The sequence below is a fragment of the Pezoporus wallicus genome, unplaced genomic scaffold (genome assembly GCF_028554395.1).
Source record: "Pezoporus wallicus isolate ANWC-B61680 ecotype Strahan unplaced genomic scaffold, APGP_CSIRO_Pwel_v1 scaffold_6362, whole genome shotgun sequence".
In the NCBI taxonomy this organism is placed as follows: Eukaryota; Metazoa; Chordata; class Aves; order Psittaciformes; family Psittacidae; genus Pezoporus; species Pezoporus wallicus.
The window spans coordinates 8,244,683-8,388,861 of record NW_026637663.1 but is presented as its reverse complement, the minus strand read 5'-3'; the positions used below and the strand labels follow the sequence as shown (position 1 = coordinate 8,388,861).

Genomic DNA, 144,179 nt, shown 5'->3' with positions numbered 1-144,179 from the left:
AGTCCTGGTCATAGCTAGGATTGAATTTGTTCTGCGAGATCTAGCACTGTTCCACCGCTGGCGAAGGCAGAGCAGGCGGTTTTAAAGCACTTTAAACCCTGACCATTATTCTTGGCAATGAAACAGTTTTTTAGTGGCTCAGCATCTAGAGCTGGGGTTAACCCAGCTTCCACTTAATTCAAACACCAAACCCAGAAGGAAATAGAAAGCAGCTTTGATCTTGGCTGGAAATGCACTGGGGAGACAGTTGGTTTTGTCTTGGCTGCTCACACTGCAATAAAGCAACGTATGGGCTGACAGCATGGGCATTTATTAGCCAGTGCTGCAAGCATGCATGGGTTGCAAACAGCTGCACACATGCCAGTAACTGTTTTCTTTGCTGAGGAAGAATTAAAGGCCAGACCTTTCATCGGGTTCCATGTCTGCCCTCACACTGTCACCGGAGAGGTCAAGAGGGACTTTGCTGGTGTTTATGGCTTTCTGCAGGTTCAAAATCAGCCTCCTGCAGAGGCAGAAACAGGCTCCTGAAGCACTGGATCAGACACCTGAATGCTGCACCTCCCAGACATGGGGAAGCAGCTGTGTGGCATCTGTGTGCCATCATCCCTGGGGAGGGGACATGTGTGTGACACACATCCCTGGTGTGCTTGACTGGCTGAGCTGGGCACTGCCCTCCACAGGTACTTCTCAGTTACCTTAAAGATTTTATGTCTCAGGACTTTGTTTTCATGGGTGGGAAGAAAGGAAATCATTGCATTATTTCTTGTTTGCTTACCACGGCCTGTCTCCAGGAGCACAGATGCTCTTACAGCTCCTGACATCGACAGAGTACAGAGCATTGCATTTTTACTGAGCTTTAGAGGGTACCAATCCCCCCAGGTGCTGGCAGTACCAAGCTGTTTCATAACTGATGTTCACATCTCCCATCTGAAAACACATGGAAGTAAGGCAGCCATATATTGCCTCCAATTTGGCCTTGAACTGAAGGCACAGAACAAGTGTGATTTCCACACTAGGCTGGAGATGTAATAGGGAAGCCACCTAGCAGGTGAAAAATGAAGTGGCCCCTGACAGAGTCAGCTACTTCCTCTTGCTGTCACAGCCTTCACCAGTGCTCCCTGTCGTCTCTGTGTAATATAAACTGTGCTCATTTCGCAAGCTCAATGTGGGCCAAACGACTGTTAATCGCACTCAACTGTGCTCCTGTAATCATCTGCAGGCATTGGGCTTCTGTGCAGGGTATCTCCACACTGCAGCTGGAATACAGCATTGAAGTAGGTGTCACAATACCCAGGCTGCTTGTAATCCAGGGTGGGCTGCAAGTCTGATGCTGCAGAAGCACAGGCTTCACTGTGGGTTGTCAGTGTTTGCTGGCGGTCTGGGTACCTCCCTGTGCTTTCACAACTGACCACGACCAGCTCAGTCATGTCTGTGTGCATCATGGTTACATTTCCTAGCAGTGGGATGGATGTGCCAGAGACAGCAAGCACTTGGAGGGGGGCCATTTTTTGATTCATTGTGATGGTCCAGGTTGCTAGCAGGACACTTGGAGTCTGACCAGGAGGGATCACTCCCTTCCCTGCTGTGGCCTGGCAACTCTGCCCAGGAGCTGATGCAGTGAGTCTGGGCTGCAGGATAAGCACTGCAGATGAAGGTGCGGGCAGCTGCGTGCACTGGATGGGGAGGCAGATGGGTAGCAAGCAGCTTGGTAATAAAAGACTTGTTCAATAAGTGCATTGTGTGTTACACGTTCCTAAAGAAAACACACTTCTTTGCTTTTTCTGTGCCTTCTCTTTTGTGGTCCAGTGTCACAAGCATGACTTACTGGCTCTGTGGTCCTGGAGGACCTCTCTTCTTTCCGTAGTGGGCCACTTGCAGATGTGCCTTACCACCACCAGGGATGTCTTTCCATGGTCCTAAAATTATTTAGATGGGTTTCATTAGCAAAAGAGGATCTCCTTTGAAAGAGATTTTTTTTTCTTTAACAGATGTTCCTCTTTATGGTTACCCTATCTTAATACTCCAGTCTTGTTTGTGTAATATTTAACTGCAACCCAGGTGAGTTTCCCCTGCACTTGTTCTGTCACTCGGTATGCCATACCTCCTCCCATGGATATTGACCTTCATTAATTGAAAGCAGTCTTTTTTTTCAACATCTAGTATCTGGAGTATTTACTGTTTCAGTTGCATTAGCCCCTAGAAGGACCTCACTGTACTACCTACTGTATAAGTAAATGGCTTGGGAACTTCTTCATTTTCAAAACCAAATGCATCCTTAGACCTAGACCTGAATAACTGATGAACAAAGTAATGTTTTGACTGTGACTTGATTAGACCTTAGCATTTGAAATAAATGAATCTGCTTTAGTGATGCTTACACATTTTTCCTGCCTACTCCTCAGTAGCCATGGCACTGTGGAGCTTGATTAAAGGAACATGGATTTCAAAATCACATTCGTACACATGTTCACTTGAACTGAATTTGAAATGTTTAAATATGCCTGTCTGCTTTGCCTTCATGCTAATCAATCACAGAGGTTAACTACCACGTTACCTGTTAGCTAGCCAATTAGGCAGCACAGCTCACAAATTCTGAGTAAAATATTGGTCATGATAGCTGTCCATCACATCTGAAAAACAGATTTGAGGAGTTAATGGTCTGTTCTCGGATATATTATGAGCAAAAAATCTGCCTAAATGTATAGAATCAATTACTCACTGTGAACGATTTTCCCAGTTTTTCTCATTCAAAACACAAGATAGTTAAATATGTGACATTATCCCCACTTTTCTAGGTTCATGGATCTTAAGGCCAAAGGGGTAATTAAAATCATCTAGGTTGACCTTTAGCTTAATACAGGCTAAAACCTCTTTTCTGATTATGTCTGCATGGAGACCATAATTTCTGCTCGAGCAACAACACATCTTTTAAAAAGACAGCTAATGACGATTTGAAAACATCATGCGTTACAGAATCCTGTACAACCCTTTAAGCTGTTTGGATAATTGCCCTTCTTGCTAATATTTTTGCCTTGCTTCTAATCTGAATTTGTCCTGCTTCAGCTTTCAGCCGTAAGATCTTACTACACCTTTATACCACCAGATTACAGATCCATCTGCCATCAGAAATCCCTTTCATAATGGTGTTTGTAAGTAAGGATCAAGTCACCTTTTATCTTCTTGAACAAGCTAAAAGCATTAAGCTTCACTAGTCTTTTACTGTACAGCCAGGCTGTCCCATCTTGGATTATTCTTGCAGCTTCCATCCAAACCTTTCCTGCATTTTGCTTTTATGAGGCAGAAACAAAATTTCCTCAGAATTGCCAAATCCCATAGCTGGCAATTTCCTGCCTGGGGACTGCATCCAGCCTTGCAGAGCTCCAAATTAGGCATTATCTCAGCAAAAGGATACACTGGACACAGAGCTGAAACTTGCTGCTTGCTGGAGAAGGGTGATGGTGGCTTGAGTGTCTCTATTGTGTTCAAAGAAGCTGAAGTCCAAATCAGTAACATAGAAAAACTCTGCACTTTAAAAGCCCAGATTCATAAACTTGAAAACCTTTAAAAGCCGAATCATCCTGAAGAAAAATTTAAAATGCAAGACACCACAGTAATATGATCAGTTTTGTTTCCCTGCATCTCAAAAAGGTGAAAGGAGAAGTAGAAAGGTTTAGAGCAGGACAAGAAGAGTGATCACAGATACGGTGAAAATAATTGCATTCAAGGAGTGATTAAATAGACTAGACTTTGTCAGCTTGGAAAGGAATTGATTGAGGAGGGAAGGCGACAGAATACAACTGAAAATGATGCATAAAATGTGAATGGCTATGACTGAGTGCAGTGATGAGGAGGCATTGAATGAAAAGACAGAGGGAACAAAAAGAGGCACTTCTTTATCCATTCTCTAATCAAACTTGAATGTTTCCTGTCATGTGGGATGTATGGCTGCTGAAAGTCCATGCAGATTCCAAAAGTGACTGGGCAAAGGAAGGGAAGAAAGATCCAGCAAGCCCAGTGTGATTCAAAGGTCCCTGCCACCCGCTCACACCGCTCCAGGGGACACGTAGGACCTGGGAGGGGTTGAAGGGGAGCCGCTGGCTGTGCTTGTGCTACTCAGTTGTTTGCACTCCAGGCAAGCTGGCCACTGATGGAGGGTCACTAGATGGGCCTTTGATCACACCCTGTCCAGCTGTTCTCATGGTCTTAAAATGGGAAGTGTAATTGAGAATTTTACACAATCGCTTATTGCATGCCTCAAAGCCATGCAGCTGCCCAAGGAAGAGGAAAAAAGTTGTGCTGGTAAAAAGAACCAGGCTGGCTTGAAATAGGCAAATGTAGCTGAATACAAATGCACTCACACGCAGAGGAAAAAGAGATAGTAATGAATATAAATTAGAAGGGTGGGAAACCAGTAAATATCTTAGTGAAGTAACAGGACACAAGGAAAAAACCTAAGGCAAGAGAGTGAATGGCAGTAAACCAAAATTTTTAGTATGCTTCTTAATACAATAAGTCCTAACAATGATACTAGTCTGTAAAAACATGTTTCTAATGTAGAAATGGCCAAGAGTTTCAATATATCTTGTTGTTCCAAGCATTTTTTTGAAAAGTCTGCATGAAGAATTCACCGAGGGCGAAGATGAAATCTGTTCCCTTCCAACAGTAACTTGGCAATATGCAAAGCAAGAGCTAATAAGCTGGCTGTTTTTAACCAGTAGATCTGGCTGCAGCAAGAGCTTTAAAGAGCTGGATGAGATGATGTGTGGGCTATTAAAGTTGGTAAATCATGGGAATGCTAGAAATACTTGTTTGCCTGGAGAAACAGAAGATACAGATATTGGTAATTATAGGCATATCAACCTGACATAGACAGTGAGCCTGAGCAAAATAATGAGATTTCATTAACAACAAGGCAAAAATAGAACCATACCTAGCAGTAGAATCATAGAATCATAGAATAGTTAGGGTTGGAAAGGACCTTAATATCATCTTCAACCCCCCTGCTATGGGCAGGGACACCTCACACTAGACCAAGTTGCCCAAGTCTCTGTCCAACCTGGCCTTGAACACTGCCAGGGATGGAGTACTTACCACTTTCTTGGGCAACCTGTTCCAGTGCCTCATCACCCTCACAGTAAAGAATTTCTTCCTTATAACTAACTTGAACTTCCCCTGTTTAAGTTTTAACCCATTATCCCTTGTCCTATCACTACAGTCCCTAATGAAGAGTCCCTCCCCAGCTTCCTTATAGGCCCCCTTCAGATACTGGAAGGCTGCTATGAGGTCTCCACGCAGCCTTCTCTTCTCCAGGCTGAACAGCCCCATCTTTCTCAGCCTGTCTTCATACGGGAGGTGCTCCAGTCCCCTGATCATCCTCGTGGCCCTTCTCTGGACTTGTTCCAACAGTTCCATGTCCTTTTTATTTGAGGACACCAGAAGTGCACACAATACTCCAGGTGAGGTCTCACGAGAGCAGAGTAGAGGAGCAGGATCACCTCCTTTGACCTGCTGGTCACGCTCCTTTTGATGCAGCCCAGGATACGGTTGGCTTTCTGGGCTGTGAGTGCACACTGAAGCTGGCTCATGTTCATTTTCTCATCACTCAACAACCCCAAGTCCTTCTCCACAGGGCTGCTCTGAATCTCGTCTCTGCCCAACCTGTAGCTGTGCCTGGGATTGCTCCAACCCAGGTATAGGACCTTGCACTTGCCATGGTTAAACTTCATAAGGTTGGCATCAGCCCACCTCACAAGCGTGTCAAGGTCCCTCTGGATGGCATTCCTTCCCTCCAGCGTATCAGTTTAGGATTAAGGGAAACAAATTGTTCAATATCAGCATGGTACCACTTGTATTTGGTGGCAGAGGTGTTGGGGGTAATGTATTCATATTTTTCTTACATATTTGTTACAGTAATAAAACTTTTATTGAGATTAATAATTCTAATAAATTTTAATAAATAATTTTTTTATTTATTTTTCAAAATAACATGTCATCTTCAATGGGATTAAAAATACGTTAGCAAACTGGGCCCAAAACTTGCTGTTAACTATAGGACCATCTTTGGTATGCAACTGCTTGCTTTCTTAGCCTGTGCTCTTTAACCCTTGGCTGTATGAATGACCTTAAAGCAAACCTACAATTCTTGCCAAAGGTGGTGGGGTAAGGATAATAAATAAGGCACGCCACTGAGCTGAATAACTCCTTAAAATGGGAACCTACAAGTACTCTATGCTTCAGTACAGCCAGAAGTGAAGTGGCACTTGCAGGGAGAAGATGAATAGGCTGCACTTACAAAAAGGGGGATGCTGCCTTGGGTAACAGCAACCACAGAAAGGATTTGATGGAAGCCTACATAGCTACACCAAGAACATAAATCTGATCCTGGAGGCCTCCTCACCCTACAGGTTTAACAACATCCAACAGTTTGGAGCTGAAGTTACAAGGCTCCATTTTCAGATAAGATTCACTCTTTTTAACACTGGGAGTTCCTAGCCATCTATCTGCTTCCTAAGGTTTCTAGCAGGCTCTTTATCCCTGTAAATCTTTTGAAAGAGCACATGAAGGTCTGTTATACAGGAGGTCAAACTGGAACAGCCATTTCATCTTTTTCAGTAAATGGATGTTTAGAAATTTCCATATGCCTACTGCTCTCTTTGTGCTCTTTTACAGACCTTCTAGAAGTAGCTCACGGAGACCTCAGGAATCCAGACTGGCCCACTGATCCCTTCTGCATACCTAACCAACACATTTACATGTAAGTCTCAGAAATGGGCACAGTATTACTGTGATAGTTTCACTGGCTTTATACAGATGATTTCTCTACCTCCTTGATATTTCCTTTTGTCCTCCATGTAACTATTGCACCAGATGCTCAGCTGCATGTCCAGCCTGATCACAGCCTTCCTGTTGAGTATCCTGCCGTCCAGCTTTTAATGGTTGCCATGCTCTTTGTTCCTGCAGACATGAGCTCGCTCCTACAAACTGCCCAGACTGGTGTGCATAAAATGAGTTGTCTCCCTCACTACTTCATACTCCCTCATTTTTAGGCTCAGATAAAAACATTGCCTTTGATGATTTTTATAATTTGTTTCAGATAAGAGTATAAAACACAGCTAGCTTGAAGATTGATAGTGAGCAGAGATCTTTACTGTCCAGCCTAATTCTTGACCATCTGCGGAGACTCTTTGACTTCTATAGGAGCAGGATGAAGATTTAACGAAGCAAGGTATGTTGGGATTTGGATTACAATTTTGTAATTGGTTCGTTTTTCCTGCTTAGACTGCTAAACAACACTTCTGTCTCAGTTATTTCTATAAGAGCAATAAAGGACAAAGCCAGGATTCAATTAAGTCAAAGAATGAAAGGAAGAAAAAATGTTCTTCACTGGTGCAGGATTGTTTTCTTCTGAAGAAGCACACAAACTGCCTGTTTCTTGTGTGTGTGCCTTTTCCAAGATGAGTAGTTATAGACAATATTGATTTGGGCTCCCTGCTCTTTGGAAGCAGGCACCGGGTGAAGGCCAAGAAGGCTGAAGTCTGAATGCAAAGTCGGCCAGCATCAACAGGCTGTTCTTTGAGAAGGGTCACTTCTTTTCAGTGTTTGCACCTGTGCATGTTGTGTGCATGTGAGCATGGAGCTAACAGGAGGCACCATTGTCCAGAGAGCACAGCAGGAAAACCAAGGGAAGGACACTCCATGCTAGCCATTGTTTCAAGCCCTCTTGTTGGGATGGCAGGCAGTCCATGTGAACTCTTCCCTTGCCTAAATGTAAGTGTTGTGAAAGGGGGATAACATGATGCATGACATATTGAAGGTGGTTGGAAGCTCTAAATGAAAGCTGAAAAGTAAGCAAGTACTAAGTTTCATAATGAAATTTCATAAATCCTTTTTCCTGAATTTTGATAGATATTAACTTTTCATATCACTTTAGGGATGTGTAAACCAGGAACCAAGACCTTCTTGCTCCAAACATGAGATGACTTAATCAAAATTGATTTGTTTTTTATTTTTTCAGGTAAGCCCTGCAAGATTCCACAATAATTGCTTGTCAGTGGCTTCACATAGGTAAGAAGAAATGCAGCTTTGCCAGCCCTTCTGTGGAAGGGGAATCCTCCATAATGACACATTTGATATGTTTCTGCCATGTTTTCTTCCTGCTGGGGGGATTTTGATGACAGATCTGTCATTTCTCAGTCATAAAACTGGTTGGAAAATGTGAATCTGAATTCTCTTCTCCTCTTTTATAAACCATACAATTTATATAATAACATTTATAAAGCTTATGACTCTATCTGTTTTTTATGGCCTGTAAATGTGGAAAACGTGTGCAAAGCAGAGCAAAAGCACTCCCAGAAATCAATATAATACGAATAGCCCTGTATAGCCAGCCTGCAAGAAAGATGTGATGATTGACAAATTCTTTGCTCCCCACAGTACTCTGGGTTCTTGGCTAACCTCAAAGGTGCATCAGTTAAAGCTCCACATGGATGGCAGGATTTTGCTCACATCGGCATTATCTGACCTCTCTATTTCTGCTGAATATCTCTGCCACCTCCTTATTGCTCTCTGTAAAATAATCCTCCTTAAATTATTTAGATACATATTCCGCCTTCCCCTTGGCTGGTGTTCTAATTCTGGTGAATGAAATGACCTCAATTAGAAATTCTTGCTTAAACATACGACATCATGGAAAAGATTGCAGTTTGTCTTGTCCCCTCTTGCTTTTCTTCAGCCCCATTATGTATGGTTTTGTTTGTCTGCAACTCATTAGCTCCTGTCATTACCTTCCCTTAAAACAAAACTTACTAGAAGATAATTATTCTATTTGCAAAAAGGAATTAAAAAATACCATAATTAAGTTTACAGTATTCTTTTATATATCCTTGGGGAGAGACTATGTTCTCTAATTACATAACCATACAAAACCAGGCCCCTTATACACATATATATATGTTTTACATCAATGTTTTGCTTGTTTGTTTGTTTCATTAGAAATACTTCCAATTTATGGCAGTAAAGGTGAGATTGATATTATGGCTATTCCTTTGTAACTCAAAGACTTTTACTGTTGCTCGGATTACTATACTACTTGAGATGTATAGCACTGTAGGTCTCTTAACCACTATGTTTTAGTGGTTAAGAGACATGTAATTTCCTTAACCACTCTGTTTTAATGGTTAAGAGACGTATAATTTCCAAATATGTTTTGCACATTATTCTTGCGTCAGAATCAGTAATAATGTGGCTCCAAAAGCAATTGTTTTCTGACAAAGAGTGAACTTCCGCTTTACTGATTCTTGCAAAGAAAATTGGATTTCACCTCAGCATCCACTTACCTATGAATTGTTTTTGTTTGTTTCTCAGAAACCATCTGGCATTTACTCTGAAATTTAATTCTGTTGCCCACCAAAAATTTTATCATGCTTTTATTATTTAATTCATCCATAGAAAGCTCTTGGTTCTTCCTCATTCATTCTGTATTATCCCTGAGAAAATCAGGACTGATAGTATTGAACTCTGACCTTCACGTGAGCCAAAGCTCTCTCTGTTGGGACAGGCTTTTAAAGAGCACCCCTGGCTGTCACATCCACGTGACTTGAAGTTTATTGAGAATCCAGTTCAATTTTACCTCATCTTTCCGAAAGCAAGTTATTTGCGGCAGAAAACCCACGTCTGTCATGATTAGCCTGTCAAAAAAGCCTCCTGACTCACAATTAATAAATAACACTCAGAATGTACAGTTTATGGTCCAACTGTTTGATCCCTGATCTCCAATATTAACTGTGGATTAACTCATACTTGCCTGGCATATTGTATCTGCATCCTACATGACAGGCTCTTTTGCATTCTTTCATTAATCTCAGTAATCTCCAGTTTGTGCTCATTAATACCCACACATGCCCTCCACGGCTTTTGTTGTTAATATATTTTCTTAACTAATTCAGATGCAAGGAAAACATTTAGTTCCTTTGTCACTTTTTTTTCCCCAGGAGCTCTATTTATTGACCCATTATTTTTCTGTAGTTTTCATTGCTCCAGTATATTGATGACATTTCCTTTCTTTAAATATTTATATGCTTTCTTCTTGGTTGCTTTCCCCCCCCTTTTGCTATTCATGTCCTAGTGTTTCTTATGTTTCTTCCCACAAACTCTAAGATTGCTGTACTCTGTTGCTTTTTTACCCTTACCCGCAGTTAGACCATTGTTTCTTTACTGGAATACTGTAAATATAGCCAAATTCCACCCCGATAGCATTTGTTGGATTTGGCAGATGAAAACCAAACAAGCCACATCCGGCATTGGTTTTATAAGAGGTAGATTGCAAAATTAATCTTATGTTTACTTCAAATATTTACTGATGTCAAAAGACACCTTTCTTTTTCCTCCTTCCCTTTCCCCCTCCTTTTCCCCATTCATTGTTTCTACCATACATTGCCTCATGCTGCATCATGGATACTGTCACCGACATCTGATTCCAGCTGCCCTTTTCTCCTAACACCAAATACACCTCTGACACTCTTGTTGAAGGTTGCTGGATGAGCATGGATGGCTGCTACCTTCCCCAGCTACCGGACAGGAGAAGGAAAAAGAAAGAGGACTGGGCAGAGCTGTTTGGCTCTGCAAAAGGCAAGCAACACGTTTTCTTCTTCTGGAAGATGTTCATGCTGCAGCTGTTTTCTCTACATCATCTGGCATCTCAATGAAAATCTTACAAATGTATCATTTAATGGGAAAAGGGGGTTGGTTAAGATAAGTGCTTGTGGTGAAATCCAGTAAAACAAAAAGAAGGATTTGAGGAAAAAAGAGAAGAGCTCAATTTCAAACTCAGTCAAATGAATATGATTTTGCTTTATTTTGTAAAACAATATCTCTGTTTTTCAATCAGTTCTAGCAAGTATGCAGGAAGAGTGATAATGGGAGAAGAGATTTATGAAGGAAAAGTATAGTTTATAGCCAAAGGGTAGGCTTTCTCACTGACAACAGCCTTAGGAAGGTATCTGAGATGGTAAGAACCCAGCTGCCTGCAGCCTGTTGAATATAACTATTATAGAGGTGAGTTTTTTAATGTGTGTAAATTTATCATACAGATGAGTGTAGAGACACCAGACCTGGAGTCTGGGTACACAAGCATCCAGTACCTTGCAGTCCCCACTGCTGGTTACTATGGCTTGTGAATCTGAAATTTCCTCACTGGCAACAGCATTGTCAGTCAGTTTTGAGCACCTGTGTGATAGCAGGAGAGACAAACTAGATCATACTGGCTACACCTACTGCCAGTTTTGGTGTACTTATCATTTTATCACTTTGATTAGCGACAGCGCTTTAAGCCTCGCACTGTGGACTGGAGCTCCACTGTGGTACGTGCTGTGCAAGGACAAAACAAAAAGAATACTCTACTTTTTTTGAGATAAAAACCCATCCAGAGAGCAGAATGAGATAAAGGAACAATAGTTGTCAGAGCAATAGTGAAGTGTCAAGGTTATGGGATAGGGATGTGGGTCTCTGCAGCAGTAGCCTTATGAAAGGATGAGGGCAGGATTGCTTTAGTCAAGTCAAAGCCGGAGAAATGGATGTTTCACCAACAGAGCTGTCAGATGATGAGTAACAGAGTAATATTCTCACTGGGGGATTGCACCATTTTCTGTATAATAAATGATACAGAAAGAAAAGAGGGTGGAAGCAAGGGCAGAGCCTCGAAGCCCCAAAAGCTGAAGGAAGGACACATATGACCTCCCAGTTGAAGGGATGGGAAAGAAACATGCATGGGAGACAAAAAGAGTGTGGTTGTTTGCATTGAAAGTGATGGACAGACCAAGATAAAGGAGGAGGAGAAGGGTGGAGCCCTGCAGTCTGATTTAGAACAGATTATTAAGGACTTGACTGTAAATCCCTTGCCAGCTTCTGTCCCTGGTGAATACTAAAAATGTATAATTTCCATGTCCTTGGTTCCCATGTGTGAAGCAGAAAAGGCTATTCACAGCCAGGTGGAATAAGGAGACATCTTCAAGGAAAACAGCAACATTGACTGAGAGCTGTGACTGTGCAGGAAAGAAGGAGGGATGAGAAGCAGGTTATTCCCAGCTGCCCAGTGCAGGAAGGAGGGAGCTGTGGGGAGCTCTCCCAGAAACCAAGAGCGATGGCAGCAATTGAAAGAGGAAGTGATAGTAATACAAGCGTGATGCTGAGGTCACCAAAAGCACATGGAAGAAGACACATGGGGAAAACAATTGAGATGCCAATAATATCATTGGCAAGGTTACTGCTGAAATCCACCAAAAGATCATCAGGACTAAGAGGGAGATGAAATGGCAAAACAAAAAGAGCAGGATCGTGCCGACACACCCCTGTGTGTGTGTTGACAGCAGCCTTGGCTCCTGTACTGCCTTCTCCAAGGAGGCCTGACAGAACAGATGGTGGACAAAGATGTTGGCTGGGGCCAGAAGACATGGGGCTGGTGTCCAGCTAAAGACCTGGTTCTGCTGTGATCTTCTCTCTGCAGTCACGCACCTCAGCCCCCAAGCACGCACCTGAAGCAGGCCATTTTCTAGCCACTGTGCTTTTTAACCTCATCCTGCATTTTCCACCTATGGCTAGTGACATGGCCTGGTGACATATATATCCTTTTTTTTTCTTATCTCTGTTTCTTCATGTTTGGATTTACACCACTGCTTTGTGCTTTGTGAGATGGGGAGAGCCTCTACATGATGTATGGCAGGCCATATTTATGAAAAAACAGAGGGAGAAAACGGGGAAGTGAATGATTTGGTACAGCAACTCAATCAGCCAAAACATATTTCCCAAAAAAGTACTGGCAGTCGTGTTGTATAATATCACACACTGAGCAAAATCCGAGGCTGTGCATAAGTTAGTGCAGTACCTTGTCAGATAAATAGATTAATGAAATCTTCCCTCTCTGCTCACAGAAGAAAAGCACTGCTCACAGACGCCCTTAAATCTCTTGTCATTGCCAAGCTCCCATTTTCCTTCTCCATGAACAAAAAAGCTGGGGATAAAAAGGCATAGGGAAATTTTGCCAACCTCTAGCTTCATATTTTCTGGCATCGGCATTTAATTATCTCTGCAGGTGAGCCTGTTGCTGTAGCTTTTTTATATAGAGAGGATAAAATTTTGTGTGGTGATTAGAAGGTGGTACCTGAGGTAAGGTGAGGAGGCTCATTGGTTTTTAAAATGATTGTCTGTGTATCAGCAAAAATGTGTAGGGCACTCTACACATGAAATCAGAAAATCTTAACTCATGGTGGGAGCTAAGTATCTTAAGCCCCAGCTCTGCACTGATTTACATATGGACTCAACTTACCTTGCCTGTACTGTTGGAGGGAAATGGGAAACCGTGATGCAGTAAGTGCCACATGGACATTTAGAAGACAATTGAGGTAACTTTGTCAGAGCTGTAGCCAGAGCTACAGCTGATGGCCTGGAGGGGCCTGGGTCCCCTGGCACTAGAGGGTACCTCAGGTAACACCAGAAAGGACGTGGTCCCCAGGTGGCCTTTGAAGTCTTGCTGAGTGGTGTTGAGCTCCTGGTGATGTCAGAGGTTTTAGATGCCCACATGTGCTCGAGATGGCTGGGCCAGATGACGGTTGGGGCAGCCACCAGGTACTGAGCTGGCCAAGAGGGTCAGGCTTTCCTCTGGCATTTCTTTCTCTTCCAGGCTCCAGGAACAATGATGGAAAGGGCTGAAAAGTGAATTTGACACCCATTGCTTTCCTCAGACAGGACCCAGCTGCAGCCTGTACAGTTTTGTCTGCATTCTGTCTGGTTATACTTCCCTAAGCTTAAGCTGCTCATTATTTTAGGTGCTCTGAGTTGTTTAGACCCTGTCCTCCTTCACAGCTGCCCTTTTAGCAGCTCGGTGGATTGCAATTGGATTTTCTTTTCTTTGTTCGCTCTGCGAGAATAGAAATTGGAGTATTGAACAGTTCATTCTCATATTTACAAGACAGATGCATGCTGGCAGAACAAGTACCTACACACCTCATCAAGTCCTCCTTGAGCACTTCCTGCCCCTCCCTGGCCCAGTCCACAGTCTGCTTTAACATGTCTTTGTCTACGCCGGTCAAAAGGTGCCTCTTGTGGTGATTGCTGCATCTAACTGGATCTGGCTGATGAATGAATCTGTGGCTACCACAAAGCAGTATCTGTAATTATTAAGAACATCACACAGAGCTTTGGCAAACAAAACTCAAAAGGGTTTGGTTGGGGTTTTGGGTGTTTTTTGTTTTGTTTTTTAATTTTCTTAAATTTGGGGTTTTGATTCTGCTTTATTTGAATGGCATTCCACCAGTAGCCTTTTATCCCCTCTTTGGAGGAAAAAAAATGTGAAAGAAAAGATGTAAAAAATGTAAAATGATGTATTTTTCCCTCATGGAGCAAATGAGAGTTGAACATTTTTAACCAATTCACAGTATCACAGTATCACACTATGCTAGAGATTGGAAGGGACCTCAAAAGATCATCTAGTCCAATCCCCCTGCCGGAGCAGGAACACCTAGATAACGTTACACAGGAATGTGTCCAGGCGGGTTTTGAATGTCTCCAGGGAAGGAGACTCCACAACCTCCCTGGGCAGCCTGTTCCAGTGTTCTGTCACCCTCACTGAAAAGAAGTTTCTTCTCAAGTTTAAGTGGAACCTCTTGTGTTCCAGTTTGTACCCATAATTCCCCATTCCCCAATAAGCAAAGAGTGTAAAAACACTTAACAGGCTCTTGCCTAGACAAATATAAAGCAGTGAGCCCAAACTCTCCAGCTAGGTGGGTCATGCTGTTATTCTGGTGTCAGGATGGGCTTGATGCCAGCACCAGTTCCCCTCTATCTGACTGGATCTCCTGCACCATACAGTCTATCGCTGCAAATGACAGCCCTTCATCAACATATTGCACAAGCAGAGGTCCTTTGCAGTGCTTGTCCCCAGCCTCAGCAGCCTGTAAGATCAGATTGGGTGAACATCCGTCAGGATGGATATAGGATTACCATGGGGTGAGGCTTGATGGGCTTTATGGCTTACAGGGTCACTTCAACCGTATGGTTGTGCATGCTATCCATGATGTTCTTGCTGTTCCTGGGGATCCTGCAGGAGGTGGCCATCACCAGGACAGTTAATGCTGCCTGTTCCCTGTGAATGAGGTTCGCTGCTTGTGGCCTGTATTTGGCCTATATATGAGCTGTGAGTTTGGTACTCCACATACAAATGCCTCAGGACCTCTCCACTAAAGTGCAAGTAAAAGCAATGCAGAATAATAAAAGTGGAAAAGACCCACAACAATGATACATTTGGAGAAAGACAGACTTTGCTGATGGATGTTAGGGCTTTCTTGCCTTTAACCTAATCAGAGTTAGCTGAATAAGTAGGTAGTGAGGAAGCTTGGTCTGAGCATTATTTGAATTTGCAGGGTGCTAAGCAAGTGCCTACTCTGGTAGCCAGTGAATGGTTTCCATATGCTGTTCATGTTCTTATTGTTCTTCTGAAAGGTGATATCTTTTTTCCATTGAAATGGTATCCCCTTGTTGGCCAGTGAGGGGGAGATGTGGTCTATTGGAGTTAATTCTGTAATTGCTATCCAATTGCTGACAGAAAGCACTTGGGAAGCTTCTTAAGCAACCTAATGATTTTACATTGTGTACACCTAGAGGAGCACTCAGCCTTTCCAGTTCTGTTGGTGTGTTAACATGTCATGTAACAAAACTATTCAGCTGAGATTAGAGGAAAGCTGCAGGGGCAGGCAGTGGGGAATGGGTTAGTCACAACTGTGTCTTCCTGACACTCATATTGGCAGGGTCACAGAAACAGGTAGACTGGAGCATGAAATAAGTACATTGCTTATAATTTATTCAACAAAACAAATTGATACGAAGCCATCTAGCACAGAGATTATGATTCCCTCCAAAAAGCAGCTGTTGCAACACCACCCTCATGTTCCAATGAAGCATTTTTTTTGCCCCAAGAATTCAAAGCTTCCTGGTCTGAGCATTCTCAATTTGCAGGCAGGAGTCAGGATGGCAATGACCAATTTCCACTGCCTGTGTCCACAGCCTGGGACTTCAGAAGGATTTTTGAGTGCTAGTTCAGTGCTGTAACACAGAGGCCACGCTGCGTCACTTGCCAAATGGGCAACAAATCATCTGCTTTAAACCACCCTCTCTTCAGTGGTGTCTTTTCATTTTGGACAAGGGTTGGCATTTCTGTATAGCATTCCTCAAAAATGCCTGTAGCTCAATAAGTTGCAGTGGAATTAGAAGGCAATTTCTGTTCCACGACAGAAGCTCCCTCATGCCTCGTTTATTAAAAGCTTTCAAATGTTGAATTTAAATCAACAAAATTGCAATTGTTTTTCTCCTAATCTTCCAGCCAAGGGAGGGAGTATTTACACAGATACTGCTCAGAGTACTTGAGAAAATGTTTGTTTGTGGCTTTGAGTAGAGGACTCCAAACTTCCAGCAGAGCCTCCCATGGGTTATTTCACAGTCCTGTGCTTAGGGTAGAGGAGAGCAGCCATCTGCAGCCCTCACAAGTGCCAGGCAACTTGTACTCCTGTGCACAGCTCACAATAGGTTCAAGGGACTACTTTTGTAAGCACCACTGAAAATTCACATGGGTTTCAGAACTGGGAAATTTGATAGGGAAAACTCATGAGGAAGTGGAGTGCTTTCTCAGTGCTCCAGAGAGGAAAAATACTCTTCTATTCTTTCCTCCCTCAATTTCTTTCTTTCTCTCTTGCCTTCCCATCCTCCCTTGGCTTGCTTTCCCATCTTTCTCTTCTTTCTCCCTTTTCTTAACACAGATAATTGAAAAACTGTCATTCTGGAATTCCTTTGTCACTGCAGAAGGCACTGAATAGTGATTCCAAAATAGCCCAGCCTTTTCTTTTAATCCATAATTCACCATCCTAAATTGTTGTTCACTCACTGCAACCCTGAACAAAATGTCACAGTCACAGCATAAAGAAAAGAAATCAAGCAAATGAAAAAGGAACAAAAGGAAAAGCAGTAAACCCCAAGGCTATCTGCAAGGAGAAATAATTTTATCCAAAAGGCTTTCGTATAGGAAATCTGACTTGTGCCATGTATGTCGCCATGTATTAGGGAAATACAGGAGTAGTCTTTCCCCACCAAGCAGGACTGCAGTGAGAAGCCAGGCCTGACTCTGTCAAGAATTTCTCCATTCAATTGCAGACTCTCACCTGACTGTGATTTACGCAGCTGACATCAAGACCTGGCACTGACTGAGCCCATTGACTCTGCTCCAATCCCTGCAAAATACAGTAGCAGCCACGGAAATGCTGGGAGAGTGGGGCAGAAAAGTGGCATGGGATCCAGTGGGGATGGTGGTGTCTTCAGACCTCTGAAACCTGTAGCCAGAACAAATCTCATCAGGCTTCCACACTGTGGGGAGTATCTCACAGTGCTGCACATGCCAATCTGAATGTCATGTTAATATGGGATTTCCAGGAAACACCTTAATCTGGAAGGAATCCAAGGAGGGAGTTTCGTGCCTTGCAACCTTTGGTTTGTCTTCAGCTCTAAGCACATCAAGCTCTGGCAGTGGTCACATGGAATCAGCTCTCCTCCACACCTCTTATAGTGCCACCACCTTCAGGGCTAGGAGCAGACAGTCTGACAGTGTTGCAAGAGGAGACAGGTAGATGGCCAGTCAGGCAAGAAAAAATCCCAGAAGCTGGAATAATTTAATTAATATGTACAAGTCTTCCTGTTCCCATTGACATTAGTGGGGAATTTTACTGCAGCCTTCAGGGGAAACAGGATCAGGCTCACTTTTGGGAAGAGCAGATCTCTTGTACATGTGATTGTCCTGTGATTTAAATCTTGTTTGTTTTCCTAGGATGCCCATGCAAAGATGTTGGAGAAATTGGATTAAAAGAGAAGATTTTAAGGTCTTCCCGACAAGAGAAATAGAATGGAGAAAGTCAAGGGGTTAGTAAATGCAGTTATTATCCATTCACCCCACTTATCCCCTTAGGCCTGTAACATCCACATTAGAGTACACTGGTTTAAGTGCTCTGCTCTAAATAATACCAGTGAAAAAAATATTGATTGCAAACATATTCAAAGCCTTTTAAAAGCTTGCTCAGCTGTGAGAAAGAGGGGTTAAGTCCTTGATCCAGCAAGGTGTTTAAACATATGCCCTATTTTAAGCGTGTGAGTGGTCCCATTGATTTATATTTATGAATTCTGCTGAAGACGGGTCTTTGGCCTCTGCATTAGCTTTGCAGTTACTCACGTGCTTTGCTTTTGGCGTGCATAGTCCTGTGACTTTGCTGAGGGAACTCACATGCTTGGCTGGCTTGGGACTGAGGGAGAGGGAGAATCTTCAGGAGATGGACGGCATTGCAGCATGATCAGGGTTAGAAGGAAAAACTTCCCAGATCCGTGTCTGTGGCTTAGTCACCACCTTTCTCGTGACTGTCTAACTCTGTTCAACTGCTCGTAGCTCTGGGATAAGCCGCAGTGTTGAGAGAGTTTCTCTGGAAAAAGCAAACTTTCACTCAACATTTTGGCACTTACAGTTCCACCCTTTGCCAGACATGGAAAAGAAAAGGTGTAGCCAAAAAGTTTAGAGTCTTGAAGAAAAAGATACTATAAAAGTTTGGTTTTAATCAGGGAAAGTAGTTTTGGAAAGCAGAGAGGAAACAACAATTTGGGTCTAATTCTGTTTCTTCTGGCAAAATACTCCCCCCCCCCCCCCCCCCCGACCACATGAGATCATCAGTGTGGCTTTCCTCCAAGCTGATAACAGAAGTGCTTGGCTTGTACGCCTTGCTCACATGCTCAGATAAACCCGTTGCCAGTTTTGGGGCTAAAAGGGATTTCTCCTTCAGGTCAGCTGCACCAACTTGTTTTCAGCCCCTTCTGCTGGGAAAGCCGCTGCCTACTCCCCCAGACCACTTGAGGTGGTCTGCCAGCCTTTCTCCTGGGGCCTCCATTGGGAACAGCTTTTGGTCTTTTACTACAAGAGCTGAGCTTATAATGGGACATAGGGAAGTATCATAGGGCAGGGTGGACCATCTTTCCACCCCCGGTCCCGCCCTATCTTCCCTGTGATGCTGTGACCTGGGCTCAGAAGTCTCAGGGTGGTCCCTTCCCACCCCATGTCTCTAAAATCCAGCTAGCATGTACACTGTGATGAGGGAGACTGATTACAAGCAGTAGCTGCTGGTGTGTTGGCAAGTAAATATTATCCCAGTAAGAGGATTGGTGGATACGTACACAGTGCATGGTTTGTCGACTCATTTTGACAGCCGGAATATCTTCTGACTTGCTGTCAATGCACAACCTCAGCTCTAATTCCAAAGCAGAGTGAAGCCTCTATGCAGGGCATGCCACTAAAACTATGGTGAGAGCTGAGCAGCACAGGCAGCTTAAGCAAACCACACAGAGAAAGAGCTGAGCACACTGGGACGCAGGAATGCTGGGGAAAGGATGATGGAGTTGTCTGGGATTCCAGTTCCTTGGGCTCTGGCCCAAGACTTTACACTTTGTTTATACAATAGTAATCCCAAGCACTTCAAGTGTTAGATCCCTGGTGATACGTTTCAGGGGAGTTACACTGATTTACACTGCTCAAGGCCTTGGCCTATATTTTCCAAAGGGTTTTCCAAACTTTGCTAATGAAAAATACCAGAGTGGTCTGATCAGCAAAGGGTTAGGTTGCTGTGGTCTGAAACTGGCAAGTGTTGGGAGGCCCTCTCCCCAGCTTCCCTTGGAAAAGCCCTGGGTGCAATCTCTTCCAGCCCGCTGAGGGGTGCAGGATGAGATGTATAGGCATCAAGGCACTTGGAATTTATCTGCTGGCTCTCACCCCTCTTGAATACTGTCTGTAATACACTCAGCTCCTACTTTGAAAAGCTGTGGGGCACTCCTTGCAAGCCATAAAGTTTAAAAATCTCAACACTGGTTAACTCCTTCAGCTCCAAACAGCACCCCAGAGATATTCTCCTCCCTTTGCTTAAATTCGCTTCTTGGAATGGCAGAAATGAGCTGACAGTGCATTAAAGCCTGCAAAATGCCACTTCCCAAATAAAATGAAATACGAGTTGTGTCTTGACTTATTCTGCCTCTTCCTGCTGCCGTGCAGCTCAGAAACAGAGCGCTGCCCTTACCAGTGCTGACTGGGGCCAGCCATTTGGTAGGAGATAGGAAGAAGGAGAGCCAGCAGGAGCAGAGAGATCAGGAGACACCCTTTGCACTGCTGGAGTCTCAGACCCATCCCTATATCCTAACAGCCCCAGTAGGTCAGCCACAGGCTCCATCTTGCCCAGGCTCCTGTTCCCAGCAATGGTCCGAGGTGGTTGTCCTGGATGACTCTCATCACCATCTATCTCCTTGTCCACAGCTTCCCCATGGGGCACTGTATTCCTCTGAGGTAAGGACCAGCACAAATGTAGGTAGCAACTGAGGGTTACTATCCAGGGAAGAGGAATTGACTCTTGCTGTGTTCATGGATCAATGGAGAAAGGGTGTAGGAGGAGAGAAGGGCTCGTGAAAACAACAATATGCAGACTAACAAGATTGTTTGTCAGGATTTCCAAGTCTTCATAAAACATATTATTAATACTTAAACAAGGCTAGATTTTTAATTTTTTCTTTTTTTTTTTTTTCCCCCTCCTGTCTTCCTGTTACAGGATTGTAAAACTCATTTCCAAACCGGCTTATTTCTTTCCTGTTACTAATAGCAGTGGAAGTGATTTATACGCACACTGTGGGGGAAGAAGTGTACCTGAAAAGAAAAACCAATCATTCTTTCTTCCACCTGTATCCAAACATATTCTCTTTTCCTCATCCTTCCCTTGGGGTTCAGACAATGGAGTTACTGATGTTTCTTGAGCTGCCATGGAAACTGGAAGTGTGTCCAGGCCCAAGAAGAGCCCACCTTTGCACTGTTCAAAGCCAAAGGTCCTGCTTCTTGTTTCAGGACGTGAGAAAGGCTGAGATACTGAGTTAAAAACATTGCCTGAGTATGGGCAATGAGGTTTGGTCTGAAATTCACTGCTCCGGTAAGAATTTGTGTTGTGGGTTTTCACCTGGAATTAATTTTAACGATTACATGATGCAAGCTCTGGCAAAACAGAATTTATAATGGAAACACTGGCTTCACATTAGTGGGAGCAATGACATGGCAATAACAACGCCTGTGCTTATTTAAGCTTGTTTGGGCTATTTTGGAATTGGAAAGCTGAAAGTATTCCTCAGATGCCTCAACTTGGCCTCAGGCTGAATTATGGTGGCAGGTCCCTGTGTAGTGCCTGTCCCTGTGACACAGCTGCTGGAGAGGGAGGCACAGAGCATGGCTGAAAAGGTCCTGCAAAGCCAGCAGCTTGTCCAAATGCTTTTCTGTTCAACCAGTACAGAGAGCTCACCACTAGCATGGCATCCACACAGTGAGAGAAGGGCCAGACTTAACTGAAAAGGAGTTTCGGAGGTGGAACAAGTGGCCAGGGAAGGGCTTTGCCAGGCTGGAATATAAGAAGTTAATAGCAAATACTGCACTTGATTTTGGTGGGAGGTTTTTCTATGCAAGGATAGCAAAGGTATGCTAATGAGTATCATTAGAACTGGGTAACAAGGTACTTCCATGTAGGGTTGCCTAACTCTCTTGCTGTGCTTTCAAGCTGAACATATGTTTTCAATTATTAACATGATTAACGGGAATGAGGCGACTTGAATCCCAATGAGCTCTATCTTGCTATCATGCGCAAAACCCACAATATGGGAATGCTCATGCAGTGTGGAAGTGCATGATTTCCTTCACCAGCAGAGATATTACAAGGTCCAGGCGTCTTAACTCTTAGCAAGCTTAAAGATCCACTATTAGAGCCACTTGCTGTATTAAATCCCTAGGCTCCTGCCTTTGCATCTCCAGGAGCACGGGGCATCAAAACTGCTAAGCAGGAGCCAATTCATACTGTGCTGTCTCAGAGTGGTTTGGATTTTGGTCAGGACTCTAAGAAGGGCTGGGAAACATGAAACCATCTTCTTTCTATCATCACCTGGAACAATGTCCAGAATGCATATATCTCTGGTTCAGCTGAGACTTTCCCACTATCTTCTGTGGGCTGTAAACCTCCCTTTCCATTTGTGATGGACAAATTTTGCTAAGGTGTGCATGATTTTCATCCTGCCCTATGTCTTTGGGAAGAGAATAAGATTTAGGATTTGGAACAAGAGAAACAGACTTGGAAATTCTTTTAATGCTTAGTTTCTTTCAAGCTGTCAGACACAGAAATCATCATTATACTTGGACCCTTTCCCCCCCATCAATTAAGTCATGGTCTAATGCCTTCTGACATAAGTACATGTCACTCACCAAAGTTCTGAAATCACATCTCTGGAACTGAGTTGTTCAGCTCCTTAACAAACAGGAAAATGTTTGGTGAAAGCAAAATTGTAGAGAATGATCGTGTTTGCCAAAGGTCCAATCTAGAAATGGACAGAGGAACAGAGGAACATCCTCCTTCAGATCAACAGAAACAAAAAAGTGCCATGAGCACTGGAACTAATGAAGCCAGCCTTCCCATTGGCACGGGTCTGGTGGTTGAATGAAAGTTCCCATTTACATTTTCCTAGGGTTGCTAGACTTTGCTTTGCTCTCTCTTGCAGCTTCTGTGGGTTAAAGTGAGGGTAAGTTCATATTATAGCCTTTACCTCAGTCATGATACAGATTGAGCCTTTCTCCTCTGGATGCATATTTACATAGATTCTGTAAGAAATTAGCTGTCTCCAGGTAAGCTTGGAGCTACTAAAAAGGATTGCAAGGAGAGCAAGAAGGCAGAAGGAGAATGATTTCGTAAATCATTATTTCCATGGGAAATGTGCCTAAAATTGCTATACAGGCAAACGCAGATGGTTTTTACAGTACCAGCAGTGTGTGCACATGTGTGTATGCAGAGAGATGTACAGTATCAGTTAGCATCAAGAAGCTGTGTGACTAAATCTCCTTTTTAGTTTTGAAATATTCTCTCTCTATATTTACATATGTATATATACACATACATATAAATGTCATCTTCCTTTTTGTCTTTATGCATATATATGTGTGCAGTTTTCTGTTTTAGTGTTCTATATATATTTGGGCAGAGTATATAGCATTGTCAAATAGGCTGGTTTACAATTATTTGTCATACTGCATTTCATACCTACACTTATTCTTTTCAGATTTACCAAATCAAATAGGTTGAATATAAAGTCTCCTGAATTCAGCCATGGAGAAGAGGGATGTGTGCTGGTGTACATGAATGTGTTTGCATAATAGGTAATGGGATGTACAGCCATACAAAGGTTGTGTTCGCTTTGGTGAGAGATAGCTACCTAATATAAAAGCAGTAAGTGCACCCTAACTAAGCACCTATTGCCACAATGGCTGCCACAGCTCAAGGGTCTGTATGCTAGAGAATGGTCCCAAGTCACCTGTTATCCATCTTCCTGTGAGTAATTTTACTGTTAGCAAACATGAATATTCATGTCACGGGAATAATCCACAAATGGTTACAGGTGGTATTTCCATGTATGACTGTAGCTGGGATCTGTACAAATAAAAACTTGCCTTGTAATAAACTATGAGTTCCCAGACTGTAAAATACTTATAACTGGATCTGCACTGAACTGCTGTTTTGCTTGGATGAGCTGCAGTGAAAGAGTGGAGTATTACCAGTTAACTAATGGCACATTAGCAGACAGCATGGAATAGGTTCAACATAGTCGCTGCTACAGGTGTACAATCACACAGAAACTGCTGTCAAACAGTAACAATTTTTGGTAATTGCCAAGCACAGTGAGAGGCAGAAATCCTCTATATTCCATTACCCATTCTCTCAGACATCCACTTTTGCTGAGGAAGGGATTTTAGAAACAGAACCTATATTTAAGGTCAATTGAAGTCTGAAGAGATTCCATTTTTTCTTTAAGTTGCCATTATCCAGTAATGCACTGCTGCAAGCATCTGGAGAAAGCAAGGCAGAGGGGTGAGCTGCTCTTGTGCTGAAGCAGGCATCTGAAAGCAGAGTCCCTGCTTTTTGGTTGGGACAAGGCTGGCCCAAACGGGGACCTCAAACAAAAGCAAACTGCTGTTTGTGAGAGTGTGTCTGCCGTGTGGAGTGCTTTCCACACCACAGGATGCTTTGCTGGCATCGGTTGGGCTAAAGAGGTTATTTATGGAAGGTCATATGGTTTCAAATGGAGAAGAGAAACTGCTTTAGCAAGGGATGCTGAGGTGTCTCAGACCCACGGAATGCTTTTATTGCTGCTAGGGTAGGTCCCAAGAGAGATCTTCGCCTCCTGTGTCCTTGGCTGTTTCCATGCAGGTGAAAGACATTCACATGCTATAGATGGCCCTGATGAAGAGGGCTGACTCCCTCACACTTGTCTTGTTTTTTCTGTATGTAGCATGAAGCATATAAAACACAGCAGCCTGGATTTTAATAACACATGCTCATCGTTCCTGGGAGATGGTCACAGTTAAAGGTGAGCAGAAGGAATCCACTGTGGGTGCAGCAGTGTTAGCTGGCACCTAAACAGGTTGCAGGGCTTGTCACCCTATTTTGGTACCAGTTTTTTGCTACCAAGCTTTCAAAAGCCTTGGTGCCTTTAAGCCAAATCTCTGTATTTCATTCTCAAAATCAGATTAATCTGGGCTTTCCTTTGACCTTCCCAGAACCTCAGTACTTGAAATACCCAAAGAGGATGAAGAAAGGAGTATTCCCAGAGAGAGGTCTGGGAACTCACCACCCAGGCTGGGGCACAGTACGCAGTGGTGGTGGGACCACTGAGACTCCAAACCACCCTACTTAGGACCCAGTATCCTGAGATGTGGGCTGTGTGGGATGGCAGTGAGGAAGGAGTAGAGGCTTGTTTTCTCCCACCCCTCCTTCTTGATACTTTGAGTGGTCTGGCAGCCCAAGCTGAGTGGCTGGGGCAGAGCTGGGGGAGCACAGATGCTGCTGCACCCAAGCCTGCCTTTCCCATGCCTTAATCACAGCCCTAATTCACTGCTGGAGTGAATTAAGTAAAACTGAATTAGGGGCCCTCTATTTCTGAATGAGAGTGTTTAATCTGTCACTGATTATATGTCTAGCTACCGTATTAACAACAATTACATGATATTTTCTTATCATCACAGCAGGAATTATATGATCCTGTGGTTTTATCCTGCTCCCAACTCAATTCTGTAGGAAATCACCCTTATCTATAGCAGGAGCAAGCTTGAGTCCATTACAATTGCAAATCATCAGTATCACCCTTCAAGGTGTATCCCAAAGGGCTCAGAGGTCCTGCTAGCACAGGGCAGAGCTCTGCTGTCTGGATGAATATGTGGGGTTGTCTTGCGATTTCTGCTGCTCCAGTCACAGCTGGAGACTAGAAGCTGAGCTGCAGGAATAGGCAGTTACTTACGCCAACACAGCAATGCTTCTGGTTGCCCTAGGTCAGGCAGCCTCTCAGATTTTTGCCTGAAGTGCCTGAATGTGAAGAGCTGAGATGTCTATTGACGGCAAAGAGCATCCAATCCAAGATACCAATTTGTAATATGAGATGCAGTTAAATACCAGCCTGAACCAGCTGGTGTTCATCTGCTTGTCCATAGCCCTGAATTATTTATCTGTTACCCATTGCACAGCATTTTATTGCTTCAGCTTACTCTTCTGTGCCTTGCACTCATGCTCAAAAGAATAGCACAGATCCACAGAAAAATCTCCCATGTCAGTATCCTGCCACTATAACTTCCTTGCTTCACTGCAGCAGTTTTGAACAACATGAGAAGGACAATTTTTGGATAGATGTTGTTTCATCAACATACACTTCTGCGCCTTCTGCACTCATCCAGCCTTTTTGTCTCTCTGACAAGTAACAAGTGATGCACCACAGACAGTCTGGAATGTCATCAAGATGCAGAGGTTGGACAGTGTGTTAAGAGAAGAATCCAGGTATCTGTAACACTTCAGATCCATCCTTGTGGTTTATGGATCTGCAATATGCTCTGCCTGATAACCTGACTTTTCACAGTCTCAGATTATTGTTTTTATCACCCTGGAATAACTGGTGAAAAGTAACAGTTACTTTGCTTTCAGCTTCCAATGGAATTGTATCTCCCTGTGCTGAAGGCAATGTGCCATACCTCAGGGAATTCCACGCAGAAGTAATTTCTGCGTATCCTTTTGGTTATGCTTCAGATTTTGTTATCATTATTTATTTATTGAGCATTGCCAATGAGCTCAGTCCTATAGACCATGTGGGAAAAGCATTCAGAGCCTGACTCTCAGCCAAGTTAAACTGGTGTGATATGCTCTGGTGAGTCTGGCTTTCACTCCCTTATCTTCAGGGCTTACCATGAAAGAGTTTCATATGAGTGCATTAGGTACCAAACTCTTTGTTTCATTTGCTAGCTGTACATTCAAACAGCTTTGGGGGTATAGCCTTGCTGAGAAACTGGGACTTAAATCAGCTCATTCCTGAATCACACCATTCTGCTTTTCCTTTTATTTTCTCTCTTATTTTGTTCATACCCCTTCTTGCATGCTGAAAAAGTGCCTTACGTTATCAGAAGTGAATGCCACAAGGCTTTTCTTATTCCTTTGAACACAAAAGCAAACTTCTCCTGGACATGAATAGCACACAGTCAGGTCACTTGGTGATGTGAGGTGCTGCACATCCAAAAACTTGCATTAACCTGCATTACCTTCTTCCCTGCTTGCACCCCTAAATATTGCTCACAAAAAGGCTGCAAAAGTTGCCATTCATCTGGGGTGTTTATTAAGATCCTGTCCAGACTTTGTAGTTCATAGTAAACCCTGCATAGCTATAGTCCTACTGTTTATCACACTGAGCTATCATAACACTATGTGTTCCATTAGCTGCAATTGGTACTCTGGCTCGTAGGGTACCCATAGCTGGAGGAGTGGAGTACAGAAACTTACCCTGGCTGCAAGGGACATGAGCCAAAGCTGGGAGGGAATGGGAAGTGGGAAAAATGTGAGGGCTTCTGTGAGGACAGTAGCCAAAAGCAAGAAACATACAAGTAAATAAATCAGTAGGTGGCTGAGGAAACATATGAGTGTAGTAAGAAAAGTAAGTGGAAGAAAACACAGGATTAGAGAAAAGCACTAGAAGAGAAGAAAAGAAAAGATGGGAAAGTAAGAGAATATTTTACTGGGTGCTCATTTTTCTTAGGAGGAGTTCAGAGAGGGAATTGGGGAATGGGAAGAAACTAAATAGAAAAATTAAAAGCTGTGAAAGGAAGGAGAAAAAGGAAGATGCTGAAGGATAAAAAAATTGTTAAATATAATATGTTGAATTTATGGGATGGGAAAACATAGGCTGTGAACGGATATAAAAAGCAAGTAGGACCACACTTTAGTGTCCTTATGCACAACATCCTGCTGTTCAATGTGAATAAGCCAGTGAACCCAGGGGGACACTCTGCAGAGCAAAGGGCTTGTCTGTGGGAGAGAAGGGATGAGAATCTGGCAGAAGGGTGAAATAGCCTGAGAATGGGGTTTCTGAGAAAGTGCAAGAGAAAAATAAAATCGATGTTCCTGTGGAAAGGCTGATGCCAGGGTGTTGTGGAAACATAGTTTGATTTTTTGCTTTCTGCAACATAACTGCTGAGAGGCAGGAGGAGAGCCAAGCAGGTCTGGTGGTTGCTGAAGGGTTTGCACATGAGCCCTGCCTTTTGGGCGCAAGTGTGAATCTCCCTCTTCAGAAGTTATCTTGAGCTTTTCTGTGATGGCTAGAACTCACCTGAGTACACCCATGCAGTGACGTGGCGCACACTGGTGTATCAGAAGTCCAATAGCTTTTTAGGATGAAGTTAAGCGTTTATGAGGAGCCTTCCGTTATTCTGAATTAAAATCTTTTTTGTACAAAGAAAGTCTTTTGAAAATACAGGCAACTGTGATTTTTTTATACTTTCCAAGAAAAGAGCTATTTGCTTGAAAGCTTGTACATTTCGCTTTGATGCCTCTTCACACAGGCTTGGCTGTCTGTTGGATCACGGGGAGGGCATTCTCCAACTGTAATGGAAGTGCTGCAGGGTGATGCAAGGGAGATCTCCACTCTGTTTACCTGCATGGTCCTCAATGCTGAGGTTGCCATTCAGCGTTACTCTCTGTGCTAATTGCATTGCTGGTGTTTTTGGACTGTGAACAAAATCATTTGTAAGAGCCACTGTGAAGCAGGGCAAATCAGCCTGCATGGTGCCCCATCCTCCTGCAGATAAACCATTTCTTATAATTTGAAGTTATCTCACACATGTTGATACTGCATCACCGTCTGCAGCACACAACAGCACAGAGACCCAGAAACATTACCCATACTACTCCTCACCACTAAAGCAGGGAGCAGGTGAAGCAGTGGTTATAATTTCATTTTCTTGCTGCACAGATACTCCCTGGTGCTCTGCTACAAACCTGCATGGAGCAAAGAGTCTTGTCCTTTCCTTCACATCCCTGGATCATAAAGCTGTTGCAGGTCTGCACTGCAATGAGAGAGGAGGGATTTGTGAGGGGTGCTGCACTTTCAGGCTCTGGCAGACATTTATTTTACAGGGCTCCTTGTGAAGCAGTGTGCAGGAGGCAAACTGGAGCAATGCTGTGGATTCCTCATTTTCTGAGCCCTGGGAGGCAGGGATGCAGGACTTAGAGCAGCTCAGGGCTCACACAGCAGCTTGTGGTTCAGGGTGGGGGCTGCAGCATTCCACAGCTCAGGCTTTGCCTTCCGCAGGGTTGATCCTAGGGTAGAGATTGGAGCCTGAGGGTCTTCATGGACAGCTGAACCCTGAGTAAACCTTCTCTGCTTTCAACCACAGTAAGGGCAAAAATTCAGGGTGACCTAGGAAATATTGTGAGTAGAGTCCCATATCAGATCTAGGAGTGACTGGGAAGTGGGTATGTGTGACCACACGAGTGTACCCATGCCACATAGCTTGAAGTGGGGGAAAAAGGGGGAATGCAACCCCCTTAAGACTCTTGCTACTAGAAAACCCACATGTGCAAGCAGGGAGCAGAGTTAGATGATAAGAACGGTCCCTGCTTGCCCAAAACCAGCATGAGAAAGGAAAGGTGTCTGATCCTGAATTTGTAACTGCCAAAGTGACTGAAAAGCACCTGCAGCTCATCTTTCCCTCTGTGCTGTTGCAAACAAAAAGGAACTGGGTGGAGCTGTTAATAAAACAGAGTTGAGAATATTGAGAAGCTATATGAAACTACTGAGAGAATTTCCCTGCTTCAAGTGGGACCAAATATACCTGCAACACTGTCAGATATATTCCTAAAATCCTCCACTAGCACAGAATCCCAAGTCTCCCTGAGGATTACTAGCCAGCTTTGGATTTTCCTCCAATATCTAATAGCAGTTTTGCAGGACCTAATGGATTCTTTCCTGAAAACTGGACAAATGCAATAAGTGATTGTTGGTTTTTCTTGAACAGTCTTTCACATGCTGTAAAAACTATTGTCAAATCTCCTTTTGGAGTTTCTAGAGTGACCAACCTAATTATCTGAGCTGTTTCTGATAGGCCACATTCTCCAAATGTCTTATATTCTTGTTACTCTTTTTAACAGCCACTCAGAACTAGCTCCAGTACACTAGCTGTGTCTTCACCTTGCAGAGCTAAGTAATTTCCTCTTGCATATGACACTCCTGTATTAATATATCTCAGTATGAGAGCTGCCTTTCAGGAATTTTACCTGCTTCGCTCATATTTGCTTTGTGTCATACTGTAGCTCTCACATCCTCTTTTTCTTTTCAGTCTTCCCACTCTGCTATGATTCCTCATTTTGTATTTGTGCATTTGATCTTTCATTTCTTCATGTAGTGCTTTGTACACATTGTTACTAAATGCTGTCTTGATAGCTTTACACTGTTTCTCCAACATATTGAGATACTTTTGAATTCTGATCCCATTCTCTGAAGTGCTTCCATCCACTCTCACCTTGGTGTCATTGGCCATAAATTTTATAAGTGCACTCTCCACTCAATCATCTCTGAGGATGGCAAGGAGATACTGAGCTTGGTAATAAAACATTCCTTTTAAACCTTGCAAAGATAAATAGAGAGTTAAGCTCTGATAAAGAACACCTCAGGATGATATAGGAGTGAATATATCTTAGCTCTAGGAATCTGCCCTAGGAGGGCAGACTTCTAATCCTCGTTTGTGTGAATAGTTTGCATGTGCTACATACTTGACTAAAGATTAGATAAACGCAATATTAATTTTTGTGAGGGGCTTTCTTCCTCGACCAGCCTAACTGCAAATGAGAAACAACACTGGTAAACTGAAGTATAAAAAGAGCCAGATTGTATAGCACAAGCTAGTACCAGGAAGAAGTTTAGTATTCAGGGAATGTACAGCCCTAAAATACTTGTCAGTGTTGCAGTATTCTGACATATAAGTGGGACACATCTGAAGCCTTATCTTTGCCCTCCATTGCCTAGTGCTAAGAATTGGCACGCTGACAGAATTCATCTCACTCAGGAGTCAAGATGTTATAAGAGCCACCTCTAGCAAGAAAAAAAAGAAAGAAAGAGTAAAAAAAAAAGGAATGGCAACACCTATAGATGTTTTACAGCCTTGGGTTGTCAATTGCAGCATCTATACCCTTGACAAGCCTGGGAGGTTTTGTCTGAAGTCAGAAACGTACAATTTGCGAACTTGCTCTCTAAGGAAATGTCAAGAAGCATTGGGCGAAGAAGATACTTTCCTTAGCCTTTGGGATATCGCCAGTTCTCCCAAATTGCTGTCAACCTTGCCACTGCTTGTATGATTTTACCATCTGTGTAATCAATTGACAAAATATATCTTTTTGCTTCCAGAAGGTATTCATCTTGCCTTTACTTGAAGCTGTCTTTTTCTATGTAGGGTTGCTTTCATTCCTGGAGATCTAACAGGAACTGAGCTGCAAATACAGTAGATTCCAATTGTATCTGTTCTTTTTGTTTTTAGAGAATTTAATGGTTCTGAATGGTGCTAGGTCAACACCCTCTGTATTGATATTTGGTCAGGTACAGGATCAGTGCTGGCTTTACTAAGGATTCCTTACTGGGGTGTATCTCAGCCCAGTAAGTCAGTTTACTGGCTCAGTTGTGGTCCCTGCAACAACCCACAGCACGGGGACCTATTACAAGTGCAAACACTGACTGTAACCTGGGCTGTGGACTCTGATTCACTGTGAGAGGCCTGAGACCAGGCCATTTCAGAGACAGCTGTTGAAGAGCTTCAGGGAACTGAGCAGCCCAGCCAGTTCTCTCTGGTGGAGACTGGGAGCTCTGTGTCCTGATACCAGCTGTCTGAGGCTGTTGGCTCCCCAGCAGACGTGTGGGGAGCCTGCTTGTGGCGGGGCCAGTCTGAATGCTTGTGGGCTTTTCTCAAGGAATCAGAGGAAAACCTTAGCAAGGAGAATTACATGGGAAGGGGGTGACTGGTTAGACACTGGAAAGAGGCCTTTGCTCAGCTGATTTATTTACTCAGACTTTTCTCAGGTCTAGGTAATGTTATTTCCCATGGGCCATGCATAAGAGCACAGCTCTGGCAGGGTTTCCTGTGTTGAAGAAGTTCCTCTCTGAAGACTTTATTCTTCTTGGATGGTAAAACTTCTCCACCTGGTAAATCACAAATGAAGACCTCTGCTGTATTTGTAAGTGTAAGCCCCTTGATTCTGTATTTCTTGGGATATCTGAAGCACATTGGCTCCTCTGGAAGCAGCTTGTCATTGCCAGCGATTAGGATGCTTTTCCAGAAAACTGGGGTTACCTCCTCAAGTTCCCACCAGGACCCTGCTTCCTTGGCTGGTGGGGTGGGAATCCTGTGAAGACCTCTTCTGGCTCTTGGAGGCCATTTATTTCAAGGCTTTTTTCCTGTGCATCAGCACAGTACAATTTTTCAAGAACTAAAAGAATGACATGTGCAGACTGACCCTGACAAGCGCTCGAGATCTGAATCTGGTCAGGTCCTTCAAACACAAGCTCCCAGTCTTTCCTGTCTCTCTCTTTCCCTGAGCAATGATACGAGCTCATGGATGATCAAATTCAGCAGCTGAAGTACCAGTGGGATCCTGAACTAATTTGGTGTCTCATCAAATTCTTTGATACAGCTGTACAACAAACAGCTCAATGTTTTAGTGAGTAGAGGGAAAAAACAGCTCTCCTGGGTGTATTGGTCCTGCTGATGTTTTTTTGGCTTTTAGAACAGAAAACGTAACTACAATAATAATAATCTTATGAACTGCCTCATTTTTCCTGTTTATTATTGTTACTCAAGCACATGGTATGACTGAAGGTAACCTAGCCAAGAAAGCAGCATAGACAGCAAGCAAATACTATGAAGAGCCAGCACAGAGCACTATGATCCAACACAGGGAAACTCCAGCTGCCAGGTTAATTATTGTTATTTAGTCACATGCCAGGAAACATGTGATTAATTGTGGCAAGAAAACACAGTGCCCTTCATCGAACTTAGAAGAAATCTGTGTGTCAGGAAGAAAGTCAAAAGCTATGAAGCTGATAAACTGAAATAGAAACATGAAAGAGAAAGATAAAAACTAACGGTGGTCCTGCTGCAGGTGAGGCTTCCCACTGCATCCAACCTCTAGCAGGGTCCTGTCAAAAAGCAGGGAAGACCATGGCATCCAAGCACAAAGGATGCTGGTTTTGTTCTGGCTGAAATCCTATACCAGTGGCTTGAAAGAGCCTGCGGAAGTGTGGGAGCACAGATAGTGCTTAAGTACAGGGTTCCTCTGCAGCACATAGGTGTGTGCTTGGCTAACAAGCAGTGACATGGCTTTCTTCCTGATGGGATCCTTGCCTTCAGGTGCAACGGTGCCTGTAGCATGGAGCTGCCGTCCACCTCACACTCTCCCTCATACTCTCGTCAGCAACAGCTCTGGGTCTCAGCTGCCCCAGGGCACGTAGCATGTGGGATCCTGAAAGGGCAGATGACTCAGACAAATAATGGTTTAGGTGAGGCACTGCTAGGCTTGGCAGGGGATGTGCTGGTTACAGGCAGGATTTCTGCTGATGGACTACTAGCATTTCTGCTGGTGCTCCACATGGTGTATGATTGCCAAGGTCAATATAGTGTGTGCACATTTGTCTCACCACCGTCACACTGTACCTCTGCGGGTACATCTGTGTCCCTAGGCAAGTACTTAGTAAGCTCTTCTGTAACAAGGACACACAGAGAATAGTTGTTAAATGTTTTATACTGTGCAGTACAGCCAAGGGTGTTTGTTCCCGTAAGATTGTCCTGGGACATCCATCTAGAGGGGATGACTAAGCGCAAAAGAAAAATAAGTGTTCAGTAGAAGTGCTGCTTATAAAGATGTGATTCCAGAAAGTGTTTTTCTTGTTCACGTCACAGTTTTCTATCCCCAACATCACAACAGGAAGCATTCCCTCTCCTTAACAAGTGACACATGAAAGGCTACAGTGCAAAGGCATGTCCCTCATGCTGGGCTTCCTGACACAACCAGTATATCCCCGTACATAACTAAGCAGAGGGCATGTCCTCTTTTTACTGATTCTCCCCTCCTCTTTCTCTTCTTCCTCTTCTCATACCTTTCTCACCCTCCCTCCTTCACACAAGCCTTTAAGGATACTAGTAGCCCTGTGAACTTTCCCATGCATGAAGTCTGCTGTGGTGACAGATTTTAGGAGTGTTCTGTACAAAGTACCTGTAGAAGTGCAGTTCTCTGTGCAAATACCTTTTTTTTTCTCCACTGTGTATCACTACATTTCAGTGAGAGAAAAAGCTATATGGGAAACCTGATTCTTTTTCTCATCTTACGTCAGTTTTATCCTTGTAGTAACATGGCCTTCTACAGAGTCACTCCCAATTTACACCAGTGCACATAAAATAACAGTCGGATAAAGTATCTCCCTCTTGGACTTATGAAAGAATGACCTTGCTGGGGAATTAGTGAGTCCAGAAAATGTTATTTCAGTGGGGGAGGGCTCATTTACACCTGTCTGCATTGGAAAAATCTAATTTACAAGTAAAAGTAAAATTATTATGTAACCATCTCACCATGAGGTACAGGTATTTCTCAGTTCAGAAATAGTTTTGAAAGCTGGAGAAAACAGTGAGTGATACTGTTCACTGATACCGGAAGAATGAAAAAGGAAAAAGGATCTTAAGCTCAGTTCACAAACCCACAGACCTTCAGCTTACAGAACCAGGAAAGTAAGTTGTTCTATTTGCCATTTGACTTCTTGTAAGAAAACACTTGCTCCTCTACCTGAAACTCTTGAAAGAACAAAGGGGATAGAAAATACATGGTTTCTGCAGGGCAACCCCAGTTTCTCTTTCAAGTTATCTTGTTTGTGTGATAGGCACTGGGGACAAGTTCATTGTGGTTCAGACATGTTCCACAGAGGGTTGATCTGGCTAATTTCTGCTGTAAGAGTCACAGTGCAAAACTGATTTCTCAAGGTTTGCTGCTGTTGGCCCTGTTTTCAGAAACAATGTCTTTCATGATTTCAACAGATGATGATAAAGGTTTGAAGCCAAAAGGGTCATGAAGGCTACAAATGGGATCAGTTTTCGTCCCCTGTGGTAAGTGAGCCTATTTACTGACTGTTCCAAAGCACTGAAAGATTAAATCTGGGAGAAAGCAATAGATGACTTCTAGAGGGTATGTGAACTGAAATAGCTGTGAGCATCTCTTTTCCCTCTTACATGAGATATGCTCTGTAGTGTGATACAGAAGGCCTGTGTAGTTCGTTATAATGACGGTGGGATCCAAACACCAAATTTTGCAAACTGTAAATATGCAAATGAATATGATAAAGTAAGATATTTATTGATGATACGTGCTTGTGAAAAGACTACTTTTAATTGCACAGTGCAAAATGTTCTTGAAGCAATATCTGGGAGTAAATCTATAGCGTTGATAAAAATATATCACTGCGGTTTATTTGTTTAGCCATAGTTGCAATGCAAAAAGCAGACATACTGCTAGGGCAGGTATGTGGGGAGTGGTGTCCTTCACATGGTGCAGAGGAGTCTCCGGGGATGCACACCACTGCTGACTGCCCAATTGCATTGTGTCCAGGAGGAATTGTGTGAATAGCTTGCTATGGGCAGCATACCACTTTTGGGACATAGGCTCCACTGTGTGTGCATCTGAGTGGGAGCCAACAGTATGAACATGGAGAATCATACTTGAAAAATTAAAAAATATTAATCAAAGACATCTCAGCTGTATTTCAGCCCATCCACTATGGCATCTCTGCAAGTAGCTTGTCATTGCCAGCAATTAGGATGCTTCTCCAGAAAAATGGAGACCTGCTTTCTGTTGTCTCAGACTAAAAATGCTTTCTTTAACTCCTACTATAAGGGAAGTGGAGAATAAGTAAGGAGATGTTTTCCACTATTCAGCTGAAACTAAAATACTGCATAGCAAGGAAAGGTTTTCTCTCTGTCCTTCTGAATCTGAATATATTCTGAAGAATAGTACACTGAAGAGAAGTATTTGCAGTACCTAGGCTGAGCACTCGCTAAGCATCTGGTTCTCCCTGACATCTGTATAAGAAGCTAGGGTCTGACACCCTGGGGAGCTGGTGATCTGAATCACTTATCAGTCTTTTCCATTCAGACACTGCAGGGAGAGGGCCTGAATATAGTGCAGTAACTCTGGAAAGGCTGTGTTGTTTCCTCATACTCTCACCTCCCCTCCTACCACACCTCCTTCAGTCTTCTTTACATTTTTTTTTATTTTTCCCTTCTCCCACATTCCCCATGGTGAGCTGATGATGGTGCAATTATCTAGGAAAGACTTTATTTAAAGAGATATGCAAACCTTGCTTCTGGTAGAACATTTCAACATGGAGAAACCTTTTTCTTGATCTCCAGGAATCTTACTGTATGGTAACACAGCTGCATTTTCTATGCTTTTCTGTGGCAAAGCTGTATCATAGATAGACAGCCTCAAATTACTTGGCTGTATCCTTACTGATCTGGATTATGAGTTTGAATAGACAAAGTACCCGTTGAGATTACAGCACCATTGTGTGATGTGTTCACATTTGTCTTTGTTGCTCTAAAATAGACTTTTGTATTATGCATTAGCACATAGTGCTTAACCCCAGCCTCAAATGACTTACAGTACTACAGCTGCACACCACTGCAATGAAGTCTTGCTCCAGAGGAAAGGATGGAATTTCCTGCCCTGTCTCAGACCACAGATCATCAGTATTTACCACTTCTGGCAGCTATGAAGAATCCAGCATGACCCCTAGAATTCAGATAAATGCAGAGAAAGAGGTTCAAATTACCTCAGTCAAAGGTGGGGTCATTGTTCCAGCAAGTCTTTCTCCAGAGCAGATTCTCTCTTTCATCTATCATCACTCTCCTATGAGAGATGCTTCTGAGCTGTATCACATTTTGATATCCAATCATCAGCCTACAGAATGCTGCAGAGGGTTGTTTTGTGCTGCTGAAGTTCAGTCCAACACACTAAGTGACTCAGCTCAGGAAGAATAGTTGGCAATAGGACTGCAGTTTATACTGGCTTCTGCCATCTTTAGCGGGAGGCCTACCAAAGGCTGAGTTGTTCTTTCTTTGTCTTCACCACCCATAGGAAAAGAATCTGTTTCCTCTCTTTGGAGAACTGAACAACTCCAAGGAATGTTGAACCTTAAACTTTATTTAATAGAGAGGAAGGGCTTCCAGATATGGATCATTTGCCTTGGAAGAGTGAAGGCTTCAGCTGATACTTCAAAACTCTGTGAGAAAATGCAGCGATTACAGTAACTGCATCTCACGATGTAATGTGTTGATCAAACTCTAATGGGGAAACAGCATAAAAATCATTATGCTACCAGGGGAAATAACCATTTTGTATTGCTTTAAAAGTGAAGATACCACCTCTCAATATGGAAGTCTAGGATAAGAGCTCTGGTTCTAAAAGGCTTCAAGGTATTTGGACCTTGCATGGCAAACCCTGTAGTCAGGCAGGGTGAAACTGTTTTCAAGGTAAAACTGCATGATACAATATTTGCTACTTGGGGTTTTAACACCTCAAAAAACATTCTTGGAGGGTAACAAGATTTTCTGGAAGTGAGCCACTTTCGAGTGCTATTGCCAGCACGTCTGCCTACTCTGGGTAGCATCAGAAACTGTGCTGAAAAATTAAACAAACACAGTTCTTGGCATCTAAACAGATGGGAAAGGACATGTTGACTCCCAAGTCTTTAGCTGAGGAGGTAGTCTGTTTCTCATTGTTACCACTGTGCAGTGAGGAATTGCAAAACACCCACATAGATTTTCAGACCTGCTATCTGCACTTAACCTTTAATCCTGCAAGTACTCAGCCATGAGCATATAATTTTAAACGTCTGAGTAGTCCGACCAACTCCAATGGGAATACGCACTGAATGAAGTTAAACATTTGCATAAATGTTTGCAGGATCAGTATCGTTCAATACAGACACAATTCTTGCACTACAAACACAAACTCAGCTCGGGCTGAGTACTCAGCTCAAGCTCTCAGGGCATTAATAAACCTATGTCTTCTACAGATGTATTTTAAATTTCACATTTATGTGTGATTTCTATGTTATAGAACAGTTTATATTAGGCTAATGAGTAACTTTTCTCGTGAGAGAGGAGGAATGATATACTTTCTGAAATAACTGCACACATTTGAAGGAATGTACTCTGAACTGGATCAGCAACATAATAGCTTCCGTGTTTCAAAGAGGTTCAGGCATCTTGGTTGGATTTTCGGCCTTTTAAAGCTTTTAAAGATATTTTCTGTGGTTTAGACCTGATCTGAAAATCCTCCTTCCTGTCTTTGCAAGGACAAGATTGCTTGCATGAGTAAGGGATTGACTCATTCCTAAAGGTGAGGTCTGCTTTCCATTTGCCCTGTCTGAGGATTCATTGAACCCTGACTAGGTCATTTTGCTCCAGAAAAAGACGAGCAGCTTTTGTGGTCTTCAGTTACAAGAAGATGAACACTAACACTCTGAATTAGACTCTAGTTGCAGTTGTGTCTGGTTTTATACCTGCTTTCAGATAAATTCAGTCAAATTCCCTCTGGTTTACACCCTACTTAGCTAGATCACAATTTGTCCCACTGAAGCTAGGTGTCTTCCCTACAGATCAAAGACAAAGTTTTGATGATTCCTTCTGCAAAATTCACTCCTATTTGTACTCTCACATGCTTTCATCTCTCTTGTGTTTAAGGGCTGTGGTTGATACAGAAGCATTTATATTCTGTGAATCATTCTAGCAATGCTGCTTTTAAAATATGATAATATTTTCTTTTGAAATGCAGTGGGAAAATCAATTAAAAATATCTTATATTTTTCTTGAGTTCCTTGCTTTAATTGAAGTGCCTCCTTTTTTTTTTTTTTCCCCCAGTCTTGCTTTTCTGACTAAACACGTTAGGACTTCTGAGGAAAGAGGTATGCGCACGCGAATGCATTGTAATGGAACAGGCAGCTTTTCCTAGAGTTAAAGCAATGTAATATTTTCCATTCTAAACCTCTGTGTTTTCTGTGGTCTCTGAAATATAAATGATTCAGGATGAAATCTGCCGGATTGGGACTTTGTCCAAATGTGAATATTTTGGACAGATTTGAACAAAACTGGTTCAGCCAGTTCAGAATATCATGAGAGTGAAAAAAAAAAACCCACAACTTTTATTGAACTAGATAGGATTTTACAGCCTTTTTTGAGCATTTCTATAACTTTATCAGCAGAAGACTGAAAAATGAACTCTGACATGGAAGTAGCCTTCCTTGAAGAAGACATGTATTTGCTTGTTCAAGAAGAAATTAGTTTTGATTTGACTGAGGTATAAACCTTTGAAAACTGCGATTGAGCATGTGCAGTGGATTATTTTGGTAAGCTTGTGAAGTGTGCAGCTACAGAATGATTTTCTGTACATGCATGGCTGACTAATTTTGCTGGAAAGGGAAAAATCTACGTAAGCACATTGCTAAAATCAGTGAAAATACCTGCGGGGCTGCAGGGACACCGTTGGAGACCGTCCCAAGATCTTTTAGACTACGAAAAGAGCAAGAAAGGATTCTGTAGGTTTTGTAAGGAGTTTAAAGAGTAAGTGGCCAGCAGATTTTGTAAAGTTGAATGGGATTATGTTTCCAGAACTGAGTGCTTGGCACACATGTTTTCTGTGGGGAAGCATGTAGTGCAGAACACCCTCTTCCTAAGCAGATCTGCCCAGCAAAGGAATCCCCCAGCAGCTGGGGAGCTGCTTCTTCATCTCATGTCTAGCTGATTGTAGAGCTTAAGTGGCAGGAGTTTATGAGGATACTCACAAGATTGGGCTGCTGAGAGTACTCTGAATTCTACAGAAAATCTTGCTAATTAAAACTTAGCCTTTGGGGTGGAGTGTGTGTGCGCACATGTGTGTGTGTGTCTTTTTAGACCCAGGCACAATCAGTGCTTTTGCAGGAACTGTTCTCACTTGCATCAAACACACTTTGGATAAATCAAAAACTCTAATCTAGAACACGTGCATGTCTCCTGGCAGCCCACACTCTCCAGTGTACCTCACTTCAATAGGTGCCAGCTGTTTGACTCCAACACTTGTGTTTTGCACAAAGTGGGTGTCTCTCTCCAACTCCCTTCAAAACCAAGAATCATAATGCTGAGTTTACTGAAAAAGTCATTTACTCTGAAGAAAGAGTCTAGAGGAGACAAAGTCCATGAAGATAACTGGACAGCTGGAGCACCTCTCCTATGAAGACAGGTTGAGAGTTGGGGTTGTTCAGCCTGGAGAAGACAAGGCTCCGAGGAGAACTTACAGCAGCTCCCAGTACTTAAAAGAGGTCTACAAGAAATCCACAGAGGGAGATTTTACAAGGGTATGGAATGATAGGACAGACAGGAATGGCTTTAAATGGAAAGAGGATAGATTTAGATTAGACATCAGGAAGAAACATTTTACTGTGAGGGTGGTGAGACACTGGTACAGATTGCCCAGAGAAGCTGTGGCTGCCCCATGCCTGGTAGTGCTCAAAGCCAGGCTGGACAGGGCTTTGAGCAATCTGGTCTAGTGGGAGGTGTCCCTGCCTGGGGTAGGGAGGGATTGGAACTTTAAGGTCCCTTCCAATCTAAACCATTCAATGATTCTATGATCTCTTTATTTTACATTCCCTGGTTGAATACTTATCTGTGATTTCTTCCTTTGTCTTTTCATCCACCCTATCTCTCCATCAGGGCTCTGGCAGGTGAGAAGGTAAACAGTTATTCACTGAAACCTTTGCATGCCAGACAGCTTCTGCCCAGTCAGTGCCAACACTGACATGAATCAACTTCTTGACAAGACTGTCAGAGGAGTGACTGTGCTGGTGAGCAGGTGAGCTTTTCACTGCCATTTCTTTTGGCTGCTGGATCTTTTCCTGTTCTTGAAACAGAATTTCTGCCAGAACCCTGACACAGCCTGGCACGGCTTGGGGAGAAGACTTTTATAGAGGCTCTGTAGCTCTGGGCTGGCAGAGGTCTCACATCAATATAAACAGAAGGAGAACAGAAATGCAGGGTACAGTCAGAATGGGTTGCAGTAAATCAGCTTATTGATAAACATGGTGAGATGACAGAAAAACTTTACAAAACAGTAATATTCTGCTTTGAGTGGATACCATGACTCTGAAATAGAGGTGCTTTTTAGTTGTTAGGGAATGTCTCTTCCCTTCTTAGTTTTGTGTTCTCATTTCTCGATGTCTCACAGTAGGATGAGATAGCAGCGAATTCTGAACAACAGGAAATTCAGTGGTGTGGAAAAAGAGTAGCATGAGCTGTGTACACCCCAGTCAGTGAAACACAGTGAGAGCCAGCAGCAGTGTGGCATTTGTCCTGAGGCGATTAAGGGTGGAACTAGGTAAGCAGGAAGAAAGGTAATTTTAACAAGCAATGACCCTGTATCAGCAGAGCAGTCTCTAAGAGTGGAGCCCCATAAGGGTCAACCTCCTGTGAAAATCCAGGCAGAGACCCCAGGAGTGTAAAGCGAGCAGATGTGTCACCTCAGCGAGAAGGTGGGGTTGTCAGGACCTTGATGTCTCCCCTAAGCCCATGGAAGAATCTCTTAGATAACATCAGGCAGAGGCTTATAAAATGATATGCAGATACCTGTCACACAGATGACACTGGACATGATCCAACACGACTTTCTCACCTTACAGGTTTAATGAAGACCTGCCTCAAGTGACTTCAAGGACAGCACCTTCATAGAGCATGTTATCTGTTCCCTGCTGTTCCCACGGAAAGACAGACAGACGACCTGTGGTGGCCAGTCTGGAGTTTCTGAGAACTGGGAGACTCTGTATAACCAGCCATACGGGTGGGAGCGGGACAACCCAAATGAGGAACGACCGACACATCAGTGGTGCACGACGGTGCTCGGACACTGCACTGGATGCGTGTGCAGCCACCAGCGAGCCGGGACCACTCAAGTCCGGGGTCCCGCCGCCGGCGCTGCCCGTGCCGCCGCTCCGCAGGGAGCCGGCACCCAGACTCACGGAGCGCGGTTACTGGCCCCCTGCCGCTTTCGGCCGGAGGCAGGCGGCGGCCCGGGCCCAGACCGCACGGCTCTGCAGGCGCTCCGCTGCGAGCGCGGCCCGGCCACTTCAGGCCGGCCCGGGAAAGGCACAGCCGGGATAGGGACAGAGGTTCGGCCCCGCAGCTTCAGAGGGGGGGAGCGTTACCCGCGCTGCCGCCAGGCCGTTGGCTCCCAGGCAACCGCTGGGGAGAGGGCCCGGAGGGTCCAGCAGCGCCGGGCCCGGTCCGTGCGGCCGCGAGGGGCGCGCAGCCCCCGGCCAGTGAGCGAGGAGGCGGCGGCCCGGCGTGCTGCAACCATGGCGACGCCGGTAGCCCCGGCCCGCCCCCCGCGGGGCCGGGCGGGCTCGGGATTGGTCGGGGGGCGGGCGTTCGCCCTCTGCCCCCTGACCCTGCGCGGCGGCAGCGGCGGCAGGAGTGGAGGCTGCTGCTGGCCGTTTCCTGGTGGCCTGGCGGCGGCGCGGGAGGGAGGGAGGATGCGGCGCAGGTCTCGGCTGCTGCTCTGCTTTGCCTTCCTCTGGGTGCTGGGCATCGCCTACTACATGTACTCGGGCGGCAGCGCCGCACTGGCTGGCGGCAGCGGCGGCGGCAGGAAGGTGAGAGCCCAGCCCGGAGCCTGGCGCGGCGCGGGGCGGGCGGGGAAGGTGTGCTTGATCCGTGCCCCAGCGGCGGGGCGGCTCGGGCCGGGCTGGGCGGGGAGCGGCGCTGCCCGTTCCTGCGGCGGGGTAGACCCTCATCCCTGCTGGTGGGGGGGCTCTGGCGTTCAGGCGGGGTGAAACTCCCGCCGGCTTCTCCTTGTCCCCAGCCCGCTCGCCCTTCCCCAGCCCGCTTCCCGGAGGCAGATGGCTTCTTTGTGGACTTCAGACCGGTTTCAGCCTCGTCACGTCGCTCCCTACCCAACTGCGACCGGCCACGTCCCGGGCCGGGGGAAGTTGGTGTGGGAGGGGAGAATGGGGCGGGCGGGGACCTGGGCTGCTCTCCGGGGATGGGGGGCCCGCTTCGGCTTGGCTCCGCTCCCCTCCCAGCAGATAGTCTCTGCCCCTTTCTTCCTCTCTTCCCTTCCCCCGCCTCACCGGAGTCGTTTGGGATCGTGTTCCCACCTCGAGAACACGCGAGGGTCCGAGCTGGAAATTCATTTCCCCGTTTGTCTTCCCTCTTGGATGCACAGTGGTTTTCTTGCTCCTTAGCGCTAAGCCTAGAAGATAGCGTTTTCGGATCTGTTTTGCAATGTTTCAGGGAATAGCTGGATTTGTCACGTTTCGTGTCTGTGATGTGGAAGGTCTGTTTCTTCCTTTTTTTTTTTTTTTAACGGCTCAGTTGCTATCCTCCAAGAAGTTGTCTATTGACAGCACAGGACTAAGCTTTCCTTATTCTGTCCATCAACTTATGAAGTAAATTTCTCCGTGTGTTGTAGTAATTCATTGATCAGGAAGGCAACTGGGAGTTAAGTGCTTCGTAGTTCATGTTTATGTCAATTAAACCAGGGTTTCGTGGCATGGTGTGTCAAGTGACAACTTTATCCACTAACTAATTATGAGTAAGCGTGCTTTTTTTTTCTTTTGGTGGACTTTCCCTCCCCCTCCCCCCCCCCCCCCCCCCCCAAAAAAAAAAAAAAATGGAAAAGAGCGCCTACCAAAGACAAGAGATTTTTAGAGATTGTTTAGACCTTAGATTTTGGAACAGGAAAGGGGATAAAGCATCTCAGAATTGCATCTGTTTCAGAAAACCCGGTAGTGGGAAGAGGGCAAGTGAGTGAAGTGCATCGCAGCTAAGCAGTGTTATTTGCTAATTAAATGGCAGTCTCCTGTTAAGTGAAAAGTAGCCTTTCTTAAATGTAGCCGTGTATAAGGAGAGGAATCTCTTCACGTTGCTGTGCTGCAGTTTGGTTCATCAGTGCGTGTATCTCCAGTAAAATTCTGCTGATGACTGGTTCCCGTGGCAGGTTGTGAAAGCAAATACTTGCGTGATTACTTACATGAGCAGGGGTCTGGAGAATGAGTTGCTGCTCGTTGCTAATTGGCTCTCTGTTCTGATGTGCCCTGTTATATCTTTTCCCTGTAGTTTAGGAATGTGTTCAACATCAGCTTTTGACATTATATATTAAAGTAAGTGTTAAGTGTGTATTGCTAAATACAAGCTCTTGGTCCTTCAAAGTAGATACAGGAGCAGAAATAGATCAAGCATGAGATAGAAAGTAAAGCAGTAGCCTATAAAGCCTTTCTTGAAGAACCACCAGAGTGTATTTAGAAAGGAAAAGCAGTCTTGGGCTGCTGCTGATGTGTAGTGGTATAAAGAAAAGCTATCAAGGCAAATATATCTGCAGATACGGAAATACATTTTTAACTCTTATATTATGCTTCATTTGGAGTTTCCAGACAGATTTGCAACTCTGCTCAATTCATTTTTACTGCTGGAGAAACTGCAAGGTTGGGGATAGTGATTTGCCCAAGGTCACCTAGAAGACTAGGTGAGAATAAAATAGAAAATAAACCAGTTTTTCTGGGTATGAGGCTAGTACCTAATCTACTGGAACCTGCTGCTCTTTATTATTGATATTAGCAGGAGTTTTTATTATGGTTTTAAGATATACTGACACGTGCTTCAGTAGTATGATTTATTAAAATTCTGTGTGAAGTTCAGTAAACCTTGCTGGTCTGGGTAATTGGGAGAGTTTAGGAAAGATAATTTAAAGAAAATGAGACATTTGATGAAGCACAGTGCTAGGACTAAAAATGTGAAAGTTTAAAGTTAAACTGCGGTAAGGAAGAAAGTAGGTACTGTGACCACAAGAAACAAGTGGGGAAATTAACAATTATACGTGCATTGGTGATTTAGGATTCTATTTTCTGTCAGTGAAGCGTAAAATTTAATCCTGCGCCTCAGCGTAGGTTAACAAATGTAAGTAGAGGAAGATGCGTGTAATGTAATGGCTTTTGAATCTCAATAAAAGGCTTATTAACTTAGTGTCAGACCCTGGTATAAAGCAAAAACACAAACTGTCTTAAACTTAGGAACAGAAACCCTCCTGTAGTAAATTTCTTTGTGTGTATGACTTCATGTAGTCCTTATTACTTGCCCACTATTTCAGTATAATGGGAATGGAGTTTGTACAGAAGAACATCACCTTTAGTAAATTGAAGTTTCTGCAGTGTTCAGACTATAAAATTACAAAAGCTGGGAGGGGATAGTTCTCCAACTGTGTAAGCAATTTACCTGTTAATTACAGACCTAGTTATACAAACAGAATGTTTTTTCCACGAGGGTGATTCTTCTTCCATACACAGAGCTAGTTTGTTATCCAGATGTCCTGGATGTGTTTAGTACGGCAGCCAGTCCTGCTGTATGATGTGCACCACCATTCACTTTCTCTTCAGTGGAGTTGAAGATGTTTGCCCTTTGCCAGCATTGCACCTGAGTAAAAGAAGAGTGATTATTATTATTTTTTTCCCCTTGCTTTTGTTATTAGAATAGTGTCTGCGTTCATGTAAGCTTGTACTTGTTTTGGTTCTCTGTTTACAACTTTCTAATGAGATCTATGGAGCTATTTGAATGCTGCAGTGTGTGGTACAGCCTTGACCAGACTTTTGGCCCCTGGCGACAGCAGTGGAATCCACAGTCTTGCGTGCAGTGCTCTGGCCTGATAGGAGCTGAACTGGCATGAAAGTGTTTAAAGCACACAAGGTAGAAGCTGTCTCATTGGTAAATGTGTGAATAGTAATAACAAAAACATTAGGAAGGTGCAGTGTTTCTCACTCAGGACCTAGGCATAAAACTGTAGTAGAAAGAAGTGGTGTCTTCCATGTCTGGAATTTTGGGTGTGGCAACCTTTTTCTTTTTTGTCTTTAAAAAAAAAAAATAAATTCTTGAAAAGAAGGGTAGAGTCGAAGCCTTTAATTCAAAATGTTCTTGGAGGGGGAAAAAGTGTCTCTTTTTGCTTTCTTCTCACCTTTAGTGAATGTCCAATTAAAATGATTGTAAGCGCAGGAGAGCCATGTTCAGTTCATTCGTTTTCTAGCCACTGGGTTATAGATTGGAAAGAGTGAGTCTGATTCACTTGTGTAAAGGTTAGAGAAACAGTTTGCAAAAGAGAGGCAGTAACACGTAAGAAAGAAACTTGCAAGCCCTACAGTTGCGAGAATGTAAGAAAATGTGGGCTACTTTTATGTTCACTTAATGTGTTTTATATTAAAAAAGACTTTGGAATGGAGACTGGAACTTCCCTTCTTTTTGTGACTGAAGTTCCTAACCCACAGCAAAAGTGGTTTATGCTCTGTGTTCCAGACTTGTACAATGTGGAGCAGCTGGTGAAAAATGGGTAGAAAGTTACTCATACCCTCCCAAGCCAAAGTCATTGTGATGTGATCCCCTCTGAAGAGTGTGGATTTGAATTTGACTCTTCGTCACACAGGTTTTGAGTTCTTTAACCACCAAGCTCTTGCACAGTAGAGTGACTGGATTGGAAAAAACCCAAACCCAACAAACTCAACCCAAAAAACCACTGCCAGCCAAAACCTCCAGCTGTTTCCAAAAGAACTTGCTCTTCTAGGCATTAAGAGAGTAGCCCCTTGTAACTGAGCCCTTCAGGCAAGACGGAGGAATGTCTGCATCTTGTCGGAAGCACTCAATGCTTCACTGCTGCCAAGAGTGAAATCCTACTAGGCATACCCCAGAGGACACCTGTAGGCAGCAAGGGCATTTACTGTTAAAAGCTAAGGCATCAAGAGGGGCCTGCTAGGTTAAGCTACAGCTGAGCCAAGGTTTGGAGCCTCCTGGATTTAGGTGCCAGAATGCTGGCAATCTTTTGTTGCCATGTAAAGAGTGTCAGTTGTTTTTATGTTGGACCTCTGTCCCTTCCCACCCTTTGCTATGTAAAGGAGGAGGCTAAAAACAATCTTTCAGTAACAAGAGAAGGGTAACTTTTGCCAGTGCTTCTTAAAATTAGAAACGTATTTCTTTTTCATCAACTCTCTCTCCCTTATCCCCCCCCCCCCCCCCCCCCCCCCCAAAAAAAAGAAAAAGAACCCCCCCAGAAAACCCCAACAACACCAAATCCAAAATCACTTTGAACTAGAAGCTTGTTACTCTGGGCTCACCAGATTTACTGGGTGTAATGGAATGGAGAAATCTGATTAACGGTTGGTTGAGCCACAAGGAGGCAGGCTTCTCCTGTAGAACTGGTTATTGCCCTGTACATAGTGCTATTTTTCCTTTCCGTATTGTGGTTTTGTTTGGGTTTTTTTGTTATTTTGGAGCAGGCTTTTAATAAGTGGTGTACCATGGAGCTAGCTGAGATGAAATAAAATCAGAAGTAAAAGGTGATATTTTGCCTTTAGTGCATGACAAATTGGAAGTGACTCCATGACTTTGTGGAAACTCTGGGAAAAAGAAGCGAACTTTGCAAGTTCTTGTTCTACAAGGATAAAACTTTAGAATAACTCCTTCCAGCATGTGCAAAGCTTTCTTTTCCTATTTATTGTCTCCTTTTTATTTGGAACCCCTAAACTATTTCATTTACTGTTAAATGAGGCTGTTGTTGCCATTATGCATAATGACGTACATAGGAGAGTAAGAGTGCTATGTATGCTACAGATTTAGTATTCCTAACCTTCTTTCTGAAGGTTTAAGTAGGAGGAAAAAGGAAGTGTCTTTTAATTTCACATGCATTAGCCTGTTTTTGCCGGAGTATGACCCTTTCTCTAAGGGTGCGGTAAGGCAGTAGAGCTTCTTTTTGGAAGGAGGTTAAAAGCAACCATTCCAATTCTGATTTTTTTCCTTTCATCTGAGGAAGGCATTGCCAGGTTTAACTGCTAAATCTTAAGGTTAGCTTGCCACATAATTTTAAAACGTAACTTCAGGCCCTTATATGATGTGACATTGGACGCGATTTCTAATATCTTAGTCTTCAGACAAGTGAAAAAGTAAGGCTAAAATAGTCAGATTATCATGTGTCCTTTCTGTGGCATCTAGAAGGTGCAAGGAGATAGAGAAGGATGTTCCTCTACAACAGGTTACAGTCTCTGCTGATGTGCGTTTCTCTTTTCTACAGTTCTACAATAAATGCAAAAGAAATGAGGTGCCCATGCATTTCAATAATAAAGCTGTCCTTCTCGCACTAGGATGCAAATATGAGTCTCTGGTGTTTGTCATATTTTTTTAATATAACATATGTCACTTGACAAAGTGTCTTGGCAATTCAGTCACTTATTTTTGTGGATTACTTAATAAAATTTAACTTTGAGTGCAATGACAAGACAGTCAAAGGCAAATTTTGGGTAGTCTCTTTAGGGCTGTGGTTGTATCAAGCTCTTTTCTTTTAATCTGCTATTTGGAATGCTTCAGTGGGGCTTTTTTCCTGTTGATATGGGGGGGCAATGAGAAATCACTTCTTAGCTAGAAGACTGTTGTGTTGTCCCCTGCAACCTGCCAGATTAGAAACTGGTGAATTTGGCTTTGATATAGATGCTGTTGCTATTGGGTTGCTGTTAGCCAGTTTGTTTCATAAACGTAGAAGTAGAGCAGGGCTGATATGTGGCAGAAAGGGTTGGGGAAACAAGAATGAATTCTTCAGTAGTTTCATACAAAACATGGTCATTAACCAGCTTTTCACCCACTTCTTCCCTTTCATGTGGGCACTGTAGTAGCTTGCTGCACTTCTCTGTTATTCCGTTGCTGCTGTGGTTTGCTGCTTACTGTGATCTCTGTATACAAAGTTTATAAGCTTTAGTGATGTCATTAGACAGACACAGTTTGAAAACGTACTGCACTAATGAAGTGTGCCATGTACCTTACTTGCTCTGTCTTGTTGGTCTTGTGTTTTGAGACATATTGCAAATAAATGCCAGTCATTCTTTCCATGTGTTCTAGATCCTTCTAAAAATACATCATGAAAAGTGATGTAATAACCCTTTTTTCTAATTTAAGAAAAGGCAATTATCATCACTTGGTCTTTAGACACCCCCAAACCCTATTTAAACATATGTTAGAGAACTTTAATCTGTTTTCAAAATTACATGGTAATTCCACATTTTTTCCCTAGAAATCCTGATTATTTTTTCCACTTTAGGCTCTTTGGACCTTTTCTCTTTGGTTTACAATGTTATGTGTTATTGAAGTGCTTGTGTATAACTGGTACTGTTTTGTTAAGATGGTGGTAGATCAGATGAGATACGTGGTATTGTCTTCTAGAAAGCAACTCACAATGACACTCTGCTTTAGTATAGAAGAGACACTTTTATATTGGTACTGGGTGTCACAAGAAAATAACCCTTGTTGCAGGACTAGAAACTGTTCAAAAATATTTCCAGCAGACAGCCTAGGAAATATTTTTGGTTGCCTTTTTGGTGACTACATGAAACTTATAAATAATATAATATACAGTGGTTTTGGTTAAGTTAAATCTGTTTGAAAAGAAAGGATGAGGACACAGTTGATCTTGTGAAACTCAGGTGATGAATGTAAGCTGCTCAGAGGAAGTCAATGCAAATGATAAACAAAACTTGTATTTTTGTTTAAGTTGATTTGGCCCACTTAAATCTTTTCTCAATAAAACTACTCTTGAGAGCAGTTTAGCTATAGTGGTACAAATCAAGGGATAGCCAGGCATTGTACAAACAGTTTTTCAACTCCCTGGCCATTGATAACTTGTTTCCACCGAGCCCTAATTTTTATTAGGGCTCGGTGGAAAAGCCGTGTATTGCTAATATATTGCCAGTGCCATATGTTTGCAGTGCATTGAAATTCTAATAATGAATCTGCAGGAAGCAGTGAGACATTTGCATTTTTTTTTTGCAGGAATATAGGGCTGAATGTCATTGCCCGGATATATCGGGATAGTATGGAAACCGAATATCAGCGTGGGTGTTACAGAAGGAAACACTAAGCGGTTGTTTTTTGCCATCATGTAATGCAAAGCAGTGGAATCTTTAGTTATATAAATTTTAAAGCCTGGGTTTGCTCTTCATGCTTTTTGTTTTTAAATTATTTCTCATCTTCTCTTTCCTTTCATGTAAGCTTTCAGAGGAATAAGGGATGGCTTGAGGAGGGAAGATTGAAGAAAGTTGTATGTCCACATTAAAATGTTTGGTTTATGTGTTTGGGAATTTAAAGAGAGAGCATAAAATAGTAGAGAACTCTAGATACTGAACCATTTCATGTTCCCTCTGGGTCTGTAAGGTTCTTCCACAGAAAGCTTCGTATGATAGACCTCTCCTGCTAAGTGGAAGTGAAGATACTTAAGTATGTCATTGTTTTTTGTGCGTGTGCTGGATTTCTCTCTCCCCCCTTATTTGGAGAATGAATTATTTTATGAAACCTGTATGTTATTGGTGCATACCCAGTGCTTTCTCATCTGTCATTCTTTAAGTGCTCATTTGCCAAGTAATCTTACCATGAATGAAGCAGTCCTAGACTATTTGTGTCCTGTGGCAGTTGTTAATGATCGAGACAGTGGAAAAAACCCCTCAGCATCTGTTTTCTTTATTAAAGTGTAACTGATGCATCTCCTGTTGGACTATAGTATATTTTAAACTTCCAAACTTCTGTTGTGGCTTTACGGTAGGCTTTTTTTTTTTCCTTGGTCTGTATCAACTTGTGCGTTAAAGTTGTTTTTCTCCTGAGGGGGGAAAAAAGCAACTAGTTCATATGATAGCCTTCCAGTGTAGCCTCTGCAGGTATCTATCAACGCTTTATTTTTTTCCCTGGTTGTCTTGACATCTAAACTGTTTATTTTCTGCACTGTCCCTTTTTTGTACACTGGTTTTGTTACTTGCCCAGGGTACCTTTATTGTCACTAAAACAAGTTAAAATATGTTAGTCCGAATAGCTCCACCACCTGTCAAAGCACATCTCTGTAAAGGGGCTATCCAAGCAGATGTTAGTTTTGAGCTTCACTTAAGGAATTCAAATGGGAAAGGCATGAGATAATAAAAGAACAGAAAGTCTGAATTTTTAGAGCATTCTGTATATTCCCCAAAACTGCTACGTAGTGCATATCAGATGCAATAATTTGGATTTGTCTTCTTTATAACTGTGCTCTCTTATGGAAGTTGTAAAATTGTTGTAAAACCTGGATGCTTTTTTAATGAAAGCAAAGAATACTAGAGATTCTGCTGAGTTCAAGCAGTAGAAAAATGCAATAGGCTGTACTGAGTAATGGATGTGTTTGAAACAAAAAGACTTTATACAAGGAAAGATTGTACAAAGAATTGGCACTGAACTAATGCTATTGTGTACAAATTCTCAAAGACCTATGACTTAATGAGTAGAAAATGTTTTCTCCTTGTATACAGTTCCAAATATTTAGCCACCCTGGAAATAATCAACACAGCCAGAATTAGTTTTGGTTGCTAAAATAAATTTACTCTAGCTGGCTTGTTGATTTAAGGATGGTCGATAAATATATCGGTGTATATATGGATATATGTTTTAGTGAGATGAAACACTGAGGTTTGTAGATAGCTTGGCTGTTCTTTTTCTTTCTTGCTTCCCTTAAATTAAATGGAAAGCTCTGTTCACTTAAGTACACTTAGGCTTTCTTAAGACCTTCGTAAGGAAAAAGAGAATTTCCTTCTTTCTTATTTTGGTAGCAAGCTGCTGCTGACTAATCGACAGCCAGCCTGAATACTTACAGGTCATCGTCCAACCGTTTGGAAATGTCCCCATCACAAAACCACTACTGTGGTAGGTGGACCCGCCACACTGGGGGGGGGGGGGTGTGTGTATTGAATTGAAGTATATATCTGCTGGAGAGTTTTGCAAAATAAGGTTTGCATATGTTGTCCAGACAGTGTAGTAAGCTCTTGTTATGGGTGGTGGCACATCATCTGCTACAGGGGAATGCACCAGTCCTCCTGGTTACCGTAATAGATCATCCATCAACAGCAACCTTGATCATTTGCTCCTGTGTTATCTCTTTGGAGCAAATAAGGGGTGTTCTTTAGTTCTGACTTGTAGTGTCACAGCGCAATGTGCTCCTTTGCCAGCAGCCCCTGACATGAAGATGTTCTATGTCCTTTATCCTCAACAAATGGTGAACTGACTGTTCCACCATGTGGAATTGTTATTACCCATATATACTATGTTACTGAATATTTTTCAAGTTTTAATTAAGGAAATGCTTCTCTCTGTTCTCCTGACAGAACATCTAGCTTTTCTGATGGTGAGCAGTTGGTGAGCAGTAGTTGTAGCAAGTGCCATAGGAGCCTGTGAGAGAGCTGGAGCTTTATTACTTGGTGCACCTCTAAGAGCCATTCTTAATATCTCTTAGATTGGTAGATGTCTATTAAAAGAAGTGCCTCCACCCCACTTGTTAAACTGTGTGCTTTCTGTTAATAAGCACATTTTAAGTCCTTGCAGGTCTTGATAGTTGAAATGCTTCTTTCTGACTCCAAATGCCTTTTTATTTAACTAAAAGTAGTGGATAGTGGCCTAGCAACTAGCAGCACTTCTTTGCATCCTTAGGTTTCATATTCAAAGTGCAAGTAAGCATGGAAAGTTAAGGTGCAGTTGTTCAGTTATTCCCAATACTTTCTGAATATTCTTTAGCAAAAATAAGCAAGAGATTGATCCTGATGTTCACTCTGGCCTAGACCTACAATACCTGGCTTCATACACAGCAAAAGCTATTTGCTTAAAAATCCATTTCAGTTACCTACTGAGATAACTAATGCAGATCATAGTGGTGTTCTAGGAAAAATACTTCTTGTATCCTGGGAACAGTAGCTTGAAAATCAAGATGATAAAATTGGTCTGCAATCATTTAATGTTCTCTTGCGTGTGTGCTTGCAATCCTGAGAGGCAGAAGCTTATGTGAAAACTGGTTTTATACACACGGATGGTCTCGGAGTGTGACTTTTTTAATGTGTTGTTTTTTGGTTTTAAGTTTTTCATTATTATTCCTTAATGGTTGCAGATGTTTTAAATTGGGCCATGGTTGTGTCTTTATTTGGTGATGTGCCAAAGTAGCTCTGTGGTGGTTTGGGGGTTTTTGTGGGGTTTATTTTTAAGCATGTAGTAAATTTTTTGATGATTTCAACTAGTAAATTTGTTAGGTTGGCTATGTATAGTTAATGATTTTCTTGATAAACTTGGCTGTTGTAAACATTGTCCAACAGTATTAGAAAGTCTGGTGAAAAGATACCACCAGCTGTTCAGAACACTTTTGACTGTTGTTTGCATTACAGCACTGTTTATAGTCCTCGTTCTATCATGCAAAAGATTGAATGGTCTTAACAGGCTATTACTACACCATGGACTTGGAAAAGGGCTTCTCCCTAGTAGGATTTAGGTATCTGTGAATGTTAGCTGTGTTCTTATGGTAGAAATGCCTATGTGGCTTTCTCTTGGCATGGCCTTTCACTCAAACCCAAACCTTATTGTCTATGTGTAACTCAACAAGCTGTATTAGATAATTGGCTTTTATGGATTAAAAATCAGTAATTGAATGGACTTCAAGAAATGATAATGTCCCAAGTTATACATCATAGGGAAAAGATAACTCAAGCTTTTCAGCCTTCAGCATTGAAGTGTAATGGGACCTCATGGTGCTAAGCTTAATAGAATGTGGGTCTGGATCTGATATGGTAGTCAAGCTGTGTAGTGAACCACAGCTAGTGTCCAATCTTAGTGTGGTTGATACTGACCACTTCTAAATCCTCCAGTTCACATATATTCGGTTTTGCTTAAATTGTGATATTCTGATGTATATTTCGAAAAGCAAGTACAGTTCAGATGCAGGGAACAGTTTGGAAATATGGCATTTGTTCAGATTAACTGTTATTGTGGCTATCATCTCATGATGATGTTGTCCCAGTTACTGAGAAAAGTTTCCAGTGCCAGATCTGGATAAGTATGCAAGAAAAGTGATGTAAAAAAACTTTCTGCTACTCACTGAATGTTATGTATCCTGTAATGATTATAAAGGTAGTTTAGGGATGTTGTTAGAGAAGTCTTGGGATGCAGGAGAACTTTCGATGTTACGTTCTTTCAATACTTTACGATGCCTGAACTGATTCCTTCTTAATTGTAAGCTGCTCTTTGGTGTGTGTTGTAGGGTAGTGCTGTTGAAGTGATTTGGTAAAATCTTGTAAAGACTCCTAGGACTATGTTAGGAAACACTGGGTTTAGTGTGCCCAATTTGTGGTGAAAGCCAGTTCATAATGATGACTAAGCAAGGTGCTGGATGTTAGTGGGTCTATGCACATATTAGTCTTCTAAGATGTTACCTTCTTTTTCTTAAAAGACATGACTAGCAGAACTCAAGGAGAAACTGTGTTTAAGATGGCAATTTCTATTTAAATGATCCATAAAAGGATTGAAATGATGGAAATTCTTTGACTCTAAGCACTTGTTTATGTATGCAAAACAGCTATAAGTGTGTGCAGTTTGCTTTGATTATGAAAACTTTTCAGTTCAAGTGTTGTATACCATCTTATTTTGAGTTTATTCCTAATTCATGTTAGCTATATGACTATATCACTTTCCTCTTGTACTGTCATGATATTTTGCCAGAACATCATGACACATGCTGTTTTTTTTTGGGTGGTATTTTTTTTGTGGGTTTTCGTTTTGTTTTTTTTTTGTTTGTTTGTTTGTTTGTTGGTTGGTTATTTTTTTGGGGGGGGGGTTGGTTTGGGTATTTTTTAGCAGTATTTCTTAGTTAAAGCAGTATTTTGAGGTAGAGATTCTATTTTATACAAGTGAGGATAGATGTAAAACTGGTTTTGGCAAAGCATGTGTGGGTTTGGTTTTCTTTCAAACTGGAGACAGTGGCCTTTTTGTACATGGAGATACTTTGTTTGCTGCTGTTTCTCATACAAAATTTGAACAAGTCTGACTTTCTTCTTTCTGCCTGGAAGTGTGAGCTTTGCAGTGACGCAGTTCTAAGTGAGTTGAAGACATTTGCCTGCTTTTGTCTTCTGCAGGTTAAAGTACTGCATTCCTTTTCCTGGAGGGAGGTGTCAGAGAGGAAGTGTTAAAGGGTCAGTCCGGAAAACATACTTTCACATAAGCATCTTCTCAGAGTAATTAAAAGATGTTTTTTTTTCCTAGCTTATTTTATCAGCTAGCGCTTACGGATATCAGTTTTCTAGCTCTGAATTTGTTTAGCTGGCTCTTTTGTCAGCTGAAGAAAGAAGTCTCCAATGGGAGTGTTTTTTTGGAAGCATGTCAGTGTAACTGTTCTTCTGGCAACTGCACGATGTTTTCATTTAGACTGTTCTCATGTTCTTACTGACAGTAGGCTGTAGCAGCTGGGATAGCAGCATGTTTGCTTTCTTGTGACATGGTTTAGTTTTCTTTTTCAGGCTTATCAGTTTAAGACAATAATTTTATAGTTTCCATCCCCCCTTGTATTCAAATGGCATTTTGCCACTATACAAATAATGAAGAAAATGGCAATGGAACGATAGGAAGTGCTAGTGCTGGCTTCCCTTCTGGTTTTGGAAGTTAGTAGTTATTTCATGCCTGAATGCTATTTTTGCACATAGTTCAATGGTCAAGCAGTTGATTCTCTTTTACTCCCTTTCTGAATTCTAGGTTTTTGCCAGGAAAACAAAGCTTTTTCCCAGCTCAGCCAGCAGGCATCAGTGCTTCCCAGTTACTGCAATGATGCTAACATTGATAGAACTACTGTTGAGATGGGAGTTGTCCCAGTTGTATAGTTTGAATAGGTGGATACTACGGTATGGGCTGTATTTCTACTGTTCCTCTGAGTGCTAGCATGCCCAAGTGTGTCATCTTAATTTGTCCACATTAACTTTAAGATTAATCCCCTAAATACTTTAGTGAAGAGAATGCTAGACTCATGTCTAGTAAAAATGCCTTTTAGCATGTTATAGTGGAGTAATTAGTCCCTAACATGGTATTAATAATCACAGTTTTTATGTTTACTTATCCTAGTATAATCTATCTCACAGGTAGCACTATGCAGTTTTTCAGCTGTTAATTTGAGTCTGCCTTTTTTTTTCTGGAAGTGCAATTCTAGTTCTTATGTCCATTCTGATAATAGTAGTCAGTTGTAACATGCACTGCCCTCTTACTCCTTTGAGGATTGAAGATGTGCAGCAGAAGCAGTATTCTATTTGTCCAGTTCCTGTGCTGTGCTCTCGAGTTTGTATTTGAATCTCTAGCAGCTGTGCTCTTTATATCTTAGTTGAAAAAAAGTACTGTGTAAATAAATTGCATGTTCTCTTTTTCCCTGCGACTATGAAAAGCTACTGATACTGACATGACAGTATTCCTGCCATGGACCACAGAACGTATGGTGAATACATTTTGGGAAATCTGCTACCTAACCAGGCACTTATAAAGAAAGTTAGATTGTCACTTGATTATTTTCCATTAACTGAAACTTTTATGATCCTAGATCTAAGCATTAAATAATTGCATGCTGGCAGAATATGAAAAAAAGGAGCTCAAACCTTCCATTTCTGAAACTAGCTTGAACTAGCAACTGACTACTTCTGTATCTGATGCCCAGTGTTCAACAGCAGTGTTTCTGTGGAAGTTGGTCTACAAGAATCTAATAATTTGCATAGTATCTGGTACACACTGGCACAGGAAAAGGAAATGTAATGATATAGGGTGCTACTTGATCATAAAAGGCATAGTATATGTTGTATGTAATTTTCATCAGTTGCCAACAAAGCATCTTGTATAAGAAAAGAAAGTAATGGGGTGAAGATAAGCTGTAGGTGAAAAAGCAAAGGAAGTTATGCTATGGAAATGTAGCTGTTTACTTCACTTTATCTTGGAAAATAATCACAAGCCCTAAAAGAACAAACATGTGTTTTACTAAACATTAGTATAAAATGCTGCCTATATTGCTTGGTCTCTGCATGAAAGTCAAATGCAGTGGAACTGAAGGAAATCTGGGAACAGTACCGTGCTGCAGATGTGTTTTTTGGTTGGTGTTTATTTGTACTAATGGCAACAATGTCTAAGTTTAGTTATCCTGTTAAATTCACTTTGCTTTAAGGCTTACAAAACAATAGTCTCTGCTAGGAATAACCATGCAGTTTTAGACTGGGCTGTTCAATACACCTGTTTACCAAGTTTACTTGTAGACAAAGCCAGTTATTTCACATTAAGAGCAAATATGCATGGAAAGCTGTTCTCTTCATGTTTGCTTTGTTGTTTGGGCTGTTCCATCACTGTACTTGACCATTTGGTTGCTTCTTGACAACACAACTGATTTATTTCTTTTTCAGTCATGTTTGGATTTTAATGAAGACAATTGGCTTTGTTTTGTTTTGTTTGTAGACTCTGTCAGTTGCCTTCAGATTTGCATTAGCAGAGAAGGAGGCTTCTACAAACATAATCCACATCTGTCATTGTACCACAGTGTCTTTTTTGGCAGCTATAAAGTACGGTGTGTGTAAAGAGAAATATGCGGTGTAGGAGTGTACAAAACTAAGAAAGATGAACACAGTTGTGGTCCTCCATCCTAGGATGCGGGGTGATTTGGGTTGTACCCACTTTCGGTGGGTACATTTCAAAACGAGTTCTACAATAGTCTGTAAAAACCTGACTTTTACATAGCCACAAACCGTGGAAAGATTCAGCTGGGTGGGAGAACCCGTGAGTGAAGTTACAGCTCAAACTGTGGCAAAACTAAGGTACTGAAAATCTTCTAGAAGGGTCAGTTAACTCTGTAACCATTACAGTGACTCCAACTATTGAAATACTGGGTTTAGGTTATCTTTAGAGCTAGAATACATGTCTGAAAGATAAGATGAACTCGCCTTTTTTTCCATTGATGGCTGTTTGGGAATTCACAGTAACTTTTGGCAAGTAGTGGGTTAGTTCTGGCAAGCATGGGGCACCCATGGCTCCCACTGCAGTCAGTGCTTCTCTGCGGTACAAACCAGCTGGTGTTGATGTGATTTTTCAGGCTTGCTTTCTTTTTGGGCCATTGCTCCTGCTAGTTAAGTGGTACTGGTGCTGGAAATGTCAATGCCTATCTTAATGTTGCACAACTTCAGCTTATGTCAAAATTGATCAGAAGGTGTTTTGAGAGGAGATCTGCAATTATGAAGGGGAGGTGAAACTGTGAACTCATTTTTTTCCTATAACTTTTAACTTGTTTGCTGTTTTACCATGTGATTTTTTCAAACTGTACTTCAGTGGTAAGCTTGGGCTGTTGACTGAGAGAGGCTGTATATTGTGCAACAATATTCATTTGCTGAAGCTGTTTTGCAGCTGCCTTCTTACAGATGCACTAATTCTGAATGTGTTGCATGTTCAGCATCCCTCTCTGTCCACATTTTTACTTAAAACAAAACCTGTCTTGTCATGCTGCTGTGAAAGAAATTGGACTGAAGATTTCTTCTATTACAACAAGAAATTACAAGCACCATTTCCCCAAATTTTTACCATTTGTTGTGTGCTATTTTACTTTATAAACTGTCTGCATTGAGTGCAAGTGGAAAGTATTATGTCTTATAAATTAAAGTTAATCTGCTTGTGATATTTTTTGTTGTACTGTTTACAGTCTTTAAGACTTCTTAAATATGTTGGAACTTGTTTCTTTTTGAGGATGGCAAAATGTCTGATTGTCTTTCACATCACCATTTACTCTGTGCTGCAGTTTCAATAAGCAGGTGTGTCAGAGCCTTAAGTTATCCATATAAAGCTGCAGACCAACACCTTATTTTCTGGATCTCTGGTTACTGGACAGTTGTAGTTGAACATGGTTTCCAAACCAGAATGATGTTGACCTCAAATGTCACTGACATAAGGATACTGTAATAATTTTCTCTATAAAGGATTGGTTAAATAGAGTAAAAGCCATGTGGGCAGGACAACTTTTACTTTATTTTTGTCTATAGGAGGAAATGCACTGTTACTGAACTCTCATGCAAGATACTATGACCATATGGTTATGATTAATGCATAAGTGTACTTATTTAAAATTTTACAGTCTTCTGCCCCCCCCCCCCCCCCCCCAACCTCTTGGTTTCCTCATTGTGTAGTGTTAACTAATAGCAATGAAATTTTACTATACACATTTTCATTCTTGAGAGTTACAGAAGGTTATAACCTTTTGGAGACTAGATAGCTCCTTGGAGTCCTTAAAGAAGCATGGTTTTCATTATAACAAAGGCTATATTCTGCAAAGCCTGAACAGCATCTTCTGTCTACAGTCATCATAATAAGAAAATCTCAGAGCATGGCCAATGCTTGAAATTCAAGTAAGGTTTAGTAGACTTCCTTTGAATGGTTATACAGTAGTAGTACAGAGGCTACCAAATTTACGAGTTAAAATTCATGCTAATTTTCAAGATGACAGTGAAAACAATCAGCTATGTGTTCAGAGGGTTGGTTCATTGCTCTACCAAGGAGCTCTGCCCCAGGAAGGAACTTTGGCTTGGTTTATAAAGATCACAGAATAGGTTCTTATTCTGTGCTGACTGTCTTTCTTTGCATCTGGTAACTTATTGTCCCTCTGATTTTTATTTTTTTTTTTTTTTTTCTGTTTTCACCCTTCCAGCTGATACTTGACTGCTGCAAATAAGTAGCCATGTGGTTACTGTCTTCACAAATAGTTTTTGGAATATTTTCCCACAAAGTTATGCTATTTTATTGTACCTGGTTTTAAGGAATTTGTCTGCTGGTAGGATTATACTGGATTATCTGTTTTACAGTAGTGGTTTTTCTGGTGCAAACCATACATGTAGGCACTGACGCAGAAGAAAATAGAGTTCTTGCCTGTTGATGTGTTTTGGCCACTGGTGCAAACCAGTACCCTTTGGGAGCTAATTATGTAAAACACTGTCATAAAGCAAGAATAATTTTTTCCCATCTTGCTTAGAGAATTCTCAAATTAGTGTGGGACAGGGAAGTTCAGAAACAAACAGAAAAATAACATGGTTATTTTACTGCTGGAGGGAAAGTGTGATATAGTGCTGTGCTGATGGTAACCGAAGCCTGAGGAACATAACGGTCTTGCAAAACCCCACAGTTCTTCAGAGTAAGAGAGTGCGTATGCTGGGTGGCAGGAGGTAATGCCAACACTTCAGACAATTTGATGTTTCAAAGTGAACTTAGGTATGAATTTATCCAAGATTTTGAGTGAAGGTTAACTTAATGTTCACAAGGACGTTTTGAAAAAGTTTCTGCCAGATCTGAATTAGCTGTCATTGTGGACTCTTTTTCCAAAGAAATCTGCTCTTGTTAGCAGTCTTGTGGAGTCTGTGTTTGTGTGGCATGGCATATCTCCAAAGGCTTGGGAATTCGTTTTTGAAGAGTGGTGATGTAGCTATTTCTTTATTCTAGCTGATTACGAAATCAACCATCTTTGTTCTGCTCATTCTAATATATTCATTCCATAAATCAGATATAACCATCAGTATTTTTCCTTGAAGCTTTCCTTGCCTTTGTGACATTTTCAATTGCTTGACTTGAGGAACTGGTTTTCAAACCCAGGCATTTGTATTTACTTAGAGGGATATAAAACTTAACGTTTGTGCTTTTAATTTCTGAGATTTGTCCATAGCAGGTACTGATGACAAGAAAACAGTATGTGAACTGCAGAAAAATATGCCCTGTTAGTGCAGATTATCAACACAGGTGTTATGGGTAGAAACTACCACAATGCAGAAACCCTCTCAAATTTAGCCTCTGAAGCTGAAGCTGTGCATCAACAGCTAGATTCAGAAGTTGAAGAGTTACTTGTTACAAGTAGTTGAGAGCGGCTTCTCTGTTTTAAAATCTTATTTAACATCTTTGACTGTGAGCTATACCTTTTGTTGTACTTGTGTTCAGTGAAACCAGTCTAAGCATTTGTCTGATGTGTCTGTTTTGAAAAAAGCAATCTGTTCAGTGATGTTTTTTTGGTTTTGAACAGCAACACATAGAATTCTTGCCTGTCGTTGCTCCCTCTGTCCATGTGACTTCTCTTAAGGGTTTTTGCCAATCTGCTGTGGTTTTCCAGTGGAAAGGTCAAATTTTTCAAGCAGTCTTTCTTTCCCATTGCCATAATAGTATCATTGCCATACTCTTCAGCAGCATGCTTTCTGATCAGAAAGCAAGTCTTAAGAAGTACTGCATGGGCACTTATCTGTTAAATGGGTGAATAAGTGGTCTCAATTAGTGCAGAAAGCAAATAAACTGACATAATTATTTTGTTAAGAGCCAGATTTTAAATGCACCCAATTCACTGTAATTACTGATTGACTAGTTCAGTAATTGGCCACTTGTGCAGAATGTGCATCTGGTAGCCTCAGATGGCTAGTGAAACAGTTCTCATCTTGAAGTTTTGGGAAATAGGACACTAAGTGTCAAGCTGCCACATACTGATTCCAAAGACAATCATTGCATAAGTTTTAAAACTAAAGCTTTCTTCCATGGAAGTTTTTTAATTGAAAAAAGCAGGTTTTCTTTGCCCTGTTTCAGAATTTAGTTTCTTGGGAAATACATCTTTTGATGGGAGTGGAATTCTTATGTTGAACACACTATTAGTGCTCTTGAGTTCAATAAACTAGTGTTTTTGATAGTTCTACCTGTTATTTTTGAAGAATGTGCTTGAAAGAGGTAATTAATTGTTCATAAGTGTTATGAGACTGGAAGTTTTCACTAGATACACATTTGGCTTTACTCAGTATTGTCCTTTAAGGGAGTAAAAACAGCTGCTTGTTAGTACAGGAAAGGTCTGAATGAAGACTTTCTTTTAAGTCTCCATATCCAACCCCCAGTATTGTTATTCCCACACCTCCTTCCTTTCCTCTGAGGTAGAGTGACTTGATTTCTTTGTAACAGATTTTAAGCTATAGGTCTTTGTGGGACTTTTTTTTTCCATGATGGGAGGAAGAACATAAGAAGAGTCTGAAGAGGGGTGTTACTGGAATTGAAAGGGAAGTCTGCTGTTGGGCTTTAGATAGTTTTCCCAGTGTGTCTTGCTCAGACAATTGTGCATGACAGGTATGGTTTTACAAGTGGCTAAGAAGTTCTCTTCTCCAGGAGGTGGGAGAGGCTATGTGGTTGCAGATATTTTTATTAGCACACACAATAGTTGGTGGCGTTTTTTTTGTTGTTGGTTTTGATTTCTTGTTTGTTGTTTTCTTTTTTTTTTTTTTAATAGAGGTAGTGAATTTTGATATTCAAGGTCTGAATCTGTCAACTAATAGTGAAGATATTTCAGTACTTAAAAGTACAATGACTTTCTTCCCGGGCAGTCTAGATTTCCATTTCCTCCCTGCTTTGGGGGTATGCACTGTGCTAGGTAGCATCTTGTGCCTTGTATTTTAGTCTGTCTGGTTAGACTGCAAAGAGTGAGCCGATGAACAACTTCACAAACCCTATGATTTTTTTGTATTATGTTGGAAGCTTTTTTTGCTTTGAATCTAAAGAGGCATGTAGTGAAGAAGAAAGCTTCACAGCCAGGCATCAAATACCTTTTCTTTTTTGGTTTTGCTGTATTGTACGTAATAAGCATAGCCTATAAAAAGCATAAAAGCATTCTGTTATTTTCTTTGCTTCCACTTGATGTGAAGATCTTTTTCTGGTAATATGACAATTTTCCATTCTTACATCCATACTGGAATATAGATAGACTGTGAACTCCCTCTTCCTCGTAGCTGGAAATGTCCTAGCGAAAGCCATTGAGAAAGGCTGTTGTAGGTGGAATAAGTCAAAATAATTGCTGTTGCTTGCAAGTTTGGCTGTGCTTTCTGTGAGATTTTATTGTCAAAAGGACTGTGGGTGAATCTGCAATGACAGTAGAGTGAAAGCCCACAGAGCTGCCGCAACAGACGTAGCTAGTGCCATGGATACACAACAATGTGTGTGTATTGCAATAGAAATTAAACCTGCTGTTCCTGCTTATGAATGACCAATTACTCTCAGCCTTGGCTCTGAGGTGAGTAGAATATGTTTTGCTGCTATCCACTACATTAGGGTGCATTACAGTAGGTTTTGGGGATGTAGCTTGTACTGGCAGGGAGACTTGACTCTAGTCTGTGATAAAAGACTGCATTTGCATGAGAATTTGTAGAAAAAATACTTAGCAGTAAATAGTAGAAAGGGAATTTTGGAAGCAACAAGGAAGTTTGAGGGCTATTAATTCTAAAGTGAAGAAGGTTACTACAGCTCTTCATTCAGCTGTGTTCAGTGTTAGTGGGTTGACCTTTGCTGGCCACGAGGTGCCTACCAAGCTGCTCTATTGCTCCCCTCCTCAACAGGACAGAGGGAGAAAATACGAAGGAAACCTTTTGGGTTGAGATTAGGACAGGAAAGTCATTCAGCAATTACTGTCATTGGCGAGACAGACTCAACTTAAGGAAATTAATTTGTTGGCAATTCAGAGAAATTAGAACAAAATCTAAAACCACTTTCCCCCCTGCCTCCCTTCTCAGGCTTAACTTCACTCTTGACTCTTGTACCTTCTTCTCCCTTTTATCATACAACAGTATTGTAAAACTCAGTTGTTTTTTTGATTTTTCTGCTTGTCCATCTCTTAAGTGAGTAGAAACTCATGACACAACTTCAGTGAGGAAAGGTAGTGAGGGAAGACAGTAGCCAACATTTCTGGTACACAGTTCATATGCACATTTACAGGGTAGTAAATCTGCAAGCTTGTCTTGAACACAGGAACTATGTCTAGGACTAAGGGGTTTCTGTATTATTATTATTAGTGTAACCATAGATCTTCAACAACTTTGTACATTTTTACTCCAGGTACTATCGGCACATGCATTAAAAATGTAGGTTGCTGAATGAAACAGTAGTGGTAATCAGAGCAGTAATAATAATACTAATAATTGGAGTGTGTGGGAAAATTTAAACCAGATATCTTCATTCTTACATTTCGGGGAGATAGAAGTGCACAGGATAGCACCATTGATACAGAATAGACAACTGCAAGAGAATGTAGTGAGTGGCCTTCTCTACCTTGCCATCTGTTGGGTTGCCTTACAGCATATGTCACTAACACTTGCATGGTTTTCCAAGAGTTTTGAGCCAGTGTCCTTTATTTTTGTTTATAATCTTGGTAAGGCAACTCACGGTTTGGAAGCTAAGCAACAGTGATGAGGAAACAATTTTCTGTTTTCCTTGTGACTGTCAGTCTGACTAGCTCGGGTGTGAGCTCACTGCTCTGGGCTTTTGCAGGAACGCTCATTTAATCAGGTTATTAACATTAATAGGTCTACGTGAGCTCAATTACTGTGTATCAATACTTACTTAGCAAGAACAGATAATTTAGTGGGCAATACTACTGGACTAGTAAAAGACTTTGCTCAACCAAGCTGTTCTGCAACCCATAAGGCAAAGAGGAAGGAAAACAGCAGGAAAGAAGCTCTTCCCCCCCCCAGCCCCAACAACCCAGTTAAGGTTGAAAAGGGCAGGAAAAGAAAATGTGAAAGTGCATACACCAAAAGGGTATCGTCAACACAGCACAGTAGGAATAGTTGCTCTGCTTTAGGAGAAAAGAGTTGGCAGAGCACAGAGAGTGGGCACTGTAGAGCTGAAGGGAGCAGATGGGTCTCAGAAAAGAGGGTAGATCATAGAATGAATTTAAGCATGTTATTTTTGATCTTGTGCCTTTAAAGTGACAGTGGGTAGACCAAACACCTGTTCTTTATCATCACTTTTTAGGAAATGTAAATAAGCCTAAATGTTAATTAACTTCTAAAACTTCACCTCAGCTTACTTCTAAAATATTTGCTGGTGTGTTTCCTCTGTACACAGATGGGGCATTTTGAGGAAAATGATCTTTGTGAAAACACCTCCACAACCCTGATGACATACTGTAATATAGGACAAGTTTAGGAGTAAGTTAACTTAAGAACCAATTAACCTATTTCATTGGTATATATGTAGTACTGTTATAAAAAGTTTGTTGGGTGCATCTCTGTTGTTGATCTGTGTGGTGAAGAGAGGCTGTTTGCTATGTTTCATTGTGGTTCTAGGACTTCATCTTCACTTTCCATTTCTCGTGTCGGGAGTTTGCATTAGATGTCAGTTCTTGGAATGCACTGTGCTTCTGTAGAGAACAAGCTGTGGAGGATCTTGCATCTTTGTTAAAAGTAGTGAGCTACAGGTGGAATCCTGGGGTAGGACTTCAGCTTTGGTTTCACCAGGAGGGAGGATGATGCTTCGAGCATGCTGGGGCTGTGCCTTAATAATAAATGCTGCAAAACTCCAGAAATAGACACAATGCAAACTTGCACCAAGGAGTACCCCTTTGGCATACTAAATCACTATTGCAGGTGCAGCTGGTGTGAGCCACATCATTACTTAGAATCATAGAATAGTTAGGGTTGGAAAGGACCTTGAGATCATCAAGTTCCAACCCCCCTGCCATGGGCAGGAACACCTCACACTAAGCCATGTCACCCAAGGCTTTGCCCAACCTGGTCTTGAGCACTGCCAGGGATGGAGCATTCACAACCTCCCTGGGCAACCCATTCCAGTGCCTCAGCACCCTAACAGGAAAGATTTTCCTCCTTATATCCAATCTAAACTTCCCCTGTTTAAGTTTTAACCTGTTACCCCTTGTCCTGTCACTACAGTCCCTAATGAAGTGTCCCTCCCCAGCATCCCTATAGTCCCCCTTCAGATACTGGACGTCTGCCGCCTTCTCTTCTCCAGGCTCAACAGCCCCAACTTTCTCAGTCTGTCTTCATATGGGAGGTGCTCCAGTCCCCTGATCATCCTTGTGGCCCTCCTCTGGACTTGTTCCAACAGTTCCATGTCCTTCTTATGTTGAGGACACCAGAATGCACACAATGCTCCAAGTGAGGTCTCACGAGAGCAGAGTAGAGGGGCAGGATTGCCTCCTTTGACCTGCTGGTCACACTCCTTTTGATGCAGCCCAGGATACGGTTGGCTTTCTGGGCTGCAAGTGCACACTGAAGCCAGCTCATGTTCATTTTCTTATCGACCAACACCCCCAAGTCCTTCTCTGCAGGGCTGCTCTGAATCTCTTCTCTGCCCAAACTGTAGCTGTGCCTGGGATTACTCCGACCCAGGTGCAGGACCTTGCATTTTGGCTTGGTTGAACTTTATGGGGCTGGCATCAGCCCACCTCTCAAGTGTGTCAAGGTCCCTCTGGATGGCATTCCTTCCCTCCAGCATATCAACTGAACCACACAGCTTGGTGTCATCGGTAACTTCACTGTTAATGTTTTCAACAAGCTGTAATCTGCTTACTGAGCGCCTAATTTATAGAGTCATGGAACAGTTTAGATTGGAAAAGACCTTTGAGATTATCAAGTCCAACTGTTAACCTGGCACTGCCAAGTCCACCACTAAACCATGTCCTTAAGTGCCACATCTACACTTTTTAAAAATACCTCCAGAGATGGTGAATCCACCACTTCCTTGGGCAGCCTGTGCCAGTGCTTGGCAACCCATTTGGTGAAGAAGTGTTTTATAATATCTGATCTAAACCTCCTCTGTCACAACTTGAGACTATATCCTCTTGTCCTTATCTCTTCTTGGGAGAAGAGACTGACACCCACCTCACTACAGCCTCCTTTCAGGTAGTTGTAGAGACTGGTAAGGTCTCCCCTGAGCTGCTTTTTTTCCAGGCTAAGTAACTTTAGTTCTCTCAGCTGTTCCTCATCAGACTCGTGCTCTAGACCCTTCACCAGCTCAGTTGCCCTTTGTTGGGCACACTCCATCCAGCACATCAGTGTCTGTCTTGTGGTGAGGAGCCCAGAACTTAAGACAGGATTTGAGGTGCAGCCTCACCAGCGCCAGGAACCGGGGGTTGATCAGTTCCATGGCCTTGCTGGCCACACTATTTCTGAACCAAGCCAGGATCCTCTTGTCCACTTGGGCACCAGCTGGCTGGTATTCAGCTGCCTGTCAATCAGCGCACCCAGGTCCTTCTCCTCTGCACAGATTTCCAGCCACTCTTCCTTAAGCCTCTAGTGTTGCATGTGGTTGTTGTGACCTAAGTATAGGACCTGGCACTGAGCCTTGTTGAACCTTGTACCATTGAACAGCCCATTGATCCAGCCTGTCCAGATCCCTCTATAGAGCCTTCCTATCCTCAGTCTTCAAATTTACTGAGGGTGCACTTGGTCCTCTCATCCAGATGATCGGAGAAGTTATTCAACAGAACTGGCTCCATTACTGAGCCCTGGGGAACACTCTTGTGGCCGGCTGCTAACTGGATTTAACTCCTCTCACCACCACTCTTTTTTGGGCCCAGCCATCCAGCCAGGATTTTTTAACCTAGTGGAGATTATCCCCGTTCAAGCTGTGAACAGCCAGTTTCCCCAGGAGAATGCTGTGGGAAATGGTGTCAGAGGCTGGAGTCTAGGTAGACAACATCCATAGATGTCCCAGTTAAGTAAAGCAGAAGGGAAGGGAGCTCTTCAGGAGGTTAGAAACTTTGTGATGCTAGTTCATACTTGACAAGGGTTAGGTATAGCATGTCTCCTTTTGAAGTTTAAATGGGATCCAAGAAGTCGGGACCTGCCGGAGTTCTTTGTCAGCAAGAAATTGGTGCTATAACAGTGTTGCTTGTTAGACTTAATAGTTGCTTCTGTGCTGTAACAATATAATGCATTCAAGTCCAGTGCTTAATATTGGCCATGCTGATAATCTGTCTGCATTTATTATGTAATTGCATCTCCTGAAATCACGTTATTTGATATTGTCTTAGAAAGGAAATTGCATGACATAAATTTTAAGTCCCAGGAAATGTCTTTTATTTGGTTTCTGACCAGGTTTACAGGGCATAGCTGAGAATGAGTCTGGTCCAGACTTGTGTGTTCACTAACTCTGAACTGTTCCACTTGTTGAAAAGAAAAATGCTGCTGGGATTAAATCTGGGGGGAAAAAAAGAACCTGCAAACTTGTTCAATAAAAAGTTCTCTGAATATAGGCCTTGCCTGTTGCCTGTGGGTTTTTTTTGTATGTGTATTTGTTTTGTGGGCCATCGGGATACACATGAGTATAAGGCTTACAAATTTACATAAAGAAACAAGTATTGCCTTTTCTATTTGATGTTTGTGTCTTCAGAAAGTCCTAGCACTGAATTGTTGTGCTAATTTCTATGAAATTGGAACTCTGAGATTTCTGTAAGGTACTGCTAGCAGTGAGCTACACAACTCAGAGTTGCAATTTTTCTAATTATTCTTGATTACATCTTCATTTCTTGCATGTCAGGGGTAATTAAATGTTGACTAATTATAATGCTTTAGAGTTTTGCTGACAAAAACCTGCTTTAGAAAGTGCAAGTTCCTGTTCTAGTTACAGTTGTCTTCTTCCAGCCTATATTTTAACAAATGAAAGTATCGGTTGGAGGCTGTTTGAGCAAAAGTGAAAGCAGTCTGAATCACAGTGTAATTGGCTGCCCTAAAGTACAGTGAGCTATAGAATTAGCTGCCTTGAAATGGTGGTATTAACTGTGCGTGTCTTTCTGTACAGCAGTTCTTTTTATACCTGTCAGTTACTTCTACACTTCTTTTGCTGGAGGCTGGGATAGCAAAGGGTTGGGCCAGAGCAGGCGGGTTTTAATTTCCATCAGTGGGATCTAGAGCATAGTTCTGGTAGAGAACTGGGTGGGTATGTAATGGTGTTTCTTCCAAAAGTTCAACAGTGTTACTCTCTATCCCTGCCGTCCTGAAGTCAGAGGGAATATATATGCCTTTAATGACTTCCTGCCCTGCCCTACAAATCAGTATTTTCTAATTGAATTCAAGTGATGGGAATTTCAATTGCATTTCACAAAGCAGCATATGAATTTGTGCTTCACAAAGCTGAAATATGGGGCAGCCATAAATGAGAGATCTAGCTGTGAGTTAACAAACAACTGAGTGTAACAAACATTACACTTTATTGTGGAAAGCAGCTGCCTATGGAAATTACAGGAAACTGGTTGGAGTTTGAGGGTATCTTTCAGAAATCTGTAAGAGGATGAAGTTACGGTAATGCTCTTCAGCATTCTAAAGTGTAAGATTTGCTTTTTGGTAGGCCAGCTGTCATAACTAACTTGTATACCTGAAGTGAGCCTCTAGTGGAGTAGAGGATAAAAGCTGACGCCACTTTTGTCAATTCGGTTCTGTGGTGTGTGTTAACTTGGCACATGCTTTCAAGAGTTAAGATAAAAACTGCTTAAGATGAACCTTTAGTTCTCTTGAGGCAAAAGATTTTATGGAAATTCAGTCATCAGTATCTTATACACAGTATAGTGAGTTACCGTACTAGAATGTCTGTCTCTTTTTTGGCAAACTCAATATGCCATAGTATTTCTGTAGCAATTTCTAAAAATGCATCACGTATAGTCTTACAGATTTGAAAGGCTTCTTCGCTTACTGTGAATATATAGGGTTATAATTTTAGATAAGGCAAAATATTCTTGCCACTTTTTGTGATAATACTTCTTTAGTTGACTCAGAAAATAGAGAGATTGCAGTGATTTCATGGGAGAGTGACCACAAAAACCCTGTTCTTAGTCCTGAAGCAGATCTTGGTTTTGGCTTCTTTTCTTTTGCTGTGAGGCACACTCACAAGCAGTTGTGAAAATCAAACTTAATTTACTTCGCCCAGCTAGTGTGTTAAATAAGTATTGACTGTTCTTGAAATTGATTTGGAGGTGTAGCTTGCTGTGTGTGTCTGTGATGACTATGTAAAAATCTGTGGGCCTGTTCTAAATGGTGGACTTTATTTAGTGTTAGTATTCTAACCAGGCTCCTGGCTGTGTTTGTGTGTTGCCCAGGAAATGGGGAGTGCTGGTGTGCTCTCCGAAGCTTTGGTAGGCCCCTCTACCCCCTGCACCTAGTCAGTGGTGATTTTTAAAGCATCTTTTAATGTCCCTGTATTAGACATAGAAAGTATCTTGCTGTGAGTATGAGTGCTTAATGGCTTGCTTGTGAAATTCTGTCACATTTTCTTTGATGCTGCGCTAGGCAGATCAGTTTTGCATGAGTTGTATCTTGTTTGCAGTTTCAGAGCTGCACTTTATCTTCAGGTAACAAACAGCAGAGCCAGTCATGCACAAATCTGCCACTTTCTGAAAATGGTTGTGATGATTAACACTTGATTTGTGTTGCTGAAGTCAAATGTTGTGTTTTCCCCTCCACACCAGTCTCCCTTCAGTGATGAGCTTCTGAAACTTGACTTTGGGTAAAACAAGAGATAGGGCCTCATAGCCTGGGTGGAAATGTGGCTGAGTTGTTGTGATTGGGACCTCTGAACCCAGTGGGTTTTAAATAGAAGTTTACAGTGGGTGCAGTGTACAGCAATCTGTCCTTCCATTAATATTCCCACCACTATTCTACTTTCTTGTCTTCCATGGTATCTAAACTCTTCCCCCTGGTCACTTCATCTATTCCTTTCTATTCTTTTACTGCAAAAAAGAGACCTGGTATATGTATACAGGCCTCTGTTCCCTTTTTTAACAGGTTATGTTGTTGCTAAGCATACTGGGTGTAAAACCATCTGTGTTCAGTCAGTTTCCTGATAATTGCTCCCCGAATCCAATGAATCAGTCTTTCACAGCTCTTCATGTTTCTGAGGAGTCTGTTAGCAATCACAGTATAAAGCAAAGGTTTAGTGGTTCTGAATTTAGACTGTTGTTCTCGGAAGCTAGGGGACATCACCCCAGTTTCTCCAGGCTCTAGTAACAGGTATAGCATCCATGTGAGCTTCTACTCCATCCGAACAGTGAAAGTATTTTCTTTGGGGGTACTCGGAAAAGGTCGCTTAAATGGTTTTCAGCTACAGTTGGTTGCCAGAGTTTTGTGTGATCTGGGAAGCTATGAAACCTACATCTTTTGAATAATGAAATTTATATTTCTGTAGTATTTTGGACAGTTTTGAGCAAGAGTATTGGGACTTGAAGAGGGATGCTTTCTATTAACTCCTGAAAGATTATCTGTAGAAAAGGGCAAATCTGATGTCTGACACTTATAAAGGAAGTTGAGAGATGCCTTAATTTGAGATGATTTGCCTTAATTTGCGGTGATACTCCTGTTCCTAGTGGTCTGCTGCTATTTTGGAAAGAAGCTTAGAGGAAATACTATATTATCTAGCCACAGCTGAAAATTACCCTAAAAATAGAGATTTGCTTACCCATTTGAATCTTTTTGCTAAAGGCTTCTAAATTTCTTTGAAGAATAAAGTTTGTATGAAATAAATTTAAAGAGTTATTTGAAGGAGAAGGAAGATGGGCAACAGTACAAATATTATGAAAAATCAGCAGAAATTGAACTTTTTTTATTTTTAGGTGTGATCTGTGCTTTTGCTGAAATTCACTTGCTCATCTCTTGTTGTCCTCCTTAGTTTTTCTGAATACTTGAAAACTTCCACAGAAATTATATACCTTCTGAAGATTATTGAACATCAAAGCACCTGTAATCCTGAATACTCCTTGTGTTAGTTTCCCTTTCATATTTTATTTCCCACAAGTTATGACCAGGAAGAGCTGCATATAACTTCGTGTGAACATACTTGGTTTTGAACTAGCCTGGATGCCACTTCCATGGTGCTCTGAAGGAGTTATGTTTTGTTTTTCTTTTTAAGGCTGTCAGCTGCAAAATGATGTTTTTGAAAGCGAGTTTAGGCAAACTGAATAATTAAAGATGTGACTTCTAATGACTGTCAAGTTACCTGGTTGGAAAAAAAAAATCACAAATTAAATGTGAGAGGAAACATAAGCATATTGCTACTGTGTGTGTGTGAATAGTGTTCTGGGCTAAGCAGAGCCTAGATATTTAACACAAAACTTGACATTTCAGATTATCAGATAATTAGGGGAAAAGATGTACACAGTCCACCAGTTCCATGAGGGGAGAAATGACTTCATCCTTTACAGTTAAGTGGAGAAAAACGTTTTCTACTCCATAATGTGAAGGTGCACTATTCTTAAGTGTTTTGCTCTGTGTATATGCCTTCTACTAAGGTGTGGCAATTTCTAGTCTATGTCCTTTGGCAAATCTGAGACCAGCAGAACTTGATGTTGTACATGTTCTCGTGTTTTAAGAACTTAAAGGGCAGACAGTAATTTCGCAAGCAGTCCTTTTTTGGGTCCACTGCTAAGATTTTTAGTTGGGCAAAACTTCTCTTGGAAACACTGTTGAATCTAATTTCTTGCTTGCTCTTTCAGTAAAAGTTAGGTTAAGCGTGTCTTTGAAGTTTGTATCTCTTGAATCTGTGAAATCTACAGTGGTTTAGATTCCTCTTTATGGAAACATTTGTTCAGGGCACGACTGATAAATCAAGTGAAAGCTTTCTTAGTTTAAATGGGAAAGGAGTGTGGTTACTTCTGAAGATTCAGGGGGGCTAGGTTAGCTGGTGTGAAATGTCTCTCTGGGATTTCTAATTAACTTCTTGCAAAGGTGTTTCTTGAAATGCACATAGGAAAGGCAATAGTCTTTCACTTGTAACTTTCTTCACTTGTGCCTGCAGGAGAAAATAAATACTTCCAATCTGTTTGCAGAGTGGGGGTCGGAATGTAAAAGTTTTGTTCTTAAACTTGCACCAAATAGGCCTAATCTATTGGGTACTTGTGTGTGTGTGTGTGATTAATTTTTGTCTTTCTCTTATCTGGGGATGCCTGGTGTCTTGACTGTATCTAAGTGTTTTTCCTTTCCTTGAAACTATTGCTTATATGTTTGTAGCATAATGCTGTGTCTTTTAAAGCCATAGTACTTCTTGTAATCAAGGTGTCTGAAAATGAGGCTAACTCTTGCTGCCTTCCCAAATCATTAGTTGTTGTAGAGACCTAATAGCCACATGAAACAATGACTTTCATCTTCTGAAAGTGCTATTGAATTAGCAGCTATCAAAATAGTAAATTAAGTGCTGTAATGCAAGTTTTATCTTTGCAGTGCCTTTAAATTTGCAGAAACTTCTGCAGAGATCAAGAATTTCTGTGTAGGTGTAGAGCTGTTTTTCTTTATTAGGAAAGGTTGGCTTCACAAAAGTCATCCTTGAAGTAACTGGGAAATTCCTTTCGTTGTCAGTTTGAACTAATTGGTATCGCATTGTTTGGCTTTTAGCACTTGCTAAGTGAAATCAAATTAAATTGCACTTGCTTATTTGTTTCCAAAATAATAATTTTGGATGTTTGACAAATGGGCTTGCCTTCGTTCACGCACACTTGTTCTGGGGTAGTTTTCCCATTAAAATGAAAATAAGGCTGCCTGTGAATCTAACCAGAAAACTCACAAAGTAGCTTTGTATTTAAGTACTCTGAGAAGCAAGACTCCAGTTATGTCCTCGGGTGTTTTAGACTCTGTAGCCATGCAAGTTAAGAAAAATCTGATTTTTCATCTTTGCCATGATATTTCACTGCTTATTTGAGGTAAGGCCATGGCCCTGTGAGAGAGCACATGCTGTAGAGTGCAAGATGGATGGCAAAATTGGTTACTGGTCTGTCTTCTGCTTTTTATGCTATTTAACTAGATACTTTTTTTAGCTTTCTGTGTGCCAAGTGAGTCTGTAGGCCATGCAATGTGAGTTGTCTCTAGGAAAGTGAAGGGTTGCTTGGTTTTGTACTTATCCGGTTGTGTTGATTGCAGTGAAGGAGTATATTTTCCTAACAAATCATCTATTGCTGATGAGCTGATCAGACATCAGGCTAAAGTTGTATTAGTCATGAATAGCCTCCCAAGAGGGGAACGACGTGCGCAGCAAACACAACTGGAGAGCACATGTCCAGGCACTTTGGTTTGTGAAACAATTAAATGTCATCAAAAATGTCATCAAAATGCACAGAATTGATTTGGCCAGGCTATGGGTAGCAGTGGAGCAGAAGCTGATGCTGCTTGTGACTAAAGTAAATTAATGGTAGACAATATGGTTGGAGGAGAGCAATGTAGTCCACCATGCTTGTTGCTTTTAGCCAATTGTTCCTTAAAAATAACTTGATCGGTTGCTCTCTCCTATAGGCTTGTTCACAGAGTAACAGCTTCCTGGCAGAGAGCACGGTTGAGCTGGCAGCTTGGAGCAGGGGTATATTGCCAACTTCTGCATGGTGCAGAGGATGGCCTTTGGCCAAGCAGTGAGCTGTGAACTCTGAGGATAGTTCTTCGGCAGGTCATTGTGAAGGCACTGGCATGAATTCTGCCCAAAACACAGCCTTTTGAGTTAAAAGGAAAAATACCATTTACTGAAGTTCTTGTTTGTGCTGGCAGATTGGCCTAACATTTTAATTCAGCTCTCACTCTTCAGTTAATGCATCAGATATGAATCATGTTGCAATACATAGCTGTCATGCCTTCATTCTGAAGCCTTATAATTCTTTTGAAAAATTTGTCAGGATTATCTGTTCTCCTTTGTTTAAAAAAAGAAAACTCAGGGAAAACACTAAATGTAATATAAAAATGTGTGTGTGTGCAGAGGCTTCAATATTGGGAACATTTTACATAGAAATGCTTAAATCCTTGATGCAGTGCTGAAAAAGCATGTAGAAAGCCTAGAATATAGTAACTGCATGGGAAAGCTAGCTGTTGCTTTTACATTTGACAGTTCTGTAATATTCTGTTAGCTTTATCTTTAAATAATTGGAGTAATGTTTATAGTATGCATTCCTCCAAGGTTTTAAAAATAGAAGTTGAAAATCCTTTTCCTTACAGTCACCTTCTCAAGATGGAAAGGAATATTACTAGGAAATATTTCTATGTAACAAATTAGGAAACTCTCAGATTTGCTAAGCTATTCTTCAATCATCTGTAAAGCAGAATTGTCTCAGCAAGCAATGCCTTTATTGGTGGACCAAGAAGTATATCTAGCGTACTTCCACTAAATCTTAACTTAAACCAGGTAGCATTCAGAACGGGAATGCTGTTAACCCACAGATAAGCATTCATACAGAAACTTCAGTGTTAGCATGTTTCTTGCATTTTTTCTATCTTATTTTGATAAAGCACTTTTTCTTCTTGTTTACATCTATGAATCTTATCAGTAGTAATTTCATTAAAAATCACTTAAGATGAAGATTTGTTTGTTTGGATATGAATCATTGGAAGACTAATACAAGAACTTGATAAGATCATGAGTGGGAGTAAGAGAAAGCCAAACCTGATTTTCTTGTGCAGCAATGAAACTTGGCAGCCTGAGGATTCTAGACTTTTCATTTCTGTATTAATACATTTGTCATGATGGATGACATGCGGTATGTTTTTCCAGGACAACATAAGTATTGACTGCCAGAACAGCTATTTAATTTTCTGTTCTCTCCCTTGTAATGCTTTTTTTTGTATGGAAGGAATATCTTTCCATACAGTTTACTGGTTTTGCAGCAAAAAACCTGTTCAGCTAATAATTTTCTGTTAGCCAAGGACTTCTTATGCATCTGCTGTGGTATTTGACTTACCAAAGTACCACGAGGGACCAATGGAAAAGGAGAAATAGTTTAAGGTTTTTTTGTCATATTGATCAGTGTTACTGTGTAAAGTACTGTAGAACAATTAAGAATGATATCTCATAGCCTCTGATAGCTTTTGGAAAGGTGGGCTTTTGAAATGAACCTTGTTTGACTTTGAAGCAGAAATCTTATGATGGAAATCTAGTTTGTTTCCAACAGATTCTTGCTTTGTTACAAAAGTTCACTGCTTACTGCTCTTACAAGGAAGAAAGACTTGTCTGAAGCTTTACCCATAAGCAGTAGGCAGCTGGAAAATTAATAGGACAAGTGGTGTATTTCAAAGTTTTGTACCTTTTAAAAATGTTGAATATGTACTGTCGTTTGGTTTTCCCACCCCTTCAGTTTCCATAGTTCTTGTGTGCATGAAATCCTTTCAAAATTTTTTTTTTTAGGGCAATTTTTTTGGGTAGAGAGTAACGTTCTATTGAGTAAATGCATCCCTTCTTTGGGATCAGTGTAGACATCACTAAAATGCAAGTGTATTTACTACCAGAAAATAGAATTGACTTACTAAAATGTCTTGCACATCTGTCATCTTAGTCAGCCTAACAGATGAGATTTAATAGTTCTTCCAGTGGCTTGAAAGAGAACAAAACTTCACAGGGCACAAACTCCTTTACTTCTAAGCTCTCTAGGCCATCAAGAGAGTCTCCTTTTGATGGTTCAAGCCTGCTACCTTTCCAGGACCAATGCATTCCAGTACATTATCTGTGTACGTTATAACATTTCTGCTACAGTGTGCTCTTGGGTGTGCTAGCTCTGCCATGTGAAGACCTGGTGTAATTGGTCTACCAGAATAGACTTTTGCAGAGTGTCTAGGTTCACTTGTCGGTACCTGCATACTCTTGAGTATACCCAACTTTTAGCTGGGTCATAGCTGACATAGCTGTGCAGCTTGGGCTCAGATGTAATGTAGTAGTCACTTGGAGATGTCTGGCCCTGTCTTTAGTGGAAAATAAAACTGAGAAGTGGTGTTCCGTTGGCACTTGGTAAGAGATTAATAGATATCTAGATGGAAGGCATGAGAAACTCTGCTTGAAAGTATACTCTTAATAGTTTTGAGTTGTTTCTGGGAGTTGTATCCATCAAAGCAGAGCTCTTCTTCTGTTGTCTGTTCAGCACAGCCATGAGGAAGAGCTCCTGGAGACACACACTCTTTTGTGTCTGCCAACTCTGCTCATTTGTCTTTATGGATGTCCTTAGTTCCTGCTAGTTGAGTTGATCAGTGCACAGGCTAATCTTGGTGACATTGTGTGTATGGTCTGCTTTTCTGCATATTCAGAACTAGATATCTGAAGCTCATTAGCAATGAGCTTCAAGGGTTTTTTTAAAGCTTTTTTTCAGCTGTGACTAGACATATTGCCAATGTGCATCTGTAACACAGCCTTCTGTGTGCTGAACCAGTGTAAAAAGCGAATTAAGAATGCGAACTGCAAAAAGTCTGGTGCAAGAGCAGGGAAAACTAATTTTAACCTTGTCCTTCATTTGAAAGCAGACATGTCCAGTTTATCAGTAGTGTGGAGGAGGAAGGTGGTAGTGTTTTTCCAGTAGCGCTGTTGTGTGGGTTCCCTGAGGCTTGGTGTATTTCATGGTTTCTACGCTGTATTTCTTTTTTTTTTTTCTTCTTAAACCTAGCTACGTAAATTCATGTTTTTAGTATTTGACTGGCAATAAAGACGTTATTTTCTTCAAAGGGTTACAAGATTTCAGTATTGTTTATAGAAAGTTCAGAGCCCTGCAGCTTGTACTGATCTTCAAGAAAATCGTTGTCATCAGGGATGCAGTTCTCCTTTTGAAGGGTTGAAAATGTGGGAAATCAAAGTTAAGTAAAAATAACCAGTATTTCATTTAGTCTCCAAGGGAATGATTTTGTTTAAGAAAACAAATACTTACTTTTATCTGGAATATGTCTTATTCATACAGTTATATCATTTGTAGAGATTAATGCTTAAGATTCATTTTGCACTTCACAACAGGTTTGTGTTTTCTTGATCCTGCTGGTGCAGAGCTCTAAGTTTCTTTTCATTTTGGAGGACCATTCCTTATGATCTCTTCTGCCTTATAAAAGCTTATGGTAGAAATAATCTCAAGATGCTTTTCTTCTCCATAATTAAACCTGGGTATGAAGCTTTTTTTTTCTTTTCATTTTTTTTTTTTTTTTTTTTTTCATTTTTTTGTCCTCGGGTGTGTGTGTGTTTTTAGGATTAAACAGTATATGCTGTTTTCCTCCCCCCTGCCTTTTCCCCCCTTTAGACTGTTCCAGACAAGACTCTTTCTTCTGAAAAATCTCTTAACTCTGCTTCTGACAGTTCTGCAGGTTCTGCATTTTCCTCAAATTCCTTTTTTCTCTGCTCTCACTACAGAGTCTCCTGGAATTTAGCAAGTAGACAGAAATGACTGTACATGGTTAAAAAATGAGAAGTGGTATCTTTTGTTCAGAAGAGAGCATTCTTGATACCACATCTGAGGGCTGATAGATTATGTTCTCTGTATCACGTTTTGTGATCCTGCCCCCTATGCTCACCCTCCTCCATGTGGTCAAGATCTTCAGTATGAGGTAGTTTTCAGTGGTGGTGGCTAGATCTTTCCCCAGAATTATCTCTGAGAATTGCCATCAGGTATGTAAACTCTTCGAGAGGTACTTTGTATTTTAATTTGGGAAGAAGGTCAAGGAAGAAAAAGCATACAAAATCCATTATGAAGGAAGCCTCTCTTTTATTTTAAATCACTCAGCATAGAAAAGTGCATAAAAATAAAATCAAATCAACAAAACCCCTTAATCCAGAAACCTAGCAGAGTGCAGGATGATAGTAAAAATATATTAATATGTAAGAAAACTGGGCTAAGAAATTTAAATTAAACAGGAGAGGAAAAATATGCTACTTTAACCTGCAAGTGTTTAATGTGAGAAGATACAGGTTCATCCCTGTGTAAAGGGACACTAAAAAATACAAGGTGCTGCTTGATATTCACACGGCTTAAAGCATGGTTGCCAGTGAACTATCTCTGAATACTAAATTCAGTAGACAAACCTTGAATAATTGTTATAAGACTTTGTATCCTAGACTTAAAAAAGTATACTCTGCTTTTTATTTGAAGTTATTATTCCATAAATACAATTTTACCATTGATTAAAACTAAAAAAAAAAAAAATTGTGAAAAGCAGCACAAAATGGTATTTGAAAATCTAAAAATTGAATGGCCTTTTTTCTCTTCAGAGATGCTAGCAGCAGTGGTTTGTAGCTAGTGGAATAAACTGCTGCTTAAGACTGAATCAATATTTTCTATTAAAGTGAAGTGTTAATTGCAGTGTATGAGGTTGTGTGTAAGTTTATCTTTGCTTCTAGTATGTTGATTTTGTAAATGGAAGGTCTTCCTGTGTCCAAAACTAATAGATCAACCTGTGTACTGTTTCAGGCTTACTGCCATCAGGCAATGACCCAAGGTTATTCTCAAAGCTGTTGTTTGTAGTAATGTGTTTAATAAGACGGCCTTACTATTGTATCTGAAAAGCATTTCAACTAATAGCCTGATTAAAAAAAAAAGCACAACGAACTGATAAAGGTGTCTCTTAACAGAAAATTCTATGGTTCCTACCATAGGTCATGGATTTTAACAATTACTCAATATTCTGTTGGTTTTCACAAACTTAAATGTAATTTTAAAATTCTGAGTTTCCATTTACATCTGACAGTTCACTCATCATTGGCAATGGGCTAGTTGTTGTTTTCAGTAACTCCAGACAAAAAAGAGAATTCCATTGGTAGTAATGAAAACAGGTGATACAGGAATAAACCCAACAAAAATTTTGTGCACAAGTATTACAAACCAAGTTATGTTCTTATGCTTGTAAGTGAAGCTCTTGCCCAGTTACTTTAATCAGGGCATTTCTTCCTGTATAAGAAAGCTTAGAGATTACCTTTATATACTGTCGGCATTTTTTATAAATATGTGACATTGCAACAAGTAGTTATGTGACCTAAAATGTGGGGTTTTTTTGAGTGCTTTGCCTTAAGTGCTGATGGTAAAAAAGTCAAAAGCATGAAAAATTGTAAAATTGGTTGTTCCTGCTTGTTTAACTTTGAAGCAGTAGAAGAAAATATGTCAACCGTGTTTAGCATTGTTTCGGAGCCAAGTTTGGCCATCCCAAATCATAATATACGGGTTTTTCAGGTGCACCTAATGCTGACAGCAAGCAACTCCTTTTTATAATGCCAACAGTCAGAAACATTTGGAGAAATTGAAAGGGGACAGCCTTGTGAAATACAGCAGTGGAACAGGTTTTGATGTTAGATTGAGGAAGTTGAGCTGTCGGCTTTCAAAAGCCATGTAAGAAACCACTGCTATAACTTACTCCTGTTTGTGTTGCAGCTTGATTCAGTGGCACCTGATCAGTCTGAGCATCAAAGAATTCAACTCTGGTTTAAAGGCCTGATACATCCTTTCAGAGGAGAGACGTGTGAGTGCATGAATGAAAAAGAAAAGGGGGAAGAAGGTTGGAAGTACCAAGCAATATTGCTTGGGGTTGGCAAAAAGTACTGGCTACTTGGCTTTTGGAAAGTAGCATCCAGTAGCTGGAGAAGTTAATAGGTGTTTCTCCCTCTTTTCTCTTTTTAAATTATTTGTGAATGTTTTTTGTGCTTGTGTAAATTTAGGGATTTTATCTTTCAGAATTTTCTTTAGCACTTCATTTTTTTTTTTCCAGCTTTAATCTCAACATGTGAATAATATCCATCAATGGAACAGCACACACTTTTAGAGCAGGTGACCTATGTCTCTATTTTTGTGTTTTCCTATAAATGCAAAATACATGAGTTTTCAAGGGGTCTAAGATTTTAATAATAAACCTTTTAAAGTTGCTTTTACCTGAAAGATATGTACCCTGTAGTAAGACTTAAGCGTCAAAGAAATGCTTGCTTTGAATTGTTGCTTGGTAGTTCTGGTGGTTTTCTTCATTTTCTTTAGGTGTCTTTAAATCTGTGTGTGACTGTTTTTTTAGACTTCCTCCCTACCCAGCAAACTTGTTTGATGGACTGTCCTATCCTTTCCTTCCTTCCTCTTCTCCCTCCTCCACTTTTGAATCTGTTGTTCAGTTAAAAATGAACTTCAATATTTCATCTTTGTCAAGGTCTTTAAAACTAGACAATGTAGCAGATACGGGCAGATCAGGTTATGACTTCCCTGAAGGAATGGCTGTGTTGAGAATTGAAGTATTTGAGGCTCCTTGTGGGTTACAATTACAAAGCCCAATTTCTCATGGCCTTGGCTTATAAATACTGCTGCTTGCGTAGTTCTGTTATCAATTCTATTCTGTTATCTGTTCTAGTCCTACTGAAGCCTTAAAAATGATAGTAAAGCTGCATTTAGTCTGTAGCTCAACTATTAATCTGGCCATATGAGCAGAATTTAAGGAATTTTGACAGATCATATTTGCTCACTAGTGTAGAAATAGCTTTTAAATTATTAGTCTGTGTAAATGGGAAGTATGGCTGTGCTAGATATAAGCTCTCTGAAGCTTAGTTTCACTTGTATGCTGCAGCTCAATATTTCGGTGCTGTTTTCCAAACTACAGACAAAATGGGGTAAGAAATTAGAGCAATGTGTAGGGTTTTTAAGATTTGGTGGCTCTAAATTTTGTATAGTGTGACTTATCTAAAAATTGAAGCCAGTTGACTAAACAGGGTTTATTTATCCACACTATCCAAAACAAGTCATTAGGAAGATGAGAGTACTTGAGCTCTTCTGACTCATGTAGTTTGAATCCCTCCGATTGTTTGATGAGCAATTTGTTTCTTATTCTCTCCTCTAAATCTTTTAGGTGTAACAAAGTGTTCTAGGACTAAAGAAATATCCAGAACAGTTGTTTTGGTTTGGGTGTGTTTTGTTTTCTTTGTTGTTGTTTTGCCTTAGAGGATCTAGCTTTCAGTTCGAGATACTGAATGCCTACAGCTGTAACCTATTGCTCTTTTGAAATATTGTTGTTCAGCCTTTTAATGAAAAGACTGGCTGATGAAGCTTGACACTTGTAATGCCTCATTGTGATGATGAATTATGGATGATTGGGAAGAACAGTGATGAAGGAAGTGGTTTAAAAAGCCAGTGATACAAACTGTCTTCAGACCTACATGTAGTATATACTGTGTTACTACTTGTTCCCTTCATTCCCCTGTTGTCTGAACTGCTGGGGCTGGACAGCTGTTACATGTGTTTGTAAAGGATGACCTTGCTTGAAGTTCTATGTAAAATGAGACTGTATAAAAGAGAGATTAAACAGTGTCTGCAGTCAGTAAAAGTGGAATATACAGCTGTAGCAATCTGATTGCGCAGTCCAGTGTTGAAATATTTTTTTTTGTGAGATGTCTGATAAATTTAGTGAACACAGTGGCACTTGATAATGGAGTGTCAGACTGATTTAAAGACAGTGATCCCCATTTCAGCTGGTAAGAAGGTTGCTATCCTGTAGAGATGATGTTCCAGTCAGGTAACAATTGGAAAGAGTAGATGAGTCAGATTTCAGGTGTGGAATGGTGTTACTGCTGTGCAAAACTGAGGACCGCATCTGCAGTGTATGCAAAGGCATAAAAAGGCCCCGTGTTTTCAGATGAATAAAGGAAAGAAAATGCCACTGTCTCAAATCATATTATGTGGAATAGTCCATACTAAAATTCTCCTTTCCCACCACTTCAGCTATTTCATTGTCAGTTGTTCTGCTACTGTTTTGACTGTTACAGTAAATGAAATGAAAAATGATGAGAAATAAGAAATAATATATCCTATTAATGACCCCTTTATTGTCATGAGTAGTGTTTTCTTTAAAAATAATTTGTAGTGTTAGATACTCACTGCATTACCTGACTGTCTTGCTTGCTTGACCACCACCATATGAGGGAGTTACTATGTTCATGTAGAGTAATTGAAGTTTTTGGAGCAGTGCAGTGATCTTTCTCAATATTAAGCCTGCTGGCCAGTACAAGCATCAAACTGGTAACCATTTTCTTAACTGGAGCTAGTTTGAGATGTGGAGCTGCCTTCTATTGTATTGGTGTGCATTATATTTCCTGAGTGTTGTGTAGTCCTTATTCTTTCATCTTTAAGGACTTTTCTAATCCATGTGACAATGTATTTTACAGGAAGCTGAACACACCTTTTTATTCTGCCAGCTACATTTGGGAATGCTGCTGTGTCTTGAGTTTAAGATAATTGATACTACTATTTTTTTCCCTTATTTTTCATGAGATCTCGTTTCTTCTCCTTAGCATTTTTTGCCTTCTTTGGTGTAATACATCTCTTAATTTTGTTACTTGCTGCTGTGCTATGATCAGGATTTAAACACTTCTCACTTGCCAGAGAGCAATTTTTTTCCTGACTTTTAATGGTAGCTCAAACTACTTGTTAGGATTTCTGTTGCACTTTTGAAAGTGCACTTGGTCTCCCACCCTTGTGCCTGCCCCCGTTTTCCTAACACAAAGTCAGTCTGCAATTTGAGTTCACATCTGGCTGCTGATGTGGAAAGGTACTTCTCTCTATGTATGCATATGTGTATATAGTCTTGTGTGTGCATATATATGTATATGTGCATCCATGGACGTGAATTTAAGGAGTCATTCACTTCAAATCTTTTATTTTCTGAATTACTTTGGATGACTTATGACTGAAATGTCAGAATATGGGCGTACCTAGTGAGAGGAGGCAGTGCACTCACTGTTTAAAATAGTGGGGTAGTACATATTGTGGAAACGGTAGATGACAAGAGTGACGTTTTGCTCTTTTATATACTATTCACTGCTTCCAAAACAGATGATGGCTTTTACCTCATCTTTTGGCATTTTCCAACATTAAAGCCAATATTCCATTTCCAGTTTGGTAGTGAAAAACCTTGTTTGAGCTAATGAATTCTAGAAAATGGTAGCTCATACAATCCTACCAAAGGGTTTAGGCAGCCTTAAACTGGAATCTGAGTTGGAGTCGTCTTTCCTGTAGGAGTCTTTTGAGTTGTTAAATTCCAAGACATTTTCTTATTAGGTTTGAGAGACAGCACAAAAGCTTTCTGTGCTGCACCTGGTTTAGCCGTCATGCTTGGCTCAGACTTTAATTCTGGCTTTCCTTCTCTGAGGTCAGTTTCTGTGATAAGGGCTCTTTGTGGAGGCTGTGTGAGATCTCCACAAAGGGTGCACAGTTGGTGACCTCTCCTCTGAGGGACTGCAGATGAATGGGCCATAACTTGAGCAGGATTTAGCCTCCATCCTCTTCTTGCTAGGCTTTAACATCCAGAAAGAGGTTTTCCACCTCTTTTTAGAATGAGGTTAACTCCAGTGTGCCTGTATAGTATGAAATCACCTTCCAGCTTGCTGCTTTCAAGTGTGCAGGATTTCTGGAATGCTTCAGTAAACTTCCCAGTCCTTTCTAAATGTCTTCCTCTCAGCTGTGAAAACTCATTTTCCTGTAGAGGTTTGTATATTTCTAGCATTGTCTTACAACTGAAGGTTGTGTTCTCTCAGGTTTCATAGGTACATCTCGTCCACAGTGGAAATCATGGCAGTTTTGCACACAGGACCTAAATCCTATCTAAAGGGTGCAATTTTATATATTTGGTATAAAATTTATTTGCATAAAGCTGCTGCTCCCCTCTGTTCCTCCCCATCTGCCTTTGGTCATAGACTTGCTTATCTGCCTTGCTCAGGACTGAACGAACAGGATCCCAACATGAAGGAATGTACTTTCTCACAAAAGGACAGGCAAACTAATGAAGTGCAGTTTGGAGGAGGAGATACGAGTGTGCTAGGAGCAGAATGCATAGCAGCAAGGTGAAATGCCTGATTTCCCTCCTTGAAGCTGTGGATCTGTGTGTCTGAAATTCTACTGATAGACTGCTGTGACATGGGATTCCTGTATTAGCATTAGTTTGGGTGTTAACCTTAGACAAAAAGCAAGCTTCTTCCCTCCCCCAGTTGGTGCCTTATTGCAGAATGGTGCTTTTAAAAGGTAGAATGTTGTATAGCTTTGTTCTTTGTTTCTTAGACACAAAGATTAGCATTACCTATTTCAGATACAGACCTTAGTACTAAAATTTTGGCAGAAAGCTTGAAGGAAGTATCGCTGTAGTGTATTTGTATGCAGGGTTTGCCTTTCACACTTCTTGTCTGGTTTGTCATAGCCATTTGTTTCAATATGGGATTGCCTATGATTGAGTATTTCAGATGATGTTGTTTAGATCAGGCAAAACTGGCAGATGTTACTGGTAATTACCTGTGTGAATTTCATACTATGGAACCTTTAATGTTTGAATGCATTAGTAGTTACCGTTTACTGTCAGAATTTTCCCATTGTGCTGAAACTTTATCCTTGTGGAAGGCATTTTTAATTTTGATTTTTCTTTTGATTTATTTTTTTTATGCGAGAATCTGCAGTGAAATACTGATGCTAAATACTGATCCTGTGTCATGTGCCCAGACCTGCAGAGACTTGTCCATAAATCCTAATGTAAGGATAGAAGAGAAAATATGCAGGGAGTTATGGAAGGCAGAAGTCATCTATCAAATGCAAGCTTTTTGTAAGGTTATTAAATTATAGGAGTTACTAAGTATTTTTTTTAGGCTTCTGGGACTTATGCCATCTGTGTTCAAGGATTTGCCCCCTTAAACAGAGGTAGAAGGAAATAATTTCCTTGTTTTTCAGTGCCTCTACTTTCTGAATCTGAAGATTAACCTTTTCCCCCTTTTTAAAAGGCAGAGATTTTTAGTCAGTCTCACATTTTGTTTTTCTATTGTTTTCTTAAAGAACAAAGCAATACTTTTGCAAGCTGTGAAAAAGATCCAAGACACAGCAATTTTAATCCCCTTTACTCAAACTGGTTTCCTTACATGCCTGTGGTAACCTTTTGTTAGGGCTGAGAAAATATGGTGTAATGTTGTGTTGCTTCATTGCATCATAACCCTGCAGATCTGATCCACCAAAACAACCTGTTAACTGCATCTTGTTTTCCCTTGTTCTTCCACTTTCCTCATCCAGGGTTGTTCTCTTGGATTCGATTTCCAATGTTGTTTTATTTTAGTAGTCACCTCATTCCCTGTACTAACAAAATGCAGACACAACTATCACAGCTGTTTGCCTTTAGATATACTTGCATTTCTGATAAGCATGTATCCTTTTGATATCAGCTACATTTGTACGTTTAAATAAAACAAAATTAAGCTGGAAAAGGTTTAGTTCTAATGGCTTTCTCTTTCTGCTCTCTGTGCTTCAAGATACTTGTAAAGCTATGGGAGTTTTTTTGCTTTCATTTTTCCCTTCTGCACCAGCTGGTTCTTGCTGAGGGATTGCCTACTGCTGCCCTCAGAAGTGTGTAATTGGAGAATCATAGAATCATAGAATAGTTATGGTTGGAAAGGACCTTAAGATCATCAAGTTCCAACCCCCCTGCCATGGGCACAAACACCTCACACTAAACCATGCCACCCAAGGCTCTGTCCAACTTGGCCTTGACCACTGCCAGGGATGGAGCATTCACAACCTCCCTGGGCAACCTATTCCAGTGCCTCACCACCCTCACAGGAAAGACCTTCTTCCTTATAGCCAATCTAAACTTCCCCTGTTTAAGTTTGAACCCGTTACCCCCTGTCCTGTCACTACAGTCCCTAATGAAGAGTCCCTCCCCAGCATCCCTATAGCCCCCCTTCAGACACTGGAAGGCTGCTATGAGGTCTCCATGCAGCCTTCTCTTCTCCAGGCTGAACAGCCCCAACTTTCTCAGCCTATCTTCATACGGGAGGTGCTCCAGTCCCCTGATCATCCTCGTGGCCCTCCTCTGGACTTGTTCCAACAGTTCCATGTCCTTTTTATGCTGAGGACACCAGAACTGCACACAATACTCCAGGTGAGGTCTCACAAGAGCAGAGTAGAGGGTCAGGATCACCTCCTTTGACCTGCTGGTCACACTCCTTTTGATGCAGCCCAGGATATGGTTGGTTTTCTGGTCTGCGAGCACACACTGAAGCTGGCTCATGTTCATTTTCTCATCAACCAACACCCTCAAGTCCTTCTCTGCAGGGCTGCTCTGAATCGCTTCTTTGCCCAACCTGTAGCTGTGCCTGGGATTGCTCTGACCCAGGGGTAGGACCTTGCACTTGGCATGGTTAAACTTCATGAGGTTGGCATCAGCCCACCTCACAAGCGTGTCAGGGTCCCTCTGGATGGCATTCCTTCCCTCCAGCGTATCAGCCGAACCACACAGCTTGGTGTCATTGGGAAACTAATTGGAAATAAATACCTGGACTACTGGAATAGTTCAGTATACATATTTTTTTGGATGCATGCATTTTAAGTTGAGTTCTGATTATGTATTCAATCCTTCACTTTTAATTATTTAACTTCAGTTTCCTGGACATCTAGAAAATAGTTAATATTAAAACAGAGCACTATACCTTTTGCTTTCTTTGCTTTCCCCACTTCACTTTCCGTCCTTCATGCCATACCCTGTGGTAGAAGAGGTTTATTTTTTCCTTTAAAGAGTCAGTCTTATAGCTAAGAGCAAGCAGTGATGAGTTGCATTCAAAGAGGATTAGGGACAGGACTTTGAAATGCAGGCTAATTCATTGGACACTTCTGATATTGTAGAATTAACAAGAGGTGACATTAAATCATGCCTGAGCATTTGTTGGAGTAATTGCGTTCTTTCAAGCAGAAAAAATTATAGTGGTTTTGAGTGATGGGTGAATTAATGTTGTAACTAAACTTGTAATCCTTTACTTGTAATGGGAACACCCCTTTCAGAGCTTTTTTCCCCTGCTACCCTGACTACTGCTTCCCTTGCATCAAATACATTGGATAATTTACTGGCTGAACTTGTAGTTTAAAAAAAGTCCAACCAGTGAAATAATGCATCTGTACATGCCCCCAGCTTACTGTCAAGTCAGCCAAATGAATGGGATCACCTGATCTGCCACACCAGTCTATACAGGGAGAAGTAGGGACAGTTCAGCAGCTCAGGATGGAGATGTGGTGAAGTGTGAACAGCCTCTTTCAGCAGTAGCATCTGGCCTTTAGAGCAGATGACTTGTCAGGGTAAGCAGCACCAGCTACATGCTTCCTTTGCAAAGCATTGCAGCAGTTTAAGATTATATTGTCCTTCTGGTTTCTTCCTCTTGCTGAACTAGTTGCTCCAAGGGACCTTTTGTCTGCTGTAAGTAAAATCAACTGGGATTCTTAAGTAGGGGTTTAGTCTAATCTCATTAATTTTTTGAATGACTGATGGGCCAGCCATATCTCTTGGATCTGAATTAGAGTCTGTGTACTTGTATTAAGCTACTTGAATGTTCAGATTTCTCATCTTGGAAAGTGCTCAAGCAAGAAAATGAATGCACATAGTAATTCTCAAACAGGGGAGCTATGGATGGACTTTGAAAGAAGCACAGTGGGCAGATAGTGTTTGTGAATCAAGTCATGCCTTACTTTTTTGGGATCTGTTGCCCTTTTTCTGCCTTTTCTTATTCCAGAAACTCTTAAATTAAAATAATAATGAAAAAAATTAAAATATTCTATGCAAATGTTATGAAGTGTGGGAAAAGCAGTAGGTACCAGGTAGGCATGCTAAAATTAATGCTGCTGTCTGAGTATGTACCTCAAAACAATTCTTAACCCATATAAGACATGATGACAAAATCCTCCCTGTTGGCAAACATACCAATAAGATGCGCTTAACAAGTTGCAAATGATAAAGTTTTATGATGTTTTTGTGACTTTTCTTTTTTTGCTGTTGAAGTTTTTTCCTGGCATATGTATAACAGATCAAATCACTCTATTCCTTTTGATTGATGATGATTTATGATTAATTTATTCTCGGATTTTTTCCTACTATAGTGCAACTAAAAGCAACATAAACACCATTGCTGCTAAGTGTGCGCTTACTGTGTAAATCATGGAACTGTGTGTCTGCACTGCCAATAATTTTGGAATAGAAGGCTGTTATAAACATTATTTTGAAAAAAAACCCCATGAATAAACTATTGAAATAAATGTCTTATTTTATCCAAGTCTTTTCTTTTGGGAAGTAAAATTGAGTGATAATAGACTTAGATGTTATCTTGATTTTAAATAATCATTGCATATGTTTTGTGATGTTTTATTTTCACAGTTTGTGGCATGCGGTTCAGACAAGTGAGATTTTTTTTTTTTTTTGAGACATGATAAATTCATCGGGAAATACTGGATACTGTTTCTGACTCCCTGCTGTAATGCTCAGAGATCTTTTTTTGTTGCTTTCAAAGTTACTGGTGCATTTGAGAGTTTGCTCCTCTGTCAGACCCAGTACCCTTAAATGTTTCTTCTCCCCCACCATCCACTCTTATACATGAGCCATGAGGATTGCATAGTCTTGAGGGGAAAAAAAAGCCAACAAACAACCCAAAACAGCAAAGCCTTTTAATGGTTTCTCTGCAGTATTTCTCTTGCTTTCATGTTCTTTCTGGTGTATGAAACATGCTGAGAAAGTTGGGGCTGTTCAGTCTGGAGAAGAGACCTCGTAGTAGCTTTCTAGTATCTGAAGGGGGCCTACAAGGATGTGAAAGAGGGACTCTTTCATTAGGGACTGTGGTGATAGGACAAGGGGTAATGGGTTCAAGCTTAAATAGGGGAAGTTCAGGTTAGATATAAGGAGGAAGTTCTTTACTGCAAGGGTGATGAGGCACTGGAACAGGTTGCCCAAAGAAGTGGTAAATGCCCCATCCCTGTCAGTTGTCAAGGCCAGGCTGGACAGAGCCTTGGGAGACTTGGTCTAGTGTGAGGTGTCCCTGCCCATGGCAGGAGGGTTGGAACTTTCTAACCTTAACTATTCTATGAGTCTGTATCAGAAACTTCACATAAAGCATTATTTTTTGTCTAATCCATTCTGGGTTTATAAAATGTCAGGTTTTATAGTTGTTTTGGTACTTCATAAAGTGTCTAAGCTCTAAAATATGCATTATGCCCTAAGTAAAGGTAAAATTTACAGCAAATGTTGGTCACTAAGGCATTTAATTTTGTCTGGAAACTACAGGTTATAGTAACTGGCATTTCAGAATGTTTTAAGTGTATTCGCTGAGAGTGTACCTAAACATCTTTCCTATGCAGCTATGAAAATATGATCTTGATTAGATTTTTCCCTCATATTTGAGAATTTAAAATAGTCTTTTTGTATGCGTGAGGGGTGTGTGTGTCAGTTCCCCCCTGCAGTATTCAAACATATGAAAAGAATGTACCCTTGACAGCATTTTGCTTACACTGAGTAAAGGAGTAAGAATGAAAATTAAATGATCTTTGCTGTAATAGTTTTAGACCTTATGTCTAACAGTGGTAATCTATTGTTGAAAAGTACATACAATTTTCAGGTTTTTTTTCTGTTTATTTATACTTTGCTTCTTGCTGTACTTGGAAATGTCTGTTTTACTAATGCTAAGCAAGTGGGCAATCAAAGGAAGTCGGGATTTGTTTATGGGATATTTTCTGCTCATCTCGCCTGTAAGAAGCATCATTTCAGGCATTTTCAGAGTACTCTTTATCTGTGTTTCATACAAAACATTTTTGCTGACAAGGGAATACATGCGTGCCCTGTAATGTAATTACATTAAGTTGCTGGAATGCTTGCTTGGCATGTAGGTAAGCTGGATTCATTTACTATAGCAAGAGAGACTTGGAATCATGTTTCTGAAGACTTCTTGGAAAGCGGCAAGTGAGCATTAGGTCAGAAAGCAAGCCAACAGGCTGGATCCTATCCTCTCCTGAAGGGTCTCCTGGGTTAGGAGGAACAAGCACTTCAGAGCCTGCTTAGCTATTCTACAAACATCTAACATGACGTAATTAAAGGTTATAAACTGAATTCGGGGGGAATGAGGCAGTGCTGCCAGCAGTGGCAAGGAAGAATGGGCTTTGGCTGTGACTGTGGCTTAGGCAGTTGTCTGACAGCTCGGCTTTGAGTCCTTTTCTTAGGTAGCTAAGCTCTAAGGAGCCTTCATGCTTGGTTTAGAGACCTGAATTGTAGCCGGTATTAAACTGTTGCAATGCCAAGTGCTGCTCTACATAACATCAAGGTGCTTTTGTGTATCTGGCCCCAAGTACATGATAATAACAGAAGTATATGAACTGCTGAAAGGAGTGTCATCTGCAGTGAGAGCACCCCTTCCAAAATCATCAACTAATTTGCCTGATCTGTGCTGCATGATGCAGCAAAGCCTTGTATTAGGCCAGCTGGATCAAATGATGCTCTTTGAAGATGCTGCCAGTATTCAGTTTCCTCTTAGAAAATCATCAGTAGAAGAAAATCTGTCTGTTGGCCCTTGGCCAACATCTTAAAAGCAAGTACCAAACCATATATTAAGCCTTAGCATGTCCCATGAAGTCACATTCTTCAGTTATTCTATCTGACTGTGTGCTGCTAAGGTGAGTAGACCTTGGTTTTATTCTGCTAAATACCCCACTTCATGTATTCTGTGTGAATTTCTTTGAAAAGTTGTGCTGGTACATGGTGATGAGCAAAGCAGTTGGTTTGATGTGTGTCTAGGACAGCTGCATAACTTTAGCCTTTGGGTAGCGCTTTGTTGGGTAGCTTGAGAGATGTTTTCATTTGGCGCTCATCTTTCCCTGGAAGAGATGCTGAACAGCTGTCCAGGTAGCATGTGGTGCAGTCCTAACTCCCAACCATCTCCTTTGCCCAAGTGTTGCATGTTATTCAGCATCTGGGTTGTCTGTGAGAGCAATGGCTAGCATTGGAGGCACACTCAGCTCCCATTTAAGATGTATGGAACCACAAGAGCTTTGCTGAAGTCTCTGACTTGCCACTTGTAAGGCGTGTGGTATCTTAATATATCTAGCGATGTTACATGTTGGTAAGTTGTTCTGTTGTTGATAGAAGCCAGTGTAGGATAGAAATCTCTGCCATAATGAGATCTAATACATAGCAGTTAAATGTCAAATCCGTGATACTTGAAACTATAATTAAAAGAAAAAAGCATTGGAAGACAGAAATAGGAAAACAGTAGTGATTTTAAGTGTTTTTTATGTAGGAGCAATACCTAGGGACTTGGATCAGTTTAATATGTCTTTTACTGTGCCAAATGGAACAACAGTTGACAAAATGCTAATTGCTTTGCAATGCTTGTAGGGAATAGAGTAATCGATGCAAATAAATACATCAAAACCAGAAAGGTAAATGGCCTGCAAGAGCTAAGTAACAGTAGTGAAATTATCCACTAATGTACATCTGTGTGTAATTACTGCTTTCTAAACTCAATTGGCACTAGTCTTAAATTTCTTGTTGAATATGATCGTGTCTTGTTGTAGATGTGTAGAAATGCTGTAAAAATGTGTTTGAATCTTGCTTTGCATTTGTACTACCTCATCCTCCCTTTCCCCTCACCAGTCAGAGCAGCTGCAAATGTGTAACTAATCATTTCCTGAAAGAATTTTTCAAGTCTAGGTCTCAGAACTGGATTTTCATATTGCATCTTTGTCATATCTTAAATTCAATCTACAGTCTTTCTTGAGTGGGCGAGTTGAGCAGGGAAAGAAAAGTGGTAATAGCAAGGCTTGTAAACTGATGTAGGCTTTCTGAGGCATAGAGAGTTTATAATATCCTAAAAGGGAATGTTGCTGCACTTCAGTGATTAATCAGCCCAACAAAAAAGCCAAATAAAACCCTAACCCCCCCAAATTTATTCAATATAACCCTATTGAATTGTGGTTATGGTTTGCAAGGATGTTTTAGTGATTTGGTAAGTAAATATATATCACTAACTTCTGAGGTTTTGGAGTAGCAAAGGTATTTAGATAATCTAGTTTAAAAATTACATTTAGTTTAGATATATTTGGTACATATAAAACATTATTACAATACTGCTGTAAGATTTCCCACTGAATAGAGTCGAAAGGTTGCAGTTTTTGTTTCTTTGCATGTCATCTGATACTGAATCAGGAATTAATGAGAAGCAGTGACATGATGTGTAAAATTAATGTATGCCAAATCCCTGCAACGTGTGCCCTATAGCTAGTGTGTACTTTGTTTGATGTTGCTGTATGTATGTTGGCATGAGAAAATAACTGCATGATTAATGAGTGCAAACGTGTTACTCTAGTGGCTTTCCATGTGTATCTAAAGTTTGATTACTGTCTCTGCTAGTTTGCCATCTACCATTTTTATTCTTTAATAAGCTCAAAGTACTTGCCCAGGTGTATTTACAGCATTTACATATTTAGGTTGTAGCCTGATATTGTCAGCTTTCTTAATATGTTAGGAAAATAGTATTTTAAAGTATTAACTACTAATAGTATTAATGTATTAATAGGATTTTGGTACAGAAAAAAAGCTTTAGCCTTTTCTTTTTTCATTTTTATTCATTAAATCTCCCTCTTGTGCTCTCATGATCAGAGCTGTGCCTCCTCTTAAATGATTTCAGTTGCTTTCAAGCTTGCCTTGAGCTTAGCTTTTTGTATGACCGGCTTTTGTCAGTGCAAGCATTGTTAATCTTATACCAAGAAGATTACTCATCAAATGCAAGCTGCTTCTTTAAGATCACATTAGAAGTTGGGATTTTGTCTCACTCCAAGCAAACTGAAAAAGCAACTCTGTCCCATGATGATGACAACATGGGAATGTCATTTGACCCTGTGATTCATTCGTGTATTGCACCGAATTAACAGGCTGAAGCAATTAAGTCAGAGATGTAAAGAAAGTGGCTCTACTTATATCTGTGGTTTTAATGTCTGCTTTCTTCTTTTGTACACCTGAGTTCTCTGTAAAGGATATACCGTATTGTTTGCCCCTAAAAGGCATGGTTTTCCCACATGGACCCAAATGCTTTACTGGGTGAAAGTTAGTGCTTACGGCAGAACATCACTTTTAGCTACATAGTGTATTTTAAAAATAATTAAAATAGTTTTCTTTTGGAGAAGAAAAATACCACAGACGCCTAGTCTAGGGCACAAAGGTTTGAGGTTAATAACCTATACTCTGCTGTCCTGGGAGGCAAGTTGAACATCTAGCAATCTGAGGTGGAAACTTTCATCCTTGGCAGCTTGGCTCACCTCAGAATGTCTGAAGGCTGTACCCAAGTAGTTTCCTAAAAGCCATACAAAACAGCACTTAGCTGTAAGATCTGAAGTTCACCTTTGGTAGTTGTGTTTTGGTTGTATTTTTTTAAACAAACAAACAACAAACCCCAAAGTGATAAATAATTATGCTTAATAGTGCATTTTCCTCATCTAAAAGGATTAATGGAGAGTTTTCCCCTGAAGCCTTAAAGGGAGGGAGAGAATGAGGAAGCACTCAATATTTTTTGTTTAAGTAAAGGAGAAATCCTTGCAATTTTTCTTTTTTCCATTGCTTAATAGATGTTTTGCATTCATTTTTCAACTTAGCTAGGTATTTTTTAGGCTCGTTAACAGTAATTTGGGATAATGAAAAAACTTCTGGAAATCTGCAAAACCTGGCCTTCTTACTGGGAAGATTTTTCTTCCAGCTACAGTTGATTCTTAAGTGTTTCCATAGTGTTGCTATCTTTAATATGATGCACAAAGCCAAATAACTAGTGAAATACAATTTTCTAGAACCAAAGAAAGCTTCTGTTGCAGTGTGCTGGTGAGACTCCATGCACAGTGATAGACAGATTCCCTCACTAGCATGAGCCATGATAATTTTCTTGAAATGTACTCGTGTGTTTTTTTGGTAGGTGTTTTGGTTTTTGTTGTTGCTGTTGTTTTAAATCTGGAAGTGAAATTATTGACCTTCACAAGCAGTGGCTCAAGGCATGTACCAACCTGGTGAAAGGTACTACAAGAACCTAGACAAATTCCTTCTCTCTAGTATCCTTGATGCACGGTGATATGAAAAACATGCATTTCTAGCATTTCATTTTTTAATTGATTTAGTATTTGGATGGCTTTTTTTTATCTTAAAATAATGAACAAGAACAAAAAAGCAGTATTCAGTTTTGCATTACAGTATTTTGGAAGTCTGCCTTTTTTCAACATACTTCCGAATATTGGTGCCCAGTTAATGTAGGCACTTAAGCTGAATTTATGTTGGATAATTCAGGCGTACCTGAGGACATACTGAAATGATATAATTTGTGGTTGAAATGTTCCCTAAGGTAAGTTTGGCCTGTTCCAGCTACTTACTGTTTTACACAAGGTATTCACAGATGAGGCTTATGAACTGGGATGGCAAAGACAGCTTACAGTGCGTGCTTTGAACACCATCACCCTGTTCTGGAGGCTATGACGGATACCTAGAAGAGATACGAACTGTTCTGCACTGCTTGTCTTTGTTGCCTGTTAATGTTTTTAGGTGCACTTACTTATTAGTATAGGCATAGTATTGTGTCTTCTTACCTGATTGTAGTATGGATGTCTTTAGCAGGGCTGTGCAAATAAAACTGGTATTATAATTGATACTTCTTCAGTGCAGATGTAGAAAAGGAAACAGAATTTCCTTTGGCAAATGTGTAAAAGCAACAGAAGCTGATGGCACTTAAATCAGTTGGCTAAGTGTAGTGTGCAAATCGGCATACAGTTGCTAATTACCTTCTTATAAATACTCTCTTCTCTGCTTCTTCCAAATCCATTATGGGAGAATTCCAGCTTGACATCTTGTATTTTTGTGGTAACGAGCATACCAGAGTGTGGGTTTTTTTTTCTCTTGAAAGGAAAATGAGATTTACAGATTCAGAATAAATGTTGGAAATAGGAAGAGGGGAAAGATGGAATTTTTTCCCTCTCTCTAAATGGGTATTATCAATATTGCTGGATTTGCAACTCCATAGGAGTTGCCCATGAAGTGCAGAAATGAACACATGAAAATAGCAACTTGAAGATTTGTTGGATGTGTTTTCTTAATAGTAAGGCTGCCACTCTAGATATAACTGCTAGATAAGCTGACTTTTCTGTTTGAGAGAAAAAGGGCTGTTCCTTGCTTGAGTAAGGCTTTCTTCAGGCTTTGGGTTTAATCTTTGTTGCTCACTTGAATGTTACTAATTTATTTATTTATTTATTTGGAAAGAAAATTCCATCTTTTGTGATAGATTTTCTTCTTTAAACATTTCCTTTTTTTTCCCAAATAAGGATTGCTACATAAATTAAATGCAGAATCTGTGTTAAACATTTAGTCTGAATTTATACATTTTTCAATGAATGGAAGAAATCATCCTTTCCCTTAAAAGCCAAAGTTAGCTCTCTTGGACCACTTCACGTGACAAAACTTAGTTATTGCTGTTTGTTTTGAAAACACAAAATTAGATCAATTAAGGAGATTATTTTAAGGATTATGTACTTTTTTTCAGGAGGACCCAAATGATATTGACCCAAAAAGGAAAGACGTGCGTGGCAGTGATGGGGAAGACAAAGCACAAAGTGTGGAGACGCTACCTCCAGGTATTGCAGTAACATTTGTTATGAAAGATCTACAGCAATAAAACATTTATTATTGAAAGTCATAAAACACAGCAGTTGTTCTGATTGTAGTCATTTTTTGTAGTTTGGAAGTGCTAGGATTATTTTAGCAATATGTGCTACTGTATTCTTAAAGCTTCATCTTCCTTACATCTTACCTGCTTCACTGCTCCTTTGGGTTTAAAACCACAGATAATGTGACTTTTTGCTAGTACATTTGTAGTGGCCTGCAATAGGCTTGAGGTGATGTGGAAGCCCTGGGTACGAAAGCAGTCAATTTCTCTTGATGGTCAGTGCTGGCAGGCAACAGACAAGTTGCCTTGGGACTGTGGTTCTGACTGAAGAGTCAGCCAAGGTTCATACTTGTAGTTTTGTCGAGCTTTTGATGGGGTGGATTTTCCTGAGTGTGGTGATAATGTGCCTTATTTTTCTCTTACTTGCTCGTTATTTGTCATGTGCTGGCAAATGAGAGCAACATGATTTTTGTTTTATTTGAGTGAAATTGTCGTATGCCTTGAGGATGAGCTAGGAAAATCAAGTGTTAAGGAATCGTCGCTTCATGTGACTGCTTCCATAAACTTTTGCTGTTAAACTGTTTCGCATCAATGAGATTTAATATGTAGCTACAATTGACATAGCAAGAAAAACGGAAATGGTAAAATGGATTTGAGTGTTTTACACGGTACTGAAAAGTTTACCATACAAAGAGGACAGTTTATGATCAGATAGCTTCACAATACGTTTCACTCTTCTTTGATTAATGCTAATGTTATCTTAAAAACTTAACTTAGCCAAACATTTGAAATGTGATATCATAGGTCTTGAAGAGAGAACTAATGAAGGTAAACTTTCCTTTAGGCAGCTGGAAACTTCCATCCACAATAATGTGTGAAGTATGATTTTTGTTTTACAGTCTTGGATTCCTGGTACAGAATAAGCTGTTTGACATTCATGGCTTTTTTTCCTGTAGCCTTTGGCCTACCTTGTCTTAGCTGCTTTCTGGAGAGGGAAAAGAAGATTCTGGTTATATGTGTATGCTTTTTTGGCAAAACTTTTACTTTGTGTATGAATTGGGTAATACAATCCTAGAGAGCTGAAGAGCCTGGCTTATTCAACTTGGTTTCTGGAAGATCTTCTAAAGCGTTTTTGGTTTTTTTTTTTTCCCCTAGCAGAACTCTTTGAAAAGTTGTTACTGGGATTATAGGTCAGCCAATTTTACACCTTCCAGCTACTATTCTTACTTCCTCTTTTTTAACGTTCATATATTCCTGGTCAAGCTCTATACATTTCCTATAAGACTTTCTTTTCTCAGTTGCCCCTAAGTAAATGTTCAAGGAGTAAAAGAAGTAGGAAGGGTCACAGGCTGAAAGGGAATGATATCAGAAGCTGAAGGCTTGCAGCTAGAAGTAAAATTAAGTGTAAAATTTAAGAAGTCAAATTAAGAAATAAAAAGTAGAGCAAGGCAGTGCTTGTCATTTCATCTGTTGATTAGTAATCTCTTATGGCTTGATTTGTCAAGAGAATCATTACTGCAAAGTAGGATGAGAGTCTCAAATCAAACATCAAAGGCTACAGGGGCAGAATTATGTACTCAAATCACTACTTTGCTTATTTTCAATTCATGTAGGCAAACTTCTGAATCTTCATGGCAATGAAGCTTGGAATTCATATTTCTGTAGGTTCTTCACACTGTTTCTTTTGTTTTAAAGTTAGATTATCAAATTTTAGGAGGGCTTTAGTTCAAAACTTTCTTGCTTTTTCCACTGAGGTGAGGAGACCTATAGTTTAAATTTTGGTGTTTTGTAGGGTGGTGTCTTCAGAACTTCTCAGATTTAAGGGACTGTTTATTATGTTTAAAATGGCCTTATATAAAAATTAAACTGTTGGGTTTTTTACCTTCTGTACATCAGAGTGTATCTATTCTTTGTCATTTGGTGACTCTGCAGAAGTCTGATGGTTTGTGAAAATAGTCATGTTAGCTTTTGTAGTTAGAAACACTGACCGTGGATTGTCTGCATGGATAACTGAAGCAAAACTGTATAACCAGTTCTCTGTAATGACAGGAGTTTCAGCAGTTTAATTAAACAGCTCTTTTTGTTATTTTAGTAAAGATCTGGAATCTCTTAATGCGTATCAAGCAAATTAATCTTATTTATAGTGAATATCCTACTGCTTTAAAGCTGTATTGAGTAAGAAGAGTGCAAACTATTTAGGGGATTTTGTATCCGTCTGTTCCTGCTCTTTGTTGCCTGCTGCTTGGCTGTGTGAAGATTTACCTGCTATGCTTTTATTTTTCTCTTCTGTCTCACTTTGAGTTGCTCTTACTGTTATTTATCTTTTCCCTAATAGATCTGATTCATATTGCGCATTGATGACAGGGCTTCCTACTGGAGCTAGAATAAGGCTTTGTCTCGTTCCTGGCTCCAGAAGCCAAATTCACTTGCTGTTATAATCTGTAGGCTGTCACTGCTTTTTGGTAAACTTAGCCGTGTGAAGTAGTCTCCTTTCTGCTAAGGCTTATTACTCTGTGCTTTCTGGACTAGTGTTGCATTTGGTGGTTTTGAAGTCTTGGAAAATGGTGAACAATGCATTTAAATGATTTATATCAAGCTCTACTTGGATGGAAACTGGAATGGAATAAAATACAGCTATTTATTACAGAGGAAAAAAAAACCTCAAAATGTGCTTCCTGTTTGAAATAAACCAGCATATTATTTAAAGTAGTAGCAGTGAACTGGACTGTTTTTGTTGATGGCCTTCTCCAAGGTTTCAGAGTTGGGGAGTACCTGGGACAAAAAGTAAGTTTCAAAAAACTTCACTGTATTTCACCTTTTTCTTTTTTTTCCACTTAGCTTCTCAGGCTCAAAACAGTCTGTCAAATAAGCAGTTGTCAAAACCAAGTTTAGCACTGCAGCATACCCTGTTGAGATTAAAAGATGAATTTATCATCTTGTTAGCTCTCAGTGCAATGCATGTAGACACGTTTGCTCGAATTTAAAGTTATGAACTTGTTTAAGTTTGAAAAAATGTAGTTGGGTTTTCCGATACTTATTCGCCTGGTAAAGTCATTGAAACTTGGGAAGCTACAGAGCCAGCTAACTCCCCAGAAGAAATTAAATCAAACGTGCTCCTATTTGTGTACCCCAGGGAAGTATACAACAAAAGCAGTGCCTGTTATTGGAAAAGGCTCGTTAAACCACTTTTAACTTCCAAATAGCTGATAAATTGTCAGGAAGGCAAGCCTTTCAGCAAAAGTAAGGCTAGACAGTATATTTAGCTATGGATCAGCCTTTCATTTTCCAGCACTTAACTTGAGCTCTTAGCACTTGTAACCATGTGGGCAACCCAAATTACGTGTTGTAGCTCATAAAGAGCACAACCTATTTAATAAGAATGCTTGCAACAGCATCACCATTTATCACTAATGCGATGCCTGTATGATCTCGTGTTTTAGCTACTCCTTCCACTGGATGGAAGGCAACTGGAGGAGTGGATGGGGGTGGCAGCAGGCATAGTGTTAAACTCCATAGGAAGTTGAAGAGTTTGAGAGTTGAAAGTCTACATAAATGCATTTAAAGTGTGGATTATATTTTGCAAAATGCACTAAAAATCTTTCTTTTTTGGACCAGAAAATCAGGGACATGACACGTCGTGTACTTAAAAAAAAAAATTCAACATATGTTCCATGTTGAAGCTATATTACAAATTGGAAGCAAGGGTGATAATGTAATTTAGTTACCAAGGGATTTGTAAAGCTTTGGAAATGCTACGTGAGAGAGTTATATGGGGAGATGATCTTGTGATCTGTTTCTTCCAGGTTTCTGAATCGAGCCACTCTTGCATTTTGTATAGTTTCGTTGCAAGTGAGGTTTGGTGTCATTTTTGTAAATAACTGTATCTGGTTATTTGTAGTGTAGTAGCTGGCTGGGATGTAAACTTGTTTTTAAAGTAAGTTCCTGGAAATACTTTGAAGAAAGAACTTGAAAGGCTAAGAAAAACTTGGCACTCTGTGGGCTACCAACAGCAGCTTTAAAGCTTCCTTTTTAGAAAAGTAACTGGAATTTGAAAATCTGTTTTTCTCCCTCTGGTTATTTTCCTATCGTTTCCCTTCTGGGCTACTTCACCAAGCATATATTGAATGTTCTGCAGTCTGTTTTCGTTTGACTTTCTAGTTCTGGCTTGTGTGTCTGTACATGGTTTAACTTAAGGATGGTAATTCAAATTCCAGTCCAAGTTGCTTTTGTAGATGAGCTCCTTAGACGATCCTGAGATTATAGAGGAATTTTAATCAAGTTGGCTGTATTTGGTTAAACAACAGACAATTATTTTGCTTAATGGTGGAAAGTGTTTGTTCTTTCAATATCAGAATCTTCTAGCAGGAGTTAACCTGCACCATAGTTGGGGCATGGCTTATGGATAGGAAGCTGTGAATGAGGCCTGCTTTAGTTTCCGTACCTAGCAGGGTGAGAGATGGAGCAAAGGTTAATCTTGAAGCATCTGAGCAGCCTCTTGTTAATAGCTGTTAGAGTATATTCCCCCTAGGTGTATCAGCTTAGGGTATGCCTGATGTATACTATTTGTCTAAAAGCTGAGTTTGGATAGAGTGACATCTCTGCAACCTGCTACTCACTGAACTTAATTAAAAGTACCTCAAAAATTCTGTGTTGATTATGACAGCAATGAATGTTGATTCTTCTCCTCTGTAATAAAAAGTGACCCCAAAAGGCAGCTTTTGCTTTGTTTTTTTGCTTTTTGTTTTTTTTTCTTTTTTTGCCAATGGCAGGTTGTGTGCATCAGACGCCGCAGCAGGAGATTCTCATGCACATCCATGTTAAAATCAGAATGCCTGTGTTGCACTGGAACTTCAGATCTGATTTTGAGTTAAAGGTATACATTTGTTGTAGGTAGTACAGGTTTGGATGTCAACAGGCAAAAAAGTAAGCATTCAAACAGTGGCAAGAACTGATAGTTTTAAGACAGTTGGTAAATACCATGCTGTTGTTTTATACCTGAAGATGGTGGACTTCCTGAAATTTCATTCCTGGTGGCTTGATGTTAATCTGCCACTCTGTGCTAGTGCCACAACCAGTCACATAATAATACAGCCCTTGATAAGGAGGGATTAATTTGTGAATAATTTCTGATTGTAAAGGAGATAGCAGTTATGCCTCAATAAGACATAAGAGCCATGTTTTGCTCTGTCTGCGTGAAATGCTGGTTTGAGAATAATGTTGTCTTGTACTTGTAAAAGGCCTGTTCCTCAAATGCTTTGATTATAACTGACTGTTTCTACTGATGTAATGAGACAGTAAATTAAATTATAATGTCTTTGAAGTCTGGACTGAATGTTAAAAATATAACTGTTTCTTGGATAACTTTATAGTCAGATCATCTGCCATGTTAATGCATGTCATGTGGAGGGTTTGTTTTTTTAATGGAAATTGTGGTAGTTGGAGTTAAAAACCAAGGAAAACTGAACCAAAACAAAAACCCCAAAACAGACAAGATGAACATAGTCTGGTGATTATTTGCATAAACTGAGATCTGTAAAATTGTTTAATTTTATATTACTTTGCAGGATGTTCTAGAGGAATTTAATACGCAAAAGTGACTGTAAATGTTGCACTGTTGACAGTTGAGGTTTAATTGCGTTGCTGGAAAATTAAAAACCAAGTTATTTCATCAGTTATGTCTGAATTGCTGAATGCTGCTTTTTAAATTGAGGAGATTAAATTTGATATTTTTCTGGTTTTCTATTGTAGGAAAAGTTCGGTGGCAGGACTTTGATCAAGATGTTTATGTTGGCGCTACCGTGGTGCGATCTGGTCAGGATCCGTATGCCCGCAATAAGTTCAATCAGGTGGAAAGTGACAAACTGCGAATGGACCGAAGCATTCCTGACACCAGGCATGATCAGTGAGTGCTAAACTGAGTCATGCTTGACTTGGATTAACTGTTCTGTATGTATGGCTTTTGAGCAGCAGGTGGTTTTTCTAAAGCAGGAGAGCTCTTCAGCTTTCAAAATGACAGACAATAAACTCTGGTGTGATCCTTGAGCAGTGGGTTAAAGAACAGTGAATCTTAATCAAGGTTTTCCCGTTTCCATGACTTCTGTCCGTGTGTATTCTATATACAAACTGGTGCTGCCTTTCAGCCTCATTTTGTGCTTATATGATGGCTTTTCTTGGTTTCTACGTTTGTAAGTCTTTTTCTCTCTTAGGATGATCAAGCAGTGGAGCCGGTTGCCCAGAGGGGGTGTGAAGTCCCTAGAAATAGGGATGTTCAAAGCCTGATGTAGCTGGCCCTGCTTTGTGCAGGGATTTTAGACTGAAAGATTTCCAGGGGTCCCTTCCAATCTCATTTGCTCTGTGATTCTGTTCCTCTAAGTACATGACAGTTGTCACCTCCAGACCTAAAGGAATCTGTTTATGCATACCCTGGTGAACATAGGACAGAATTACACTTCAAAATTACTTCAGTTATGTATGAAACCAACTTTTTTTGTCAAGCTACTTGTGTAGATTCAGGAACTAGTACATTTCAGGAAAAATTTTTTTGTGGGCAGAGAAGACTTCCATTTCAGAAAGGGGATTGAGTGATTGCAGTGATCTCATTTAAGCAGAAGTGATTAATATGAAAACGAGAGTTGCATTTGGACTTCCATAACTTAAAAATAATAAAAGCAGCTTGAAGTTGGTTTTCAAAATTAAGCAAGCATAGTCTCAAAGCATAAAATTAACCAACTGTGCATAGTTAATATGCCTAATTCTGCAGTTAGGAAGAACATATAACCACCAGACACCTGAGGGAGGAAGGTACCAGTTTTTTCCTCCATAAAGCCCTTTAACCAGGAATGGCATAGTGAAGGGGATTTGTATAAAAATTCAGGCACTTACTGTGTCATTTTTAAATCCCTCATATAATAGCATGGGTTAAGTTCTGTAAGTACATGATTGGTAGATAAAACAAGTCTTGTATAATTTGCCATTAATTGAGCAGAAAAGTAGGAAGAATCTAGTGTTTCACTTGTTGCTGTGAAAGCACTAAAAAGCCTGATGCACATGGCATACTGAGGAGATCTTGAATTTTCTTCATCATGCATACTTTTTATGTTTGGTCATATGCCCCCCACCCCACCAAGATATGCTTTCTAAAATTGGGAACACATGGTCTTTTCCCACAAGAGTGAAGCTCAGCCACCACCTTCTAGAAGCTTCTATACTTCAGATATGCTGAATTTGGAACCCTCCTAGATATTTAATAACCTGAGAGGGGTCTAACAGACAAAAGCCAGACAAAGAACTTAAATACTAGATGCCAGGAGACAAATTATATTAAAGTGGCCATGTTTGTTTTAACTGTCAGGGTTGTGATTGTATTCTGACCTGCCTGGTTTTTCTGATAAATGGAGCTTGGAAAAGATCCCTGCAATTGAGAGAAAGAGAGATATTTTTCAGGGGAAAGGCCTTACTGCTGCTGTGATTATTACTTAGGCTTGGCCATGGCGCTGATTTAAGTGCCCATCAGTTTGTAAATGGTCATCTTAAAGAAAAAAAAACTACCAACAAAACAAACAAACAAAAAAAAAAATGGCCCAGACTGAAACAATCATTCCTGCAAATTTTCCATGATGCTTTCCCTGCCAAGTTGCAATTAGTTTTCCTTCTATTCTGTCAAGGACATTCACTGTATAAGCTGAAATAGTTGCATGGAATATTTGTTTAGGAACTGCACAATGGAAAAAGCAAGAGCAATAGCCACAGGAAAAAGATGATGTTACAGATCTGAGCATGTGACACTTGAAAGCATGTTATTTCCGATAGAATTGGAGGCAGTTGGGCTAAGATGAATATCTTTTATGGAGCTGCTACAATCTTTTTCTTTAAGAGAAGAAACCTGGATGAGGAAGTCGCTGTTTCTGCTTAAGCAACTCTTCATTAATTGCATGATGTGTCTAAGAGGCTGTTTGACTTTAACTACCTAATAATACTATTTAGTTGGCTGAAATTGTCTAGGCTGTTTAGAAGCAATTTATCAGGATTCTACATTAGGTATGTAAATGTGTGTGCAATTATGCATCTCTTTTAATATTACATTGTTTAGTCTTTTCTGCACGGAGAAACTTTTACTAAGATCAGGTTAAGACCAAAGTTTTCTGCTTGCTATTTGTGAAAGCCTGCCAGCAGCACTAGAAAACAGATTGGTTCACCTGTTTCAACTGCTTGCCTTTATTTTAAGCCTAAGGGGTACAACATAAGAAAGCAGACAGTGACAGGAGGTCTAAGCAGGCATGCAGATTTTCACCCCAGCTGGCTGATGCTCACAACTGCTGCTTCCAACAGCTTTGAGAAAACTCTGGGTTTCCTTCTGTTGCAGTCTGTTGATAGAGTTATCCCTTTCACAGTAGATTTTGGAGATCCAGAAAGTGAGTGTCACAGTGGTAACAGGAAACTTCTGGAGTTGTCCTCATGTCAGTATAAGATAATCTCCCAAGTGGGTTGGAGGGTGAAATACTCCATGGCTTTTCTGCACAAGTGGTTTCTGATCACATCTCTTATGTGTTGGCATAGTTTTGGGGAATTACTGTTAAGTACTTTTAGCTGAACTAAACTCTGTTTTCTTTCTCATGGGGCAACTATTAGAAGCTTCTGACCCTCATACTTGGGATTTATTCTTAAGTAAAGAAGAAGCTTTCCTGTCTGTTTGGTACCCCAGATCTCTGTTGAGGTGAATGTTCTCCTTACACTGGTTACAGTGGTTATTTCTGTCAAAAAATGTTTTCAACAAATCATGGAGGTTTCAGAAAATCTTTTCCTTATATGAACAAGTTGGCAACTCAGATTTCTGGGTGAAAGAATGTACTTTTCATGTTTTAACTGATTTTAGTGAACTATACTAAGCATTGAAGGTCTAGATTGAAATTTTCAGTTCAAGTTCTATTTTATCCAAATGTATTTTCTCATTCTGCATGTAAAATTAAGTGCTGTATCTTGAGGAAGGAAAGTCTAATCTCCGTGCCAGAAATGATGACATTGTTGCTTTGGTTTGATTTCTAACTGTGGCACTATTGACGCAGCAGAATAGGAGGACTGCTACTATTTCAGTTAAAGCAGGTATTTGCTGAATAGTGGAGAGCAGAAATAGTCAGTGAAGCATTCATCCAGTTTTATTTGGAACTCTAAAAATCTGAATTTCATCCTCAGAAATATGCAGTAGTACTCTTCTGAGTTTTCTTAAAATTGAGAGTCTTCATTACCCTGAGTAATTCTACCCTAAGATGTGCTCTAGCTCAAGTGCTCTCTTCTGCAAAGAGATCAGTGTAGGTTTAATGTGACTTTTAAAATGATTCTAATGCAAGTGCTTCATGTGATAACTGCATGCACAGTAGACTTATCCTCTGTGGAAAATTTGAAAGTTATCAGAAAAAAGATAGAGTATACTTTTTTTGGCATGTCTTGTAGCTGTCTAGATGTATTGCCAGAGGCTCACAATAGAGGTTTTAATTCCTTAGGTTCCAGGAACACATACACGGTGGATTTATTGCTTCAGTGCTGGGCACTAGTGATGAAGCCATCTTGTACACCTACCATTTGAGAAACAGAGCTGGAGCACCTCTCCTGTGAAGATAGGCTGAGAAAGTTGGGCTTGTTCAGCCTGGAAAACCTTATAGCATCCTTCCAGTACCTAAAAGGGGCCTACAAGAAAGCTGGGGAGGGACTTTTTACAAGGATGTGTAGGGATAGGACAAGGGATAATGGCTTTAAGCTGAAAGAAGGTAGATTTAGATTAGATACTAAGAAGAAATACTTTACTGTGAGGATGGTGAGATACTGGAACAGGTTGTCCAGAGAACTTGTAGCTGCCCCATCCCTGGCAGCGTTCAAGGCCACGTTGGACAGGGTTTTGAGCAACCTGGTCTAGTGGAAGGTGTCCCTGCCCATGGCAGGGGTTGGAACTGGAGGAGCTTTAAAGTCCCTTCCAACCCAAACCATTCTATGATCTGGCCTTGCTTATCTGGTACAGGAATTGTAGAGTTGGCATGGGCTTTGTTTTTCTTCAGAATGAGTGAAGTTACTATGACACAACAAGTTTTGTTTCACAGCAAGCACTAATGTGTGTGATGTTATGGGTGTGTTGTATAGAAAACACTGTAGGTTCTTGGGACTCTGTAGAGTGGGCAAAGGGCAAGAAATGCATTGCCACCTCACTCTAATTCCAGGAAGTTGAGGGTGGTGTGGTTTATCATGCATGTTGGAGATGTTCAAACAGGTGTGGAGCAGCCTTTTATGTAGGCAGACACCTAGTTGTAGACGTTTAGGTAACAATGTGTAATCTTCCACTCTTCCAGTAAAAGCTAGTTTGATTAATTATGCACGGAGTATGGAATTACCTGCTGAATTTGCTACGTGTATTCTAGCTGAGTTTATTCCCTCCGCAGACAAGCCTGTTAAATTTTTACCTCTAATATCGAATAAAGCGTATTTAAAGAAATACATCACTCTTGTGTATGTTACTGCATGAATGGTGATTGGTATTGTGACCTGTCAGGCTGTAATGCTTTCAGCATAAACTCAATACACAGTGTTTCCTAGTACTATTAGTTTCTAATACAATGAGACTAGTGTATTTTTTGGGTTTATTATCAGTGAATTTAAACAGTTTATATAGCCCTGCAGGAATTATTTTGGGATTTGCTTATTTTTGTAGCTTATATTAACTTCAGGCTCCTACAGTTGATGAAAAATGAGTTGACATAGGTGGAATATTTCATTACCTTTATGGTTTGGAAAGACGTGTTTCTACTTGTAGTTGGCTCAACATTGTCACAGTTAAGTTTGTTTTTCAAATTCTGAATGTTACAATCCTTACAGCTTCTCACTAGAGCAGAAAACCGCTTTCATCTATGAGCAGGACCAGGGTGCTACAGGAGCTTTAAAAGTAAATGGAGAAGTAGATGCATGCCTCCTAAAGAGGAGACAGATGGTAGCCTGTGAACCTGTGCATTTTAATTAAAAATATGCTCGTTTGCTTAGATTTATTGAATGCTTTTAATGTAATATAATACATACTCTGTTTCACGAAAGGTATTTATGACATACTGCAGTTATGATAGTCTGACTTTCCTGAACCTGCCTATATCTGACACTGACATCTTAGTGTACCAAGACAATTACCAAAAGTGGCAAAAGAGGAGTTGATTATAATCTCACCTGAAAACAAGGTAATTCATTCTTCTGAGGTAGACATAATGTGTATATGAGTTTAATGAAGGCTGTCTGGTACACCTGGACTGTAAATATACTGTGTTCAAATGAAAAGGTATTATGTCTTTATTATGTCTTTCAGGTGTCAGCGGAAACAATGGCGGATAGATTTGCCAGCCACTAGTGTGGTGATCACCTTTCATAATGAGGCAAGATCTGCTTTGCTTCGAACTGTTGTCAGGTACACCTAGGAGACCTTGATTTTATTTTTGGTTTTGGTTTGTTCTTTCTCTTTTTTTTGGCTAAAGGCTATTCATTTGTGTCAGATAATGGCTTATGATAAGGAAGGGAAGTAACAATCCATTATGCTTTTCTAAACCAATTGCTGAGGGGAAACATGAGTCTTAATTTCTATGATGCCTTCAGATCTTATGTTCTGAAATAGCAGTGTTAAACAAAATCTCTCCTCTTAACTACAAATACATGAACCTTATTGTTTGATGTTTGGAGGTTGGCTGTATAATATTTTCCAGGAAAATGTCAAGATGGGTTCTCAGGGGATATTTGAGCTGAAGATACCTACAAAACTTCCATGTTACAAGTTGTCTAATGCACTGATTTCTGAAGACTGAAATTTTCTGGGAGAGTGGACAATTCTACATGTGCCTCTCTTCACGAACAGTTCCCATGAGAATAAGCCAAGCTCGTATTTTTGTTGAAAATGGCATCCTGGGCTTGTTTCCACTGTGGCTTAACAAAGTAACTGCTTGTATGATGTCACTGAAAATTAAGACTGTTTAGTATTGAATACTTTTTTGTCTGTTTCAGTGTCCTTAAAAAAAGCCCATCACATCTTATTAAGGAAATCATACTGGTGGATGACTACAGTAACGATCGTAAGTACATTTACAGGGTCCTAACTTTATTTTCTTTATTCTGATAAGACTTTCTGTAGAGGCTAGTAGGTGACTTTAAGAATTAGTTACATGAATAGGAGTTTGTAAACACGAATCCAAAATCGGGTTTTATTTCTTTCATACCTGTTGTTGTGGAAACGTAGAGTTCTGATAAATGTTTCAGGTACATTTTATTGCTTCCTGTTAGCTGAAAGAACAGAGTGTGTAGTTGAAAACAGCCTTTCAATAGTATAATATGTGATGTGAAAACAAACCCCATGGTGCTTGCAGCAAATATTTTTGTAGCTCTGCTTTAAATGAATTCTGGTCTCCATCAGTCTCTTGGAAAAATTGTTAACAAATCCAAAATTGTTACATTGCAAGTAAAAGACAGACTAGGGATAGTGTGGGCCCCGTCCAGAAACTATCAGGAGAACTGGCTACTCTGGATTTGGAGAAGGCTGAGGTTCTTCATGACTACTTTGCCTCAGTCTTCACTGCCAAATGCTCTGACCACACCACCCAAGTCTTGGAAGGCAGACGCAGGGACTGTGAGAATGAAGATCTTGGGCCCACTGTAGGAGAGGATCTGGTTCAAGACCATCTTAAGAACCTGAATGTACACAAGTCCATGGGTCCTGATGAAATCCATTCGAAGGAGGTGATCCTGCCCCTCTACTCTGCTCTCGTGAGACCTCTCTTGGAGTATTGTGTGCAGTTCTGGTGTCCTCAACATAAAAAGGACATGGAACTGTTGGAACAAGTCCAGAGGAGGGCCACGAGGATGATCAGGGGACTGGAGCACCTCCCGTGTGAGGACAGTCTGAGAAAGTTGGGGCTGTTGAGCCTGGAGAAGAGAAGGCTGCGTGGTGACCTTATAGCAGCCTTCCAGTATCTGAAGTGGGGCTATAAGGATGCTGGGGAGGGACTCTTCATTAGGGACTGTAGTGATAGAGCAAGGGGTAACGGTTTAAAACTTAAACAGGGGAAGCTCAGATTAGATATAAGGAAGAAGTTCTTTACTGTGAGGGTGGTGAGGCACTGGAATAGGTTGCCCAGGGCAGTTCTGAATGCTCCATCCCTGGTGGTGTTCAAGGCCAGGTTGGACAGATCTTTGGGTGGCATGGTTTTAGTGTGAGGTGTCTCTGCCCATGGCAAGGGGTTGGAGCTTGATGATCTTAAGGTCCTTTCCAACTCTAACTATTCTGTGATTCTATAAAATAAGTCAAGATTTTTATAAGTACTAGGATATCACAATACAAACTTAAACATTTGAAATGGACCTCTGAGTAACATTTCCTAAAGGAAGCTGATGTCTATACTTGCATTGCTAGTTTATCACAGGTTTGGGATAGGCTTAAACCTTAATGTTGTTTAAAAAGTGAGCTTTATTATATACAAAGAAAACCACTTAATCCTATTTTATTGCAGTATAGAAGCTGTCTAAAATGAGCAAAGGGAGTATCACTAAATAAAAATATTACAAGAATTATACTTGTAAAAAAATAGCTTTAATTAACATAATGAGAGGGCTAATTTCTTAACCTGGTAATTTTTCTTCATTTCTGGTGATACATGTAAATACTTTTTTTTTTTTTAAGCCTATATATTGTATTTAGCTATTTATGACTATAAAAGTTTTTTACTACAAAGCTTTTGCTTTTCTTTGGTAGCCTGTCTTATAGTGTCATTCAGTGTTGAATATCAAAGTTGATTTGTTTGTTTTTGAATTGTAGCTGAGGATGGTGCTCTCTTGGGAAAAATTGAGAAAGTGCGGGTTCTTCGCAATGATCGCCGAGAAGGTAGGCTTCATCTGGGGGGAGAAAGATACAAATTCCATTGTGCTGCCGTACCTGTTAATCTTCATCAAGCTTTTTAAAGGAACATTCTGCTATATACATTCTGTATTGAAGGGGGTATTTTTACTTTATAAATCAATGATCTGTTGGAAGGAATAAAACCAAATGCATCTGTGGAAGTCAAAACAGTGATTCTAATTAGTTCTGGTTTGTTGTGTGCACAGTTGCCCATTGGCGTTCATGCTGAAAGCTGACTTGAGAAATTGCCTTTCACCCTCAACCTCTCCTTTCTCTTACAGTACTGAATCCTCAGTTAAGCTGCTCCCATTGTATGTAAGGTCTCACTGTAAACTGTATGAACGTTTGAAATGATCCAGCTTAAAAATAGCCCTCTCTATGGCAGGTTCCCTTCCTAGAGATCATTTTAAGAATTTAGTTTATGGACAGCCCAGTGAATACTTTGTTTTGGCAGACTCGAGAGGATTTGAGCTGCTAACAGGGCCAGGACCAGGTGTGCCACATTTGCTGAAGCCATGTAACAAACTCGTCTTACACTTCTGTTTTCTGTTTGTTGCTTTCTAAATTACGGTTTCATATCACTGAGCCCTTCACTCAACAATTTCCTGGCTGTGGAGCTTAAAGTATTAGATGTAGGCAACTGTTATTCTACAGCTGTTTGAAATAATAACAGAGTTGACAATTGAAATAGCTTACTGAATTAACAAGTATGTGTTTTGCTTGTGTAATTTTATAAGCACTGTATCTTCTAGGCTGCTAGCCTAGCCTGGGGAGCAGCTAGAAACATCATACTGTCAGAAACTGGAAATGACATGCACAAAACATGTGTTCTCCCATAATTAAAGTTGTTGCACACTGATGAGTTCTTTGTGTTTAAATAATTAATTTGGAATATGCTCATGAACAGAGGCATGTTAGGAAAGGACGCCTTTTATGACTTGCCATGGTTGCAGTGTTCTGAGCAAGTTAATGTCATTTTTATGATCAGAACAGGACTTAAAGATGGAATGGAATAGTAAGGAAAAAAGCAGACTGAAGTAACACTTATATTAGTTTTTTAGTAATTATAAATATGTTGTACTACATATACAGATTCATATTTCATTTTCAGATATACTGATGCATATTTTTAAGTACAATATGACAAATTTTTTACTATGTCAGAAAATAGCTATTTACAGGTTAAAGGTACAGTACTAGTTTAGGTGGTATTTTTATGACATTAAGATTAAATTATTATCATAGGACCTTGTGTACTGTGTACAAAACTTGTGTAAAGTTTTGCCCAGTCATCCGTGTGTGCAACCAGGTGATAATTAAAATGCTGTAACATTCCATTTTATTGCTGATTTGATATGCTTGAGTTTGCTACTTTGCTTTTCATTTTCACTCTAGGCTTCTATATACTAATTAATTAAATATACTAATTGTATATAGGGCACATACAAATTAAAATTTAAGAGGATCAGTGAAATCAACCAGTGTAAAATGCTGTGAGTAACACAGCAGTATGAACAACAGAGGGAAGCAGCATGTTTTTAAACAAAAATTAAAATAAAAGGATGGTGCCTGTGGAGGGGATAACACAGAGTGCCTTGCTTTCAGAAATGTGATATAGTCTCATGTGTAGGGCCAGAGCCTGTCATGGGAGCAGATGCATTTTGGAGGGCGTGGTAGTCTACAGAATAAATATTCAGTGGAATCTTCTCAACTCTTTCAGTTCTAAGACTGAATGTGATCGTAGAGCACTCAATGACCCGAGTGTTCACCTCCATTTTTTTTTTTCCCCTTAGATCTGAAATTAGAAACACTGCTGTATGTTTTCTGTGGAAGTAGAGCAAGACAGTAGGTTCTATGAGATTGTGAGTTGGAAATAATAAGCTCTGGAAGGAGGAACTGAAAAAATAAAACAAACTTAGCCAGAGTGCATGAGGATTGGTTTGATGTAGAAAAACTGAACGGAACAGGTTCAAAGGTTGGAGCCTGGGAGACAGCATAAAAACAGGGAGGCACAGTTAGCTGCCAATGTACCACAGATAAGGTGTAGAAGTACTATCCAAGAGTACTTCAGCATAGCGCATATCTGCGACAGTGAAGTGCTCACATTTGGAGTAAGAGATAATACAAGGATCTTGATGATGCTGTTGCAGAGTGCTGGACAGAGCCAAAAATGTTTTTGTCTTGAGCATCTTGTGTTCTATTTGGCAGAGTCCAATTTGCAGGTTTTATTTTGTAAAGGAGATAAAAAGAAGTGGGCTTGATTCTTACAGTGTTTCAGTTGGGGGGGTAACAGAACAAATTTATTGGGAAACAATGTAAAGTAATTACTTGGCTCTGGTCTTGAGTGATAGTGAAATGATGAATTTCGAGGAGTAGCAGAGGAAAGCAAGGAGGAATTTTGCAAAGAAATTAGAGGAAGCTTGCTATTGTTTTGTACTGATGTATATGATGGTATGTTCTGGAGTTTGTGTGTATGTATAGCAAGGGCTTTAAGGAATGGTGAAGTCATCCAATAAACAAATACCAAAAGAGAATGAAGGAAGGAGAGGAACGGGGTAAACCAGTGGGGGAATCTGTGTAATTGAGGTACAGAGAAGAACCTTTTGGCTTTTCCAGAAGTTTCTTCCTAAAGAAATATTTTCAAGATAAGATTAAAAAAGACATGTAACACCCCCCCCCCAAAAAAAAAAAAAGCAAACCAAAAAAAAACAAAAAAAACCCCCAACCAAAACAAACCAAAAAAACTGCAAAACAAAAGATTTGAAAGAAACACAGGGGGAAGCTAATTAAAAGGGAGGGGTGAGGGGGAGGCTCTCAGACATGAATTAATTCTTCCTGGAAGCAATTGATAGAAGAATGGACACACTGTGGTGAGAACCAAGATGGTGGGTGGTAAAAAGGTGGAGAGTATAAATTAATAATTGTCCTAAAAAATATAAAAAGTATAAATTAATAATTCTGTCCTAAACTATAGGAAAGGGGTTTGGTTTTAGGACCAATCTTGAGTAATGTTTATCAGTATAAATACCATTTCCTGTAATATCATTCAATCTAAATACCAAATACTGCAATGCAGCTGTATTTGTGTATCGCTTGTCTTTAAAAGGTACTTCAGTTCTCTTGGTTAAATTGATTGAGACCTGTAGACTAGGGTGCAATAGCTTAGAAGCTTGCAGGCTGTTTTGTATGAAGTAATTGTTAACTACTGTCTCATTTTGGTAATGAAACTAGTGTGTTTGTTCTGTCTGAGATAGGGTAATTTAATTCACAACTAACTTGGAATGCAGTAGGTTCTCACTACTGTGTTTTCCTCAGTAAGGACTTAAAACTTTATATCTTTACTTCTCAGGCTTGATGCGCTCCCGTGTCAGAGGTGCCGATGCAGCACAGGCAAAAGTGCTGACCTTCCTGGATAGTCACTGTGAATGTAATGAACACTGGCTGGAACCACTTCTGGAAAGAGTAGCTGAGGTTAGTAAAGAATTTTAAAGTAATTTCCTGAAGGAGTAGCTTTTAGATTTTAAAGCCATCTGTTTTATACTACATTAATTTTATGCATTTTTATAAGGAAACCTTTTCTCTGAAATGAGATGATGGAGGAGATTGGAGTATTCGGTGATTAAAACACATTTTTGTTCATTTAATGTGTGAACGTTGGAGCATAAAATCTGAATATTTATTGCTATCTTTATGAGCAATTCAAATATATGCTTCTTTGGTTCTTTAGGGACCTCCTCAGTAAGTGTTGAAAGTCTTTTGAGCAAAGTATAGTTCTCCTCAACCAACATCATCTCAATGTAATTCAGTTTATCTGAGTATTTATGCCTCATTGAGATTCAGTGTGATAATAGGAGAGAGGTTGAGCTGTGAAGCCAAAATCCTCGTGGAAATCAGCAGGGACTGTGGGCTCTCAGCTTCTGTGAAAATGACACTTAGTCTGCGTCCCAGAAAAGCAATTGAGAGGATTGAGAGTGAAAGTGTAGTATTTTCTCGAGGGACTGGTTATACTTGTTAACTTCCTCTGGAGAAACTCATTTGAAGTGGAAAGTGAATCAAGTGTGATCCCCAAAAGCACTGGGGAACACTCAAGACAACAGGGTTTTTCTTCTTTCTTAATTGCATTCCCTTTCTGGTAAACTCCCCTTCCTGTAAGGGGAAGCAGTTAATTTCAGAATGCTCCTGATCAAAATGGTGTTGCTCTAAGTACTGTGTCGTTAATGGCCAGGTCTTTGCTCATCCTACCTATGCTTTTCTTTGTATTTGCCCCCAGAAAGGAGAGGGGGTGGAAAAAGGAAGGTAACCCCATATATTCAGCATGCCAATAGAGAAGCTGTCAATTGATGACTGATTTTCCTTATTTTGTTTGGTTCTGTGATGCTTTACAGAATCATATGTATAAATCATTTAGGTTGGAAAGGATCTTTAAGATCATGTCCAAACTAGTTAAACTAGCACTGCCAAGACCACTACTGAACCATGTCCATAAGTGTCATGTCTAGATGCGTTTTAAACAATGACAATGCCTTTTAAATACCTCCAGGGATGGTGACTCCACTTTCCTGGGCAGCCTCTTCTAATGCTTGACAACCTTTCTGGTGGATAAATGTTTCCTATTATCCAGTCTAAACCTCTCCTGGTGCAACTTGAGGAGATTTCTTCTTGTCCTATCGCTTGTTACTTGGGAGAGGAGACTTGACACCCAGCTTGCTGCAACCTCCTTTCAGGTAGTTGCAGAGAGCGATCAGGTAATCCCTGAGCCTCCTTTTTTTCCAGGCTAAATAATCCAAGTTCCCTCAGCTACTCCTCATCACACTTGTGCTCTAGACCCTTTGTCCTTTGTCGGACACACTCCAGGACATCAATGTCTGTCTTGTGGTGAGGGGGCCAAAATTGAACACAGGTTTTGAGGTGCTGAGTACATGGGGCCGATCCCTTCCCTAGTCCTGCTGGCCACACTGTTTCTGATACAAGCCAGGATGCCCTTGGCTTCCTTGGCTGCCTGGGCCCAAGCTGGCTTATGTTCAGACAGCTGTCAACAGACACCTCCAGGTCCTTTTCCACTAGGCGGCTTTCCATCCACTCTTCCCTAAACCTGTGGTGTTGTATGGGGTTGTTGTGACCTAAGTGCAGGACCTAGCACTGAGCCTTGTTTAACCTCATACAATTGGTCTCAGTTCATTGTATTCATTGTGTATTTCAGTAATACTGTAAGTTGCCTAATCCTGTTTTGGAGCAGAAATAACTAATCAGTTCAAACCTGGATACTATTAAAGGACCTAGAGCTTACAAAGCCTTTGTGTGAGTAATGTAGCAATTCCTTCTGGTTTGTTGTGGTTTTTTTTTTTCCCCTGTGTACAGTGCTACAGACTCAAAAGTGTTGGGGAATTTCTTTGTAACTAACCAGAAAAATAAATTGGAAGGCATTAAATATATTTCGAAAGGAAGTTGAGTATGCCTGCAGGTAAAGCACTAATGGATTCTGGGATTTGGGAACTGTTTTCAGGCCTTTTTGTGTAAATGCTGAATGTAAACCCTCTTATTAAATTGTTGACAGTTTTGTTAGGACGCATCATTGTATGTGGTATACTTGATGGGAAAAACTGGTGCATAATTTGCTTTGTGCAGCAGCTACTTTTTAGCAGCACATACATTAGTAGATCCTTCAAAATTTGCTCCTCACCATTGTCACTATGATAAACACTAATTGTTTTCACCTGTATGAGTACAGTTACATTCCTAAAAGTTTGATGTACTGTTAAATAATTGATGTGGAATTCCAGTTTACTTTTATCTGGGACTAGATTCTCAACCAACAGGCATGGGGATTGATGACATAGCTTCTAAGCTTTCTGCTTGTTCAAATGATTAAGGCATGGATAATGTTTACATGTAGTATATGATAGTTCTTTGTTATTTTAAATGGATTGATTTAGCTCACTGTGCAGACAATCTGTTACTTGCTGTTAATTGGGAGTGTTTTCTTGATAGTCTCAGTGACAATAAACTGAATAGATATGAAGTCATTTCTGCTCTGGGCTCAAAGGTGACTTTTTCAGGTCAGGACTAATATGCATTAATACAGTATTTTCTGATGTGCTGCTATATTTGTTCTGTATATGGTGGAAAGTGTAGGTTTCTTCTTTTCTCCATTTGGTCTAGAATTGCCCTGTTGGCATTTCATTCTGTCAGACTTTTGGGGGATTAGTTGTGTGTGTTACAGTTTAAAAATTTATGGCTTACAAGGAACAGTCTGAATTGAATGAGCTATATATTACTCTATCTGATGTGCTGCAGCCACTTCAGAAATCTGTGTCTCTGAGATCTTGCTTGTTAGGAACACTTGAGACATCAAGCTTTCCTCTTCAGTTGAATGATGGTCCATCCCACAGTTATTTTTCTTTGAGATGATTTCCTGGTTAGAGTATCTTAGTCTGTTGACCGTGCTTGCTTAGCATTTCTAGAGGGGTCTGGCACTGGTGGGGATTTTTCTTCAGAAATTTGAACAAAGGCTTAAAGCAGAAGCAACATACATACAAGGTGAGTATTTGAGTTCATACGTGTATGGATACCCAGATACGTTGGAGCTGGTCTATGTTCTCCCTCTTTGTTCTCTCCCAGAGAATGTTTTTCTGCTGGTTCCCTAAGGTTACCTTTTATACCCTCTAGACTTGTGTGTGTTAGGGGAGATTAATGAGGAGACAGTAGGGGTTAACCCTTTGATTTCCCCAAAAGTCAACATATTAATAAGCATACAGAGTCTTGAGAACACTGGTAGCTACTAGCTGTTTCATGAACATTTGTCTACTTGGCTTTTTCCATTTCAAATTTCTAAGCACTTTGACATTCTATTCTTGTAAATCAGTTATATGAGAAAAAATAAGAATTTAAAGATTCTGTTGCAGAACTGTTCTAATCTGTTTTCATAGCATAACTGTAAATCCTATATCACTTTCAGGAAGGTATTTTTAAACAAAAAAGATATTAAAAAGCAGGAAGATCTAAGATTAAGAAATGAGGTGTGGATCCCTTTCTCATATCTGATTTTTGCGACCTTGAATGAGTCAACTTTTAACTGCCACAATGCTGAAAGGATATATTCATATTTTATCTTCAGAGTCTTGTGTAGCTTAATCTTTGAAGTGGTTTGGGTTTTTTTTGGGGGGTGGGAGGAAGGAAGCAATGTATGCACAATCTTGAGGATAATTTCTGATGGTTTATGAGAATAATATGTAATAGTCTAACTGTCTAGAGCATGCATAACTTCCTAATGAAATATGGAGATAAAATTGTCTGCTACAGACTTCCAGGCAGTAGAGACTTGCAGTATTCACAGGCTGTTTCTTTCCATTATCTTCATCAAGGTGCACATGGTTTTACAATTGTATTTTCCATGATAAGTTATGGTGTCAACCGCTCTGAAAGATTTCTAGTTCAATCACCCTGTAGATAAGTAAGTGTCTTCTTGTAGGATAATTTAAAGGGAGCAGCTGCTTTTTAGTGTTTTAAGTGAAATTAACTTGCTGTACTTGAGAGACTCACAAGCTCTTTTTAGCAATCTCTGCATTAAAAACTTTGTGGTGCTCTGCAAAGCATCCCCTTCAGAATGTGCAAGTCTTTTGTCTGCTTTGCTGCTAGAGCAAATCTATAATTTCAGATCATGACAGGAACAGCATGTTTCCAAGCCAACAAAGTGGGGTTATACAATGAACTGAATGCTCACAACTTGGGTATTTGTCTGTCAGAGAAACAAGTGGAAGTTGTTTAAATAATGTATTAGGTGTAGTAAGTGGTGTTAGTGTGGTGTTGCACTGATATTAATAGAATTAATCAGACCAACAGCAAAAGTTTGAGGAAATCTTAAATGCACAGACACAGAGTCCTACCTACTTACTCAGCATGGGGGAGGCAAATTGAAGCCTAACTGAAGCTTTACCTGATGTGACACCTAACAGTTTGGGCAACTTTTACCACCAGGGTCAATTGTACCAAATAGAAGCATTTAAGAAAAATGCAGAGTTTTGCCAGAAAAGTTTTTCTTTAAGATGGGCATAGATGTATAAGCCAACCCAGCTAAGGAAAGAGGGGGGAAAAGAAAGGAAGGATGGTTTCAGTTTTGTAATTCATGCTGATGGGTATATTGTGAATAATTAGATAGGCTGGATAGCTTGACTAATAAATAAAGGAGTTTCCTAATTCTCATACTGTATACAGAATGCCTAAAATAAGGTCATGGGTGCACCTGAAGTGCTTTAATGGTATAGGGGGGCATACCAACACAATTAGTGTTTTGCAGTGAAGGTGTAGTAAATCGTAATTGCCTCTCAGCTACAACAGTTAGCAAAATTGTATGCTTGCATTACAAACAGGGCTACAGCTAACAGAAGCAGAAGTTAGAGGTGATTGATGGAGGAATACGACAGATTGGTCTCTCTTGTCCCTGTTTTTTCTAGTTTGCTTTAGACTAAGCTTAGTGGCAGACCTGATTAAATTTTGTTATATCCCGCATAAAAGCACGTATTTGTCTCGGATGGTATAGCCCCAGTCATACTTAAAAGGAACGTAGAAATCTACAGTGATGCTGGCTGTGAGCCAGCAGAGTGCCCAGGCAGCCAAGAAGGCCAACAGCATCCTGGTCTGTATGAGAAATAGTATGGCAACAGGGCCAGGGCATCGATCCTCCCCCTGTACTCGGCACTGGTGAGGCCGCATCTCAAATCCTGTGTTCAGTTCTGGGCCTCTCACTACAAGACAGACATTGAGGTGGTGGAGTGGGTCCAGAGAAGGGCAACAAAGCTGGATGAAAGGTCTGGAGAACAAGTCTTATGAGGAACGGCTGAGGGAACTGGGGTTGTGTAGTCTGGAGAAGGGAAGGCTCAAGGGGGAGCTTTACTGCTCTCTACTACAGTTACCTGAAACGAGGTTGTAGTGAGGTGGGTGTCAGTCTCTTCTTCAAAGTAATAAGCGATAGAACAAGAAGTAATGGCCTCAAGCTGCACCAGGGGAGATTTAAATTGGATATTGGGAAACATTTCTTCACAGAGACGGTGATCAGGCATTGGAACAGGCTTTCCAGGGAAGTGGTAGAATCACTGTCCCTGGAAGTGTTCAAAAACCATATAGGTGAGGCACTCAATGACATGCTTTAGTGGTGGTCTTGGCAGTCCTGGGGTAATGGTTGGACTTGATGGTTTTAAAGGTCTTTTCCAACCTAGTTGATTCTGTGATTCTGTGAGTCTTCAGCTTTTAGCTTAATCCTCAGCTCAGCTTCTCTTGAATTCACTTGGATTCTCCTTTTGGCTAATACAGAAGTTAGTGACCTTTTGCTCACTCAGGCAGAATGACCTAGTAAAAGCCAATTGTAATTAGGGCTTATTAAAATCAGCATAGATTGCATAATTAAGATTCAATAAATGAGAATGGGTGTTTAATGTCCTTATTGGACCAAGCAAAGCATTTGACTAAGAATTGCTTCTAAGTCTCTTGTTATGAGCTCAAGCTATTCTCATACTAATCAGGTTCCAATCTGTTCTGTGTGATACTCATTAGCAAAGGGATGCGTTGCTGAACCACTGTTCAGAATATATGTATTGTTGTTTGAAGACATATTTATGGAATAAATTCTTAAGATGGACATGTCTAGGTTGGTATGGTTTATAGCCACGAGAACTGTTTCTCTGTAACAGAGATAGCAAAATTACTCCTGTTCAAAACTGGTTTCTTTTATATTCACAGATTTGGTGATACACTGTTCTGAAGTTATCTGTGCTCCTTGAATGATGTTAACTTGTGGAGCTCAAACTTCTATTTTGAAATCAACCAAAATGCTATAGAAATTACGCTTCAGTGTGTAGATGTAATTTCTTTTTTTTCCGCAGTAAATCACGGAGACAAACTAGCTTAACCATGATACTGCATTTCTAATATTAGATGAGTCTCATTTTTTTTAGAGTACATTTTTTTTAGAGTCTGTGATCCTACTGGATGATGCATGTGGAGCTGTTGGAAAGATTTTTTTTGTTTTATTTTTCTTAAACTATAGCATTGCTCAGAGTAGTATATGAGATCATGGTTGGCCAGGGAAATGTGCTATCTGTACCACTCTAATCTTGGCTGCTGGAGGTTAATAGCATTCATTAGTCTGAGGTGTTTTTAGGTTCTCTTTGCTATCTAAATATCCGATTGTGAAGTGTGATTCTTCTAGTGTTGAATGGATTAGCATAAACCTAAGACTTTTCTGACTGCAGAAAGGCCTAAGTGTTCCATAAAGGTTGAAATGATAAGATTCTAGCATACTGCGTGGCTAGGGAGATTTGCTGTGGAAAATATGAATTGCCTGGATGCTTCTTTTCTTTGAGCAGGTTTAAAAGTAAGAATGGAAGCATTGTGTGCTCGAGTGCCTTTAGAACTACAAGTTTGCTGCCTTCTTCAAGAGCAAGTCAGAAGAGGGGGATTACTTAAATATAAGTAGCCTAGCACAGAAGAGTTTTCCCAGCCGTATTGTGTGGTTTCTCCTTTATGAAGCAGTGCTGAGCAAGGCTGTTTGTAGTTCAGGCTATTCAGATCCGCAAGTTGAAGTAGGGGGAGAGCTGGGGAAGAAGTGCTAATGAAATCCTGCTGAACTGTTCAACATCTCATTCTGCCTGAATCTTTATATATTGATTTCCTTATTTCAATATTACTTTCTAATATTTATTTTAGGACAAGACCAGAGTTGTGTCTCCTATTATTGATGTAATTAATATGGACAACTTCCAGTACGTGGGGGCGTCAGCTGATTTAAAAGGCGGTATGTACCTGTACTGGAATATAGATTTAAAACAGAAAAAAGGCATCAAGAATCAAAGCTCATAATCACTGCAATTGTGGAATGGGCAGTTAATGTACTGTTCTTCCCTTTCATGTATCTAGTTTTAAGTCCTGTAGGTCACTTGTTTATAGGCTTTGATTTTAATTGACCTTACTGGCCTCTGCTTTAAAACAGTTCATCTTTATTATACTAATCCTTAAAAGTTTATGCTTCCTTTTACCAATGTGCAAGACTTGCTCCGATGTTTGTAGGATTGTGTAAATGTGTCAGAATAAGCTTATGGCCAGAGCTTATGATTCTCTTTTTAGATAGGACAGGCTTTCATTGCTCACTAGCTTAGAAGCCCACCAGCAATGCGGTGCCTATGAGTTTTTATTTCAAGATGCTGGTTTGCTTAAAAAATTAAACTCTTCTGAATAAGCAGAAAGCTTTGGAATGTGTTTAAAAGAGAAATGTTTTTGTTAGCTATGATCTGGAATTGTGAAGAGGGTAACATGTGACCATGAAAATTTGTAGTGTTTAAACATTTACCATTACAAAATTCCCTGTTAAATTGAGTTTAGAAGTACCTCAGTTTCTCTCCATCTAGCTAGTTTAAACTGTTGACAGCAAATAGTAAAAAGACTTGTGAACCCCCCGATAGGAATAAATAAATCAATCAATCCTCCCCTCTGCTTTGTCAAAGAGAAGGAGGACAACCACACTAAAATCCTTACTTATTACAAGTTTTTAAAGCTTTTTTTCCCTGTTAGCAAGACCCTAGCATGTGAAGTAGCTGTTCTCAGCGCGTCCTTCCCCCCCTTTTTTTAATAATTGTTCTCACAATGCTGGAAACTGAACTGGCTGCATAAAGATATAAGATGAGCCACGACATGGAAATTGTACAGCGCTGTTTTCACACTTTTTCTGAATAGGCTTTCTTGAGCAAGGAATGGAAAAAACAATTTCAAGTCTGTTCTTTCAGTTACTAGTCTCTAACTGGCCACCAAGCATTGTTCCAATAAACTATAATAAAAGCAATCTTTGTGTAATGTTGCATATGCTTCAATTCATCAGTGATATGGAAGTGAGAGGTTCTGTATCCTTTTAATTAACATTTTGAAATAAGACCTACAGTGCATATATTCACAGTATGCTAATGTATAGTTCTGTGCTATTATCCGTGTGCCAGCTTTATTAAAACCTTAAGTCTTTTACCCAATCTATTCATATACTTAGAGTATGGAAATCTCTGTACCATTATGTGGATCTTATTGTTGTCTGCAGTAGGAGGAGGAATTCTTTCATTGAAATCTTTGATTGGTTCCTGCAGGGTTCATGCTCTTTAATTCTTCCCAAGTGAAGTGGGAAAAGATTTAGATATCATTTCACTTGTTACTGCTTTTCATGCTTCATCTTTGGAACTAAGTTTCCCTCTTTTTTTTTCTTTCTTTTCTTTTTTAAACCATCTTAGTGCTTATTTTCTCCCCTCATACACAATAGCAATAGATTATTTATATATATATTTTTTTTAAAGTGTATGTGGCCTCTGTACTTCTGGATTGAGGAGTGTGAAGTAGCTTTTTTTTTTTTAATGCTAACAACAGAAATTTTGCGTGTACCAGTGTTTAAAGCTATCTGGGGGTCTGTTGAAACATGAATAATAGATTTCTCTTCAGTTCTCAGAGGACAGATTACTATGTTAGAGGCACTACTGCATTTGGCATCCCAGGACACTTTTCACTGGGGCCAAGTCTAAACATGGAAATCAAACTATGCTTTCAACCTCAGATACAGTATCTGTGTGAAGCATGGACAGCTGGGACAGCATTTGTCTGCTCTGTTTTGAGAGGGCTTAATCACCCAAGACCAGGAACCCAGCAAATGCTACAAACTTTTAAAGTGGACAGAGCTGAAACAATTGGCAAGTCTGGCCAGCACTAAATCCATGCACTTCATGTTACAAATTATTTTTGAGGAGGGATTTGCCAAAGTGTTTATGCTGCTCTGAGAAGGACTTTAATTACTGGAATAAACTGTAGTTAACCAAGATCTAATAATTTAGAGTATGCCTGCAATGCGGTTTACACTGGATAGAATTTCATATTGGATATGCACTTGTGTTTAAAAATACTTCTTTTACAGAGTTACTGATATTATCTCATTGAATGCAGGTTTTTCCCAGAGTCAGTGAAAATGGAGACGGAAAACTATTTTTATGGGTAGACAATTCATACACTTGTTCAGCATTTGCAAGAGTGTTGTGTTCCAAAAGAGACCCCTTGTGTTCACTAGAGTGTATGTAACTCTATCTCTACCACTTCTGTTGGAGAACAGTAGGGTTTTTTAAGTTCTCCCAGATGCAAGTAATTTTGCTGGGCATGTATGATGAAATGTGACTTTTTAACTGCAGCGAAATATTGGAGCTCATTTTACTTTCCATGCTGGAGGCTTTGCAGTAATATAGATTGTAGTAATTTTACTGTTTTGCTACTTGGAGTTTTGGAGTAGTTAGATGGTCTTTCATTTTTACAGTGCAGCAGTTCATAAGATACTCAAACATGGAGAGAAAGAGTTGGCATGCATTCTGTGAAGACTGTTTAGGATAATTTCTGTATTTTGTGTGCGTGAGATAAATATCTTGTGAGTTAAACCGAAAACTGTTTAGTTTTCAGCTCCCCACATTAATCATTACTACACATTTGCGGATGCAGACAGATAGTTTGTAGGACTGTATTTGTTGTGTGTTTACCTTAGCTTTTCCCCCATTTCCCTACAAAGTAATTGCCTTATCTTTATGCTGGATAAAGAAAACTATTGACATCTGTGCACCAGAGATCTGGAAATCATTCATTACATGACCTCATAGGATCTAAATGTGTTTGGCAGCAGGCACTTCATATAAGGCTGATTTGTGTCTCCCAGGTGTACAGGGAGAGGGCTGTGGACCTTGCATAGTTTTTAAACAAGTGTTCATGCTTATGGGCCTAACCCAGCTCAAAAACTGTTACGAAAGTGTTTCCTATAGGAAGTTTGTCTTATACCAGCCATGTATCGCTGCCTAAAGGAGGTAATTCAAATGGCTGTCAGCTTTCGCTGCTCTAGGTGACCTATCAGTCTTGTTTATTCTAATGGTCTTTATGTGCTTCTGTGCTTAATTCGCGAAAGGACCAGACCAACTGTTGCTGTGTGTACATGCATACATGTGCATACGTAAGGGAAGTAAGATTTTGGTCCTCTAGTGGTTGCCTCAGGTTTAAAAAATGATGCACATGAAAGCATACAGTGGGAGAAAGCAGGACGTTGCATGAATGTTAATAAGAGAAGTGGGATGTAACCTGTTGTGACCTGTATGATAGAGAGCTCCTGCTGATGGAGGACTACCAAGGGTAGTGCAAAAAGCCTGTAAACATAAATATTTGATGAGAGTTGAAATGCAATTGTACAGTAAGGAATGCTGGAAACATTTGTAGTGGCTAGAAGATCTTGATGTGATAATTTATTTGATGTAAGGGTAATGAGATGTGTATAAAGCTTTTGCTTTGTCACTTGTTGACTGGGTTTCTTACTTTGTGTAATAGATGGCAACAGGAGAAAGCAACATTATTTTGTATTTGAGATTACTTTTTTTTTATTGTTCTGTCATCTTCTTTACCTTTCATCTATTCTCCTACTTGTTTATTTTCTTCCCAGAAGTTTGTACAAGTTTAAATTTTTAATTTAAATTACAGTTCCCAGTGCTTTCAGTTAACATTATGTTACTACAAGTTGAATGATGACCACAGCCTTTCTAACATCCTACTCTAATATTTTCTTCTTGAAGGCTTTGATTGGAACCTGGTGTTCAAATGGGATTACATGACACCAGAGCAAAGAAGAGCACGACAAGGAAATCCTGTAGCTCCCATAAAGTATGTCTGTACCGCCACGTCTTTTCTCTATCAGCATGTAGTTTTCAGCTAAAAAAAGTTAGAAATCATGTTCTCTGAGTCAGAGAGGGGATCTTTACTATAGCTTCTCTAGCACTGAAATTTCCTTCAAATTTATGTAATGTTATGTGACTCTCAAAATTATATTTAAAAAAATACTTTAAAGCACACTGATAGACAATTTACTCTTCACAAAAAGTAGAACCAAAACATAGTTGGTATGTCTTGAGGGCTAAAAATAGAGTATCAGTTTTAATGTTTTATTGCTGGCACAAATTGCCCCACTTCACATAAGGAACTGGTGAGCCAAATGGAGATTCGGGGACTACTTCAGAAGGTAGTCATAACACCTTATATGCCATAGGAATGTGTGCAGGCAACATTTAATGTGTTAGATGCACAATTAGCATTTGAAAGCGTTGCAGTTTTTTGTTTTTTTCCCAAGGATGTATTAATCTTGAGATGCAAATAATAGTTACCTCCCAGCTCATGGTTCTGTATTTCATGCATTGTTTCTTGTTTTTTTAGGACACCCATGATAGCTGGTGGCTTGTTTGTGATGGACAAATCCTATTTTGAAGAACTAGGGAAGTATGACATGATGATGGATGTTTGGGGTGGAGAAAACTTGGGTATGTATATTATTTACTTTGGGATCAGTCTTGAAAGTAGGTTTTGTCGTTGCCTTTAGTGTCAGAGTTATGGTCTTCCTGATTTTGTGCAAGGAAGTTTAAAACCAGAGTTAGATCTTCACATGCAGTATTGGCAAAATCAAAAAAGTTTATTTCAATGGAGAAAAATAAAACAAGGTAGGAATTATGTGCTAAATATGGAAGAATAAAAGTATTTGTTCATTAAGCAGGAATCTTTTCACTTTTATTTTTTTGTAATGGACTTTGGTTGATAAAGAATTACTGAATGTAGATGGACAATTGCTTTCAAAATGGCAGTCTTGTTTTAATGTTGTATCCTCATCTAAAGTTTCTCATTATAGAATCATAGAATAGTTATGGTTGGAAAGGACCTTAAGATCATCTAGTTCCAACCCCTCTGCCATGGACAGGGACACCTCACACTAAACCATGCCACCCAAGGCTCTGTCCATCCTGGTCTTGAACACTGTCAGGGATGGAGCATTCACAACCTCCTTGGGCAACCTATTCCAGTGCCTCACCACCCTTACAGTAAAGAATTTCTTCCTTATATCTAATCTAAACTTCTAGTCTAAACTTCCCCTGTTTAAACCTGTTACCCCTTATCCTATCACTACAGTCTCTAATGAAGAGTCCCCCCCAGCATCCTTATAGGCCCCCTTCAGCTACTGGAAGGCTGCTATGAGGTCTCCACGCAGCCTTCTCTTCTTCAGGCTGAACAGCCCCAACTTTCTCAGCCCATCTTCATACAGGAGGTGCTCCAGCCCCTGATCATCCTCATAGCCCTCCTCTGGACTTGTTCCAACAGTTCCATGTCCTTTTTATGTTGAGAACACCAGAACTGCACACGGTACTCTAAGTAAGGTCTCATGAGAGCAATTAGAGGGGCAGGATCCTGTTTAAATGCTGGCCATGTAAGGCATATTTTAAGATGTTGCTGAAATTAAATTGTGAAAAGTAGAACGCAGGAGTTCATGAGTTTAATGTTCTTGCATACATCTTAAAAAAATCAACACTTAGCTGACTGAAGAATAATTTATTTCTTAATAATATCATACTGCCTGGCATCTGAACTAAGTAATTCTGTACACCTGCTTTGGCCCTATGAGATAATTCTGGTTGAGAGGACAATTTTGCCCTAGTTCCTCATTTTCAGATGTTTCAGTGAGTTGTGTTTAGGGAAGAGGGAGGAGTGGCTGCAAGAACTTGTATTTTAGCCATTTCTTCTTTGACCTTGTGGTTAGATCTGTCTTTAGTAGTGGTTGTTTGTTTTTTTTTTTATTTTCTGCATTACAGTATTAAACAAAGTTTTTCTCCAGTTAAGAATGGTATTACTTGTATTAAGATAAAAAAGATTTGAGAAGAGCAGAAGTCTACAACTTCTCAAGACTTCCAGTCTGTCATTACTGTAGTTTTCTAGGGTAGAAATGCATCTCAGACATTCGAAGTGGTGTGTTTTAGGATCAGCTCTAAGTCTAGAAACTTTTCTACTGCACGTGCTAGCTGCAAAATACTAAAATACTTTCAACTTGTAAAAAGCTCATGAGTATTTTGAGTTGCTGAAATATGTTTACGCATTGAGCATATGCGTGGCCTGCCAGGAAATGTCTGCTGTAGAAAGTACACTAAGTATGGAGGCATGGTAACCAAATGCTTAACACTCCTTTAAGGAACTTCAAGCCTGGAATTGGCATCCTTGCAGTCCAGTCTCTAACTTTTCTATGCAGTGTACCAAAGAAACCTCTGATGTGTTTTGAGCAGTTACTTTCTGTCTTTCTTTTTCTCACTGTTTTGGCTGTATGTTGCTAAATTGTGTTAATATGAATATCATAATTTTTCATTTTTTTTAATGTCCTGGAAAGTCATTGGATAAACTTACTACAGCAATACTTGCGCTCACTTTTTTTGCCACTAGAGCACTGAAATATTTGGTTAGCTTCAAGCATGTACTTGAGTGACTGAGTTTTTTTCTGGAAATTTAGCAGCTGCTTCTATGCTTTGATAATTGAGGCCTTGATAGCAGGAAAGGGCACAAGCAACAGCTCCCCAGTCAAGGTGAGAAGACTACATGCAAAAAGCTGTCACTGCTGCTCCTGCTGCATTCTGTTCCCCCTCCTTCATGGGAAGGAGGAGATGGAGACTTTGGGGTGCCTTCTCTCTGCTCCTTGAAAAGGCAAAGTCAGTCAGTACAGCAGACAGCTAATGATTTCTTCGTAGCTGCCAGACTAACTGATGACAAGTAAAAATCACATGGCATATGATTTAATTGGCAATAAATGACACATGCACCAGATACCAGAAATCTGTGATGTGCAGTTTAAAATTCAACATAGCGCTCATCAGGCCTCTTTACTCTCAAGTATATCTCTGTATCAGCAACTTCATGTCATATGCAGATAACCTGATAGAGGGACTTGCAAAATAGTTCTGTATGTTATTTTTATGCTTTATAAAACATAGCATTTTTCTTTCAAGCATGTGCAGAGCAGCTGGTCTATAAGATTTTGTTCACATTAGTATAATGTCAACTTTACAAATTTCAAGATGGACCTGCAGTGTTTTGTCTAAATTAGCAAGGAGAGAGCTTTTGCCATGAAGACCCAGTTTTCAGATTATTGCTAGATGTGACTGATAATGTGTTTTCTGTACAAAACATGGATCAAAGTTTGTTCAGTCTTGTCTTGAATTTGTAAACTCTAATTCTAAGACTCTTTACAATGCTTTTTTGATAAGCATAGGAAAATTGGAGTACACTGGAGAACAGGGTGGACTCTTTAGAAGGTTTGGGTCTAATTTGAAAACTTAGGCTTTTCTTAATTTTGCTTAAATCGGGAAGCAAGTAAGACATTTCCTATCTTGTGTATCAATGACACACTACAATAAAATGAGCAGTCTGTTACTGAGAGGTCTCGCACTATCTCATGCAACTAAAGAATGTTTGACATGCTGTTTTATGCCTTTTTAATGAAAAACTGGGTCCACTGAAATTGTTACAATAGTATCACTTCTCCCACTGTTTGAGCATGGCAAAAAAACATGTCTTGAAGGAGTTTCTGGGTTTTCTTGAAGTTGTAGTTGATGTACATTACTGCTTTAAAAGGCTCTAGAATCCATGTTGGTGCAAGTAAAAATTAGTTTGCTTCTCTCTCTACTTAGTATTCCTTTGCTGTCTTTCCCATAGAACTATTTTTCATCATTTTCAGTTTTATTTTGGGGATTTTTCAGAGTCTAAGGTGTGAAAAATATAGGTTGATATTTCTGGGAGTTTATGGAGGGAGAATTAATCAAATTAACATACACAGTAGAAGCAGCTATGCCTAATGAAAAGTTGACAAAAGATATTTCTAAATTACTTCTAAAACAAAAATACTTTTTCAATGCCTAAATATATTCAATAGGTGACAGTGACTCTTTGGATTAAACCTTCAAATGTATCATTTAAAAAAGAGTGAGCTTTAGGCATACCACATTGACCTTTATTTTTAACAAGAATCTCACTTTACGTCATTTCAAAGGTGTGTATGTAATAATATATATAATATAATTATATGTAATAATACTTAGATTAGGCCGGTACTAGATTTCAAGCATTTGGTCCGTACTTGGTTTCCTAATGCCAAACCCTTTGTCTTTGAGATCTCCCTGTCTTTCACTAGGCTGTCCTCACCAAGTGCAGCATCCTGTCATGTTGAGCTAATAACTGTATGAACTGTCTAGCAAAAGTGCGTAAAACTTCAAAGTGGAACAAGAAAACTGTTACTGCTCAAATTGTGAAAGCAGAGGCGTATGGTACAAAATGAGCTAGATATGGGGAAGCCTGCAATTATCTATATATGTATAAAAAAAACCTGAAGTCAGTATTGTGAAAAATGTACAGAAAGAATGTCATGTTCAGTTGCTTTAAAAATTACTTTTGCCTCTTGTCCCATGTTCATTCAAGACCATAAGTTACTGGCAAAGACAGTATTGCCGTGAATATTTTTGGAGGATGATCTGTCTTCGGATTGGACTATGTTGACTGTCTGGGGTTCATGAATATGCCTAATTGACCCTGATGCAATAGAATTTCACTGAAGTAAAACAAATAGGAAATGGTCATTGTAAAACCAAAGATCATTGGGAAGAAGGGCAGTTACGGTGCACCATCAGTAGCTGAAATCACAGCGCCTCTCTCTTTCTTGGGGGGGGGGGGGGGTGTGTTGGTTGGTTTTTTTTGGGGGTGGTGGTTTTTTTTTCTGTTGTTGTTTGTGTTTTGGTTTTTTAAATGATTCTTTTTCGCTGGACAGACAGTCCCAAAGCCGTGCTCTCTAACCTTGGGGGTGGTTTTGGTGTTTGGGTTGTTTTTTTTCTGACTTTAATTTTTGAAGTAATGCGATTTTTATGACTTGTGTATGTGGGAAGAAGGCTTCTGAGGGAAGAAATGACACTTAGTATGACTTAGTCATCAGAGGTAGACACTGACTTTAGAGCTGCATTATTTATATACTTATCCATGTTTAAGCTGTGAAAACATAATGAATTATTATAAACAGCCTTGAAACAAAGTGTAGCACTCAGTAAGAGAAAGGTGTATAAATATTTCTAGACCTTCTTGTCCTCACTAGCTGGGACAGCTCACTGGATTTGCTTTGAAGTGTACTGTCCATAACCTTCAGTTTACAGAAGCTGCATCTTTATTTGCTCTGTCTCCAAAATAAGTTTGATTTGATGTGACTCCTTCCATACAAGGTGTTTGGGGGTGTATGGTTATCTTCTATAATATGTTTGCAGCTCTAATCTATTGAGTGTTTTATAATGCTTTGATTTTGTCTATTGTGTTATTCCATCTTTAGCTGAAAATTTTTATTATAAGCTAGATCATTATTTTATCTAGTGCTGTGTACCCTTTAGACAAAGTGTAGTAACAGTAAATATAGACAGAACTTACTCTGGCCAATTGCAGCATGGTTTTTGAATTTGGGGACTGCTGCTAACCTCTGATTTTGCTTCCCATTTAACAGGATTGTTTCTCCTGAGCTTGGAGAACAATGAATGCTTAGATATGCCTTTGTTTGTCCTAGAATTTTTCAGAAAACTATGTCACTGATTTTCTCAGCAATAATCACTAAAAGCCTTATCTGTAAATGGTATACTTCAAAATTACAGTGTTTAGTGATATTGGTCTTTCATTCATGTTTTTATTTCAGAAATCTCATTCAGAGTTTGGCAGTGTGGTGGAAGCCTAGAAATCATCCCTTGCAGCAGAGTGGGTCACGTATTCCGCAAACAGCATCCTTACACATTTCCTGGTGGGAGTGGTACAGTGTTTGCAAGGTAACTGTTAAGGTCTTCAGCTAAATAGTAATGTTTCATATTTCTTCAGGTGATCAGCAGGTGGCAGAAATTTCATTTTAAGGATCTTTTCTGTATAAACATTTGCAATATTATCTAGCATGGAAAAATACAAATTTTAAAAAGTTACTTTGAGGCAGCTACACAGAGAGAAGAACAAGAGAGTTACAAAAGGGAAACTTCTAATAGACAGAGCCTGAGAATCTGGAAAAGAAAGAAATGCTTAGCTTGGCATTCTAGCAGTTTTGAGAAGTTTGTGTTTTACTTAGTTCTGAAAATAAAGTGTTCTTTAAAACTGTCTTATAAATCTCAGTTTTATAAAAACAGTTGCATCATTCACTAGGAGCCAGAATACACTAAGTCATGAATAGGCTTTGCTTGCTTTTTGTTAATACATGATCAGTATGTCATATGCAAATGACTGTGTAGACTGATTATGGCATTTGTGCCAGTCTGTTGGCAACTTCATTCTATATCATGTTTGCCTTTCCTGTGCTATTCCTATAGACCTAAGAAACTGCAGTATTAAGAGCTTAGATTGATTTGCTTGTTAATTTTGCCATTGATAGAATATACAATAGAAACTGAAATACTGAGCTGCTTCCTCAGTTTTGACTCTACAGAATGAGAACAGCAATTTGTTTCATGTTCATAGTGTTTTCTAAGTAATGTGCATAAAGGTACTGTGTCAGTGTATGGTGGATATTCTGATCAAGGCTCTATCAGTTGCAGAGAAGGTTTTTGTTTAGAGAATGGGACTTGAGCATAGGGGACTGAAGAAGTACAAGTGTCCCGTAAAGATTCTGTGTGTTAGGAGCTGGAGCTAAAATTGTTCACTTATCCTTGAAGGGATATGGAACCCAGACTCTACTTAACATGAAGCAACAAAAAACATAGATGTATTTAAATTCATAAGAATTTAAAAGCTGCTGATATATTTAGACTCATGTTTCACCTTAGATTGAGGAACCTCTTTAAAGTGTAATTCTTCTCTTCCTGCCAAGGTGAGTCTAATGAATTTAATAGTTTGCTAAAATAAAGTCATTGCCCTGTTTCTTCCAGTAGTTACAGGGGGGATTTTTCTGGTCCCTTATTCTTTGAGATCTGTATTTTATGCTGTGGTGAAAAATGAATAATAGTACTTATGGGAAAATGAAAACTAGCAATGAAATACCCTCTCTTAATACATCTCTATTCCAGTATTTATAGTGTGTATCAGGAGGGTAGAAAGATCTGCTAAGTAAACTGTATTACACAGGCTTAGGGCGCAACTCAGTTTCATGGTAGGTTTTAAAATTATGATGTCATAGCAGTATGCTATAAAAATAAATAAATAAATTTTCCCATTTTCCCATTTCTCTGCAGTTTTCCATCTGGGCTGTTGTCAAGATGCTGTTTTTCTTGTGATATAACTAGGTACTTTAACATAGCTCAGCTGAAAAGTAGGGTAAACATGTGTCTGTGTGCATGCAAGGGTAGAGCAGACATCAAGAATGCGTCTTACTAGCAAGGGTTAAAGATGCTGCGTTTGTACTGGGTTTAAAGCCTTTGGCTATTGTTGCAAAATCAAATCTTCATTGTGATTTGATCACTCAAATGTACTGACAGTTGCTATGATAGGGTTTTTTGAAGTTGCATTATGTTTTAGCTGTTTGTGTTCAAAGTGACTTTGAAAAGAGATCTTCTGTGTACTTGAATGGTGAGGCTAGCTGCAGCCTGCCAACTAGTGTCTTGGGTACTTAAATCCCAGATCTACCTGTGTCTCAGCTGTCCAGATGTTTCAAATTCTGAAATGCCATTAAAATTATTTATTTCATTCGAACTATTTTTGAATTCCCCTAGAAAGTTGCATATCACTTAAAAGCAGGGTTGGCAAGTTGCGGTGTATTTGAAGACTTTCTCCTCAGTCAGCTTTCTTGGGTGTCAAACCAAGGTAACAGAATGCCTTAAAATCAGTTTCAGCAATGAGAGAATGAGAAACCTAAGGTAATGGGATATCCCTGTAGTGCAGGTATTATCAGATATGTGTAGGACCATGGTGCCAAGAAAGTTGGTGCATGGAATCTGTGCTGATCTGTCCCTTGACTGTATGCAGCTTCTTCTGAAGTGAGTAAGCATCCTGTTTTTAGCTGACTAGTCAGTATGTGCTGCCTTATGTGTTGCCTTAGCCAAAACAAATTGGTGACTCAGGATAGAGACTGGGAGCCTGGTTTCACTGACCACGCCACACAGACAGGATGTGGGCAGATACAGCTTATGTCTGGCAGGATTTGTTAGACTAGTATGTATTGCCTTAATATACCACTTCAGGAGAGCAAATAAACCTTGCAGTCACCAGTCTGCTCCATGCAAAGCTATCTCTTATCTCTCAATGCGAGGTTTCATTAACTGAGGCTTGGCATTAAGCGCTGAGTGTACCCTACACTGTATTCCTCAGTACCCTGCCTTCTTTGGGTCTTACTACTTCAGGCAGTTCTCAGCATCTACGCAGTTACTGTTCTCCTGTTGTACTAAGCTGGAACTGTTCATCCCCGAGTATGGGGAAGCATGATGCAGATAGACATTCTGGCCTTGAAAGTGCCTTTGGAGTCATTAAACCCTGGCAAACTGGATAGTTCCTCTCCCACTGCCAAAGTCTGGCCCATGGACAAGCAGCAGGGGCAGGTGTTGCATGGTTAGCTGATGCTCACGCAGGCCTGAGAGACTGCAAGTGAAAGCAAAATGAAATAGCTCTCTAATCTGGATTGAATGGGATTTTGCTTACAAAAAAATGACTTTTTCAAGGAAAAGTCAGTCCTCAAACAAAAGATGGTTGAGGTCTGTCTTGTGACTCTTTTCTTCAGTGACCTGCAAGAACAACTCACTTTATCCTGACTACTTTGTCTTTTGAATTGGAAAATCATATTAAAGAAGTTGTTGGCTGACTGAGTTTACTGCAGTTGCTTTAGATGAACTTACTGCCAAATGTAAAATAAGTTTCAGAGCACTGCAGTTGCAAGTGAAATAAGGCTTAATTTTCTAAGCATAAAAATACGAACAATAGAAGTAAATGAGTTTTACATGGAAGCCATGAAAAGGAAAAAGGCATTACCCTCTTGCAGTCCAAAAGGAGATTTAAACACATCAGTCACACAAATCTAGGAATTTTTAGAGATATGTTTGATTGGAAATAAAGCCCTTGGGTTAGTGGTTTTTACATTTACTGCAATAATTAATCTCTCTTGAATTTTAAAGCATTAAACAAAACATATTTTCTATTACTGGTTCTCCTCTGTTACCTCAGTTACGGCAGACTTCCTTGGTTCGTAGCCTTAAATGTCATGATAGCTTATGTCTTTTGGAACTTTGAGTACTCTGCTGGTAGTAATAGAAAAAGACCGGACATGTCTTGCCTATGTTAGCATATCTGCTAATATATATATATGTTAGCATAAAAAGCATTATTAAATATTGCCAGTTGCTGAGATTTTTAGCTTCCAATTAGGTTGCTTGTCCAGGTGAACACTGAATTTGGCTTCTGTCAAGTTACTCTTGCAAAAGGAAAAAACCTAAAACCCCACAAACCAAATAACCTAACAACTTCCATGAAGTTTGCAGAAAGAATTCCAAGATGTTTATTAAATTCTGAATAGAAACCTGAAGCAGTGGTGAGTGTGGAAAAGGCATAAATTTTATTCTAAATGTATTGGTTTCAGTTATGTTACTGTCTAATAGTTTTCCATTACTTGGATTTTCAATAAGGAATCTTCTGCGTGGCTTGAGGCCGCTGGCTATGTAGTTCTAGGAGAGATTAAAGTCAACCCAAGGGCAAACGATGTGGCTTGATTGCAGCTAGAGAAAATATAACCTGTGTTTCATATGGTTGTCCCTAGAAATACACGCAGGGCAGCAGAAGTCTGGATGGATGAGTACAAGAATTTCTATTACGCAGCAGTGCCTTCAGCCAGGAATGTACCTTATGGCAAGTAAGTCACAAGCGCTTCTTTGCCTTATTAATTTATTCTTTGTGAGATAGCACATTCTGAGGTGAATGCAGTGGTAGCTCTTGTGTTATCTCTTGAAGATAAAGTTCTCCAGCTCTACTGGTTTTGAATTTCTGTGTATTCCTTAATGTGTATGGAGACAGCAGCCTGCCTTTAAAAACTGCTCCTTTTTTCAACCCCCTCTAGTATTCAAAGCCGAATGGAACTTAGAAAGAGACTTAGCTGCAAACCCTTCAAGTGGTACCTTGAAAATGTTTACCCTGAGTTACGGTGAGTTTTGGCTGAATTGAAGGTAATATGGAGTGCTCTCTTTTTTTTTATTTCTTCCCCTCCCCAGATATCATCAGTTCCTCTTTCTCCGTCCTTGAATGTGAAGCATGTTTTTTAATTTGTTTGTGAAAGCAGTGCCTTATGTGGACTTATTTGCTTCTAGGTTTTATTAGTTCTATTTCTAAAGAGCCATTTCCCCCTAGTAAGCTGCTTTTTCTACTTACTGCAGCTACAGCTGCAGTTGCAGGTGTTTTAGAGAACAGTGTCCAAAGGACTCAATTTATCTGAGCCTGAAGTTAGTCTCCTACAAAAGCTGCTTGCTGAAAAGTACACTGTTCTGTATCCTGTTGTTGTCCCTTTAAAGCTTTAGTCTTTGCCTAAGCACATGCCTGGTTGAGTGAAGGCACTGAATCTCAGTACAGTACAAGTAAAGGGAGTCAGCAGATGAGGGCCTTGTATGTTTAGCAGATAAGGATAGCTGCCAAAGACTCTAAAAAGCTCTGTCTTCTGCTCTTTCTGTCTCTTGTTCTCTGTCACTGGATGGATACTCATTAACCCCGGGGAGGGGAGGGGGAGTGGACGGGCGTTGGGGAAGGAAGAGGGAAATGAGGGATAACACTGCTAACAGTTTCTGTAATGTGAATGCATCCTAACTAATGAAAAATCCTTGAAGAAAAACCCTTTTTGAAATGATAAAAAGGGTTTTGTTCAATAGCCATTTAATAAGTCAGATTTCAGACTATAAACTAGTTTGTCTGCTGTCAACCTGATATTGGTACTATAACAGTAAAACACTGTGTGGCTTATAAGAATGCTTGTTGGTTTGGCTTTTTTTTTTCCTGGGGGCATTTCATGTCAGTACAGTCACGTAACTACTAGTGTCATACAGGCTTGGAATGCAAGAGCACCAGTCATTACAGCCCCAGTGAAACATGTACAGAACCACGTAAACTGAAGAGTCTCATAAACCAGGATGATGCTGAAGAAGTTACTTTTTATTGTCTCTTAAAAGTGCTAGAGTATATTTATTTTTGTTTTATTTGTCAGAAAAAATACGTCTTGCAAGCTCTCCTGAAAAATGTGCTACCATAAGCATTACTTAAGTATAATGTGTCATCTCTCATGTGCTTGTTCTGCTGAGTTGAATTATTATACTCATTTTATAGTCTGAAGTTTTAAAAGGAACTGATATGCCCTTGCTTTACTGTTTGTCATGAACTCGTAGACTCTACCTCACAGCTATACTTTGTTGAACAGGCTTACCTATGTATTTCCACACTATACGAGTTTTATGTGCAGTCATTAGGAAATAGATATCAGCAAAATATTGATGGGTTTTGGTTTTGTTTTCTTTTAAATTTCTATCCCCTTTTCTAGTGCTTCAGTAAAAACAGTCTGGGGAAAAATGTAGAATGTCATATTTCTGCCACAAGCTAGTTTGGCTGAAAAAAAGCCAAGAGAGCTTGATAGCTTAGCTGATAGCATTCAGCTTCAGCTGTCTTAAATGATCATCTTTAAATAATCTTTAATTTGCCTTTTGTGCTGAGTTGTGTGTTCATAGAATCATAGAATGGTTTGAGTTGGAAGGGAGCGTAAGATCATCTAGTTCCAAACTCCACCCCTGACATGTGCAGGGACACCTTCCACTCCTCATTCTCTGGTACAGGTCTTTTTGTATTCTGTCCTAAGCTTACAAGTTTACTCATATTTCATCAGTTCATGACCAGATAATTGCCTTCCCTCCTCAGAATATTGAGATTTTCAGATAGTAGTCATCATGTATCTTGAACCTGTTATCTTAAAATACTCCAAGTAAAGACAAGGAGTTAAAAAAGTAGATTAAAGAAGTGGAATTAAGCAGATATTTCTGTTTTATTTTAGGGTACCTGATCATCAAGATATAGCTTTTGGGGCTTTGCAACAGGGCACCAATTGCCTTGACACTTTGGGCCACTTTGCAGATGGTGTTGTTGGAGTATATGAATGTCATAATGCCGGGGGAAACCAGGTCTGTATGCCATTATTTTTATTTTTATTTTCATAGTATGTGATTTTTTTTTTTAATAAAAAAATAAAGGGAAACTTGTTAAGCAAGTTCTGTGTATTGGTGATGGGAAGATAAGTCTGGATCAGTTATTATAAGAGATTAGTATCTCTAACATAAGAGATTAATATCTCTAATACAAGAGATTAATATCTCTTATTATAAGAAATTAATATCTCCACATCAGTTATTATAAGAGATTGGCTAAATAACTCCTCTCTCAGGTATAATTGTACATATTCAGGATTAGAATCTGAGTCCAGAGATTCATTCAGTGTGCAACAAAATTATCGCCTTCCTTTGTCTCTATTGATATTTGCTTTTACGCTAGAGGCCAGTTACTTCTTTCCCAGGAGTTTTGTACTTGTAGGGAAAGCTTTTTTTCAATAAATTGGTATTTTTGATGGGTCGGGGAGGTGGAAATTTTGTTTAAGGAAAGATTTGGGTTGTATTAAGCATATGACCTAAGGTCAGAAAAGTAGAAGAATGCTTTACTGTGATAACCTACTACTCATTTCTAACTTTCAGTAGCAGGCTATAAAAAAATCTGTCTTAAATCCCCATTTGGCTGTTCTAGAAAACAGAGTTGTCTAAATGTCATATCCAATTCACTCACAGTAAAGGGAGCATTTCAGCAAATCCTTTCTAATCCTACTCTTAAACTAATCCCAAATGTGTCAAATCTGTAAATAAGAGCATTAATTATTTTAAAGAATCTTATTTATACAGTTGTGACTTTGTTGTTCTTGAAATATATATATGTGTGCTCACTATTTTCTGTGCTGCTTTGTTACTAAATTCTTTTCAGAATCAACCTGACTATAAATCAAATGCAAAACTAATACTTCAAGTACTTCCATTAAAATAGAAGGTTCAGCACTTACAAATATGCTGTTGAATGAGTTATCAGAATTTTGCTCACTCTGATTTAAATTAGAAGGGGAAAATCCTAAAATCAAAGGCTAAAATAAAGAACTTATTTCCTGGAAGATAAATCATGTTGAATTGAATGCATTGCCATCATAGAATAGTTGGGGTCGGAAAGGACCTTAAGATTATATACCTGAAGTATGTTTATTTTCCTTATCATTAAAGAGAATATATCTGGGGAGGCTTTTTCTGCTACCCTTATGAAAGTACATGTATCTTCTCAGAACGCCACAGTGGTTTTTAGAAGGGGTGTACATGGCAGAATTGCCTTGGTACAGAGTTCTTGAGAGTTTCTGATGATGTTTTGTGTTCTCTATAGATATACAAAGTTAGCTTCCTCTTTCAGACTCGCTTCCTGTGAATCTGACCGTTATCTTCTGTGTGGCTTCTTCTATGAAGCTGATCTTGCCAAAGCAATATGCATTTGCTTTGAATAGGTTCCTGTTCAGAGACATTCAGGCAGATTAAGAGCAGAACAGCTTAAAACCAGGTTTTGTGTCCAAGCAGAATCCGTATTGGATTGGAGGGAATGTTCTTGCAGGCTTTTGATGGAAGGGTAAAGATGTATAAAGCAGTATCTTCAAGACTTCCACTGTCTCTGATTACAAGGCTTTCAAATAAAAATTTTAACCACTTCCCTGGTAGTATTTTCAACTGTCACTATTCAGTATAAGTCTTATAAAGGGGCCTTCTGTTTCAGAGGCATTTGTGATTCCTGGTAAGCTTTGAAAATAACTTGCTTAATTCTTTAAGTTGTTAAAAGTGGCTATTAATGATTCTTGTTGACATCTTACAAACTGGGCAGAACTGAGAAGCCAAGTAATTTTGTTGTCATCTGGGATTACCATATTGAGAGTGAAAAGTTTTTGGTTTAAGGGTTTGGGAGACAAAGGGATATAGAGTGTTCCTGCCTTTGCTTTGTTTTGCATTGCTGTGATTATTCTAGTACTTGCATGCTATGGTACCTGTGCAGTGGTGATTACTTGTAACCCTGTGGGTTAGAAGTTTTGATTGTTTCCTGAGCATCTGTTCTCAGAAGAATTTAATAGCTGTTGAATTTGCTGATTTTTAAATGGGACTACGGAAGCCAAAAATCTGCTTATGGTATCAGAAAATAAGTTAAAAAATGGGATGGGATTTGTCAATTTATTTCTGAAACACTGATTGCTTGCAAAATAACATTTAAATATAGCCAGGCTTGATCCTGTGTGTCTAGGGGTTGTATTCTGCAACTCTGAATCCTCTTTAGTTTTTTGGAGAAAAGCTGAGTGTGCCATTTTAAGTAGTGACGAGCATGATTTGGATAATTAGCTTGGCTTTAGTTGATAGATCAGCTTCTTTTCTTCAAAGGATAATGACACAAATGAAGACCAGTCTAGATCCTGGAGACCAAACTTTGAGGAGAAAAACATGGAGAGAGTCTGAACACCAGCACAAGAGCAGGCCCTTGTGTAAGGATGCTGTGATCAAGCAAGCTGGGCAGCAGTACATACAGAACAGCTTTCGATGCTTTCAATTTAAGAGCTGCATATTTAAATACATGTAGAGGAAATTCTATTGTACATGAAGCCTTTATAACAGTCTCCCTCTACCCTTGAGTTTGGCAGTCCTGTATATTGCTTTCTGGTGGTCTCTGTCATACTAAGAACTGCTTCCTCACTGTGCTAGCCATTATGCATAGTTTAGTGCATGGGAAGGGTGGCCAGCGATGCTGAAGACCAAGCTTTTAGAGGTTTTATGTGTGTGTGTATATATATATATAATGTATATACACATGCATATAATATATTTTTAACATATATGTAAATCTGTCGTGCATGGAAGATATGGGAGGGTGTAATACATGTACAGGGAGAGAGGAATAATGTAGCTGGAAAAACACTTGGACAAATATTTTAAACCTGAGGACCAGTGTGACTGCCCGCTATACTTGTGCAAAGCCAGCAGAGGGAGCAAAGAGCCAGCCTTGAGCTTGACGCTGAAGCAATTACTATTACTGTGTCTGAAAACTTTTTTCCTCTCCTGCTCTATGGGAAGCAAGGAACTGTTCTAATATTCATATGTAGCTATTTATAGGATTTTATCTGTGCTACATATGCAGAGACAGCATGTATGCCTTGTGCCTGTGTTAGTATACATAATTTTGTACACTTTTTTCCTTCCTTTTTCTAGGAATGGGCCTTAACAAAGGACAAGTCGGTGAAACATATGGATTTGTGCCTTACTGTCGTGGACAGAGCACCTGGTTCACTAATAAAACTTCAGGGCTGCAGGGAAAATGACAGCAGACAGGTTAGTATGTTGTAAATGCAGTCTGCAAACAGTGGGGAAGACAAGGGCTTCCTTGAATGAGATGCAAGAGCAAGCACTAGTAATCATATCTTCTATTGGTTCTGTTCTTCACTCTGTCTTACTATTGTTTGTGTAAAGTTAGGATGTGTGGGCAGAGCAGCAGGAATAAGCTTGTGTACCGAGCTTTTCTTTTCATAGGCCAGTGCAATCTTTTATGAACATAAAGAGGTTTTATTCAAACAGTGGCCTTTGTAAAGGTTTCACCCAACAGCACTGATGTGTAACAGTCTTCAGCTGCCACACCTGATTGTGAAATACATATTCTATTTCAGAAATGTATTCTTGAAAGGTCTTATTAGTGAAGTTTGAAGATTAAGTAATCTGTGTCTTAGAAGAGTGTGGTTTGTCTTTCTTCTTTTCACGTGACCTATTTATAACAGCACCTGACTTCTTCAGTTCATTTTCATTAATGCAGCATTCCAACTTCATCTATTTCCCATGCCTGAGGAAAATCACAGTTGCAGTCATACCATCTTTTTGATCTAGTCATATAACAATTCATCGCTTTCTGCTAAGTCATCAGTTCTGATCATCTGCCAGCTTTCTTCTGTGTCTCCAGTTCTGCAGACTGATAACAAAGATGCTATTCCTTGCTGAAGGAAGAATATTCTTGCCACCTTCCAGAAAAGGAAACTAAGGAAACAAGATATTTTTTATAAGGTTTAAGGGGACAATGTTAGAAACATAAAAGAAAAAGGTTTTTTTTAAATTATTTTTTAACATTCTGTATTTGGGATTTACTCTGTACTTGACATCACCTTGAGCAAAGATGTTCTAAAAGCACAGGTTGACTGGTTGCCTTCTATATAATTGAAAGGTGTCTGACAGACTTATGTAAAGTTGTCTTCAGTGATTGTGTTTCTTGCTTCTCTCTATGTTTAGAATTGCAGTGTTAGGTGGATGGGTTTTGTGACTTTTTTTTTCCTTCAGATCGAAGGTTTCACACAGGTAACACAATTGTGTGCATTTTGTATGTATTGCAGTATGTTACCTGAATAAGCAGTTGTTTTGTCAAGGCTTGCCATAACCCGTATGCTCTTATTCAAGGATCATTGAAATTGTGTACTATTGAAGTTTCCATGGCTTTCCAAAGCACAAGCCAGGGAAGCTTATGAAGACTTCAAAGGACAGGATGTCGAACTCATCCTTTTCCTGCTTTTCTAGCTCAGTAACTGTTGGTTTGTTGTTTTTTTTTCCTCTTTCAGAAATGGGAACAAATTGAAAGCAACTCTAAACTGAGGCACGTTGGCAGCAACCTCTGTCTAGACAGCCGAAATGCCAAAAATGGTGGTCTCACCGTTGAGATCTGCAGTCCTTCTTTGTCGCAACAGTGGAAATTCACACTCAATCTGCAGCAGTAGAAAGACTTACAAGCAAAATGCTGTTTCGATTCAGAGACATTGGGCAAAGTTTTGATTGAATTACTGATGTATTTCTTAAAACTTTCCACGGAACTTATATACCTCAGTATTCCACCTTTATCTGAAAATAGGAGAGTGCTGAAGCAGACAGCAGGGATCCAGGGGACTTGGAGCACTGCAAAAGTGTCACTGAACATGACTGCAGCACAATTCCTTCTTGGTGTGAAGACTTCAACGGTTCCTTTCCGTCTTCAGTTACACACTTGCACAGCAGATAATTAACTCTAGGAACAACTGATGTATGATAAAAAAGGATCTGAAGAAACACCTGTGGGGAACAGGGTGTGGGAGGGAGGGTGGGAACAATTTCTAGGAGAAGGTCATTTGCGAACTCCATTTGCATAGAAATCACGGTTTGTTGTTTCCAGAAACAGAAGTGTCATTTTGAAGGCTTTTTTTTTCTCCTGTGTGTACTTGGTAATTTGAATATGAACTTTTCTATGATGGACTCTAAATATAAATATATAAAAGTATATATATTGTCAGCTCCCAACGGTTTATATCAGTTTTCTTCATCCTATAATTATCAACAAAGTGATAGACGTACGTATAAACAGGAATTGGATTGGAGTGCTAGGAGAGTGAAAGTTTATGAAGGTGCGGATTTTGTGCTGCTGAGTATGATGTCCGTGCTAACACTGGATGCTTTTGCTTTGCAAACTGGATCTACTTCTTAACTTCGCCCTCACTGGAGATCATGAAACTCAGGAGGAGAAAGGAAATAGCAGAATAAGCCAATGCATCTGCACAGATGATTGCTCTGATTGCTTATTCCAACTTGGAAATTCATTACATGTGCTCTTGATAACCTTAAACTTGTACTTGATATTTGTGTTGATAATTTCTATAGTACTTTGTCTTTAAAATACTTCTTCTTCTGTTACAAAACAGTATAAAAGGTGCAGATCTTTAGTGCAGCCATGTGGGTTCAGCGCAGTTTTGTTCTGGCCCTAATGAGAAAAATTAGTCTCAGACTCCCCTTCTGAGTTGTAGACATAAGATGCAATAGTAACGTCACTGTCAACAGCACAAGACCTGAATTTTAACTTGCAAGGATGAGCAGCTATGTAATATCTCTGAACTGCACTTGCTTAATTTATAGACCTACTACTGGGAAATTTTCTTCCATTTTGTTTCTTTAAATGGAGCTTTTGAAGGGATTCAGGCTTGGCTCTGGGAAACAGCCTGGATACCAGCAGATCCTGTGTGTTTTAACCATAGAACCCATGCATTTTGCAGCTTCAGTCCAGCTGATGTCATTTTTATATTAAAATAATATTGTCAAAGTTAACCGCAACTTTGACCTGTCCTTTCTTATGTTTGCATATATACTTTTCTATTGAAAGCAAATGCTTCAATGAGCTTTTAAAATGAAAAGCAAAAGTAAATAAGTACTAATAAGTGAGACAGCAGTGACAAAGATTAGGGTAGACATGCAGTGCCAGGAAGTGGTTTGGATGAGATGAGGGATCTCAGAAAAATGTAAGGGTTGGCCATAGGGAAATCTGCTGTACTGCAGTGTGCCGGTACAGTTCCCCTCTGTCTTTGTTCCTGGAAGTAGAGCAGTTCCTGATTTTTATTTTATTTTACTTTATTTTAGTTTATTTTACTTTATTTTACTTTGTTTTTTATTTTTATTTCCAGTTTCCTTTGGCTGCATCTCTACATTAGGTGTAGAGGTGGAACTCTGCTGGGCAAAATGGCTTTAGCTGTGCCGGCCAATGTGCCCATTTGTGTGTCTGAAGTTATGATTGCAAGTACCTGCATACATTTTTGATGGGGCACTAAACCCAGTTTCTCCCATTATGAATAACTAATACCTTGGTTTTTTCCCCACTTCTTCACAATCCACTGACTCCAAAACTTGCCTGTTTTAGAGGCCATGCAGTGGGTAAACTATTTTTCAGCTTTTAGTCTCTACCTATCTGTAGCCTCTTAACATAGCTGAAAACTTGAAGAACATGATTCATAAACATAGCGGTAGATTTCTTCATATTATGGAAAAAGAAATGCTGAAATATGGGCTCAGCAGCAAATCAGTTGTTTGAGGTTCTAAAAAACAAAATTTAAAGGAAGAAAAAAAACCAAACACTCAGCTTCTACCATGGAAGTATTTCCATTTACAACTTTGATCACAGTAAGAGTAGTACTAACTGAAATCAGCAGTTGCATCTCTGAATATTGACCTGCCTCTTACCTCTGAATCAGAAGTGCTACTAAAAAATTCATGTTCCACCTCTTAAGTCTTTCATGTCAACCGTTACCATATAAAGTAGGAGTATTTCCACTAATTCCCCATGGATGCTGGGCATGGGGGGTTTAATGTAGGACCTGTATGTTGCTTTTGTTTGGGAGAACGGACAAGAAGCTGTATCCTTTTGTTACGATGTTTACATGACAGCGTGCCAAAGTTACTTACTGTGATTTTAGAGGGGTTTCATGTTGAAGAAATTCACCCATTTGAAAGATAAATGAAAAGCCCTTGAAGCATATTGCAATGGTGTCTCCTGAGAACTTTTCTTACCGTCTTCAGAGCAAGAATGGTGATACTGTTTGTTTTGCAGATTTTCAAAACATAGTTTGGAAATGTTTTTTTCAGTTGGTTTGAAAAGTCTGCTGTACAGAGCTTGTACTTTGTTCATTTTATAGATGGAAACCATCCTTGAAAAATTGTTTAACTTAAATAAAGAAGAATGCTTTATAGATACGTGTGTGGTGGTTAATATAAGTGAGTAAAACCCAGAAGTGTGCCTGGAGCTTGTAGATTGAAGTAGTTTTCAAATGCTTCCCTTCACTTTGTTGTTTCATAAAGTTCCTGTTTTAAAAGTATGTATTTCCGGGTATATATTTGCATTTATGAAAAGCAAGTTTCTGTTTTCATAGAGTGGTTTGGGTTGGAAGGGATCTTAAAGCTCATCCAGTTTCAACCCCTCTGCCATGGGCAGGGACACCTTCCACTAGAGCAGGTTGCTCCAACCTGACCTTGAACACTGCCAGGGAAGGGGCAGCCACAGCTTCTCTGGGCGACCTGTGCCAGGGCCTCACCACCCTCATGGTGAAGAGTACATCTTATTAGAATATTAGGATACCTCCTCCTCCTGCCCCATTAGGCCTAATATTCTCAAGACCTGGACTATCCCTGCCAGACCTCAGTAGGCCAAGCCTGGCAGAACATCCTGCAGCCTGCAGGACGATGGCAACAGCTACAGCTCTCACAGCTGATGGGGGTGCCTGTCCACATCTGCTTGTGTAGTCTTTTCCGCCATTTGTACAGGGTGGTAGCTCAGATG

General features: G+C 40.1%; 1 protein-coding gene across 1 annotated transcript; it reads left to right on the top strand.

The window, feature by feature from the left end:
• The first annotated feature begins 41,923 nt into the window (after window positions 1-41,923).
• On the top strand, window positions 41,924-142,186 carry GALNT2 (polypeptide N-acetylgalactosaminyltransferase 2). Its single transcript, XM_057407024.1, has 16 exons — window positions 41,924-42,138; window positions 95,165-95,255; window positions 101,036-101,189; window positions 106,620-106,718; window positions 107,306-107,373; window positions 109,110-109,175; window positions 112,540-112,661; window positions 119,889-119,976; window positions 123,800-123,887; window positions 124,434-124,537; window positions 129,745-129,871; window positions 133,762-133,854; window positions 134,059-134,142; window positions 136,024-136,150; window positions 139,289-139,408; window positions 140,674-142,186. Exons 1-16 carry the CDS (start codon window positions 42,019-42,021, stop codon window positions 140,827-140,829), a joined length of 1,707 nt encoding a protein of 568 aa, XP_057263007.1. The 5' UTR covers window positions 41,924-42,018; the 3' UTR covers window positions 140,830-142,186.
• Window positions 142,187-144,179: the final 1,993 nt, after the last annotated feature.

Excerpts from the sequence above, each read along its gene's own strand:
- GALNT2 (XM_057407024.1), top strand. The coding sequence starts at position 42,019 with ATGCGGCGCAGGTCTCGGCTGCTGCTCTGCTTTGCCTTCCTCTGGGTG. Across the intron at positions 107,374-109,109 it reads GGATGACTACAGTAACGATC|CTGAGGATGGTGCTCTCTTG; the intron begins GTAAGTACATTT and ends TTTGAATTGTAG. Across the intron at positions 133,855-134,058 it reads AGGAATGTACCTTATGGCAA|TATTCAAAGCCGAATGGAAC; the intron begins GTAAGTCACAAG and ends AACCCCCTCTAG.